Source organism: Rhipicephalus sanguineus, chromosome 4 (genome assembly GCF_013339695.2).
Source record: "Rhipicephalus sanguineus isolate Rsan-2018 chromosome 4, BIME_Rsan_1.4, whole genome shotgun sequence".
Taxonomy (NCBI): Eukaryota; Metazoa; Arthropoda; class Arachnida; order Ixodida; family Ixodidae; genus Rhipicephalus; species Rhipicephalus sanguineus.
In genome coordinates, this window is record NC_051179.1 from 85,290,183 (window position 1) to 85,434,361 (window position 144,179).

The 144,179-nt window shown below is 46.6% G+C and overlaps 4 protein-coding genes across 4 annotated transcripts; 2 read left to right on the forward strand and 2 right to left on the reverse strand.

Moving 5' to 3' along the window:
• Window positions 1-50,250: 50,250 nt before the first annotated feature.
• On the forward strand, window positions 50,251-65,271 carry LOC119391366 (uncharacterized). Its single transcript, XM_049415260.1, has 7 exons — window positions 50,251-50,325; window positions 51,666-51,803; window positions 53,690-53,839; window positions 55,716-55,809; window positions 58,448-58,916; window positions 61,550-61,723; window positions 64,808-65,271. Exons 1-7 carry the CDS (start codon window positions 50,301-50,303, stop codon window positions 64,991-64,993), a joined length of 1,236 nt encoding a protein of 411 aa, XP_049271217.1. The 5' UTR covers window positions 50,251-50,300; the 3' UTR covers window positions 64,994-65,271.
• An 11,846-nt stretch (window positions 65,272-77,117) lies between these two features.
• On the forward strand, window positions 77,118-79,316 carry LOC119391369 (transcription factor Adf-1). Its single transcript, XM_037659051.1, has 3 exons — window positions 77,118-77,271; window positions 77,568-77,748; window positions 78,884-79,316. The coding sequence occupies exons 1-3, from the start codon at window positions 77,118-77,120 to the stop codon at window positions 79,314-79,316; spliced, it is 768 nt and encodes a 255-aa protein (XP_037514979.1).
• A 987-nt stretch (window positions 79,317-80,303) lies between these two features.
• Window positions 80,304-82,099, reverse strand: LOC119388844 (uncharacterized). Its single transcript, XM_049415261.1, has 3 exons — window positions 81,801-82,099; window positions 80,962-81,204; window positions 80,304-80,316 (listed from the first exon to the last, which is right to left on the reverse strand). The coding sequence occupies exons 1-3, from the start codon at window positions 82,085-82,087 to the stop codon at window positions 80,304-80,306; spliced, it is 543 nt and encodes a 180-aa protein (XP_049271218.1). The 5' UTR covers window positions 82,088-82,099.
• Window positions 82,100-90,554: 8,455 nt separating this feature from the next.
• On the reverse strand, window positions 90,555-115,763 carry LOC119391371 (uncharacterized). Its single transcript, XM_049415262.1, has 2 exons — window positions 115,594-115,763; window positions 90,555-91,702 (listed from the first exon to the last, which is right to left on the reverse strand). The coding sequence occupies exons 1-2, from the start codon at window positions 115,761-115,763 to the stop codon at window positions 90,592-90,594; spliced, it is 1,281 nt and encodes a 426-aa protein (XP_049271219.1). The 3' UTR covers window positions 90,555-90,591.
• Window positions 115,764-144,179: the final 28,416 nt, after the last annotated feature.

Here is a 144,179-nt window from a genome sequence, read left to right on the forward strand (position 1 = left end):
GTGGGCCTTGCCCAATCCCTGCGGCGCATACCCAGCTGAGGAGTTTTTGCACGACGGAACACAAGTTACCGATCGCTTTAACAGCTTCACTGTAAAGAGAATGAAGAGAGCGCATGCCGGTTCATGCCGACGACAGTTTTTTAGATGGGAAGCGTCTTATGGCGGAGTTCAATCCGGTGGTGGTGGTGGTGGTGTGCGGCGTGACCACCCTTACTGCGCATGCGCAAACCCTCTCCACACACCTCTCCACTCTCCTCCCCCTCTCCACTCCCCTCATCTCGCGCTCCTCATTCTCTCCTGCGCAACGCCGCCATGAGCGCCAGCGCATGCGCGTCCCCTCCCCCTCTCTCTCTCCTCTCTTACGCTCCCCCCCCACCATCGCGCGCCTGTCGCCCCGCTCACCCTGTGAGAATTAACGGCCAGGCTAGAGGGAAGACACGATGCGTGTAGCGTTCCTCTTCGCATTCCACGACACGAGGTCAGTAGCATGCCCAACGAACGCCAATGGCACGAAATCGTGCAAGTGCTCCGACTGCGCATCGCCTCATGGTCCCCTTTAGCAGGAGGTGGTGTAATTTTTTTACGATGTAGCGCAAGTTACCGACAGCTTAAACACCTTCGCTGTTAAAAAAACTAATTTTCTTCATTCTTACATCCGCCAACCGCGGCTTGATGCTGCACCGGCGAAGACCTCTTCACAACGGTCGAACGTCACGCGTGAACCTGAAAAAAATGCAGGGCAAACGCACAGTGGTAATATGGAACAATCGAAGCTATCGTGCATGTCCTGCCTCCGCGTGTTTTCATCAAAACCTCAGATGTTGCCCGTAGTAGTGCGACGCCGATGCTATCATGTTTACAGAACCGAACCACAGGCCCTGCACTCTCTTGGATGAACGCGCAACGTCGATAACCGTCGCACGCCATAAACCCAAAAGAGACGCTGTCTAAAACCGCATAAAAACAAGGCGGCAAGCTGAATCTCTCAGCCATTCTATCACTTGCCCCAGCAGAGGTTTCAGTTTATCGCGATCGGTCTTCCTTTGCGGCAGCATTGAAACTTCGTTAGCCCGAAATTTCGGATAAACGCGCTTTGTTATATTGAGGTTCATCCGCCACGGTGGTCTAGTGGTTATGGTGCTCGACTGCTGATCCGAAGGTCACGGGATCGAATCCCAGACGCGACGGCCACACTTTCGTCGATGGAGGCGAAAATGCTTGAGGCCCGTGTACTTAGATTTAGGTGCACGTTAAAGAACCCCAGGTGGTTGAACTTTCCGGAGCCCTCCACTACGACATCCCTCATAATCATATCGTGGTTTTGCAACAAATATTATTATGCTATATTGAGGTTCAAATTACATGGTGTTATATGGACATGAAGTTATGAAAACTGAAATACTTCGTTACATTGAATTTCGTTATATCGAGGTTGAACTTATAAAGACAACCTTTGGTGATATTTCTGTGCAGGAACGTCAAGTCTACCTGTGGCGCAAGGTCTTTCTAGACGGTCGTCAAGAGGTCAGCGATGGAGCTCACGCTGAACGTCCAGCAAAGGCCATCACGGACAGAAATATGATACGCGTAAAGTATCTTTTAAAATGGGACCGTCCTCTGTTCGTCCGAACATCACGCGAAGGGCACTTTTTGGAATGCCTAATGTCTGTGGCGCCTAAAGGGACACCGAAATGATGGCATGAAGTGATCTGCGATATATAAGTGACTCTTTTAAAGGAGTGGCTTCACCCGTAGGCTCTAGAACTAACCTCTGCGCATTGTGACATAGGTGATGTGTATAGGCAGTGCATGTACTACGTATCGCAAGTTCACATAGTTAACTGCAGCTTATATATAATCATCTTTCGCACTGCCTTTCCCTTCTTTTGAGTCCCCTTCTCCATTTTAGAGCGAATCTGTATACGCAGTATTTAACAGCGAAGCTGTATACGGCTAGCTCACTTTACCATCGCTAGGTGTCCGTGCATTTTTCTAGTCCGTTAACAAGTGGCTAGTTTCCTCAGGCTTCCCGAGGTGGCGGTAGTCGTCCACGCTGGAGCATGATGAAATGAAACCAACAGCTGCAGCGTTTGCGCTCTAACAGGACGCGAACGCGCCTCGGGGCAACAGCAGATAATTCAGAAAATGATAAAAGAAAGCTCCTAGAGCATTCATACGTTGATAAGAGGGCTTATGTGGCCCCTGGAGATCAATACAATCGAATGCGAAGAAAAAGAATAAGATGGATTTCGCCTTCGAGCCGTCATAGCCGAATGCACAGAAAACTGTGTGACTTTCTTTTGCAGAGTGGCAGGCCAGAGACAATGCTCCTCCGGCTGACCTGTCTGTTTCCCTCGCAGGCCTCTCTCTCTCTCTCTCTCTCTCTCTCTCTCTACGCATTACATTATAACCCAATATTCTGACGAGATGTCTGCACAATCTCCGGAGCAAATGATTTGCCATACTCTGCTGGCGCTCCGTTTTACGGACTACTGCTGTCAATGAACGCTACGTGTCTAGCGCCGATCGATCTGTCGTGCAGCGAAGAGAGCTTTCAGTTTTATGAAGCGGCCAATGCGGCCACCTGAAAAGCATTCCTGCAACTGCCGTTGGCTACCGCATTGCCACCTAGCAAAGGTTGTGCCGTCCGGTTGCCACCACGCCTTTCGCAAACTAGACTTCAATGAATAACGCCCGTACAGCAGGACGCTTGTCAATCTTCTCGGTACGTTGATTAATTCAGTGCAGCTAGCGCGGCGGAGCGCTCTCAGCAGTGTCAGTCTGAGCCGCCGGCATCATAAATTCAAATGGTCGCCGTTCTCGAAAAGCTGTAAACAGGCGTGTCTTTATACAATGTCGCGCCTTCCTTCGAATACTGTAAAAACAAGAAAAAGAATTCGGGCAGCTACGCACTAGTGGTACGAAGACTGTGAGAAAAGCGAAGCTGGTGGCCTTCCCCTCTTGCTTCCCCTCCTCCTTTTCCACCTCCTCACCCACACTTCTCTTTCCCACCTTGTTGCTATACTCTACTATCCTGGCTATGTTATGCCTTCTTTCTCTTTCTTTCTTTCTCTTTGTGTTTATTTCTTTCGCCCTCTTTCTTTCTCTCTCTCTCTCTTTCTTTCTCTTTCTTTGCCTCTTCGTTTTTCTTTTTCTTCGTCTCTTCCTCTGTCCTTTTCTAGTTCCCTCGCTCACAGCAACGCAATCATATAGTTACCATAAAAGCTTGCTCTGCTAGCGTGCCTGGATAGCCGAGTGGTTACGACGTTCGCCTTCGGACCGTGGGTACCGTGGGTTCGAATCTCGCCTTGCCAAGGACTTTTATTTTGTTTTATATTTCTTCTCCTCCTCTCCTCATTTCCTTTCTCCAACGCCATCTGTCTCCCACGCCGGACAAATCGGCGCACGTGTTCAGGGAGCGAAGCAGAAGATGAAGAAGAGGACGCATAGAGTTATTGCGTTGCACGCGCTAAGCTTTAAGGTAGCGGCCGTTCATGATCATGATCATTTCTGTGCACGACTAGCGGAGTTTATCCGAGCATAAATAGGTTTGCTGTTAAAACATAGTACAGCGTCAAACAGAACAACCGGCGCGCGGACCGTCAGCCTATCGCTCATCAGGGACGACGGCGCTACCTTTCCGTGTGCGGCCGTCAAAAATGCTGACGCAGTGGGAAGCCGACATCTAGAGCCTCGGCCGCTCACATTGCCACGGTCCACGCGCCCGTTGTTTCACTCGAAGCACGTTTTGGAACGTTGCAGCACGACAGCGCAAGAGGGCGGTCACGTGGTTTTATTTCATATTTCGTGGGTATCATTAAACACCGAAAAAAAAATCACCACGCAGCATGTACACGTTGCCACGCAAAAAGTGGATCGGTCGTTTTGGACTACGCTCTACAACGCAACGAAACGCATTTGACCCAAAAGTGAATATTCAAAGTTTTGCATGAATTATCTCAATTGATTCAGCGCATTGTAAAAAAATAGCCTAACGAGTGGCACACGACGGCACACCATATGTCGTCACTTTCATTCGGGTGGGGTAGATCACCTTTTTAAATATATTTGGTTCTAGTTACGCGAGGCACCATGCATACTAAAAGTTGTAAGGCACCACCTGGGGAGCATATACCCGAAAGAAGTAGAATCAATTCGGTATGCTGAATGTTGAATAATGAAAATCAGTTCTGCGCAATCCCCTTAGGTGGTGGAAGCGTTACAAAAAGGACAATCATAAGCCACCTGCTTGTAGCACAAATCCACAAGAAATCCGTACGGATTTTATTCTGGCTTTGTGCTACAAACGCGTAGTGGTTCCTTCCCTTTCATGGATTTAAAATAAGCTGATCACGCAGCCAGGAGGCCAGCGTCCAATGCCTGCACTCAATTTGAGCCTTGATTGCAGTTTGTAATCGGCGTTCCGGTTCCGCTTTGTTCCTTTCTTCGCAACCGACGCGGCCTTCGTGGAATCGTGGACGGGCGTCGCAGGCGAGCGGACATCCGCTTCGACAGTTGGTTCAAAACTCCTCTCGCCTTCTATAATTTTGTTCGCCTAATTTCTTTCCTGCGGCACTCGGCCGTGCTCTCTTATGAGCTGCAGAAGAGAGCGATACGTTTTTCCTTCCCATCTGCCACGATGGTGGAGTAGTTAGGGTGCTCGGCTGCTGACATGAAGGTCGCGGGTTCGATCCCGGCCATGGTGGTCGTATTTCAATGGAGGCGAAATGTTAGAGCCCCGTGTACTGTGCAATGTCAGTGCACGTTAAACAAGACGAGATGGCCAAAGTTTCCGGATCCGTCCACTATGGCGGGCCTAATAACGTGGTTTTGGCACGTAAAACCCCATATATTATTACTGAAGTTTTCTTTTCCTAACGATAACAACTTTCCTCCCTTTTTACCACCCTTCACTTCATTCTTCACTGTAGCGGAGCTTGGTTATGTTATCACGTTCACGTGATCATCCCAGCCTCCTCCTTTTCCTTTTCTTTTCTTTTATTTATTAACAGCGAGGGTGCTTATGCGGACCCTGTACCGTCGGAGATGTTCCGCTAAAAAATGTCACGTGACCAGGGTAAAGAACAGAACGTCGGATGAAAGAAGGAAAGGCAAATGAGGTCACGTGATGGAGCTTACGTAAGACGGCCGATTCAAACAGTGGATTGAGAGGAGAGCTGTCGCCCCTAAAATGCCAGACGGTAGACTAGGGGTGACAGGAACAGACTAACCAGAAAGAAAGAAGAGTCTAGGGTAACCCACGCCGACCAGAGACGTCGACTGGAACTAAAGACCTGACTTAGCTTGGACAAAAAACAAAGGAATGACAAAACAAACGAAAGACGAAACTTGAAGGAACCGAATGAAAGGGGCAACAGCATCGCTGTCCGACTGCTTTCACGGCGTGGAACTGGCCAGACTTTTTTCTATATCGCTTCGTGGCGCATTACCAAGAAGCGTTCCGCGCATTCTGTGTAGGGCGATTACTAGTCACGCGCCATGGTCTATGACGGTCAATGTAGCACGTGAAGTGCAGTATCAATGAATGGATAGAACTTTCTTTCAAACAATCCATGTAAATGTGGGTGGGGCCCTAGACGTCCGGGATCCCCCTGGCTGGAATCTCTAGACAGGCTTGATCCCGCAGCCACAGCTGGTAATACGAGCCAGTGGCCCGAACAGCGGCTTCCCACTAGGAAAGGGAAGGATTTGGAATAGGGTCTACCGCCAGGGGCACCCGGTAGCTGGTGCAATGTGGTCAATTGACGGAGATCGTGGTAAAATAGATGTGTCAGATAGGGGGAAATACATGTCTTTGCCTGAATCTGACGCCAGACCCTCGTGAGAGCCACCGGACAGGGAAGCGAGAGAATGTCTCACTAGTGCGTATACGTGATTCGAAATGCAACCACTTCAGGAGAAAGGACGCGCAGCCTTCAGCTTGGAATTCCCGCTGTTTCCGCGCCACGCCACAGTTTCATGCTTTGCCGACACGGACTAGAGTACAACCATGCTTGTCCACGCTCGTCCAATTCCAGTTCCGCCAGTGGGGCCCTGGAAGAGGGGCACCACCCACCCTAACCACTCCAAGCCATGATATAAATAAATGTTTCTTCTCTCTCTCTCTCTCTCTCTCTCTCTCTCTCTCTCTCTCTCTCTCTCTCTCTCTCTCTCTCTCTCTCTCTCTCTCCACGCTCGTCCGTTAGCAATTTTCAAACATGGTCAAGGCCTTTTCAAAAACCTGGCCAACCAAAAGGCTCGCTCGCCCACCCCGTTCCAGACACCGTTCGCCTCGCTCAATTCAGACGCGCGAGGTCATTTAGTTTGAAAGTATACATTGCAGCTTCACTGATTGGCGTGCTTCGTGTACCAACGACTCAGCTGTGGTGCTCTCCACTTTTTTGCATTCTTTATCAGAAGCTTCAGTGACTCCAGGCATCGATTTATTAATGAGTCCTCTGCATATCCTGTGCAGTTGCCAGGTTTGCTTTGTTATGACAGTGGCTGCTCGAATAGACGATGGTTCCGAGATCGACCACAGTACAAGGACATCTGAACAGCTTTTCTACAAGCACAGAAAAACTGGTTCACTTATTACCTTCGTGATCGTTTCTAGTGCACAATATCGTTCGTAATGAACTTAGGTTCACCTCGGCTACACGCGCTGGATTCGCTTAATCATATTATTATGCTGAATACACGCGTACGGACCGCAAGAAAAGTGACGTCGACCTTGCAGCGTAAAGCAGTATATTATTCTGACAAGCAACACCAAACACACCCAATTTTTTTTCGATAATCCACATGACTGATCTTCGATGTCTGAGAAGATCCATTTACTCAATTGGACATCGTCAACTCCAGTAGGGACAGTCGGGAGCGAATCGATGACTTGATTTCCACTTGTGCTGATTCACTTCTTCCCCGCATGAGCCGGCAGTCAATAAACGCTGGCGTTGCGATATTATGCGTGTTCCGCCCAAACATGCACAAAGTTCTAGCGAGGACACAAACATGGCGGCCTACGTGTGGCAGCAACATGTACACGCGTGTACTCACGGATCATTTAGTACGATGAGAAACTGCGTGTCCTATGTTTGCGTGTGCACTACTCCGTATCCAGTCCAGCATACCGCGTCAGTAAACAGTATATTATACTGTTCTTGCATTTTTAGGACTGCCGACAGAATTTATTATTTTTTCTTTGTTTGTTTTCTTTCTTCTTCGTTGTTGTTGGCTTTTTTTGTCATTTGGTTTTGTCTCTGTGTAAAATCCACCTCCCAGAAATTAGGTCATCCGTCCAAGGCTGAGTTGAAAGATCGTTAGCCTTTTTCAAACAAAAAAGAAAAAGTCCTCGTGAGCCTTTGGTGGGTCAGGTCAGTTTCTAGAGCAATAACTGCAACTATATAGTTCAGGAATAGTAAATGCTTGCCCTGGAGTTACAAAACTACCAGGGAGAGTCTCAGAGTAATTAGAATCATGGCAATTCACTCGTCAATTGCAACGATAGCGTTGCAGTAAATTCGACGAAGTTAACCTAGCAAGTAATTAGTAACAGTAAGTGACTAAGATTATGAAATGCGACCATATTTCCTGCAAATACACAACATGCTGCACAGATAAGAGTGTGAAGTTTCTATTAATGAAGAAAAAAGAAAAGCAAAGATAAATGATTCATTGCATAACGAAAGAGAAAAGGAAAATGTGCATATACAAGAGCGCTGAAAATTAAACAAATAAGGTGAATATGTACAAGCTCTTGTCATTGTTAAAAGAAAAAAACGCCAGGCCTGTGCGGAAAGCGCAGCACAGTCACAGCGAAAGCTGGAAGAGCGGCATTTCTATAACCCGTTATAAACTCTCTTGTGGCTACGAATACAAGTACACTAGCAACGTACCCACTACGCCACAAATCATAATTTTTGTGAAGTTGGGAAGCACCCACCACAACATTATTCGTCATTCTACAGAGAAGCGAAGTACCATCTGTAAGGCATAATGTGCACTTTGTTGATGCGACGGTTGATGACGATGAAGAATTATGGCTCAACCCTTTGTAATGGGTTGGAAGCTTTAAACGATCCACTAATTACGTAGTTCGCATTGTGTGACGTCCGGTCGTTATTTAACTCTCCCACCATCCTTTATAACATACCTTAACGTGAGAAAGAGAGCAATAGAGAGGGAATTAACTTTATTGAGACCCTGAGGAAATGGATCATGGGAGCCTTATGGGCTTCCTTGGCAACCAATAGAAGTGCACTCGCGAGGAACCCACTACGCTATAAATCATAATTTTTGTCAAGTAGGGAAGCAGCCACTATGCAATTGTTCGTTATTTTGCAGAGACCCGTGGTACCCGCTAAACACCTGTAAGACATTATGTGCACTTTGTTGATGCTGTGGCTGATGACGATGGAGAATTATGGCAGATCTCTTTGTAATGGGTTGGAAGCATTCAACAACCCACTCGTTGCGCAATTCGCATTGTGTTAAGCCTGGTTACAGAATTCGCATTGTGTGACGCATGGTCGTTATTTTGCTCTTCTACCACACCACTTCACATAGGTAAATGTGGTTCCTTCCCGACATGAAGCCTGTTTAAGGTCTTTTTGCAAGACAGTTTCAAGCACCGGCATGGCTCTGAGGTAGAATGCTGGGTTCCCACGCAGAGGGCCCAAGTTCGAACCTCGTTCCATCCCGGATATTTTTTCTTATTTAGTTTTTTTTTATTTCGAGCGATAGTGGTTACGGACACCAGCGGTGGCGGCGGACAACTACGGCGCCAAAAATGGCCCTTGTTCTGACCTCATAACAGCTTTCGCTGTGAAATCTGGGGGACTCTTGAGCTTCGCCTTCAAGAGTAAAACAAGATAGCGTGATCGGGCCCCGATCTCATCGAATTCTCAATCGCTAGCCTGGTTCTCAGTGGTCCCCTCAGCCGTGCCGCAAGGAAAGGAACATCTGAGCCCGTAACATAGGCTCTTTCAAACTATTCTAAAAGACACTCCAAGGCAATGTTATATCTCAGCTCCTTTTCAGCCTAGTCACGCTTGGGCTCTGCAGCAAACTACAGAAATTTGAAGAAATCCATACGCAGACGACATAACCATCACGGCGGACCGCGGCGGTGTCGGCCAAATTGAGAACGCATTACAACGTCGAAGACTGTCTCCAAGGAACGGGACTCAAACTCGCACGTTCGAACTACTCATTTACCGGCCCACGTGTAGAGGCACACCGCCAAAGAGCTACACGACACCTCGGGAGTACGAGGAAGCCAGCCTATACACACAAGACGGAATGCAACAAGACCAAAATTCTCGGAATAATCATTGAGGACAACGGAGCTAACGGTGAAAGCGTGAGGAAGCTCGAAGGCAACGTCACCAGTGCCACGAGACTTATCAAGAGGATAACCAACAGGCACGCGGGCATGAAGGAAGAAACCGTCATTCGACTGATTCATTCGACTGGTACGTCGGTGAAAAGAATAAAATCAATACGCTCATTAGGAAAACGTACAATATAGCACTGGGCCTCCCGGAATCGACGAGCACCGAGCTTCTCACCCAGCTGGGCATACACAACACCCTGGAAGAAATAGCCGAAGCACAACGCATTTCGCAGCTTGAACGCCTGTTGAACACCACGACGGGAAGACACATTATGAACAATCTCGGCATAACTTACGACAACCAGCACGGCCTGAAAATTCAAATCACCAGCGAAATCAGAGACACCGTTACGGCGACAACCATCCCTAGAAACGTGCACCCCGATTACAAGCGAGGCAGAAGAACAGCAAGAGCGGAGGCTTTGCTCCGTTCTTTCGGCAAGAGAGGAACGCGCGCTTTGTTGACGCAGCCGAATATCCCGACGGCCATAAACACACTGCCGTAGTGATAGACACAGAGTACAAAACTAGAATCGCATGCAGTATATGCACAAAACACTCGGAACTAGCGGAGGAAGTAGCCATCGCACTGGCCCTGACAGATCCGGAATGCAATGTCGTCCTATGTGACTCGCAAACAGCAGTAAAGAACTATGCCAAAGGTAGAATTTCCAAGGAAGCACTGGCCATTCTGACCAAAGTGGGCAGACCCCAAAGCGCGAGCTCGACCGTCGTATGGTTCCCCGCTCACGTCACCACGGAAGGCGGCGCGCTCCCGAATCTAAACGAGACGGCACACCGGACGGCGCGAGACATGACCCACCGCGCCGAATAAGGAAACGCCTCTCGCACGACAGAGAATACTCCTCGTGTAGAAAGGCATAGGCTCAATAGTTATAATGACATCACAAAGGCATATCTAAACGCCAGAAGGATATACCCACCGCCGAGTCCCAAGTTGAACAGAAAGCAGGCCGTCGCCTGGAGACCGCTCCAGACGAACACCTTCCCTAACCCATTCTATCTAAAACGAATCTAACCAGTCAAGCATCAGGACGACACGTGCAAATTGTGCTAGGAAGGGCCAGCAACATTCAAACACATGCTGTGGGAGTGTAGTATAGTTATCAGAATGATGGCTGTTACTCCGGAGACCCTGTCGTCGAGGTGGGCCGCCGCTCTGCGCATCTCAGACATCGGCATTCAAATGTGAGCAGTCCAGCAAGCCCGTGAGGCGGCGTTGAGGCAAGGCCTTGACGTTCCCCCGTGGGAGACCTAAGCCCGGGTGACGTTAAACCTTGCCGGACAATCAATAAAATTGTATCCATCCATTCATGGGACAACGCGAGTGCAAGAGCCCAAGAGTGGCTTGGATTCTGCACATACGCCCTGGCGGCTCGCAGATTTCTTGTGTCCCCTAGCTCCTTGGGTCTCCAATTCTAAAACTAGTGTCTGGCGGGAGTTGGTATGTGCGCCTCCGACTTGTACTTTGACATACAGGACGTGGTCGCCCGCGCTCGCGCGCTTATCTCTTGAGGTGCGGGGGGGGGGGGGGCGGAGTATGTACAGAAGGGTCCACTGTTAAAGGGAACACTTGCGTGCAGGGCATGGCCGGATGTGGCTGTCTTGCAGAAGCATAATGACTTACATCCGCATAAAACTACTGGCGGTTGGCAATTCTGACTCCTTTTGACAGACTAGTGCCGTGCACAAACAATTTTTTCACATCCAGTAGCACTTAGGGGCCCACAAATATGAAAGGTAATCATTCGAGTGCTCGCTTTAACAGTGGACCGCGCTGTACGTCTTGTACTTTCACCGTAAAGTTTGCGTTAAAGCTACTGACGGCACGAAGGTCACTTCGCTCGCACTAGCGGCCGCGTTTGCGAAAGGAGCTACAAGAGACAAAGTACGGGCTAGTAGTATAAGTAACCACTGTGACAGAACGTACAGGTATTTTGTAAGTTCTTTTCATGCATCCTGTTTTGTGTTTGCGCAGCGCGCTGCAAATGTCGAGCTGTGATAGTTAGTACACGCTCGCTCGCTTGGTGTGTGTTCTTTTCATGCGTACTTTGTGCTTGAGCAGCGCACAGCAAGTTTCAAGCTGCTTGTCGTTTTTCGTGTCACATTCCAATATTCCAATTTGTTGCTATCACATTCATTGCTTCGCCCTTGCGGCGAAACTTACTTTTCTATTAGGTATTTATTTGCAACTACTTCGATTTTCCGCTCGCGGAAACCGCTAATTTTTCGCTCACCACCAACGACGCTGACGGCAACCCCAGAATTTCTGCGATACAATCTTTTTAACGCTGTCGCGTTAAAGACCATTCGTGACATGCAGGAACGTTCTTACTTCCTGATTTCCATTACATCGAGGCGAATCTTATTAGCCCGAGAAATGAATAATACTTTAGTAAATAACCATATTTTCTCAATGTCCATCTAAGCTAATTAGCCAAATTCTCGAATTGTCGACGGTGCCTTCGAAAATGATATGCCAGTTGGAATCAGTTCTGAAGAGGACAACAATTTCAAAATATGCGTTCTCGAAGTGTGACCAGTGAAATTATGTCACACTAGTTTTCGATTTTAAATGCAGAATAGAAATTTTGTTTGACAATGTAAGAACGACACTGCACTCTTACTGTAGCATGGACCCTGCTTATCACAACATCAGCGCTAATTTTGAAATTCTGTTAAATTAGATGCACCCTGCTAGTAGTCGTTTGAATTAGGTCGTTGTAATATCTGCGCTAAAGGAATTAGGTAAACATTTGAATAGTTGATTTTCGTTAAGCCTTCATTAAATAACTCTGAGCGCGCAAAGAGAGGTGCGGCAAGTTGGCAAGTTCGGTAAAGATGCATCACTTAAAAATTTGTAGCGCGTAAGCCGGCCCCCTTTACACATCCTTAGTAAGGAATTTTCATTCCATAGTGAGGCCCTGCAACATTTTTTCACCATGGTCAGAAGACGCCGTCGATCGGTATTCGAGGTTCCTGAGAACATGTGAGCCAAACATTATAGCGCAGCACGCGGCCTAGAATTTACAATTATTTTTCAAAGTCAGCTAGAAATCGCTGGCTCTTCTCTCGACAAATGATGCCGTTAACCCAAATGACCGCCCCATAGAAGCATGGTCTACGTCCATTGGTCGATTTGAGCATCGAGAGCTGCATAGTTACCACGGCTGCCGCGGGATGCCGTGACGTGCTCGCTCGCTCACTAGCGATCACACTGAAAGTAAGACGCACGTTCGAAGAGCAAAAAAAAAAAAATTCTCAAGGTCGTGAGGCGCGCTGACGACGGACGCAGCTTCTTGCCCCCTTGTCATCTCTTCCTCTCGCCCCCCCCCCCCTCGATCGCTGGTTTCAGCGCGATCGCTGGTATGAGAAGAGAAAGCGCTTAAAGCGTGCGACAAATCCCTGTAACTCTGATCGTATTTCACGGATTTTACAAATTTTTACGGCAGTCGATTCGCGACGCAATAAACTCTTGTAATGAAGCCATTCCACGATTGCATAGAAAATTGCTGCAGTTTTAGAAAGTGCTACAGTGTCAACGCATCTGCGTAATATCGCACTTTGTAATTGCGACGCGTGCATGAGCTTTGGTTTTGATGCCTTCCTTATTGACAGACGCATTGTTCTGACTTTTTCGCTATTGCATATTTTACTTGATAACGTAGCGTGCAACAGTTCTATCATTGTGCGCGCGTGATTCGTGAGATCTTTGTGATTGGAGTTAGTATATTGTCATGTATGTTTGTTCCGAAATAAACATTGTTTGAGGTAGCGCTTGCGCTATCAGCGTCTCTTTCTCTTGCCTCCGTTTGTTACGCGCTACTAATTTTTAAGCCTGCGTAAAGAAAACATGGACTTCAAAAGGCACACAGTCGCACACACGTGATGGCAAAGATAAATTCTTGGAAGCAGCGCCGGTCTATGCGCGTGTGTGTGTATGTGGGGGGGGGGGGGGTACTTTCATCCTTGTTATGCTAGCGCTATTCCCGTTCCTAAAATGTGGGTTCTCAATATGCTTAGACTGCCAGGATTGTTGGTTATGAGATTGAATTGTGAACTTGCAGTGTAAATAACGCCCTCTTCTACCGTAATACAATGCAACAAGAATGTCCGTGCTTTGTCCCGCTGGTGAATTTAACATCTTCTTCTAAATGGTGATACAAAACGCCTGTTGTAATCAAAGTAGTGCTGAAAATCTTGTTAGCAGTGTGCTAGCCTGTTCCCTTATAATCAAAAGTTTTGTACCAGGGGCATAGTACAAGTGGTGTACACATTGATTGATATGATAGTACGTATATGAGCGCGTGCAGAAAACATAAACGTACTGTCGCGATCAACGCAAACGCGAACGACCTGATTCACATGTTATTGCAGCAGTGCCCGAGTTAAGACACCACAACGTAGTCTTCACCAAGCTTAGTAAAGCGCTACACGTCACACACTCAAGCAACTATGCGTAATAGCTAGGTGCTCCGATGACCTATCCGTACACTAATGTTTGTGCACATGAATAACGATAGAATTAGACGATCCAATGTAGTGATCGCCCGTAGAAATGCCCGTCTTTGTAGCATAGAAAATAAAGTTCGCGTGAGAACATTCACATACGCCTCGGAAAACAAGTAAATCTTCGGCATTCGGCGTAATATGAAATAACAGCCTCTGATAGATTAAGAATGCTCATAGCGTATCGTGGGTACACGTACATTCTATATGCAATAAGAACGAGAAATATAGGCACAGGAAAGAATGTTGGTCGCGCAAGCCTGAGTGCCGGCAAGAACTATGCATGGCCCTTTCTGAAAGCCCGAATATTCTTTCCACCTCACTCGCCACACGTTACACCAAGCAGGTCACCACGGTTTTCATGAGTATGGGCTAAAAGAAATAGCTCACATTCACTTGGAATAATCACCGTGTTTATCATCTACCAAGTAGCGCTTGCTAGCACTGTGATGCTTCGCATCATGTTATCAGTATTCATCGCCACCTTTCCTGACTGAGTAGGAATATAAACTGCCTTTATTTATTTCCGTTTCTCTATGTGACGCTGGTTCTTGAACGTATCCCCTAGACGTGAGATGAATGGGTTCCTCCGTCTAGCCACGTTCGCTTTCTTTTCGCTTTCGCTTCAACGTCAAATGTGACGTGCGACTTGTGTTGCGCAAGCAGCGGTGTAGTAACCCGTCAGAACTTATGCTATAGCTCTGACGTGCTAATAATTAAGCCCACAGAAGGCCCATCAGTTGAACCTTGCCTTCTAGGGTTGGACAGGCCCTGGCAGCAAGATTATGGGCCTTCTGCCATCTCACAAGCGAACTTTCTTTGCCTTTTCTTCCCGCTCAGACGAAATCTTGTTGCGTAGAGAACGAGCTCTTAGAGAACTACCACTGGGTAGCCGAACCGATGTCACTGTGGCCTAGTAGCCAAATTCAGATGTTGAACAGTGTAAACAAGACACGCGTCCACACGAAGGTCGACGACGCATTCCTCCAGTCCTGTGTCTTGCTTGCGCTGGCCACCATGAGTATATTCCCACTCGCCCAATTTGCTGCCTTAATATAACCAAATTCAGTGGCGCCGCTCGTTTAAGTTGGCATCTGACATTACACATGTGTCCACATTAGGTCAATTTCAAAGAAGGGCGAAATGCGACTGTCCCTTGTCCGAATGTACAAAGAGACACGAGAATAGAAAGTCAGTAGCTCTAAAGCAGCGAACTGTGAGTTATTTACGAAAAACGCACGCTTTCTTCATTGTGTACTTGTTTCGCGTTGAAACGGAAAACCATCTGAAAGAACACATAGAAAACGTTTGCGCCATTATGTTGCATTTGCGAGATCGCTTTACATTTGAATAATTCCAGAACTACGATTGCGTGACGTCGCCCTTTAGCCACACTCTACCATTTCAGAAAGAGAGAAAAATAATCAAATCAGCGTTACATTTACATACATTTAATGTCATCATATTGTATGAATATTTAATTCATTAATACTGCGTTTAAATGACATTCCGTTTAATACACGTGCGAACATCGAGAAGGCCTTCGCTATAGACCTCGCAACCATATTATCTGCAGAAATTTTCATGAACTTTTGACGACTACTAACAGGAATGTTGCCAGAATGTTTCCAAGAGCCACAACACTCGGCAAGACTTTCAAGACAGCGTGTGCGTCAGACGAGCCTGTAACACACTACTGTGTAGCGCGAGATATGCAAGGCAGCAAGAAGTGCGTGAGATGGACCGTTAAGATAAATGTTAATGGCGATTGCAAATCAACCAACACAGCACTCCTTTCTAAGCCCGTGCACTATTGCAGACGGTTGCATGACATGCTTCATGGGCGTCATCAGTATTCATCGCCGCGCTTCTGACTGAAATGGAATACGGTTTTAGTGGCATTCTCTTCCCGCATGTCACGTTGAGCCTGCGGTCTCAGACGTGCGATGAATCGCCTGCCAGTTCGTTGCCTCTCTCATTTTCTTCTCGGTGCCGTTAACTATTATACGTATTTTTATACGTCATATTGGACTACCATGGTGTTATTGAAATTGTATATCGTATGTTATGCATATTTGTTGGGTTCTGGTGTTACTTGCAGAGCACTGTTTTATGTGTAACTTTTGGACCCTGTGGAGGCGAAAATGTTTGAGGCCCGTGTACTTAGATATAGGTGCACGTTCAAGAACCCCTAGTGTTCGAAATTTCCGGAGCCCTCCACTAAGGCGTCTCTCATAATCATATCGTGGTTTTGGGACGTTAAACCCCAGATATTATTATATTATTATTAACTTTTGGACCCTGTATGTGGTATGCTCGGTCACTTGAGCTAAGCAGCAGCCGGTGCCTTATTTGTGCGCCAACATCTCTTTATATCATGTAAATAATAGAAAAGCGTCTGATTTGGAAGCCGGTAAATAATGTGCTACTAGAATGCCTGCAGAACCATGAAAATGCCCTGCGAGAGCTTCCCTAGAACAGAGGCCGCATTTAAAAACAAAACGACATTTCACACGAGATGTTTTTAAGAGCCAGCGGCAACTGTTTGTGATGTTGGATGTAATATTGACGAGAGCGGCTGCACACCAATAACAACTCTTACGAGCGGAAATGTTTGCGAGTTGGCCACTGGTTACTGCCGTCGCGTTTCGTGCCTAACAACCGGAACGCGTCACCATTACGAAGATTCTTGAAGCAATTCTGTGTGCGATTCCGCCACGTGGTGTTAATGCGACACTTAAAGCAGGGAGAGAAACGGGCCGTTGAGGAGAAAAAAGAATTAGTGCGCATATGGAGCCATAAAAACGAAGACACTCTCTCACCGCGAGCGGCGTGTTGCACGTGGCTCCAGCGCGAAGCTGCACCTGCCCGGTCGGGGCACAGACAGCCTGTCGCACCGGGTTCCGAGACCGTTGTGAGGCGCCGGTCGATCCGCGTGCGCCGCTTGAACGATTCCATGTCCGCGGTCGCGTGCGCACGGCATCTTGCCATTTGCCGCTGCCTGGACGCGGCTCCGGTGTATGAAGAGGGCGCGGTCAACTGGACGGTGGTGACGTCAGAAGCCCGGTTGATGCCAGCGCGCGTAGCTGCGAATCCGATTTCATCGCAAGATTACTAGTGGGTTCCGCGGGAGGGGTGGAAAAGGAACTGAGAAACTTACAGCAATCTTCTTTCCTCCTCTGATACTCTAAAAGATATTTTTGTCACTTCTTCGGTTACCTTTTCTCCCTCTTGCCTGATCCGCTTGCTTCTATGGTTCGTTGCTTGCACCGCTACCATTCCTTGTCCGGGCCGCTGTTCCAAAAGCCTCCAGAATACCTCACATGCCAGGACAACTGAATGGCACAGTACTGGAGGGCCTGATTATTGGGGCATTGAAGAAATATAATTTAAGCTAGATTCACATTAGGGTAATCAATTTATCATCATCATCAGCCTCTCTACGCCCACTGCAGGGCAAAGGCCTCTCCCATGTTCCGCCAATCAACCCGGTCCCGTGCTTTCTGCTGCCACGTTATACCTACAAACTTCTTAATCTCATCTACCCACCTAATTTTCTGTCTCCCCCTCACGCGTTTGCCATCTCTTAGAATCCAGTCAATTACCCTTAATGACCACCGGTTATCCTGCCAACGTGCTACGTGCCCGGCCCATATTCATTTCTTCTTCTTGATTTCAACTATGTTATCCTTAACCCCCGTTTGTTCCCTGACCCACTCTGCTCTCTTCCTGTCTCTTAAGGTCACACCTATCATTTTCCTTTCCATCGCTCGCTGCGTCGTCCTCAATTTAAGTTGAACCCTCTTTGTAAGTCTCCAGGTTTCTGCTCCGTAGGTAAGTACCGGTAAGATGCAGCTGTTATATACCTTCCTCTTGAGGGATAGTGGTAGACTACCATTCATGATTTGATAATGCTTGCCGAATGAGCCCCATCCCATCCTTATTCTTCTAGTTATTTCACTCTCATGGTTCGGCTCCGCGGTTACTACCTGTCCTAAGTAGACGTACTCCTTTACAACTTCCAGTGTCTCGTCACCTATCGCAAAGCGCTGTTCTCTGCCAAGATTGTTCCACATTACTTTAGTTTTATGCATATTAATTTTCGATTTCGGGTAATCGATTATCACATAAGAAATACTTAGCACGATCTGAGGCGTCGCAAGCCACAAAGGATGCAGAAGCAACCACATTGAAATTTATGGAGCAGTTTCCCGTGAGGTCACGTACTTTGGTAACGTCTGACTGGTGCTAGTTACTGTGTTCAAGAAAATATTGGCATTCAAAAGGACTGAAAGGCAGCAGACAACTTCCGAGATACCTGCCGGTAACAAAACTCCAGAAATATGCACAATATCCAGTGGAACACGTGATCTTGAATTCGCGGGTACCGCGACTTGGCCGCAATATTAGTGAAATATATCACTTTTTGACCACCTTCTTCGCATTCCAGAGAGATAAAAACACAAATACACATTTTAAAGACTACCCTACCGATATCAACGATTGACCGACTGACTGCCTGATTATAAACTGATAAGAATTTCCTTTATGTGGACCACTCCGTCGACAATTCTCTGTTGACAACGTCGCTTGTCCAAGCTCTGCAAATACGTAGGTGTTCTGATTGTCGGTCGCGGTGCGCCGGTACCGGCGTGTCCCGAAGGCGATCAATGGCCGCCATCGACTGTGTCGCTCTTCACACACGTGGTACGGGCCGACGTGGGGTCTCGGGATCAATCATCCTCGGCCTCAGAAGTCGGTCGATCACCAGTTGCTGCGGCGGGGGATGTGCGGGCCCGCTTTTAGAGCTTGTGTGCCGCCCCGCGGAAACGATTGGCCTCGCCTGAAAAGCAGCGACACAACTTTTCAGTTCCGATCTGAGTTTGCGGCACGACAACGCCTCGACGGGGAAACACGAAAACTCCGGCTCGCCCACTGGGGAAGTGCGAGCGAAAGGTCATTAAAATCCTAATGGATGTACATCAAGCTCAAGTTTCCGGTTTCTTTTGTACAACTTTTCCCGGAGCCGCGAAACGCAAATAGGCCTGTTTTTATTCCCTTTCATAGTATTGCGATGTCGCAACGCGCGAAAAGTGCGTAAAACATGATGTAATCGACAAACAGCATTTCGAGTGAACACCACTTTTCCTTGGTAATTACACGCAGTGCTCTATTTGAGCACTTGCTGCCGCTTAAAAACGCTTGCAACACCGCCAGCGAGAAAATGACCCAAAGCAAATGGTACCGCCTTGAGAATAGCACTTCAGGAGGTGAACAATGAAATGTCACATGCCCAACCCCTCGTCCGAAGTGTGTGTGATAACTCTTGGTGAAGAACCCTCGCGTGCGCTGCGTGCTTGTCAATATCGTTCCCTGTTCAGCAACTTCGACCTGTCTTTGACATCGAGACAACCCCGTCGTGTTGGTGGACACTTAGAGTCGTCCTTATCAGAACTCGATCGATGCTGGGCTCGTTTGCACACTACTTTGAATAAACTAGACGCATAACCACCGCCAGAAGAAAGAAGAGACAAAAGAAAGAAAATAGAAGACGTGCTATTGGTATTGGAATGAATTTATCTGCACTCAAGTCTTGGCCAATCCCCCACAGTGGGTGTGAGTCAAAGTTGCAGGTGAACAAGAACAAGAATTCATTTGTGCTTGTCATTTTGTCTTTTGGAGCCTCTATTTCTGGGTTCTCCAGTGCGACGGTTTGCGTGGCTGTGCGGGATTACCTCAGTGAAACCAATCGGTTAACTAACTAATCTATATTATTATTCTTCTGTGTCGACACATGTACACATTTTAAAAATTAGGGTATCGATTTATTTTATTTTAATATCTATTGCTTTTTGTTTGTTTTTTACACATTTGATCGAGCGCCAAAATTTCCTGTAAAATTTGTAATGTTTCTATTCTACAACCTCCCTTATTTTAAAGTACTATAACAGCATATAAAACCGCTCAATTCTTGGCCAATCCCCCACAGTGGGTGTGAGCCACAGTTGAAGGTGAACAAGAACAAGAACAAGACGCTCCTTCTGTCATTGCTGTCTTCTGGTGGTGGTTCGGCATCTAGTTAATTCGACGCAGTGTCTTACTGGTTTCGATGTGCGCTACCATATTGAATAAACTCGATAAGTGCATCAAAGAAGGTCAAGTTTGGTATCGGCGTAAGGACGTGTTCTCGTTTCTATGGTTCGCCTGATTTGCACCCGGCCTTTTTGCGAAAAGAAGCGTAAGCGTGGACCACGCATGCAGGACACAGAAACAGTTGGCCTGTTAGCTGTGACGCAGCCATTCGCAGCCTAGTCGTCACTTTGCGATTTGTCGGCACGAAAATCTCCATCATGCTCGATACCCCAGAAATAATCCTATTTACGCTGATTTGGTTCGAACTTAACGTCGGCATCAGCAGTGCCTTGTCCCCATTCTGTGGCAAAATAGCACGTCTGTCCTCTGGAAGCTTTCGTGCAACGACCGTCGTTATAACAATCGACAATTATTGTTCCTCGCTCTGTTTTTTCTTGTCATACTCAGATATGCTGCCTTGGCGAATACAAGGCCCATTGTCAAAACCTTGGCTCCAGCGACGTTCCTAGTTCAACGATGATCTCTGATCTTATAGAGCCTTCTTTTTGCTCTGTTTGGATAAAAGCGTACGATAGGCGTACAGGTGTAAGAGAGGAGAGAGAAAGCGCTTGCAGCGTTCGACAAGTCCCTGTAATACCGTCCTTACCTGACGGAGTCTAATCATTTCTGCGGCAGTTGATTCGTGACGCAACAAACTACTTTACTGAAGCCATTCCACGATCACTTGTAAAGGTGTTGCAGAACCCTTTTAACGAACGGGATATGTTTCGGAACACTGACGAAAACTACTTTTCCGCGTGTAGAATCTCTTGTTTTGAATTGCTTTCGGAAAGCTCCCACAAAGAATGAGTTTGACAGGTCTTTACGTGTGTACTCGTAGAACATCACGCAATGACCACGCGTGGTTAAGAGAAAAATATGTTGGTTGTTCATCAGGCAAAAGTCTTTAAACACATCGGTATAATACAGGCGCGTATAAATTGCTGTATAAAGAAATATCGAAACGAATCCCTTCTTGCGATGTGGCATCGATGTTGTTACAGTTAGGTGAGCACCGAAGGTGTGAAACTTCGAAGTACACCAGGTTCAGCGCAATGTGTTAATGTTGGAGTAGCTCTGATTGAAAGAGCGTCGCCTTACGAAAGTAATTCTCGTTAAACGAATTCACAATTCGTATGATGCAACGCAGCAAGCACTGCGTTCCTAAAGAGAATGGAAAGTATAGTAAGTGGAAAGTAATAAAGCGACAACTGTAGGAATCACGGCTGAACTCACTATTAAAGCATTACTAATTTCGGGTCATTACTAAGGTCTGAACATATCGACACACACGGATGACAGTTCTCGCTGCCACCCGTCGACTGTCCCGTGACAAGAGGCGTCGGTCAGAGCGAGCATGTCGCGGCGGAACTTTGCTGCCTGCGCAGCGGTCTGGTAGAGGACGCCAGTCCTACCGTGGCACCTGTACATATAGTAGCGGTGACTTGCCTCCTTGGCGGAGTCACCCTGTCGGCAGCGGCAGGCTCTGTTAGTAGCTGATGAAGTCGGCTGCGGTGAAGCACCTGTATCCTGCTCTCTTCTGGAGTCACACCGTCTCTTGAGACGCGCGAGGAAGGAGGCTGTGGTAAACAGGTGGCATACTGAGATGCTCCTTTCGTCAAGTTGAACGCTCACATCAACGGCAACGCGCTTCGACAAGGGCCAGGTTGTCTTCTTGCCGAATATCAAAGCGTGGGGATTAAAAATGATGCTGTACGACGAAGCGTATAATAGTTCGTCTAACGCTGCCAGAGTTTTTGAGTTTCGTCGGTTATGGTTACTGGGATAAGGAATAAAGATAGTTAAGTCAAAATTACCCTGCGTAAGTTGGGCGGAGACAGCCCTAACCGTGCTCGCGATTTCTTCCACGTTTGGTCTTGTGTCGTTCTGCCACCACAAGGCAACGCTGTTGATTCCGCTACGCATCGCTAAAAGCCTCGCACCTCGAAGCAAGCGCAGAGCTCCTCCGGCAGAGCCATTCCACAGTGTTTTGGAAACTAAGTCACCGATTTCCATCAGCAGTATTACCTGCGGATGTTTGGCGTCTTGGAAGGCACTGCTGAGAGGGCGAAAGTCACCTAAGCCGCTGCATAAATTTTCATTCGTGACAGCTTGCCGAGCTAATTTCAGTTCGCTGTTAAAGTAACAAAGAACCGCTACTTCGCAGCAGTAAAACGATGCTGCTTGTACGTCTGGTTTGCTGCCGTTAGAGTACCGGTGCACCGCTTCTCCTCCTGGCCAACGAACACCGCAGAGGTTAGACCTTTTGCGGAACCAATCTACGTTCTTCTCGCCTTCGACTGCTTTCAGACGTTGTCCCATTGCTGCAGCACGCGTTGAAAGCGTGGCGTTGACGAAGGGCGGCGTCGCGAGGATCTCCGTGCGAGTGGTCTCGCGCGTGAAGTACGGCCTCACCACTATGCCTACGTCGGACTTCGCTTCCTCAGCTTCGGCCTCGGTCTCCGCACCGTCTTCTTCGTCGAGATACCTCCCGAGCCAGTAAAGGATAAGTAAGACCACGATGAGGAGCACGATAGCTGCGCACATCAAGAGTGGGACGCTGCGGAAGGTACTTGGATTGTAGCGAGGCGGTAGTTGCTGGCTCCACGATACGCGACGCCGCGGCTTTTGACGACTACTACGCTTCTCCGGGGTGACGAGGATGGACGTTGTCATCGAGGGTTCATTAGAATAGACCTCGACGAACGAAGACGCGTATAGGGCTTCCATTTCGGGGTCACCAGTTGGCGGTGGAAGCTCGCCAGCGAAGAACAATTTGTCGTACCGGGGATCGTAGTAGCCCGTGACGACGTTGTCTTCGTTCTCGTTTTGTGGTGCAAGAGGCTCCAGCGCACTTTCATTGTAGCCCGAGTAGGACCCGTAATTATCACGCATTGAGTAAGCCATCACTGTTTTCTCGCCTGGAAACAGCCGAAGTAGCGTTTCATTCTTCTTCTGCACGTGCCCTCGCAAGATCGTGCTTCTTGCTGGACCACGATTGTCGGGATGGCCGTTGATGTGATTTCTCAGAAACAGTGATTAAATAAAAAAAACGTGCATTATTAACGCGGCAACGTTAAAGAGCTTGTTTATCAGAAATTCCAGTGTCGGTGTCGGTGTCAGCATCGGTGTCGGGGTCGTTGGTTGGGAGCGAAAAATTGAGATTGAAGAATTAACGATTTTTAAGACTAATCTCGTTGCTCCTATAGGTTGTTTTAGCTAGGTGATGCTAGGTTGTTTCTACGTTGATTCTCAGCGCGGAAAGGTTCGAGTTAAATTGGACAGTCACCGACAAGACACGGATGCACAAACTCCACAGAGAGAAATCCGCGCTGAAAACCAAACGTTCACACCTCTCAGATCTACGGGCACGTCGTCGTTGGCGTAAGCCTTCAATCACTTCGGGGTCTTCTCGCAGCCGCCGTTGCCTTTCCTGTTACCCAGTATTCTCTCGTTGTACGTGCTCGGGGTCTTCGGCTCGCCGCCGTCGCTTCGCAGCCGTTTGTTTTTGGGCTAACAACAATGCTGTTGCCTTCATCATTTTTAGTGGCCCAGCGGTGAGTAGTGGGATTTACCCAATATATGTGGCACATTTGTTGGGCTAACTGTTGCCTTGTTCGTTTTTATTGGACCAGTGGTGAGTAGTGGGATTTACCCAATATCTGTGGCACATACCTCTTTATGATCACGATAGTTTTTTTGGTTCGTCAGACCAGGAACGATTTGCTAAACAGCTTCGCTGGTAAAAAAATTATATGAATGCCTTGTAGAGCGAGGAATCTCTTTAACGCATGTAATTTCGCGTGCCAGAAGCATAGAATAGCACCACGTGTAAAAAAATGTGAACTGCGCAACGAGTTGGTAGTTAAACCACCAACTCGTTGCGCTTCATCACTGAGCGATTTATAATGGGTGGTCCTTTAAAAGGACCACCCATTATAAATCGGTCAGGCATAATTAATTATCTTCAGTAGCAGCAACAGCATCAAAAAGTTTGGAGCAGTGCAGGTGCGCGTGGCACCTCACTCACGCATAGTGAGTACTTCGCCGATTCGCAAAAGCAAGAATTATGACGTAGTGCACACGTCGCAGCTGTCGTTGCAGTAGGCATTCTAGGATAGTTTGAAACGGCCAACGTTACTCGTGCAGACGTTCTTTCCTATTAATACCACAATATACTACTGCGAAAAATTTTAGGAAGTTCGAAATATTGAAAGCCACTGAAAAGGCCACAAGGCTGAGGACCCACAAAGTAACAGCCGAGTCAAGATGACGAACGAGACGCTCAAGAAGGAGCTTTTAATTGCCTACGCATTAGATATTTTATATATAAAAAAGCGCAGGAAAAGGCAATTTCCTGCACATCTCGCAAGGCTGGATCCGCCTGCAACCTACATCGTCGTCCTCCTTCTCCTTCAGGAAACGTGCTCGCGTTGTCCCTCCATGACAGCAGGGCCACGTAACAAAAAAACGAAATATGGGAAAGTGAAGCAATAAAATTTTAGCGTGAACAAATAATTAAGAATAAAAACCGAAGTAATATAAAATAAGTAAAACTAGCTCTAAATAAAAAGAAGCTTACAAAAAAACTATAATTACTTAGATATAAATTCAGAGCCCTTCTACTATACTGCGAAGAAGGAAGTCAGGGAAGCCAGTGGCTGTGGCTGCACGTTCTGAGGCGTTTAAAAAATTCCCGCCAGTCTTGGGGTTTTTCCTGGAGGCAAACGGGACAAATGGAAGAACAATACTACATATCACTAGCAAGACTGAGGAGGTAATAAGACTCCTCAGGAGAATTACTAACAGACACAGAGGGTTGGGAGAGGACAGCGCCATGAGACTGGTCCACGCTTTCGCCTTGTGTCACTTCTATGTAGCTGGTATGCTGAGATGGACACAGACAGAAATAAACAAGTTGAACCGATCTATTAAAAAGCTTGCCAAAACAACAGTGGGATTGCCGGTTGGTACACCAGATGATAAATTAATGAAACTTGGGCTCCACAACACAATAGCCGAGATAACTGAAGCTCAGCAAATTGCCCACAGAGAGAGGCTCTCTGGAACAAGGCCAGGTAGAGCAATACTTGAAGAGGTAGGGTAGTATCCAACCGAATCCAGAGATTCAGGTGATTACGCAGTAGAGCTAAAAGATAGCATAAGAGAGCTAATTAAGACAACTCCTTTCCCTAGAAATATGCACCCAGTGCACAACCAGAAAAGAAGAAAGGCAAGGGCCAAAGCTCTCCTGCAGGAGATAGAACAGGACAGACTATATTCGGCTTTTGTAGATGCTCCACGGGTAAGAGGAAAGAAAGCCTTTACGGCAGTAGAAGTAGATTCAGATGGACCCACTCGGGATGCTATTACAATCATGACTAAAGATGCGACAGTCGCGGAACAAGTGGCAATAGCATTGGCTTTAAGGAATAATAAGTGGACGCGAATTTACAGTGACTCTAAGATGGCTATTAGACACTTTACAAAAGGCTTTGTAACCAAAAGTGCTGCCCAACTGATTGGTGCGATGGACAACCAAGAGATCAAAATCCGCTGGTTTCCTGCTCATATGGTGACTGTCGATCCATCTTGGAAGAATTTAAACGAGGTGGCTAACGCAGCTGCACGAGGACTTACTATCCGTGCACTACGCGACCAGGATCCCGATAATATGCAGGAGGAGAACAGGGACAGATTACTCACATATAATGAAGTGACGAAGCATTATTATATGAACAGGAGAGAATTCCCAGTGCCACACGCTAAGCTCAATAGAGCTCAAGCGGTGACTCTGAGATTGTTACAGACAGGCACTTACCCGAATCCAAACTTTATTAGCAAGATATATCCAGAACGGGAGGTACAAATCAATTGCGAGAAGTGTAAAGGCAACATTACTCTGGATGACATGCTTTGGCAGTGTCCTGCGGCTTTCACAGACTGTGACAGGGAAAGAGACTGGTGGCAAAGAGTCCTTCACAGTGGAGCTCTTTCAGATCAAGTTCAAGCCGTCCAGAAGGCCCACGATACGGCGGCAAAGTTAAACCTTACTGTTCCAACGTGGGAGCCACCTGCGTCAACCTAGGGTTGATCTTCAGGACCCGAATAAAGTTCATCATACCATGCCATCTCCCCGTAAAGGGAACCCTGAGTAGTATGCAAGGCAGCCATGAGTCGACTTAGATTTCTGTAAATGTTTTATTTTCTTCATCACTGTTCATGGTCCTTCTATTCAAGGTTCCCCTGATGTTGTTACTCGTCATATATGACTTTAATCTCAGGAGAACGGTTCCCCTGATGTTGTTACTCGTCATATATGACTTTAGGCTCAGGGGAACATTTTCCCTTGAGTATAACGGCCTTGTGGTCCGTAAAGTGTTAATGGCTCTTGCTGCAAAGGTTGCAGTTTGAAGTTTGAGAATGCGATGTCAACGCGCCCGTTTCGCTTCGGCTTCGCGAGCCCGCCGCTCCGGATCGGCTGGGGCAACGGCTACGTCGACGCGACGCCGGGGAGTGAGGCCTCGTTCATAAGCTGCTTCGCATCTAAGGGTACCTTGCATGATTTATGGCGTAGTAGGTACCTTGCATGAATGACGATGATTTATGGCGTATTGGGTACCTTGCATGATTTATGACTTAGTGGGTACCTTGCATGAATGACGATGATTTACGGCGAAGTGGGTACCTTGCATGATTTATGGCGTAGTGGTTATCTTGCACGATTTATACTAGAGCACGCGCCGCAGTGGTGCGAGCGCTCTATCGCACGTTCATATGTCAGGCAAACATTCCTTTCTGCTATAGTTCACAATACTTTCTGCACACCATGCGCGAGCTCTCCGCTCATGCGAAAACTTTGTTCTCTTCTTTCTTCCATATATCTAGTGGCACCGTTTTCTCAGGAAAACATTCCTTTGTGCACACATGCGCGAGCTCTCCTCTCGTGCCTGCATTTCGTTCTCTTCTTTCTTCCATACATCTAGTGGCACGCGGGGCACTGGTCACGCCGGGGGGATAGGCCTCGTTCATAAGCTGCTTCGCACCTGAAATCTTACAGCCCCAGGCATTTGAACATATCAATGGGCCGAACTGCTGCGAAATGCCCATGGCCAGCATCACCAGCATCACCACCGCACGTGCGCACCAGGCGTGCCCTCAAGAAGAAAAAGAAGCGTGGGTGCACGAGCTTGTTCTCGATTCTTGTGTTCTATCCTGAGGAAGACGGTACCGCTATTTTGCGTGGAAGCAACGTCTGCTACGTCGTCCAACTGCGGGACAATGAACAATCCATCCTCTTCATCCACCCAGGTAGGCAGTTTTCCTCTTATGCTCTAGTAACAAGGGCATGCTCTACTGGGCGGGACGGTAGCTAAGTGATTTGGATGCAGTACGATCCAGTGAAATGGCGGAAGAAAAGGAGTGTCGTTAACGTAAACATTGTGGAATTTCCGCAAATTAGACATATCTTTCCACACTTCGGCGCTTTGTACTGCATTCATGCCGTGTGTATTATCGGCCATGTCTGGCAAGTTCGTAGTTTCTCTCGTCACCAACGTGTCTTGTAGAATCAGTGTAGTGTAGAGTCGAGGTAATGTGGCGGTTCTTGAAGGTTGGCCTAACGGCCAGGGAGCTAAGCGCCGCATTAAACAAAACGGACGAATGCCTTGCCGAGTTGCAAGACAAAGACTGGTTTTATTCCACAAAACGGAGAAGAAAGGGGAGAAAGCCTGGTACAATGAGCGAGCAGGGCTGTCCATATAATATGCAATCATGAAGAGAAAAGTAACGCGGAGTGGTGCCAGCGACTGCGTAACGCTGAAATGGAAACTGAGTATAACAAGCATGAACGGGAGGCGGAGTGCGGTACCCAGTAGAATTGCGTTTTGATACCATGGTGGACTTCATATATTTTCAAACACCGCTCACCTGCAGCACATGCAAATTTCTCTGCAGAATGTGCATTCATCATACTGCGGTCGTCCAAAATGGAACAAGCATCAATAACTTTATAGAACTTTTTTGGCATGTACAGTTCTAGCCTTTTCTGTCAGCCACCACGCAATATCCACAACTCATGAATTAAAGCTAAAAAACATGGTTGATTCCTCCGTCATAGAAATCGGTATTGCACGAAAGTGAAACGTGCCTTCTCAGAAGTAGTTGATTTCGTTGACATTGACATATGAGAGCTCGCACAATGACTATCGGTGTTTCGCAGCTACAGCACCGTTTAACGTAGAAGTCCCAACGTTGACGCCTGGAGGCGCAGTTTCATACCGATCGACGACTAACGTCCATGATCGTGATTAAGCCTTTGTGATAGTTCGAGCAGTTGACATACACCTGGACACAGTATATCCTGCGCAAATATGGCATCAACAAGCACAGATATGCACTCATACAAAGCGCCGTCGTTTGACGATGGAAACGCCAAGGTGAGCGCTCCCCAGTAATAGGGTAATCTATGCATCTGCTCATGCATGTAAGTACCAACACACAGTGCTTCAGGAACGCGAGCAGTAGAGTTCGTAGCTTGAGCTGTCAATGCGCGAAGGCGCTTCACTTCCCTCTAGCATAGAGAGGGCGTTACCCTCTGGCAACGCGTCCCCGTTGCCTCTGGCGTCTTTCTCACGAAGATTGTGTGAGATCTATAAGCCGCGTTTGTAAAACTTCGTGCATGTGTCGGTAGCACAGTGGCTAGAGTGTCCGGCACTTATTGCCGCGGACCGAGATGCCCTGGATTCCACTCCCATGTCATCCGAGTCAACGAAAACTTATAGTTCTTATTTGTCATCTGTTCATTTGCTTTTTACCAACGTCTTTTCCGTGACGGAAATTACGTCAGTGAATTCTTCGTGGACCCCAGCATAAAACACTTTCGTGTTAAAAACTTCGATAAATCGGGTGTTGTGCCGCCTTAGTTTGGTTAATTCGAGTTCATGGCAACATAACATCCTGTGGGTGCCTGCCAGAGTGTGGACATTTCTTCGTTAGATCGAGAACTTTGTCAAATCGGGTTTTGTTAGATTGAGTTTTAACTGCATAGCGAGATTTGAAAACATCGATGTCGGGATACGTCAGAGTGTGTGTGTGTGTGTGTGTGTGTGTGTGTGTGTGTGTGTGTGTGTGTGTGTGTGTGTGTGTGTGTGTGTGTGTGTGTGTGTGTGTGTGTGTGTGTGTGTGTGTGTGTGTGTGTGTGTGTGTGTGTGTGTGTGTGTGTGTGTGCGTGCGTGTGCGCGCGCGCTAAAAGACACTACGCACACAAAGAACGCTTACCTTATCAGCGCATATGAGCGCTTGCCTGTGTCAACGAGTCTGTCGTCCTTTCTCTTCCTTCACATTTCTCCCTAATACACGCTGCAGCTATGAGCGCCAACACCGCTTATTACAGTTTCAAGACCATTGGTATCAGTAAGCACCTCAACTTCATACATACATCAATATTCATCTCGTTTCTTGAAGGGAAGTCCACCAGTCTGTATTGTCAGGCCGCGGCATGACTCGTCCTTTTCAACTGCCCAGGGGACCTCCGCTTCCGCAAGTGCCACTCTACTCGCAAACGCTCCTGCGGCCCGCCTGTGCCACTTGGTTCGCTGGCCCGAGTACGACGGCTACGGTTTCAAACTGGTTGCTGCCCAGCAGGGCAATCTTCCGCGCGTGACGGCCGTGGAATCGGGAAGCCCAGCTGAGGCCGCTGGCCTACGAGCCAATGACACTGTCGTCGAGGTGAGGCGCTGCTTTGTCCTTCTTGAGGTCGGCTGTAGTTTCAAATAATTTTTCACCACATAGAGTAGCATATATGCAAGATTTTGGTATGCGAAAACATAATTACACGATCCTCTTCAGTGGTCTTGACTGGCAACAATGTATAAGTAGACGTACCTCTTCAAGGTACGTTTCCTAGCGTTTTCACGTCCGCCTCCATGTTTCAAAATAATGCTTCACGACACTACCCACACGCAAACAGCTTCGAATTATCAAAGAGGTCATTGTGTGCTTAAAGGCCCATGTCCTCCTTGTGCTTTTTTGTAGACTGGTTTGAGCTTCTCTGTACGCCTGTCTGTTTGGTTGTGAAGATCTTTATCGGTTTGAAACACAAGAACGCTAATTTAGATATTCTGGTGTTTTGTGATGCGTATAAGCTGTATCCATTTGGGTAAAGCACAGGAAAATAAATGTGGCAATGCAATCCGAACCGTGGTATGACACTTTAGAAAGGACGCTACAAGGCCCTACACTCTAAGAAAAAATCGAGTATTTTGGGAGTATTTCTTCCACACAACTATAATCGTCATCCAGCTTGCGTACTTTCCTCGCGTTATCACCGCGGTCCTGGCACTTCCCGGACACGAATGGTGCACGCGTTATCAGTGTGACATTGCATTCTTGATAAGAAAGTGGCGGGGGCCGGGTTTTCAAGAAAGGAAACGGGAGCAAGCCAGATGACGTTTATTCTTGTGTGGCAGAAAAACTCCCCAAATACTCGATTTTGTATAGTGTATCGGAACAATATTAAACATGTTGAAAGATCGTAAGGACTTGTGGAGTAGAGTACCACTGCCTAGTCTTATGCCGAATGGACAGTTTTTATTTCACGTGTACCGCACCGCGCGCCTCTACCGCGCAGGTAAACGGGGCCATCTTGGAAGGTCTCGGACATCAAGATGTGGTGCAGCTGGTCAAGTCGACGCCCAACGAGGCTCGACTCTTGGTCGTGGACGACGAAACCGCTGCCTGGTACAAGAGGCACGGCATCACCCTTCGCGGTGACCTGCTCAGCACCATCCGCGTGAGCTCCAAAGCGTCATCGAGGAAGTTTCGCAAGAAGGACGGAACCACCTCGTCCCGCAATCAGTCCTCAAGCAGCATGACGTCGAGCGTAAGGGTTGCATCTTAGACAAAGAAATTTTATGCGACCGTTTTCGTGCGCTGACCGTGAAATGGTGGCGACCACCCTGTGTGCTAAATGTCAATCACAGAACACTGAGCCACGCAAACTGAGCCGGAGTCCTCAATTCTTGATTTGAAACGCAAATGTCAACACTTCTAAACTAAAGTTTAGCTAGTGTATGCGTCGCTAAAATGAATGACGCAAGTTTCTTCCGTACTTCGTACAGCTTCCAGACGCATATTTTTGTCAAGTCGCCTTTTAGCGGCTATACATGAGAGCCCGGAGATCTCCCCCTTTGACGTTCGAAGCAACGGCATGTGCAAATTTTCGCTCGGCCACAGATCTCCCGACGACCTGCCGACGACCAGTCTGCCGATGTGTTTTGCTGGTGTTTTTGGTCTGCCATCATGTTACACTGCTACGACATGCTGTCATTGAAGGGTCGGCGTCGTAGTCGGCCTAGTGTGACCAGACGGTCCGGCGACATCGTCGGCGGGCGACTCGTGGGCCGACCGTCTGCGTCGGTGTCGTGTCGCTGTAGTGTAAACGCGCCTTTAGCGTTAGTTTTAGCCACCCCACCCTATAGCCAATTTTCACCATTGGCCTTTGCTCGTTTTAGATATTCGTCCTGTCGAATTATTCGAATCTTCGAATAATAGCTATTCCTAATCGAATTACTAGCTATTCCTAATCGAATTACTAGCTATTCCTAATCGAATTAGTTCCTAATCGAATTATTCGATTAGGAACTATTCGATTCGAATTCGAAGCTCGAATATTCGCACACCCCTACAAAAAACGTGAGACCGTCGATCTAGACGCCGACGCAACAAGAAATATCAGTAAAACTACAAAACATGATAAAGGCGTTCTCAAGCTGCCTCGTTTCGCACGTGCGGTTCACTCTGCAAGCAGCATATTGTTTGTTACTATCGCAACGGCGTCCACAATACGTTGGAAATAACGGGCAACAAGGAGGGAGGGCATGGATGGATGGATGGATAGATGGATGGATGGATGGATGGATGGATGGATGGATTGATGGATGGATGGATGGATGGATGGATGGATGGATGGATGGATGGATGGATGGATGGATGGATGGATGGATGGATGGATGGATGGATGGTGGGTGGGATGGATGGATGGAGGGAGGGATCGAGGGATGGAGGGATGAAAGAATGGGTGGGTGGATGGATGGATGGATGGATGGATGGATGGATGGATGGATGGATGGATGGATGGATGGATGGATGGATGGATGGATGGATGGATGGATGGATGGATGTATACAGTCTAAGTGCCTTTCGTTCGCTAAGAAATGCGTCGCTTGTAGAACAAGGAGGGAGGGGATGGATGGATGGATGGATAGATGGATGGATGGATGGATGGATGGATGGATGGATGGATGGATGGATGGATTGATGGATGGATGGATGGATGGATGGATGGATGGATGGATGGATGGATGGATGGATGGATGGTGGGTGGGATGGATGGATGGAGGGAGGGATCGAGGGATGGAGGGATGAAAGAATGGGTGGGTGGATGGATGGATGGATGGATGGATGGATGGATGGATGGATGGATGGATGGATGGATGGATGAATGGATGGATGGATGGATGGATGGATGGATGGATGTATACAGTCTAAGTGCCTTTCGTTCGCTAAGAAATGCCTCGCTTGTAGAACTACGTTGTTGTGCACCTATATCTATTTTCAAGCACTACTTCTTGTTTGTTTCACTAACCTTCATTTTATACACAGGAGCTTGCCGGGGGTCTTCGCTTGTGCTACCTGCGCAAGTGGCCGGACTATGAAGGATACGGCTTCAGTGTCCGAGAAGACGAAGAGCTCCAGGGCTACTTCATCACGGGCGTGGTCCCCGACAGCCCTGCCGAGCTTGGTGGACTTCGCGACGATGACAGGCTCATCGAAGTATGCATATGAAAGATTACAGAGCTTTCATTCACGGGTCGCGTATGGTGACTTTCGGCTTTGCAGTATATACAGTCGCGCTTTGCACGACATACCGGGTCACTTGCGTGGCAAGCCTCCTGCGTGTCTTAGAAAACTTTTTTAGGTAAGTCATGGGTCACAAGGAGACTTAACTGCGCGGATGGACATATGAAGGACGGTAGTGACGAGAACAATGTTTTAAGGAAAAGCACTTGATATTAAATAAGAAACTCTCTCCAGAGAAGACCAGCGTAGCTAGTCTCGAAAATAGTTCTAGTAGTCTCGGACACTCCGGAGGAAGAAAAGAGTGTTGCATGAAAAAGATGTGCGCCGCTCCTCTCCCTCAAAGAAGGTTCCCCACTCGGCCAGTGTTTTAAATGCGATTTCGTTTACAGCAAGAGATAAAATATGGAGACTACATGTTGTGGATGTAGGCAAGACTTGTCCGCATCTCTGTCTGGGTTACATAATTTCATAATCACAATTTTGGCTGAGCACCTTACAACATACACTAGCCTATAGGCGTGTAAACTGGTTTTTAGCAGAAATCCTAATGTTAGTTCTATAAAAGAGAAAGCTGAAATTATTGCGAGGTCACTGTTTACATGCGCGTACTGCGCAACTGTGCAGGTTAACGCAGTGTCGGTGGAGAACAGGAGCTACCAGGAAATCATGTGGCGCATAGGCAAGGAGGCGGATCAAGTAGACTTGCTGGTCATCGACCGCGAGACAGACGAGGCATTCGCGAGCCGTGAGCAGAAGCCCAGCGGCCAGGCAGACGGCGTCCTGCGCCGCTGGACACCAGTCCGACCACCTCGGTCAACTTTTAGGAAAACGAAAAAACAGGTATGGCAAATGTTGATCAATGTTACACGTTCAGGTTACCAACGCCACGCTGTAGGATTTTCGTGTAGTGCGTCCAACACACGTCCCAAGAAGATGCAAAATGTCCCTTTCCCTCACCCCAGGTGTAGGGTAGCCAACCAAGCCAAAGTTTGGTTAACCTCCCTATCTTTCTTTTTCTTTCTCTCTCCCTCTCTCTCACGCGCACAAACAAACAAACCCCCACACACACACATGGCACGAACGCTCATGGCCCACACATACGCTTCACTCGGCTGTGATACAACACGGACTCGCAACGCCCTGAAAACGTCAGTCACACCATGGCTCGGAGTTACTGCGCTGCGCAATCATGCTACGCGAAAAAATTCCAACTCTCATTTCATTTAATCATATCGCTGGTTAGCTGAAGCATCGCAGTAGCTAGACGTAAGTGATGAGTTTCGGTGATGAGCCTGATTATTTCAGTTCAGGCTATTAGCAAGAATCACCTGATAGCTACAGAGTGACCAACTGGGCTCAGACAATTTAACTACGCTGCCTTTTTCCTATGGCTTTCACCTCTATCTATCGATCTGTCTTCAATCCCAGACGCCAGTGGTGAAAGCAGGGAGTACTGGGGGACTTGCGAGTCCCCAGGCCATCGGAGCCAGTCTCCGGCCCTCCATGCCTTCTACAGCTAACGACGCTTCACATGGCCTGGCTGCCAGCTCAGAACACCTCGTCGCGGCTGAGGACGTTACCAAGAGCGATTGCCGACCGCATCTTCCCACCACCCAGCCCGTGCTCCTGAACTGCGCCAGTCCCATTGCCACCCCAAGAAGTGGTACCTATGACAGCGGCCACACGTCCATCAGTGTGGGGTCCTCGGAATCCGTATCACGTGCCGTCAGTATTAAGATGTATCACGAGCATTTCAAGCAATTCAGTTCCACACATTAGTTGGTTATCAAAGGGAAAGCCTTATATGTGTCATGCGAACGGGTCCGCACCACCAGCTGAATTCCCTCTGCCTTTGCGGCGTTTAAGCAACTGTAAAAAAAAAACATGGTTGATCCCTTCGTCCTAGGAGTAGGTATAACACGAAAGTGAACCGTGTCTTCAGAAGAGTATAACTGGTTGTTTAAAACATTGTACATCCATGATAGAGAGCTCCCACAATGTCGCTTGGTGTTTGGCAACTATAGCACCGTGTGACGTGGATGCACCCACGTTGATGCTTAGCGGCGCATCTCCATCCCGACGACTAACCCTAAAGATCATGATTCAACCCTTGTGGTAGCTGAAGAAGTTAACATATATGTTAATTATATATGTCAAGGCGTATACACCAGGACACAGCATATGCCGGATACCGCGCAAAGATGGCGTCAACAAGCACATAACATTGGTACTCGATATGCACTCATTGTAAGCGTCGTCAATTGACGAGAGAAATGCGAAGGTGTGCGCTCCACATTAATAGAGTAACCTACGCCTGCGCTCATGCATATGCCGCACACCGCTTCAGGAACGCGATAGGCATATCTCATAGCTGGGGTTGTGAACGCGAGAAGGGGTTCTGCTTCACGCTGGCGTAGCCTGCCTCGGTGATAGCGCTCCTTCATGCGAAGGAACGCTTGTGGGACTTCAGTTCACCGATCCGAGACGGCCACACCGCCCTACACCAAGCAAGGTGAAAGGGAGAAGGTGTAAGAGATCAAAGGACAGTTTGTGAAGCCTTATGCATGAGCATTGATAGTGCACCTGGTAGAGCGACCGGCACCTGTCGTCGCTGACCGAGTGGTCATGGGTCCGAATCCCAGGTCACCCAAATGAATGAAACTTTTTTCTTTGTCAACTCCATTTTACTGACGTATTTCCGTCGCGGAAATACGTCAGTGACTACTTGCTGGACCTCGGCACGAAACACTTTCGTGTTAAAAATAAAAAAGTGGTGTTTCTCTCCAGCATGGCTCGAGCTGCGCGACTTGCGCGTTTACTTGCGGCGTTCGCATGGCTCGGCCTACTGATGGCTATGAAGTGCCCGCTACGGAAGACGCTCAGCGAGGACAGTAGTGTACTAGAATAATAATGTTCTAGTGCACTGTAGCCAGGGCCAACTAGGTTGTGTGTAGGCCGTAGATGTGTGCGAAGCCAGAGGAGGCTCTACCAAGCACGAAATGCGACGCGACGAGTCAAATGCCTCGCCAGTCTCTGAGGGGATATTTCAGACTTTCATATATCATCACGCAAGCTTTCGCCCTCAAGTCGTCCTAACGATAGTGCAAGTCGTCCTAACGATAGTGCATGAGACACAAAGAATTAGTTATATTCGGGGCAGAGCTGTCTTAAAGGGACCCTGCAACACTTTTTGAGCAGGGTCAAAAAGCGCTGCCAATCGGCAGTCGAGGCTCCCGAGAACACGCGAGCCAAATATTATAGCGAAGCGAGCGGCCTGGAATTTACAATAAATTCTCAAAGTCAGCTGAAAATCGCTCCCTCTTCTCTCGACAAATGATGTATTAGTCCGCAATATATGACGCGATTGTCGGCAGTTCCACCATTGGCTGATGTTATAATCACGATAACACCCTCATTATTACCTTCGTTGTCAATTTTGAGTTCAATAAGTAGATAATATGTATGTTTATATCGTGTTATGCCGTTAAAACACCGAACAAACATTAATATTAGCACTTCCGGTCTCACCGACAGCTCGTCTGCTCGTAGTTGCGTGGTTGCGTTTTCTTCACCATGCGCAGTGCAGAAATCGTGAATATTTCTGTGCTTTTGACCATCGCCGGTTGCCGTTGAGAGTGGCAGACGTTCGAGTGTTGCCTCGTCAGCTGGAAACTGCATCGTCGGCACGTTCTCACGACCGACCGAGGCAGCGGTGCAGCATTTCTCCGATAACAATGCTGGCGCCGGCTAGTTTAGAATACCTGTGTTCGCTGTATGGCGAGAGTCCCGTTCGCTGTCTGTTCAGTATGTCATCGAGCCGTACCTCGGCGTATCCTCCCCGTAGGCTCACGTTCCCGAGAAACCGCGAAACAGCAACCAGACTCGCGTTTTCACGGTAGCTGCAGACAGCCGGGGGATGGGTCCGCGCCGGCCCGATGCCCCACGATCCTTTCTTTTAGTCTTTAGTTCTTTGTTGTCAGCCCGCACTCGCTGTGCGCTCGCATTCGAAGAGCAAACAGCATCGAAGTACCGCCACTGGGAGAAGGGTGCACGCAGCTTTGCCGTGTTGAATACGATTCAAGCGCGAGCAGTGCGACGAGGCGGTGTATCGGAGTGTGAGTCGAAACCCATCTCAGCTGTCATTCGTTCCAAACGCGCACGCAGGTTTACGTCCATGGTTGGCAGAGCGATGAAAACACTACGGCAGTTCGAGGTGCACACCCAACATTACCAAACCGACTCGCAGTTTTCAAGCACGCGCGATACACGGTGCGATGGAGACGACGTCCACGCAAGCCGACCGGAAGTGGCGCCACAGACCACGTGGTTGCGCCGAGGCGCCAGAGAGAAAAAAATGAAGAAAAAAATGCCGCCGGCGCTGACGTAACTCTTCGGCGCCTCCTCGCACCTCCATCCTCCCTCCCTTCACGCCCCGCGCAGCTTTCCGCGCGCTCGCGGCGTTGAGTGGAGGAAGAAAGCTGCGGAACGTGATCTCTATAATTTGGTAACACCACTTAGACTTGATGGATTCGAAAAATTTTTGCGGCATATGCCTCGTGAATAGTCATACGTCAATAATGAGACTATTCCACTATAACTAAGAAAAGTGTTGCAGGGCCCCTTTAAGTCTTCCGTCCTGAGAACTATGTGTCAGAGATAACGCATCAGTAACAACTAGCCCCAGTTTCTTCGTTCATCTTCTATCGGCGATGGCTAGCGAGAGATGCAAGTAACGTAGTGGTGCAAACTGCTCGCAGGATGAGGAGAATTCATTAGCACTAGTTGTTTTCGGGTGGCTTCCCCAACCGTTTTACAGAAAAGCATTACCGCTTGGCTTGAGTGACCTATCGAGTTGCCGTGCAAACGGCATGCCATGGACAATCATTTTAACATATGGTGTAGTAGCGCAGATTCGACGGGGACAAAGAGGACAAGAAGCAAACACGACACACGCTACACCATATGTTAAAATGATATCTCACCAACTAGCCCAGCTCTCAACCCATGGACAATCGCTGTGAAGCACGTTTGTGTTTCACCATCTTTGCCATCGTGTACATGGCCTTGCAGGAACCTTCAGAAGGGCTGCGTCTCTGCCACCTGAGCAAGTGGCCAAACTTTGAAGGCTACGGATTCGCAGTGAATGCCGACAGGTATCGAAACGGGCAGTTCGTTGCACACGTCGACGTTGGCGGTCCGGCACATCTCGGCGGGCTGCGAAAAAGGGACCGGATAGTGGAGGTAACGTTACCTTCTTATACGGCGAGAGTACAGACTAACCTTCGAATGGAATGCAGTTTTAACGATATTAAACAAATTTGCGAATGTATCGATGCCCGTTAAAACAAAATTGGAAAGTATCATATTGGATACAATAATTGCGGTACTGGATTCTAGTGTGTGTATCTGAAACGTTTGTAGCCTGCGTATCTTGTATCAAGATACAATTTCTAACTCTTTTTCGCAGCTCTACCAGTTCCTGATTCAGTGTTGATTTCTGCCGCGTGATTTTGAAATATGTGATCACATTGTCCGCGCAGGTGAATGGTGAATCGGTCGAGGGTGCCAGCTATCGCGATGTGGTGAACCGTATCAAGGTGAACCCCGACAAAGTGGCCCTTCTAGTCATCGACCGCGAGACTGACGAGGCCTTCGCTCGTCAGGGCAGGACTCCCAACAGCCAAGAAGACTGCGTGGTTGAATGCAGGACACCACCTGAACAGCCACAGTCATATGCCAGAGCTTCAGGCTTCAGGAGCTCTGTTTACGTACGTGTGCTGTTTTCTTCGCACGAGCTTGCGATATGAGGTAGGCCAAATTAATGCAGGTGAGGCAATATAAGGTGCCATCCTTTCAGTAGCTGAAGTAGCCATAAAATCCATCACTTCTGCAACCAGGTTTGTAAAGGCGAAAGTCTTACATGCCTCATCAAAGGCAAAAGCGACTGTAAACGCCGGCGTCAACATTTAAGTGTCCAGGAATGCGTTTTCTAGCTAGCTTTTTTGAAGCACCACTCGCTTACCGACACCGCTGTGCGCTTCCTGTCGCACGGCTTTCGCAGTAACGCTTGTGCGGTGCTGTTTCAGTTTATACATACCAACGGAGACAGGGAGACGTGCAAACAACGTACACAGTGCACTAAGATAGTACAGAGCTCTCTCTCTATCGCCTTTGCGCCTCTGATCGTCTTTATCGGTTTTCTGCACAGTGTACTTGTATTGCAGATAAGGATCACTAACGCAAATCTAACACCCATTAAATGCATTCAGAAAACCGCTACGTAAATGCAATTATTGCAGGAGACCCCGAGGGTGCCGATTAAGTCAGATGCGTCCACTGTCGTTCCCGGTGAAACGCTCAATGATGGAAGTACCGCGGCCGGCAAGTCACCGGGCAACCAACTGACCAATTCTTTCTGGCCCGTTAAACCTGCGTCGGAATCAGTGCCGCTTCTCGTAGCTCGACCGATGATGCTAGTATGCCCGGAATCACGTCAGCACGAAGACGAAGCTGCCTCGCTGCGGGGTCAGCAGGCCAAACATCAGCCCGCCAAGTCGGAGCCTCGCGCCGTTGCGTCGAAGCCTTTTCCCAGCCTCTACACCATCAAAGAATCTCCAAGTCCGCCGACCGAACCGTACGACAACGGTTCGCCTCCGCGTTCTCCCACAAGGAGCGCCGCCGACTACTTCCCGGCCCACGACGTGTGCTCCGCTCACACCTCGACGCAGTTCACTCCTCCTGAAAGCCATATTCCGACGGATTACGATAGTCCGCACTACTCGCCGCCACGCCCAATATTACCGACAGCCAAGCGCACGTTCTCAGCGCCCAGTTCGGCCGGTTACGCGTCGAGCCAGCCGTGCGGCCCTTACTGTCCGGCGCAGAGCTGGTTGTCGACGTCATTCCAGGCACCTTACGTTCCGCTTGAGACGGATCTCCAGCAAGAGCGGACGACCACGTACGCGCCCGGCTACTCCGAATTCCTGTCGATGTATTCGGGCTACGCGAGTAGTGCGCCCCTCAAGAGCGCCACGGAGACGACCAGTGCGGGCCAGACGCCGACTGAACGTCATTGCGCAGAGGACGTCAAAGCGACACATTGCAACGTGATGGACGTCCAGTCGGGCCTTGCAAGCAGAGTCGTCTCTACAGAGACCAAGCACAGAGCTCGCAGTCCGACGAATGAACCCAACGACGACAAATTTGGGGCAAAAACGTCGGATAAGAATTGAATTAGAGTGAATTTATTTCCAGCGGAAGTGTGAGGATGACCAGGCGATAAAAGCTGCAGTTAGCAGCTTGAGGTTAACCTGGCCATCTCAGATACAGGGCAGCTTCACAGCGGGCAAATATAACAGACTAACGCCTTATAGTACCCACAAGCAGTTATGCTTCAAACAAAAACAGTATTAAAAAGTGAAACATTTTGTACAAGCGTAACAAACAATGTTGATCAAATGAACATGAACCTCTTACGCGAGTATTTAAAATGATATAAATATAAGGCGTAGGTCCTTTAAATGCGAAATATATATTTGTTATATTCCTTTTGCACCCCATTTATTAGTCTCAGTAAGGAAAATTGCAGCATTTGAGCGCCGTAGGTAGTTCTACTGGTATTAACTTTCAAGTATTCTGTTGACGTACGTAATAAAAGGAGATATGATGCTGTAAGGAAGCCAGCTGCATCAGCGTGTTATCGATCCTCATTTTTTTTTCAATTCGGCATAAGCGACAAAGCCTATTCTGGTACAAAGATTCTATAATAATCTTGATGTTTGAAAACAAAGCATTGGAGTGACAGAGATATGGAGCCTTGGATAAAAGGTAAATTGCCCCCTTATTTTTAGTACTGCCGGTTGTTAATGCATGTTCTGCAGTGCAGTACATCCGGGCTAAGTGAAGAACGAGCGGGCTAACCAACATTAGCGCGGTTTTCTTTCTCTCCCACTGCCCGCAATTCAATGTTTGTGACTGCGCTTTTATTTATTTGGTTTAACGCCGCCATCCTTCTTTTTGTGGTTTCGGCACGCTCTGCTTCTGCCTGCCTTGACAGAAATCCTGCCAATATGAGACATTGGGGGGCATGAGGAAAAACACTGAACGAAGCTATGAAGTGCGCTTTCCAATCGGTAGCAAGTCCGCCATTATTATTAAATGCGAAGCATTTCTTAGCGAACATTTGGCACTTTGAGCGTTTCTATCTATCTATCTATCTATCTATCTATCTATCTATCTATCTATCTATCTATCTATCTATCTATCTATCTATCTATCTATCTATCTATCTATCTATCTATCTATCTATCTATCTATCTATCTATCTATCTATCTACCTATCTATCTATCTATCTATCTATCTATCTATCTATCTATCTATCTATCTATCTATCTACCTATCTGTCTATCTATCTATCTATCTATCTATCGATCTATATCTATGTCTACCTTTCTGTCTGTCTGTCTGTCTGTCTATCTATCTATCTATCTATCTATCTATCTATCTATCTATCTCTGTCTGTCTGTCTGTCTGTCTGTCTGTCTGTCTGTCTGTCTGTCTGTCTGTCTGTCTGTCTGTCTGTCTAGCCGCCTACGTCTAGGTGCTCTCATAATCGCCGCCCTAACTTAGTGTAGACAAAAATTGGCATGGGAGGATAAGAGGATTTGACGAATATTACTGTCGGGTCATGACATGAATATCATGAAAGTCCTGTCGCGTACGTCGTCAAACCCTTGCAAGAAGCGTGCAGACGATACAGCAGCGGACGCGTATCCACTCCTGTCATATCCGCATATTCAAGGCGAGAAAAATCTCCTCGTGCTGCTCCATTACGTGGACACCTGTCCATGAAACTGCGACTGGGAACCAGCGTGCTGACGCCTATGCCCGAGCATACGCCAACCGGGGGCCGCACAACGACGGGGAACCAGACACAGTCACTAGACTCTATGGGGCAATTTTAGAACATCAAAGAGCCCTGAAGAGGATTTATCCCCCTCCCCACAAACACCTCAGTAGAGAGCAGTCGGTTGCCTGGAGACAGGTGGAGACTAATACATAACCAAATCTCAGTGTACTTAACAAAATCTATCCGGCTACATGACAACAAATGCCTGCTATGCGGGAAACACGCAACGCTTTATCACGTTACATGGGCCTGCCAACACTCAAAGGCTGTGCCAATAAACAACACAACAACACCGCAGCAGTGGGAAGCTGCGCTGTTTCGCTCAAAACCTGAGGAACAGCTCAAGCTGATCGACAGAGCTCGCAAGATGGCAAAGGCCACAGGGGCCCTTGACTGAGGGCTCTACCTTCACCGGGAGAATTCCTTTGTACTAATAAAGTTTTATTGCGATAGCAATTATATGGACAGTCTCGGCTGGTTTTTGTCCGTCCCCGTCGCCGTCATTCACCGTATATGTATAAGTATGTATATATATATATGAAAGTCCCAAAGAAAAATAATTTAGAAAAATGCTTCCCAAGCGTTTCTCGAATCGGATGTGAAAGTCCTGGGCGATAGGGGCACCCCGCAGGGCTCTGTTATTTCACCCCTACTTTTTAACATTGCCATGGCTGGTCTCTCGAGGCAGCTTAGTGGAATTCAGGATGTTGGTCACACAATTTACGCAGATAATATCACCATTTGGTGTCCGGGAGGTAGCGATGGCGCCGTAGAGGCTGCCCTGCAGGAGGCAATAGACACTACCGAGCGCTTTCTGGAGGGCACAGGTCTTTCGTGCTCCCGGGAGAAGTCTGAACTCCTCCTGTATAACCCGGTCAGGAGGGGCCCCCGACCGAGAGGCTGGGTGTCACCACTAGAGACCGACATCCACCTCCGTACCAAGAGTGGCGGGTTAATCCCCAAGGTCGCTTCCATTCGAATCCTAGGTATGACGCTAGAAGCGACGGGCACCAATAACATCACGATTCAAAGATTAGCGAAAAAGACAGATCGTGTTATTAGGCTAATTAGGAGGGTGGCTAATCGACGGGCAGGGTTATCAGAGGATAACTTGGTCAGGCTTATCCATGCCTTTCTGTTGTGCCATATTACATATGTGGCGGCAATACACGTTTGGAAGAGAGTGGAAAGGGATAAGCTTAATGCGATGATTAGGAGGGGGGTAAAGAGTGCCCTGGGCTCCCCAATTATACCCACACGGATCGTCTCCTGCAGTTGGGAATTCATAATACATTGGAGGAAATCGCGGAAGCGCAAGAAAGAGCACAGGTAATTCGACTCTCTGGCTCAAAAGCAGGCAGGAGAATTCTCGCGGATATAGGTACTCCACCAGCTCAGGTTGATGCCAAGGGTTGACGAGAGATCAGAAGGAGAACATTATCGTCTCGCCTGTCCCAAGGAACATGCATCCCCAGCGAAATGTAGGCAGGAGGAGAGCGCGAGCTCTGGCCCTTCTCCGCGACGTTGAGGGTCTCCAAGGGGGTGGCTGCTTCGTAGACGCGGCACAATATGACGGCAACAGTGGCAGGTTTACGGTAGTTGCAATTAACCACCAGGGGGTTACCATTAATGCCGCGTCGGTATACGCCCAAACTGCTAATGCAGCCGAGCAGGTTGCCATCGCCATGGCTCTCCTAGATGAAAATCACGAAAATATATATAGTGATTGTAGGGCGGCCATTCGCGCTTTCAGTGTTGGTGCTGTGTGCAAAGAGGCCAAAGCAATACTCGGTGAGAAGTCAATTACAACTCATACCCTTACATGGTTCCCTGCTGATATGGGCGCCAAGGTAGGAGGGATTATCAATCTCAATGAGCTGGCCCACTCCAGGGCGCGAGGGTTCTCTATCCGCGACGATGGAGGACTTCTGGGTCAATCTGGAGGATTGGTAAATAGGGATCAACCGACCACGTACAATGAAATTACTTTACATTTCGCTATGGGCAGGAGAGTCTTCCCGCCTCCAGCTCGGAAGTTAAACGGGGCGCAGGCTTTGACACTAAGATTGCTGCAAACTGAAACATATCCTAACCCTGCCTTTCTACACAAGCTTTATCCTGATGTTTACTTAACTAACTCATGTACGAAATGTGGTGGTTTAGCCACCTTACACCACATGCTCTGGGAGTGCCCCTCGGTACGTGGCACTGATACAGCATCGGCCAGCAAGTGGGGCTCCGCTCTGAGCAGTCCGGACATTCAGTCACAACTTTGGGCTGTCCAGAGGGCCCACGATGCGGCGGTAGGTCTCGGCCTGACTGTCCCGTCGTGGGAGCGGCCCGCCGTGTGCTCAAGCACACGCCTCCGGACTTTGTTAATAAAGTTCTTCCAATCCAATCCAATCCAAGCGCGGAATCGAACCAGGGACCTCTCGCTCCGCAGCCCGTGGCGGTAGCCACTACGCCACGAAACGCCGATCCTCTAGGCAGCTAACGGCGAGCGTTATATACACACCCTTTACCGCTGGCCGGAATCAGAGACGAAAGGTCCTTATAAGCGTTTCTTCATTACCAGCGAGATGGCGCGAGGAGCGCAGCGAAGGTAAAGCGAAGGTCTTTCGCTCGCTGCAGCGGCCGCGTTTGCGAAAGGAGCGCTCTGTTCAAACAGAAATAAGTAACAACTGCGACATTTAGTTCGCGCTCGTCCTGTGTGTACATGTTCCTTCGTTTCGTGCGTCCTGCTTTATGTTTTAGCAGTGCGCTTCCAGTATCGAGCTGTGACGCATGGTAGTTCGCGCTAGTCCTGTGTGCGTTCTTTTCGTGTTTCATTCATTCATTCCTCCAGACACGTGTGGCACATACCCATATGCCAGGAGCCGGAGTATGCGGGTATGTGCCACAGGGGATTGACAGTTTATATCTACGCAGGAAGGGCGAGGACAGACATGGGTAATTTAAATGCGAGAGCGTTAAGAAAAACCAACATCGGCAGCGTTGACCCGACAAATGGAAAGAATGAAAATTAGGATCCTAGAAGGAATCAAACCCAAGCATTCTGCGTGGTAAACAGTTATTTTACCACAGAGTCAAGCCAGGTCTATAAACTGCTTTGGAAAAGCAGCCTACACAGGCATAATGTCGGTGCAACGTCAGTTGTGGTTATTGTGCTGGCGATCAAATTTTGCAAGAAAGCAATGAACACTACATGATATTCCTACGATGTGTACTCCTACGATACAGGCGTCATATCAGGTAAACGTCTGTGGTTCCAGCGTTGGCTCCGCTTTTATAGCCGTCTAATAAAGATTACATTTTTATTCCTATGATTCAGCACGCTATATTGAAGCATTGCTCGACTACGGAGGAATGCGTTAACGAAAGTTACGTATGATATTCATATCATCGCACCGTAAAGTGAACTTTGTGCGACAGAACGACGCAGTGTCCTCTTCATTTCTTACAAGGCTGGGCGATGGCCTCATGCTGGCCGAGGACGATGTCAGATTGATTGACAGCCGCTTTGTAGACTAGGCTATGTAGGCCACATACGCCCAGGTAGTCTACGAATGCGACAAGCGTCATCCACTGATGTTGGTCTACGTAGCACTATCCAGGCCTACCAGCCTCGACGGCCTACCTCACCAACGCGAAGGGTGACTTCAGGTTCCGACATGTCGTCGACTCTATCGACAGACAATTTGTCGACGAAATGACCGACGCATCCACGATTTCCAACAGCTGTACTACACCTCAGACTTCACTACACATGGACCCCTCGTCCCCGCGATCACGACCGGATCCAATAATAAGTCATGACCAGCTGCTGGTTCTCAGTGACCACGGTGACGATGACCTTGTTCAAGAACTGTCAAGAACTTCTTCCACACATGCACACGGGTTCGTGAAACATGCGTGCGTTCTCCATCATCAGAGACAAGTATAAGCACTACATATCAGCTTACCGCTTCTGGTGTTGGTAATACCCATGTTGTCGTTGGAAGCGTTACCCCACTGTAAACAACTGGTTATATAACACATATTCGGCCCTTCAACATACATGTATGCGTGTAAAATTTATACAAATCTTTAGCATCATTTTGTAACGTTTCGCTCAGTAAAAAAATTCTGCCACAGTCACCTGTGGCACCTGTGGCATATAACATCTACTGTGGCATAACAGTCACCTGTGGCATAACATCGACGGCCACGGTACGTGCGTTCTGCCGAATTTTTTTTATATTCCGAGGGCATCAGCATGAAGCAGAAAAGTACTACTTAATAGATAGAAAGTTAGAAACTGTCTAATCACACGCTTTGCAAAACAATCTCTAACTTTCTCATTCGAACTTTTTGCCTAGCTGCGTTGCTTTAGAATTTAGTTAATTGCTTTCGCTAAATAAGCAGTCGAGCAGAAGACAAAAAATAGTCGGACACACCCCCATACAATAATCAGCAACATGCATTTAGTCGCGTCGGCATATTTTTAAACTCTGCATAGAGTCAACTGGTGCACCCTGTATAATGCAGCAGTGCCATCAATCAAGTTATTCGCCTCCAGCTAATCTATCTTTATGCTGCTGAATTGGCTCGGGAAACGGCTCCGGATTCGTCACTCCACCGCAATTATAAAATCAGGCAATAGATCAAAGAAAAAAGCAAACAAGAAAATACAGGAAGACAATAGGATGAAAACTATTCTGCAGATGGTGTGACAGCAGGTCTGGATGGGGCCCTCAGTCCAGGGCTCCACTGGCTCTAGCGCCTCGATGAGGTAGGTCCAGGAGGGCGAACTGGCTCTCTCTGGTCTCACTTGCGAGCAGTGCCTCCCAATGCCGTATGAAGTCCGCGGACCCTTCAAAAGAGCGAATTGACGTTATGTGGGCCAGCGTAGGCGTTGCGCCGCACCACGAGCGTGTCTGTGTATTATGTCGGGTGTATCTTGTATAAGCGATTCAAATGTGGAGATCAATTGATTTGTAAGCGACGCCAGTCCCTGGCCTGTCGTGATGACCGACTCTCTGGGAGACACAAGACGTGAGAGTGTGTGCGCTATGGTAAAAGAACTACTTGCCTGCACGTAGAATGCTTGCGTACAGCTTACCATGCTAGGTCGAATTCGCCAACATACAAATGAGTAAGTGCTAGTCGAAAAGCGCCCTTATTTAAAACCCGTGACTGTCGTAGCCTCCTAGACTAATGCGGTGGTCCCTTTTTCTCCGCCTTTTGCATGACCACCTGGCCATGCACACCGTCTACAGCCCTGACCCTACAGGCACAATACTACGATACGCTGGTGTTTCTTCCCTTCGCCTTTCCCTCAGTCCCACCTTCCTGTTTCAGTCACACCGTCCTCGTAACCGCCATGTTGGGTCCAAATGTCTCGTGCAATTTCATACGACCATAGAACGGAACATCCATGGCATCTCTTGTATATTCAGCGACCGTGACATAGCCAAAACAAATACGTGTTGGCTTGGTACAGTTTGAAATTAATGTGTTACGTGTGAAGCGCCTCATGCATTCAGAAGAACACGATAGCGTGATAGCAAATGTATTTTATAGAGACCTCAATTTCAGCACGCGTGTATACCATGGTCCGTAAACTTCGGTTGCCGAATAACGCTTTGACCTCGGCACGATTATATAGGATGTCATAACAAAGGCATGCACGCAGCCCCATCTACAGAGCACCAGGCAAGTGCGCGCAGCTCAATGCTTTCTTTATTGTGAGGTATGAAAAAAGAAAGAATAAAACCTCAGCCCGCACCATAATAATGCTGCAGCTGTTCACCACACTTGGAAGTGAAGGGCGGCGCCATACGCACGTTTTCTTTTAATGCAGAGGATACCGCAGACTTTACTAGCCGTGACAGATATCAAGAGATATCCCGTCTGGACGGCGATGACCTCGAGGGGGAAGTATGGCGGAAGCCCACTGAGGACGCTAATGATCGGTAAACGTTAAAATTTGATGTCTGCGTATAGCGAAGACCTGAAGTTGAAACTGCTGTCGATGACATAAGACGAGTGGACGTCTACTGGACTAGGTCAGTGATTTTTAGCGGTCTCGTGTAGTCACCGCGGATTCACAGGTCTGCTGCTAATTTATAATTCACTCGTTTTTTCCTCGAAAAAAAAGCACCAATGCAGCGCGCTATTCGGGCCCACCCGCCGTCACCGTGGACCCCCAGAGCAGCTATTGAGCAGATACTTTGGCTCGTATAATATCGACAGATGACTCATCGACGTGAGCCACGACGTAGTGCCCCTAAGTATTGATCCAAGCTCGAGCCGATGGCGGGCACGAGCCCGGGTTGTCCGAGTAGCACAGATGAAGCAGTTCTATGCCCACACGTGAAATGCAGCGCTTAACCTTTCCCCATCCCGTATCAGGGGTCTCAAACACGCGGTCCGGCCCGCACATGACTGTCCTCGTCCCATATTTTTTTCTAATAATTACGTCCATGGGCATTCACCTATGCAAAATGGTATTCACAATATTTACTCGCTTATTGCGATTAATAACACTTCGTTCCGGCAAGCTACACAGACGCGACTCTCAACGTTTCAGTCATTCAAGCCTTACGTCAAATCCCTTTCAGAAATGACCCATATCTCAGATATATGAAAGGCTTTCTTTCAAGTAGCAACGTTAGCTGACATTTTGTTCACAGGTCATCGAAATCAGCAAAACATTTTCTCCTGGTTTTCCTTTGTCGTCTGTACGTCACATCCGTGACGGAAATGATGTCAGTGAAGTCCTGGTAGATTTCGGCATAAGACACTTTCGTGTTAATACTGTAATAGCTTTATATCACAGCAATTCCGGCTTACTAGGTGCCTGGATACGAAGTTCCTAGCCGTCATTTCACTATATCATATCACAACATATATGTTCTGTCATTGTCTCTACGTAGTGCTGTGGTTTCGTTAGGCGAATCGTGTACGTGTGCTCGTGATGTCATGTCTCAAGAACGGATGCTGCAATGAAAATTCGCGAGCTTACGAATGAAGACATAAAGTCCTTGTGGAGCGCATCAAGTTCACAGCGCACACGACTGCACCAACGTGACCCTTCACGTCGACTTCGGCCCCCGCGCGGACTCTTTCGACTTCAGCCAACGGTGTTTTGACGACTGTGGCTTGGTGTCACTTTTTTCCAAATCTATTGCCTGGCGAATCGGCGTGGAAGACTGCTGCTTGGAACCACTGCGGCAGCGATGAAACTACAGGACACGTTCTTTGTCGCTGTCCTCGCTACAGCACGCACAGACTTCCGCTAGCTGCTGTATTCACCAGCCATGACGACAGGCTCCTGCCGAAACAGTCAGTGCTACAATGTCTACCTCAGCTGCCATCGCACCAGAAATCAAGAAAGGACTTATTGGACTTTTTGCGTGGCAGTGGCCTATAGGATAAGCTATCGTACTGCCGCTCCACACCTATTCTCCTATTCTTTCTTTTTTTTCGTCACACGCACCGGCTTTTCTCTCCGCTCTTCTTTCCATCTTTCTTTGAGCTTCGCCCTCCTCTTGGTGTAAGGTACGCAATCGGTGTAGCAGTCCGGTAGAGTTAGCCTATAGATCTATACCATCTACTGGGTGCGTGCCATCATGCTGAGGTGAAGAAGAAGAAGGAGAAGAAGAAGAAGAAAGTGCTTGCCGCGGTGTCTGCAGTAGTAAAGCCATTTCGCTTCGTCTCCGCAGCAGATATACAAGTGATAAAGGCAAGTATCGGCGCGTAAAAGACGCGTTCGGAAAAGCTGCGTGTAACTTGTATGGGATAGCACACATATGGGCATTTTTTATATCAACCACGCAGTTATTAGTCCAGGTGTCACGGTGGGTCAGGCGTACGTGACGTCTGGAATTAAATGAATGTTTCACGCGACTTCGCCACTGTGGCCCTGACCAGCACCTGGGTACGAGTACAGTAAGATCCAAGTAAAATGGGGCGTGTGACAGCCACCGCTGTAGTGGCAATGCATGAACTGGTAAAGCATCAAATGCGTAATACACAATATGCTTCTTCGGCTGGCATATACATAGAGTTGTTTTTGTCTACTTTATTTACCATTTTCCTTGTCTGAACACTCACCGTATATTTTGTGAATCCTGTTCAAGTTTTTGTTTGTTCATTTTGTATTCGCTGCATATGCACACAATTCAAGAAAAATAGAACAGCCCTCTGCTGCACACTCATTAGGTCCCGCTTAATGTACTAGATATAGCCAGGAAACCGAACATTTTTCGTCTGGTTTCTTGGATATAGCCAGAATTTAGCCAGGACCTCATTAAGAGTGTACTATAATTGTCCAATCGCATAGACGCGCTACACCGGGACCACTATACATTACTGCGAGTTCAACTGCAATTGCGTACATTGAAGCGCTTCTTCTTTTCACGATTTGTGTACAGCTTCCCACCTGCTCGTGTTGGTGCGCTGACAGGACGCACCAGTCCGTGACAGCGATGCTTAATGCAACACGCAGCACACGTAAGTAGGCACGTATAGTGATAATGTCTGGCAAAAGTAACGAAAAGAAGCATAAATGCGGCATGCAACGATCTACAGAAAGAAGGAAAGACGGCGACTTTTAAGGGCTCGTTTTCCTCTGTTAAACACAATATTAATGAAACGTAACAGACAATAATGCCAAGGAAACTATAGGGGGTGTTATATGTAGTAATTAGAATATAAATGTGAAGAAAGTAAAGTGGACGAAAAGATAACTTGCTGCCGGCAGGGACCGAACCTGCGACCTTCGAATAACGCGTCCGATGCTCTACCACTGAGCTACGGCGTCGGTCATCCTCTCGTCCACTTTATGGGGTATCTACGTGCATTTAAACCTAGAAGTGTTAGTCAGCACCGAGTGCAGCCATGACGGCGAGTGTGGAACACTCTTTTTTTATGCCTGTTGGCGTCACGTAGCACGTGATCTTTTTACGAGCTGGCAGCTGACTAATAATCCCTCGCATACTACCTGAAGGCATCAAGTCTGCCAGAACCAGACCCTCGTAATTGTAATTTTTGTCGTTGCAGCGTCTAGGCCTGCTCAAGAAATTATCTTCAATAGCTTTCTTTTTATATTGACAAACGCTAGAGAAGTAAATATAACTCTGCAGTATATAAAATTATCTGTGCCCAAATCTGAGTGCTAAGAAGGCCACAATAACGAATGTGCAAACTTCGGTATGCTTGATTGCCTTCAAAGTTCGTGGTCCTGGAGGTACTTTGCTAACACCACAAAACTGGGCTTTGTCGAGATGCGCGGCGTAGGCGAATGGACAGCGGCATCTTCTTGCACGAACGGCTCAAATAAAATGGGCGAGTAAAAATAGCTATCCGCTTAAATCCACAGGTGAAAGCTAAAATAGCTTTCACCTGCGCTTGTATGTGAAAACGATGCAATCAGCTGCGTCGTCTTGGCTTTCGTCTACATACAGAGGTAAATTTCATTTCATGTTCGATGTAAGTGAGGCGACTGTAATTATCGGGCGCAGTATAGTATAGTATTAGAAGTTCTTCCTTAGTGAAGGGACGCGATAAGAATTCCGCTACTCTTACTTCACAGCATGAAGTCCAAATCGGTCATCCTTTATGTAAGAAACCTCAGTCACACAGGCGTTTAAAAATGACTACAGCACGATCCGAGTGGAGCTTCTTTTCCCAGCTTGTTCAAGGAACCCCCTGTGTTCGAGAATTTTGATCTAGAATACACTCAGCCGTGACACATACATACATACATACATACATACATACATACATACATACATACACAAGTGCTGTTAAGGATACCAAGACGCGTGACCGCACCATTCTGCATCGCACAGCGTCGCCTGAGCGCACTTGCAACTCGACGGAGCAATGCGCGGTCATCGACCCAATCCTGGCTTGTTCCGACCACCTGTGCATCTGTCCGTCATCCCCCGGCGAACCGATGACTGACGGCGGGCTTTGCAACTCCACAGGTGGGAGATAATAATAATAGTAATAATAATAATAATAATAATAATAATAATAATAATAATAATAATAATAATAATAATAATAATAATAATAATAATAATAATCTGGCGTTTTACACGACAAAACCAACATATGATTTTGAGGCACGCTGTAGTGGAGGGCTCCGGAAAATTTCGACCATATGGTGTTCTTTAACGCGCACTGACGTCGCAAGTACACGGTTCTTGGATGTGGGCGCGAAAAGACAAGGAGGAAGGGAAGAAGACACACACACTTCTTCCCTTCGTCCTTGTCTTTTCGCGCCCACATCCAAGAACCATGACAGACCAACAAGCCCGCATCGCTACCTTCGGCAAGTACACGGGCCTCTAGCATTTCGCCTCCATGACAATTCGACCACTGCGGCCGTGATCGAACCCGCGACTTTCTGGTCAGCAGCCGAGCACCATAACCACCGTACCGACGAGGCGGAGTACTGTTGCTATTGCTCTACACGATGGGCTAACGGCTCCCCCTGGCGCTTACTTACGGCCGAACTGACGAGATTTTCAGTTCCTAAATAATGTTTGCTGTTGGTCAGCCGGCTTCGTTGACGATACACCAAGCATCGAGATCGGCTCATGCTTCACCATACGAACAATTAGAACGCAAGATCTTTTTTTTTCTTTTTTTTCATAAGGGTACCGTCATCTTACTGCGTTCAACAGAAACGTCCTGCGCAACTCCCTAGCCCATTCACTGTTGAAGGGGTGGTCATACGTACTTCTGGAACACAGATCCCCCTGTATTCTCGCCCGTCCACTTCTTTAGAGCCAAAAATATCACATGCTAAGATTGAAACATTCACTTGCCCTTTTGAAAAAGGATATATGGCTTGTTTGTGCAACATAAAAAAATGAAAAAGATCCTGAAACAGAGAGTGTCGCTAGAGCCAACGTTTCAACAAGTGGTCTTGCATTCTTCAAGGCTGCAAATGGCTCGTTGCCTTGAAGAAGACAAGAGCACTCGTCATCAAGGATTTTCTAACTCTTAGAGCCTCCGTCTTCTCCTGAACGTCTGCCTTGCTTAATGAACGTAAGTTGCCTACCGTAATTTCTTTTCATGTGGCCTGAGATGACCTGCTCAGTTTTATATCGTAAATTTTGTGTCGTGGCGATGGCACTGACGTGGTGCAGAGCTCTGATTATGCCAGTAAAAGCAAAGCCACAAATGCATCGTTTAAAATTGCATCTACACTGGTTGGTTAGTGTTGCATAACTGAAGTACTTATGCGCTGCACACGTGCACGCACAAGCGGACATTCGCAATTAAACAAGAAACGAACGAGGCCATTGCGCACTAACTTTTCTTTTCATGCGCTTTCGCTTGTTGGATGTTTATGCATTTCACAGATAGCACGGTGTAGAACGGTGCTTGAATATTGACGCAATAGTTTATCAAGAGCGAAAGTACAAAGGAAACACGTGCCTCAAAGACATGGCGCAACTTATCATGCGTGGAACATTTCACGTCAAAGGTTTTATAGCGTTCGGCTTTTTTTCTCTATGCAGGCGCTGTGCCGTTCTCTTCTTTTGTCCCTGCTCTGTACTGCGCACCATCTTTTTTTTTTAATTTAAGGTGAATCGTTACCAACTAGCCCAAATGACTGTTCTGCTAAAATATTTTCTAGGTGTCAGAACGGGACAAATTTTTATACGGCATCCAACATCGCGTTCTCAAGAACCATTTTTGCTTCGCAAAGCCCAGAAACGCTCTGAGAAGAATACCTTATCAAGATGCAGCTTTTCGCTTTTCTAGTTGTCTCCAACACGGGGACAATGACATGTGCGATGGATTTCCAACCACTTGCCCGAATTTCGTGTTTTTGTTCACGCCCACCGCATGGCAGCCGCTGCCTTGCTGCCGCCTTCTCTGGGAGCGGCGTGCACTGCCGACGCCAACTGTTCGTCCTCGGCGCTGTGCCTGGCCGGACAGTGCAGCTGTCCGCCGGGATTCCGACCCTGGGACGAGCACAACTGCACCGTCATCCACGCCACAAGTGTGTATAGGGAAAATATTCACATTTACGTAATATCTTGGACGTAATCTCATGGACGCACTTGATGTGCTCCTACTACAAAACAGAGGCTACGATGACGCAAACGCATTGTATTCGCTGTGTCGGTTAACTGCTTTATAGTCAACGACGACGTGGCCGGAACATTCTTGCTCTCTGTGCCAGCGCAGTGAGAGAACTCGCATGGGATTTACTGAAAACGTTTATGTGACTTCATGAAGTTTCCTTCCCGTCGTAATACTACCTCTCGTACTACTATACCAGATGATGGCTACAATTCTGTAAATGCAAGTCACTGATACTATCCTGGCTCTGTATGCGCAAAACCAGGTTCAATCAATTCTGTCTGTACTCTGCGAACTAGTCAGCAGCACGTGAGTGTCGGCTCTATCTGTTTCAGAATCGACCCGGCACGTACTGAACAATCCCAGTTATGCGACCATATTATGCGAGTACAGAAACCTGTAATTCGTCTTGCATTCACGCAAAGACGTCGACCCACCTTGTAACGCTTGCCTCCAAACAAACGAACAAGAAGTGAAACACAGGCAGCTACTCGCTGGCTGCTTCGCATCAAATCGATTCCCCCAATGCGTGAGATTTGCCGGAATTTTTATTGGTGCACCTATCTACGTCACAGGCGCCTCATCTTCCATGGAAGGGTTAGTCACTGATGACACATGACGCGGTGTTCCTCTCTGTACAAGTACCGAGGTGTTCATTTCTTCAAGTGGTGTTCCTTTCGGTACAAGTACCGAAAGGAACACCACGTGGCGACGTCAGTGGCTAACCCTTTCAAAGAAGAAATCCCAGGATGATGAGGAGCCTTCGATGATCATATGTCTACCTATCTAAACTTTGGCCAGTCTCTCTGAAGCACTTATTCCTGTTGGTTCACAAAACCTCTATAGCACCTTGTGTCTCCATCCACCGTTCCAACCTGTACTTCAGTAAACAAACGCCCACTCCAAAATATGTGATGAAGCGATAACTGCGCACTTGTACGGTGTGAACGTGCTGCCGCACGAATTTTACGAATACGTGTTGTAGTAAGGAAGTTACAGTGCGTAGAACAAGCCGCTTCGGCTGGCTTTGGTTTCTCGCTCGGCTTTTCCACCCTTTTCTACAGCCAAGAGGGGTAGGCGTAGCCCGCTGTCGTGACTACACCCACTTCGGCAGCGTGTCATTACGTCATCAGCACACAGCCAACGACCGAGCAAAGGCGTCCTCCGCGTGTCACTCGTGTCAGAGCGGCGCCATGGACCCCCAAGGCGCGGTGAAGAAGCACGGTAAATTCATGGCCAAAACCTCATCGCCGCAGGGCCAAGGCGCCGTTACGTAGTGCAGAGGACCAATAGACGAAGTCAGTGCGATGTAATATTGCCCGTCAGCAAGATTACGTCACTGTTCTTATGAGTCAGATTGGACAGGCTCTGGAGAGGGGCGCGGGAATTGTTTTTCGAAATGGAGCGCCTGCGCGGCGCGACGCGCTGTGATATTCATGAAATGTGATCGCCGCGGCTGTCTACACGAATTACCGAGCTCGTCTGGTAGAAACAAAAAAAACGTCGGCGCCTGTATACTGGCCCTTTAACAACTTAGCCGCGCTAAAGGTCACGGAGAGAGTGAGTACCTGTAACTTAGAAAGTATCCAGCCTCACTTGACATATGTCAAGTGAAACAAAAAATGAGTTTTCTTCTTAAAATTGTTACAAGTGCAAGAGTTACAAGGTCGCTGGGTCTATACCTTCGTGCTTTCTTACTATCTACTCGCAAAACCGTACTTTCGCCGCACATTGGATTTCGAGAGTATTCTACTTGTAATGCTTCTCACAATTCCTGTGGTTCCTCTCCCCAGCGCCCGCGACCCACTGGATGAGTCTTCTTGTGCTGGTTTCTGGCGCTGGGCTGATCATACTGTTCGTGTGCTGCCTCTGCATCCTCGTTCACAGGTTGGCTGCTCTTTGTTGCTGCAGCTGTTGCTGGGCACACTTCAAGCTTCGAGTTTGTGTCTAAAAAGGAGCAGTATTTTGCACTTTGTGGACTGTCATCAAGAAATTCTGCATATATCATTGTGCATACGCCAATCAATCGACACTAGACGCACCTCTATCTGCCAAGACTAAAAAAAACGCCAGGCCTGCGCGCAACGCGCAGCATAGTCACCGCGAAAGCTCGAAGAGCGGCATTTCTAGAGCCCGTTATAAATTCTCTTGTGGCTACTAATTGAAGTACACTAGCAACGTACCCACTACGCCACAAATCATAATTTTTGAGAAGTTCGGAAGCACCCACCACGACATAACTCGTCATTCTGCGGAGAAGCGAGGTACCATCTGTAAGGCACTATGTGCAGTTTCTTGATGCGACAGCTCATGACGATGAAGAATTATGACTGAGCCTTTTGTAATGGGTTGGAAGCTCTAAAGGACCCACTTGTTACGTAACTCGCATTGTGTGACTACCGGTCGTTATTTCACTCTCCCATCACACTTTATGACATAGGCTAACGTGAGAAAGAGATAGAGAGAGGGAATTAACTTTATTGTAACCCTGAGGAAATGGATCATGGGAGCCTTACGGGCTTCCTTGGCAACCAATAAAAGTCACTTGTGAGGAACTCACTACGCTATAAATCATAATTTTTGGGAAGTAGGGAAGCAGACACTATGCAATTTTTTCGTCATTCTGCCCAGAACCGTGGTACCTGCTAAACACCTGTAAGGCATTATGTGCACTTTGTTGATGCTGTGGCTGATGACGATGAAGAATTATGGCAGGGCCCTTTGTAATGGGTTGGTAGCATTCAACAACCCACTCGTTGAGCACTTCGCATAGTGTGACGCCTGGTTACAGAATTCGCGTTGTGTGAAATTTGGTTGTTATTTTACTCTTCTACCACGCTACATTACATATGTTAATGTCGTTCCCTCCTGACATGAAGCCTGTATAGGGTCTTTTTGCAAAGCAGTTTCAAGCACCGGAATGGCTCTGAGGTGGAATACTGGGCTCCCACGCAGAGGGCCCAGGTTCGAACCTCGTTCCATCCTTGAATTTTTTTTCTTATTTCGTTTTTTTTCTTATTTCGAGCGATTGTGGTTACGGACACTGGAGGCGGCGGCGGCGGACAACTACGCCGCCAACAACAGCCCTTTTTGTGATCTCATAACAGCTTTCGCTGTAAAACGTGCTTCTTGAATAGCCTGATTCTACTCATGGGTCCGCTGCTAAATATAAAGATCTCTTCTGATTAGATACTGCGAGTTCTAAATATACGTGATTTTCTGCCATGTTTAAATTCTACACGTTCTGCGCAGCATTGCAGAAATCCACCTTATACTACCAAGCGTCATGTAGCTTAATTTTACTACAGGTTGGTGTTTACAATTTGTATCTGCACATACAGTCCGTGCCCTATCAGTTGGCTTCTAAAAAATTTGCACAGTGCAAAACAAACTAAACAGGTTTAAGGACAGAGGCAACCAGTGTACGCGCTAACTTGTCACTGGCCTTATAGGTCCCGCTTATGTTATGCGTTACTTCAAGCTTTGAGCACCTACCACCTACTCCAAACTTTCGTGTCCTCGGATGACTTCTAATTCTTTTCCTACCGAACCAACGCTTTATGGTTGTTAAATTTCAGATAACGTTTAATTAACGTTTCATTGGCATTCTGCTCTATCTGCATTCACTATACAGTACTCACGGATTGAAAGAGGACTCTCGGAGCGCGTAGCCGCCGGTACATGCAGAGCCACTAGAGGGTGCTCATGGAAGCAAGATGTTTCATTGTGATATAGAGCGAGGGAGAGAATATCTACGCAGCAGAATTGCTCCTTCCGGTCGCCAACAAACCGGTCTGTAGTTAACTACAGTGGCAGTGTGGCGCTGCAAAGCTGGTGTGCTTTCGTATGCTAACCGCAATGGCTCGCCGGTGCGCGCCTCATATATTGAGGAGCGAGCAGAGGATGCTCTCATTACACGTGCTTTGGCGACGCCGCACGCATGCTGTGAAAGTAAGACGCAGGATTCAGCTAAAAGATTGCGCCTTACAGCGCGAATGTAAGCAGTACATTCCGCCAACATTCAAGTGCAGGGCTCGCTAACGTCGCGGTTATCAATCGTAGTGAAGTGAAATAGTGTCTGGGTTCTACCACCTTCCTTCGCCTACATTTGACGCGCCCGATCTGCCTCTTGTTGCAAGCACCGGTCGATGTAGCGTCAACGAACGCATGTAAGGCGCCATCTCGTAGGAGAATCATTTGTCTCACTTGCACAGCATGCGTGCCGTATTGCCAAAGCGCGTGCACCGGTGAGTCATTTCGGTCGGCATACGAAAGCGCGACAACCTGGAAGCGCCTCGCTGGCAGTGTGGTGAACTACAGGCCGGCTAGTTGGCGACGGGAAGGTGCAATTCTGCTGCGTAGATGTTCTCCCCCTCGCTATACACCACAATGAAACACCTTGGATCCATGAGCACGCACGAGCGGCGCTGCATGTACCGGCGGCCACGCGCTCTGGGCGTATTATATCCGTGAGTACCGTGCTTGTTGGCTTCACGTGTTGAGAACTAAACCACGACCGTTGCAGGAACATCGCCACGCGTTGGACGAAGTACTACGAAGGCGGCAAGCAGTCTACGACGACGCTTGCAGTATTGTCCCAAGCCAGCGTCGTTGACCGAACCTTGTCGATTCATAAGGCAACGTCGTCGCAGAACACCGACTCGGTGGGGGCGCAACAGCAGGCAGACAGCCCCGTGTCTCGTGACGCCGGCACGTCTACTTACGATTTCAAAGGGCAGCCGGTGGCCGCTGACCACTCTTCGGAAACGACCAGCCAGCTCACCGAGCAGCGAGGCTTGCGCGCTGCACCCGACGAGTCCTTTGTGCGGCCAGTGCTGAGCTGCGAGGAAGCGCAGGCCAAGTACCCACACCTGAAAAGCTTGCTGTTGACGCCATCGGCGGTCCAGCAGGAACACGGTGAAACGGCACAGTCGACGTCTTCTGATCCGCCGGATCACCCCGAGTTCTCGAATCCCAGCACGGCTGAGGCGAGCGTGAGTAACATGTGGCTATTTTGCTGCAGGCGCGCCATGGCGCTTCGGTGCCGCATACTTGCCACAATGCTCTGAAGGATAGACGCGACGGCCAGCTGCATACAACCATCACGATCGGTAAGGACGTAAGCTAGTTCGCCATGGAGTCCTTACGGCTGTCTAACATCACCTTAAATATCGCGATTTCTCTGCTCCGCGGCTGCGACGATGACGCAGCAACTGGTTCGGCCGTAACGCGACAGCGTCGGCGCGAAAGGCACGGCTATATTTCATGTTTGGAACTTAGCGTCCCGAAACTGCAGGGTTGGCCATGAGAAATACTGTAGTGGCATGTTCCTTCTGCAATATGTCCATAAGGGACTCTTCAATGTGAATTCACGCATTGCGCGGTATATCCTCCTGAGACCTCAGCAAATTTGTGGCCACACAGGTGAAATCAAAACACATTTTTGGAATGCACACACATGCTGTATTAAACCAGAAAAAAATTGCGTCTGTACGGCAAACAGTTTTTGCACAGCAGTGTGTACATTATAATGCACACTGGGTCTCAATGCACAGAAAACGAACGACACTCGACTATAACGAAATTTTACATTTGCTCGCGAAAAGCGCGCTTATTTGTTGTGAAACTGCCTGGAGAAGTTTCGCGCAGATGTGATGCAAAGAACAATGTTGCACGTGATGCACCGGAACTTTGTGAGCTGAGCATAGGCGTGCGCAGGGTTCCCCATCAGGGGGGGGTGAAGGTTCATCGCAGCACCCCCCCCCCCTACTAAGTCAATGTACGAGGCAGATTTTGCACCCCCCCCCTCTTAGGTGACTAGGGGGGTCAACTGATGGGGCAGATTTTGCGCCTTCTCTTAGGTGACTAGGGGAGGCGGCTGACCCCCCCCCCCGTGCGCACTCCTACTGCGTTGAGAATATACTGGGTTTCAGCAGCTCGAGGAGGATCCCTAGTTCCCAAGCTCTGAAATGTGGCTTGCTTGCGCAGTTCTTGGCTCGGAAGGCATGGGCCCGACTTTGGCTTTCAGCAGCTTCCGTGGTGACTCATTAGGAAGCTTTCGAGTAGAGTATGCGAAGCCTTGCGTTGGCTTTTCGCGCAACTGCGCATGCGTCGTACGCTTCTGCTTGCGGGCTCCCGTTAAGTGACGGAAATAGTGGGCCTCAAACGCTAACGCTAACTTAGCGTACGCTATTCGAATACTGCCTATTGTCAAATTCTGCACCACACCTGTCTTTCGGCAACAGGTAATGGGGAAGGGACAGCCTCATCGTATGAGAATTCTAGGTCCGAGGTGTCGTTGCTGGTCATTGACTCAAGAACACGTTTCTTTATCACTGATTCCTAGGTGAAACAAACGCAAAAGCTTACTGCCAAAGAGTAACGAACCGCATGAGATTGGCAAACATACGCAGGAAAAAGCACCCATTGAGACCGAGTGTGCATTATAATGCACATTTGAAGAAAACAGCTTGTGATAACAAAAATACTCGCCCTTAGGGTTACATTACGTGCGGAAATTATCGCTAAACCCTTCCTAAGTAGATTTAAACAACAATTAAGAAATAGGACACGATGATTATTGAGCAATTTGTGAATTACTTGGACGCCGTGATCAGAACGTCGAAGACGAGAATGACGCCATGTTTCAAAGCGGGAAAACGGGGCTTCCGCTGTAGTATGCTTTCTGTATTGCTGACCAGATGGCACCACATGATAGAGAATGCGATTGCACAAAGAATGTTGGCTCTAATAGTGGCGTGAATTTCGAAAACCGGGAAAATACAAATGTGCATTTTAATGCACGCGGGGTCTGAAGAGGATATAGGAGTTTTGTATTCTAGGTCCCATAAGCGTTCGACAAAAAAATGAGGCAATGAAGTTCAATTTTAAAAAGCGAGAACAATTGAAAAAGACGAAACAAAACGGATCACTGAACCAACGTGCACATTTATTTTGAAGCACTAAAGTGTAAAAGCTTGCGCGTTTAAATGCGGGCGAACTTGCGTGCACTTCATCTGCTTGGAGCCATATTTTTTTCGTACGGTTTATAGCAATATACCCCTCCCCTATGCCTTGGCAGCATAGCGGTTACGTGTTGCGGGTTTGATCCTTGAACAACGTGGTCGCATTTCTTAAGAAAAGAATACAAAGTATGCTTGAACGAAGGTCTATAGGCGCACATCACACAACTTTAGGTTGTCAAAATTAGTCCGGACTCTAAAATTTATCGCGCGGCTCACAATTATGTCGTGGTTATGCCTCGTACAGCCGCAAGATTTGACATAGCGTAATAAGCTACTGCTGACAAATTCAGTGTTTTTTTCTTCACCCAGAAAACGAGGCTTAATTAGTTCTCGCGGAATTGAATCCGGGCCGCGGCGGCCGCATATCGCTGGAGGCGAAATGCTGGAGTAGCATGTACTAAAATTTAGGTGCACGTTCAAGAACCCCAGTCGAACTGTCCGGAGCCCTCAAATACATCGTCCCTCATAATCATATCATATGGTTCCAGGATGTAAAACCCCTGTAATTATTGTTATTTCTTAGGCCTATGAATCAGTTGTGGCCCAGCACCGTACCATGCATACCTGATTGGATGGTCTTGGCCACTTCTTGAGCGCTGCAGTCCGGAGTCGAGAGTGAGCTGCCGTCGGCGCTGTCCACATCTTCGAGAAGGCGCAAGCGACCTCGGGGCGCCGAGGCAGTCACCAGGCACGTGGTTTTCCCGGCTGAGCCTGCCACGTCTTCTATGACGGTGGTGTACTACGAAAGTGAACACGAGCCGTTCGTACCAGCCCAGGTGAGTCAGGTCTATGCATATGACACCAGCCAGAAGCCCAATCACCTCCGTTATTTAAAAACCCTAGACCTAACTGCAGCGTCTTGCTATATAATCGGCTTAGTATGTGCAGCACCGTTTCATGAAATAATTAGTCGCTATTTTCCACTGGCATGTCTCGGAAGTTTCTAAGCTTTTAGCCTTGGAACTGAAAATTTCCCGTGTCCGCTCCGCTGTCATGTAATACGGCGATTTATCTGAACCAAGGTTTATTATAGCGAACGCAGGAAATGTTCATCATTTGAGGCTTTATTAAGCCGAAAGCCTTAGATGCCTAATAAAACGCCAAAAAGATTAGTTTTGCCATCCGGCGGCCTTGCGCGGCGTCGTCAGCATGAATGATGGAAGCAATCATCGTCACATGACGTCACAGATCACCAAAATTTGTGACGTCGTTTTGACGTCGCCTAACGTGACATCACATAATGATGTCACCCCATCTCATCGTCACTTGCTAAAAGGTAGGCTGATCACGGAGGCAGTGCAAGAACAGGCGAAGCAGAGAAAGCTTACAATGCCTCCGAGCCTGGAGGCAGTGTAAAACCACGTTAAGTGCACAAAGCTTTCTGACGGTCCAGCGGGATGTTCAGTACATCAAATGAGAAGAAAAAGAAGAAGAAAATGGCCTTTGAGTCGTTTTAGGTGAATTCATAAGGAACCCTGTGAGTTTTAACATCGAAGATGTTCTAGCTTGTCGTAAAATGTCTGTCGTGACTCGTGACCCAAGATCTATCATCATTATGAACGTGTATGTGCCACAGAAATTGGACTAATAGCAATTACCGCTGGTCCACTAAAAGAAGGAGGCCACAGACGGGCGGCGGCGGGATTCGAATCCGCTTACTCACGATCCGAAGGCAACCACTTGGCTATTCAGGCGCGCTGACAGAACATAGCATAGACTTGTATAGTATCGTATAGCAAAGCGGTAGGAGAAGGAAGTGAGGGGGAGAAGGAGACATGTGATGGTGAGGAGGGGAGAGAGTAAAGCTTAGCACAGAAAGAATGAGAGAGAGAAATAGAGTGAAAGAAATGCAGAAAGAAAAAGAAACAGAGAATCAGTGAAAGAGAATGAAAGAAATAGAGAGAGGAAAAAGTGAAAAATAAAGAGGAAGCAAGCGATAAATAGAGGGTGAGACAAAGACAGGAAAGAAAGAGAAATGAATATAGTAAAAGAAATAAATATAAAAAGAGAGAGAATTAAACAGAGAGCAAAAATACAGAAATGTGAAAGAAAGAAAAAGAAACAAAGGGAGGAAGCTGTAGGTGTAAAAGTAGTCGTTCAGGATGCGTCGCTAGAAACGTTTTGAACATTCACCGGGAAACTGGCAAGAATACGAGGATGAGTGGTCTGAAATGTTGCGCGTATATTTTAGCCCTGGACGAGCGAGCGTCACGTAAGTTAAAGGTTGTGTCGAAAAAAGCAACGATGAGGCTATCTTCATCAACAGTGCCATATCTGTTATGATAACTAAATTCGTTGTTGAGCAGAATAAATTGTTTCTTGCATATTCCTCGCGCATTCTGTTCGACAGTTTAGGTTGTCACCATTACTCGTGTAAATTCCACATGCGTAAGAATGGCAGATGTTCAAATCCGTGCTCCAACAATAAATATTAAGTTCACGTCGAAGGAAGCGATATGCGTTAGCGTTTGTAATGAGACAGCTTGTGTATTTTATTATCAACACTGCCTGAGCAAACCCGCCACGGTGGTCTGGCGGCTAAGGTGCTCGACTGCTGACCCGCAGGTCGCGGGATTGAATCCCGACCGCGGTGGCCGCATTTTTAATGGAGGCGCAAATGCTAGAGGCCCGCGTACTTATATTTACGCGCACGTTAAAGAAACCCAGGTGGTCAAAATTTCCGGAGCCCTCCACTACGGCGTCTCTCATAATGATAACGTGGTTTTGGGACGTTAAACCCCAACAATCTTTATTAATATTACTCCCTGAGCATTGAAAAGATTGGCGCAGCTTGCACTAGTAGCGCAAGGCTCCAACCAACAGCGGAGCTAGGCGGCCTTCCTTGTTTTTCTTTATTTTTATGTGTCTTATTTTTTATTTTTATTTAACTCAGTTATTCTATCTCTTTTTTGTCTCTGTCTCCTTCTATTTCTTTCTTTCTCTGTATATCTATTCCATTCAATGTCTTCCTCACTCTTGCTTTATTTTTATCTTTCTTGCTTTTCCTGCCACCCTCTCTCTCTCTCGCTGTTTCTCACGTCCTCTTTCTTTCTATCTCTTTCTCTATACGCTGTTAAAATCACACCGCAACCGGCCAGAGGGAAACGCGACGCGGGTCATGTCTCCCACGTAGCCCGGTCGTGATATTTCACGGGGCGAACGTAAGCGGGGAACCGGGCCAGAAAGAAATGCGACGCGCGTCGAGTATCCTCTCTAGCCCGGCCGTGATGAGCGTAAGCGGGGAACGCAGGGTTAACAGCTCGGCTGTTAAAGGCACACCACAACCGGGTCAGAGGGAGACGCGACGCCGTCGTGTCTCCCCTCTAGCCCGGCAATCATATATCACGAGGCGAGTCTAAGCGGATAACATGGCGTTACAGCCACGCGAGCGCCGTAGAATAGAGGCTGTGCATGATTATGATAGTTTTCGCTAATGCGAACGGGGGTTTGCCGTGCTTAAACAACCCCGCTATTAAAATTGCACCTACTATGGGAACATTGCCTTGTCAAAAACAAACATGTATTGACAGTGGATTTTCAGATCAAGGAAAGATATCCAACAACGCAACAGCGTCGCAACGACGAATAGATGTCGTATTGTTTTTTAGCACTGCGGAAAGTTGGGCGAGTTGGTTCGTACTCATACTTGAAAGGACGCGAAAGGCGCGCGTCGTCCAGTTTTCGTGCCCTTCCTTTGTGGTTGTCTTTCTGCGCCTATTCATGTACGTACTGTTTACCGTATCTTAGTCAGAATAGGCTGGAAGGCTCGCCATGACTCTTAAAACGTCATTGTTTGACCTTGCGTACGCAGTATTTCAGATGGTTCGGTAACTCATATGACATTCCTACACCCCTCAAAGCCTGCCGACGCGACCAACCTGCAGTGGAGTTCCTTCGGCAGTTCCCTGGACTCGCTGCTCGGAACGCCCGTGGTAGCATGCGTCCGCACTGTCATGGACGACGCAGCGCTACACAGGACGCTGAAGAGTGGCAGCGAAGACACGTCGATGCCTTCGGCGATCATTAGCAGGAAGCGTTCAGAATGAACACTTGAGGACAGCAGAGACGACAACAAATCGGAGGTCAATGAACTCTGCGGAACTGGTGCGCTGGTGGCGTGCGTTTATTTTTGAATTCTGAACACTGAAATAATTTTTTAACGTGCTTTGACAACCATGACGTGCTCGCAGGAAGAACTATGACTACGATTGTTATCGCGTTTTCTTAGATTTTTTTTATCTCGCAGTTGGAGAGCGATATGTGCGGTACGTTAGGTTTACACGCTGACAATAGTTCCTTATGAATGCTAATTTTTTCTTTACCTAGCTGGATGGCGTTGGCTTATTTGTGGTATTTCATAGAGGGAACGAGCGCATGCGCTCAGACGATTAAACTTGAGAAGCCGGCATTTGAGATGCGTCTGCGCAGCCTTTGTTTTTAACTTTGATGACAAATGCTCGTAAAACGCACGCACTAACATAGATAAAGTATGGAGGTAGAACACCTGCTTGCCACGCAGACGGCCTCGGTTCGATTTTCACTCGAACCGCAGATATTAATTTTATTTGCATCTTTCCGATTTTTTCGATCACGGACAACGCTGATTTTTTGCTCACAACCAAAGACGTCGATGCTGACACCGGAAATTCTGCGAAAACGAGCTGTTTAACCCTGTCGCGTTAATTAACTTTATTAATAATCGTTGAAAAGATCAATATACTAAATACTACAGTATATGCGATATTGCAAACGGCATACGCAGTTAAAGCGTGATACTCGAGAAAGCCATTATTGCGGTTATATTCATGATGTGCTAATGGAAAATGCCGAAAAACCCCAGTTTTCGAAGCAGGTATGGTGCTGACACCACTGAACGTGGCTGTCGTAACGGGCACACGGTAAACGCACTCCAATATATGACCTTAAGTTATAACGAACACGGCTATGCGTCCTTGACTATCCTATTTACGTCCTGACGAGGTCGTGCATTCAAGGCGTGCGTACTACATGGTCACAGATCCCCCTACATATACCGGAACGTCAGCCGCATAGCCACGCGGTGGCGACTGGGTATTGTCGCCAGAACAGGAACATATTACTACTTGATAAACATGGGAAGGCCTCACCCACAGATGCTATAAATATTCTGTACACGTTAACCATGTTTTCTCCTTGTAATGTATGTGCTGTGGATACTGACGAAACGCGCGTTTGCACAGATGCCCCTGTGATGGACGAGGCTATAGAAATTGATTTTGTTGAGGTGATCACTGGATGGAATGTTTGCAGGAATTGACTAGTTGAATTGAAGAGGATATCCCTACTGACACTGCGTCGAGTGGCGTTCCAAGGCCAAAAGCCTGGCTTGCTACACATTCAACTATGATGGCTAAACCGACATGCGAGGCGTCGGTATCGTCGCGGTCTTTTTCTGAAAGCGGAGTGTCAAAAAGAGGTTCTATAATTTTTAAACGTTCTTTCAGCAAGCGCAGTACTCTTAACTAAGCAGCTGTTTACGATCGAGGTTAATCCCTGCAGAGCGTAATGCAGCTCATAGCGGGTATATGCAACAGGAACTGGGCAAGCTCCACTACTCACCCACGGCCCATTGAAATGAAGAAGCTGCCTGTAACAAACCTGGCTGGTATGTGCCAAGCAGCTCCTATAGTGGTTATGTGCGACTGAAATTGCACTCTAAAAACTGAAACTCCTGCAGTGAGAGTTAAAGAGCTGTGTTATTCCCGTAGATCTCATTATACTCTCTTACAGGGAGGCGCTTTACTCTGTTTTGCCAGGAGGAGTGAAAAGGCCTTTCACTCCTCCTGGCGAGACAGAGCAAAGTGCCTGTTCCACTCCTGCATCCCACGAGAGAGTGAAAGGTTGTTTTACTCTCTTGCCATATCAGAGCTTGTTTTAGCATTGCACCTCTCCAGATATAATGAGCTGTACAGAAAAGTTCGTGCAGTCTAATATCTTTGGTAGTAGCTCAATCGATGAAGTGACGGCGATACATTCCTCATCAACTTATTGCGATTAAAACCGCTGACATGCACGAAGAATCCGCGATCATAAATGCACGCGATTATGTTCATACTACGCACACTCTGAGTCAGCTACTATTTATACACTGACTAGAGGCGGCGCGCCGCAGCGTACGCAATAAAATGCTGTGGACAGAAAGCCCGACAGAAAGAAAAAAAAAGGAGAGGCGGACGCTTACGTTTCGCCTTTAAAACGCGACAGTGATATTACACACGCATTGACACACAGACACCCACTATTGCCTTCTCAATCGCTAGCTTGCCTTCGCTTCTTGACGGAGACGTATACACAGTACCGCAAGGAAAGACAAAGTGCAAACGCCCTCGAATTTTCGCTCCCGACCAAAGCTGCTTTTTCGCTCAAAACCAATGACGCAGACGCCGCCGACACCGGAATTTCTGCGAAACGAGCTCTTTGACGCTGTCGCGTTAAAAATATATATAAGCGCGACTTCCTTCAATTGGCCGCTGAACGGGAGGGCTGTTACATGCGCCCCCGAGAGAGAAACACGATAACACAACCCTAGACGCATGCGCCAGCGAGGAAATAAAACACACACAAACACCAGGTGAGGAGAAGCGTGCGCGCTAAGGTCGACGTCTCGCCATCGCCCGTCGCTGCCTTCGCCATTTTCTCCCGTTGCCAGGTCATCGAAGTTTCCTAATTGCTCAACTGTGTCGGCAGTGCGTGCCCGTGCCCCGTGTGTGCGCGACTGTGATCTCGACGCTGAACGTGAACGGCATTTAGCGACGGCAGTGCAACATCCCGTACTGTGAGCGTGTTGGTTTCATGGTGGTCTGGAAACTCAAGCGGCCTTGCACCTTTGTGTATGCGTGTTCGGCCAGCATCTGGTTCGGCACATTCGGAAATGCGAACGGTAAGTGGTGCTTCTGTGTTCAGTTTCGCGTGTCAGTTTCGCGTCGCTCAGGTGTGTAGTGCTGCACAGTGTGTCGCGTGGAAATACAATAAAAACCAGAATAGAAAAGCATTACGCACACATACGTGTGATGCCTGATGCACGTTTAAAAAGCTTTTGTGAAGGCCCAGGCTTCGCACGGACAGTCTATCAAAGAACGTGTTCGCCTCAATAAAGACAATTTGTGCTATATAATTTATTTGCTTGCCATAAAGCGTCAATGCGGCAGCGTGCTTTCAGAAAATACACACAAGCGAGAGCCCGTGGTTATCACTCCGTCATGTGTGCATTAAGGCTAACTTTTGTTTTCATTTGATTCAGTTGTAGTTGTCAGCCTCGGTGGTACGATGGTTGCGGTGCTTGGCTGCCGTTCCGAAAGTCGAGGCTTCGATCTCGGCTGCGGCGGTAGCATTTCGATGGAGGCGAAATGCTAAACACTTGTGTACTCTGCGATGTCAGTGCACGTTAAAGAAAAACAGATGGGCGAAACTTCCGGAGCCCTCCTTTGCGGCCTTCACTTTTTTAGAAAAACGCCTATTTTCATAATTCATTTTCGGTAAAACACCCCCCTCCATAAGAATTTCGCCCCCCCCCTCCCCCTCGTGGCTACGGGCCTTGCGTACGCTATTGCAAAAGTCCCTAATATTAGTAAGTGGGAATACTTTTCGATAACAATTTCACATTGCGCACTTTGTTCGTGTCTAAGACAAAAAAAACAGCATACCATATGGTAATTATGTCGTTAGGTTGGATTAGACCGAATAAATTATGCTGCAAAAATATGATTATGGCCATATTATGAGACAGTTGTCTGCTAAGTGACAGTGTGTACGGTGAATCACATGCATTTTACGATATTGTCACTTAATTAGTGGCAATTTTGTGACATAATTAGTGACTTCTGGAACTTTCCTGGATTTCATGTGAATATCCTCATCCAGTTGAATATGTGTGAGCTGTGCCAGACTTATTCAGTCACATCAGTGCAATTCAGCTCAATGCAATCCTGATGACAGAGGGACAATCAATAAAAAATGTGACTCGCATAAGACTATTATGAAGTTTTTAAGCAAGGCTAAGCAGCCCTGAAACATTATCGCCGTTAAAAAAAACTAATGTTCAGCGAGAACAGAACACCTTCGCCATTTCTTATGGTTTACTTCTGTAAGCCATACCTAAGCTTCCTACCTTCATCCTCGTTGATGAATGTAAATATTGAGGTTAGTGCAGCACCAGAAGCAGTAGACAATGGTGTCCGGTGTCCGTAACCAGTGTCGCTCGAAATAAGAAAAAAACGAAATAAGAAAAAAATTCCAGGATGGAACGAGGTTCAAACCTGGGCCCTCTGCGTGGGAGCCCGGTATTCAACCTCTGAGCCATGCCGGTGCTTGAAACTGCTTTGCAAAAAGGTCCTATACAGGCTTCATGTCGGGAAGGAACCACATTAGCGTATGCAATATAGCGTGGTAGAAGTGTAAAATAAGCACCAAGCATCGCACAACGCGAATTCTCTAACCAGGCGTCACACAATGCGAATTGCGCAACGAGTAGGTTGTTGAATGCTACCAACCCATTACAAAGGTCTCCGCCATAATTCTTCATCGTCATCAGGCACAGCATCAACAAAGTGCGCATAATGCCTTACATGCGTTTAGCAGGTGCCAACGCTCTCCGTAGAATGACGAAAAATGGCACATTGCCTGCTGCCCTACTTCTCAAAAATTACAATGATTTATAGCGTAGTGGGTTCCTCGCAAGTGCACTTGTATTGGTTGCCAAGGAAGCCCATAAGCGCATGATCCACTTCCTCGGGGTCTCAGTAAAATTACAATGATTTATAGTGTAGTGGGTTCCTCGCAAGTGCACTTGTATTGGTTGCCAAGGAAGCCCATAAGCGCATGATTCATTTCCTCGGGGTCTCAGTAAAGTTCTTCGCCCCCCCCCCCCGTGTCTCTCCCACGTCAACGTATGTTATAGAGCATGACGGGAGAGGGAAATAGCGACCGGGCGTCACCCAATGCAAATTACATAAATGGTGGGCCGTTTAAAGATTCCAACCCATTACAAAGGGCTAAGCCATAATTCTTCATCGTCATCAGTCGTCGCGTCAACAAAGTGCACATAATGCCTTACAGACGTGTAGCTGGTGCCTCGCTTCTCCGCAGAATGACGAATAATGGCTTAGTAGGTGCTTCCCACCTTCGCAAAAGTTGTGATTTATGGCGGTGTGGGTACCTTTCTAGTGTACTTGTATTGTAGCCCCAAGAGAGCTTAACGGGCTCTAGAAACGCCGCTCTTCCAGCTTTCGCTGTGACTGTGCTGCGGTTTCAGCGCAGGCCTGGCGTTTTTTAATAGGTACTGCACAATCTCTTCAGGAGTAGTGCCAACTACACGCGGACGTTCGCAATACAGAAGTGCAACAGTATTATCTTTTCTATTTTAAGGGATACATGTCACTCGCGAATTAATGGACATCGTGCTTAACCTCAGAGGTGCCGCTGACCCTGCGTGCAGCTCGCAAAAGTACCTATACGCGCAATAAATGCACATGTTTGCATAGGTGCACGCTAAACGGCCCTTGAAACTCTGACGTCTACGTATGTAACAAAAATATGCGACAGATGATGGTCTTCGAACAGCTCAGAACGCACTACAGATACTTGCAGCTCGCGGCAAATATAACCAAAACTGCTCAACAGCACACGCTCGTAGAATACACATACGTGACTTTCGCTACCTAAAGGTACTTGTCACGCTGGTATCAGCAAATGTTTGGGCGAGCGAGACATCCACGATGTATGGTGAACACACAAAAAAACACACGTTTATCATTTCTCTTGCGGCGCGACAAATGACGAACGGAAGTCGGAGCTGAAGGTGCTAACGGTGACTTTCGTGAGTTCATGGCGCCGCGCTAACTATTTACTAACCTAATGCACGCGCAAACAAACGCCGATGATGCAAGAAAAGAAGTAGCAAGCTCTGCCCTCGCGTTGCAAACCACTTTGTAAATATATATAAGGATGTGAAAAGTCAACGAAGCATGCAGCGGCTATGTGGCGGAGTGGTTAGAGTGTCTGCTTTCGGTGCTTGAGGTCATGAGCTCGATTCCTGTGTAGTGTGCGATTTGTATGTCTTGTCATATGTGCGTGTTTACATTGATGTCCATTTTCTAATTACACCTAGAGATAAGTATTGCAGAAATTATTCCGTAAAACGCCGTTCCAGTGCCATTTTTTTTTTTTCGCAGCCGCTTTAGGACGCCTATTGACATGACTCCACGTGCAAGCGCTGCAGGCCATACCTAGCCAGGAAACGTATGAACTAAAACCCTGCAATAGCCACGTCAAGGCTATTGTGTTGCTTTCTCTGGGAGCCACCTACGGAGTCGCATAATGAATTGACTAGCAGCGGCTGTAAATTCAACGGATTTCCTGCCTGCGGGCGTGGATTCCAGCGAGTATTTGACTAACAGTGTAGCTAACCTCTCACTAACATCACACCTGCGTTCAGATCTCTCCCTAAGAGAGCTGGAAGGTTCTGCTTTAATGTACGCGTTTTGGTTGCGAGCGCTCTACGTGTTTTGGTTGCGTGGATGTGTGCGCGTATGAATGTGCCATTTTCTGTGCTCAATTAATTTTATTTCAAAGCTGTTTTAACGTGATAGCTTTACTCCCTCGGATGAGTGCTTTCACTCTATCGCAGACGGAGTACTGTACTCCATGAGGAGGCGTTGGATCACTCCCTGTCTAGAGGGAGTTTTTCACCCCGGAAAAAAGGAGTGCCTAGCGGGACAAGCCAAAGCTCTCGCAAAGGGCGTCGGGGCACTCCCTTTGTTCTAAGAGTATCGCGCCCAATACAATTATGAATGACATTTGCCAACTCACCCAACAACGTTGTCATTAGAGAGTAATAGTTGGGCGGGTTTCCGAGCCAGCACGCCCAGCGGACGAGCGGAGAGGCGAACTGCGCATGCGCGGCACGCTACGAAAGCCGGCCTCTTTACGCAGCGAAGCGCTCGCCCGCTCATTTCGTCTCCTCAGCGAAGCGTGCGCAGCGGACGAGCGTGCGAGCGTTTACCAAGATGGCAGCCTCCAACACAAGCTGCGGCGGCATGTCGTCGGTGGCACCTCCAATAAATCAATTGAAATCTAAGAAAAAATGCCTTTTGCAATATTGCTTTCGCAATAACATCAATTTTATTCGGCAGGTGACGAAGCAAGGCCTCTGCTCGATCTACAGTAACTTCAACCTTGTTCAACGGGTGGCGCAGCAATGCGATCCGCTGTGATCCGCTGAAACCAGCAGGGTGACCCTTCCCTATTACTCTTCTTTTCGTCTTGCGCTCCGCTGCCCTCTGCGCTCCTCCGCTGAGCCCGCTGAGCCGCTTGGCTATTACTCATTATTATCTTTAAAATGATGCTTCTCACCTGCAGCAACGTATTATTCAATAAAAATTGTTCTCTGTGTCGACTGATATGCTAGCAAAACAGTTACATTACCCGCGAGCAGCAGAAAATCATTGCACATCGTTTGTGTGAAACAAAGATATCTTCACCTTTCATGGCTTGCGGGGCTTGTCATCATCCCAGTCACGTTTAACCAAAACAAAAAAATAATCTTCTAAAGCGCTGGCCTCGCTGAAACGTGGACGGAGAGGTAGACTTTTTGTTAACGGAGCGCAAAAAGTAATAATATCTGAGGTTTTACGTCCCAAAACCACGATATGATTATGGGAGACGCCGTTGTGTAGGGCCCCAGAAATTTCGACCATGCGGTGCTCTTTAGCGTGTATCCACACGACGGACTTCTCCGCGGAAATCTCGTCCGCGGACGATCGTTCCGCCGCCCGTCCGGCTGCAAAGCACATCCAGACGACGGACGAAGCGAGCAGACCGACGCGCCGCAGCAAAAAAACGTGGCGGCACTGTCTCAAGCGAGAGCTGCCCGCTTCGAACCTTTAAGCTCTTCGTCGCGCATTGCGCGGGCTGTTAGTCCCAAACTTACGATTGTGTCGGCTTTAGGTTTGTGTCCTCAAGATTCGCCGGCAACGTATTCATGACAATTTGGTACTGTTTCCGATCGCCGTACTCGTTTTCTGAGAGCTGTAGGCTTAGCGAGCGCCTCTATTAACAGAACATAGCTCGGTGATCTGCGGTAGCGCGAGTGCTACCAAATCCCAGAGGTCATAATAATGTGCTAATGCTTGCTTGTTCCTTTTTTCTCTAGATGGCGCGAGCAGTCTGAAAGTGGAAAACACATTCATCGCTAGCAAAATTATTGAAGGTTTTTATGTTTCCGTCTATGGCGCAGAGTTTCTTTTAAGTTGAAGATGGAGTTCCATACGAGAAAAAGAAAAAGCAGCGCTTGTCGCCAGACCGATAATGGCACCTTCGGCTAAATCTGTTGTGTTATTCCGCGCGAATCCGAATGCGAAAAAGAGCTTGGCATTTTCCGTCCGCGACGTCCGCGGACGCGGCACGGATGGCACAAATCCGTGACGCGGGGTTACGTGATGCGCCGTCCGCCGCGGAAAAGGCGGATTCGGTCCGTCGTGTGGATACACCCTTAACGTGCACTGACATCGCACAGTACACGAGCCTCAAGCATTTCGCCTCCATCGGAATGCGACCGCCACGATCGAACCCGGTACCTTCGGGCCAGCAGCCGAGCACCATAACCATTGCTCCACCACGGCTGACGGCGCGGGAAACAAAACCCGTGCGTGCCGCTGCTCACACGCGTGGTTTGTCGAACTGGAAGCTGCCGCATCCCATAGTTGCCTGCGATTCCTTATTTTACGGGTCGCCTATTGCCTTTAGCGCATAACCCCCTTCCCTACAGAGCGTTACGTACGAGCTGCTTCTTGGGTCCAGTGTTCGTAGCGCGCCGGCTGTTCAAGCGTCTAAGTGGCCACGACAGAACGATAACATGCGCCCAGGCCCTCACTGCGACAGGGAAAAAAGACAAGCCACTTGACATCGGCGTGATTATTATCGCTTGACAGCAGCATGCTCGCGCGTTCGATTTTTCATCCACACTGAGCTCGTCAAAAAGAGGTGTTGCAACGGCGTGTAGGCGCGTTGTTATATATTTTCATACTTCGTGGGCCTTCTCTGACCTCCTCAGACCTGCGAGCAATGTCGCACGTGACACCTGCTCGTGGGGCATATTGCGTTTCCCACGAAGCGAAAAAAAACACTATATGTTATTTACCGATGGTTCCACAATACTTGTCCTATGATAGAGAGGCTGGGTCTCTCGACTACGAAACTCCGTTTTCATGTCATTCAGAACCATAGAACCAATGTCCTTGTGGAGGGAGGAGGAGTCTGACGAGGTTCACATGCAGAAAACAGGCGTGGAAAATAACCAAGTCCCAAGCCACTGCAATACCTGCGTTTAAAATCGCTCTAGCACGAAATGTGCACACGCCTGTCGTAAATACACCCTATAAACGTTGAATATTTGCATATACAATATTAGCACGAACACAGGAAGACTACACGCGTTCGTGTTTCATCTAATGTGCAATTTGTTGCGTCGACAGAGGCCCTCATTTTCTAAAAGCGTGTTATTGATAGCTTGTACACCATGTGTATGTTGTGCACATATACCTTTACAGCCTTCAATAGGTACAGCACACACTTGACGCACACTTAAAAAACGATAGCTTGTGGGTTTTTACGTGTGAAATCTACGACATGATTATGTATGAGGAACGCTGTAGCTGTAATACTTTACCGGAAGAATTAGAAGGTATGGTATTCGCTGCATCCCACTGTCCCCTTGAAATCCTTCTTTAAGTACCCCACGCAACGCGCCAAAATTGACGATTCATTATCTTATCTCCAGGCAATACCTACAGGGGTTCCGCAAGGTACAATATTATGGGCGCTGTTTTTACCTTTTACATAAAGGACATAATCACAGTCAGTGATAAACTTAAGTGCATAATGTACGCAAATGGCACTAGCCTTTTCTTCACACCTAAAGATATGGATGCCATGACCACACTTATACACCTATGTTTAAACACACGGCGTGAATGAAATTGCTTACTCACTAATGGAACAAAGACAAAAGTTGTAGTTTTCACTCGCGGAAACCGCTTACTTCTACAGACAGTGGGTTGCGCATACGTAGTGAGGCAACTGAAATTGTAGAGACTGTTAAAGCTTTAGGGGTATTTTTTAATTGCGCAATGGGTCATGGGAACCTCACATTAACAATCTACTTAAAAATCTTTCAGAGTGTGTGGGCATACTTGCACTAACGCGTTCATTTCTTACACTTTCTGTTAAGCTAATACTTTATTAAAGCTTGTTTTTGTCATATGTCATCTGTTGTATTTTGGTATGGGCACGAACACCAGCAAGCAACATTAATAACTTATACCGACTGCCACTGCCGCACCAACGGGGGAGTTTCGGGGATTGTACCCCCTCCCCCGTAACTGCTTCACGGTCCTTGTCACAGAGAACCCAAGAGCCTTGTTGACATTGTCATTTCAATTCAAGGTGGCTTGAGGTCGAATTTCCCTCATTTACTCTAGAAATGTGTTGTATTCACTCATCTACTGCAAAACTTAAAGAGCACAAACTGCATGCTCTGTGGCTCTGCGTTCACTTCCAGTGAACAGCTTTGGACGAAAAAAAAAAAGATGCTTTCACGGGTCGTCAGTTTGACCCCTCTTTTTTCTTGCTTCCTTCGATTACGGCGATGCAGCAAGGAGATATTTCGGAACCTTCGAAACAAGCTGTTGTTCTTTTTCATTTATTTGATTCTTGGAGGAAGTTTAAAAGAGGCTGTGTACAATGATAATGTGCCGTGTGACTTGGCCAGCGGCTTCGGTGCACAGTGCACGTGACATCAAAATGTATTACTGTAGCAGCTCATCCAGCTGTGTACTCAGTGCTACGCACATGTATGTCCAGAATAAGGGTTCGCAATGCTGTTTACCGTTTATAACGGTATTATTCGGTTCGCACGGGCAAATCTAACGCACCTACCTGCATACATGCAAATTACACCTGGTCCACTTGGACGCTTCTAATTCAATTAGAGATTAAGATCTCAAGTGCATAAATACCACTAAATTGCCAGCCTCACATAGCTTGATTTTATGGCACTAAGGGCGCGTTGACGAAGCTGCACAATAAACATATTATGTTCGTGTTGTCATGAATGTGCAACTTTCTTCAAATCCGAAGTCATACACCTAAGTTTAATGAAACAACAAGCGTTTTCATATACATTCAATGGCCTAACTCGCTCTGAAAACGAAACACGCTTAAGCGTGATGCACATTTCCAGTTTCAATGCCGGTGGCATTCTCGTGCTTTTTTTAAATCCTTGATATTATAGTGAACACGAATTATCTTCGTCATGGAGCACCTTTGTTTTCTTTCAAATAGTCAATAATATGCGCTCTCCTTAACGCAAACATTCTTTTTGCGTCATAAATGGGCTCTAAAAAACACGAAATGATTACGAAGGCACTTATTCGACGGCAAATTTGTCACCGCTAAAATGCCCTTTGGATTTAAGGTCTTACCAATTAGCGCCACTGTTGACGTGCAAACGGGGTATAACATCATTCGAATTGGCAGGACCGAATCAAGGTAACCATCGATCCTCCAAAACGAAAAAACAAAAAAGAAGAGCGTTTGAAGCACTTGCGCTCTTCCAGATACATGTGGTGCGAATCTTCTTTTTCCTGCCTTATCACAATGCATTAAGCTTGCTAAATATGCAAGCTTTCTCATAAATGTTTCACTATTTGGACCTATGTGTGATTTTCGGGCGACAGCGACGAGCGACAGCGACGAGCGACATGATTTGCTGTCGCGGAGGGCCATCCATCGCCGTCGCTTGTCGCGTCGCAGCTTTCTGGAAAACTAAAAAAAATCGCTTGTCGCCCGGAAGTGAGCGTGACGATTTCCGGCAACATGGCAGCATCACCGATCCTCGCTTCGGTTGCAATTTGCTCTTGATGCTTCCAATCGGCGCGTACTTCAATGAATGCAAGTTATAGCCTACCTTCTTTACAACCCCATCTCACGTGGAGAGCGAGGCAGCGGCCGTATTTTGTCGTTAATTTTGATCGACGGCTCGTTTTGATGTTTGGGTGGTAGCTTGCTGCAATGATGGTAGCTTGCTGCAATGTCAACATCGTCGTCGTGTGAGGTGGCCCTTCTTGTGAGGCAGCGATGTCCAACCTCGAAAAGCACGAATTCAACGAGCGTCTTATCGACGAAGTTGAGAAAGAAAGCGTGATATGGGACATGAAGAGCCGGCTGTACAAGTCCCAGCAACTGAAAGAAGTAGCTTGGCGGCGTGTCGCAACCGCAATGGGATCCAACGGTGAGTAATTTTTGGACGCATGCTGCGTGTCGTGCTAATGTGTTTTTAAGAGGTATTACAACGCAATAAAGCTAAAATATGCGAGCTTGCAGTAGGGACATTTGTCAGGCATGGTTCACAGCATGAAGCACTTAGTTGCATGCAAGATGATGTTTCACATAGCAAATCCGAGTCCCCACTAGCTTGATTCATGCCTTGCCTAGGAATTATTTATTTGGCCATGACATTACCACAGCGGTTTCGGTGCGTGCGCATTTCATCCTATGAATAACAATCGAACCATCGTTTGTACGCAGTGGGGGAAGTGAAGGCACGCTGGAAGAACCTGAGGGATTCGTTCCGACGGGTGTTCAAAGCCCGCCACCCTGTCCTGCAAAGTGGTGCTGGAGCCGAGGACAGCGAAGTGGAAGATTCGGTAAAGTCCTGGATATTCTACGACCGCCTGCTGTTTCTCCAAGACAGCATCGTAGGCCGGCCGTAAGTTTTTCTTTTTTTTATGTGTACCTAATGTGACAGCGACGTTCTTGAAAATGTAATTTTACGGAACGCTCGAACATGAATTGAGCGTAGAGACGCGATGCGTCGTCCGGCATTGTATGCAATACGCGCATGTTCAAATTTGTCGTCGTAACTATTCCATTTGTCGGTATGCCGGCGCACATGCTATCGATGCATGCGCTCAGTAGCTGAGCGGAGTTACACTGCTGCACCAATCAAAACATGTTACACTGCCTGCCTGTGACGTTTGCTTGTGTAAAACGTGGAAAAGTAATCTGCTATGTATTAGTTTAATGTTTCATGATACGCATAAAATCATTTTGCGAAGAAGTATAAAAAATTCTCATGCGCTGTGCCATGGGCTCTTGCGTTAGCATTAAAATAACTTACCTTTTCTCCATCATGAATGTGTTTAAACTTACCCGCCGCGGTGATCTTGTGGTGATGGTGTTCAAGTGCTGACCCGGAGGTCGCGGAATCGAATACCAGCTGCAGCGGCCGCATTTCGATTGAGGCAAAATGCTAGAGGCCCGTGTGCTTAGATTTGGGTGCATAAAGAACCTCGGTTGGTCGAAATTTCTGGAGCCCTGTCATAGTAATATAGTAGTTTTTGGACGTATGGTGTCCACAATTATTATTGGTATTACTACTAATGGGTTTTAACTTGTGTGTGTGCAACTACTGTCTTCGAGAAAATTGTGGCCCTGAGAAAACTAACTTGCTGGGGATGTGGCAAAAAGTACGAGTTTGTTTTACGGTCCGCTGAAACCATAGCCAAAATAGCATCTTTTGCAAGATTCAACACGCATGTGTAAGTTTCATATGTGCATGCATGCGATAGTGATCCAGCAATGTGCCTTTGTGTAAACCCAGTCGCACTCTGTTGCTCCGCCTGCGTTTGCTTGTTGGCATAGTGCGCAGCACGAGGCTCCTTTGTCTTGAATTTACAACCATTTTTTTGCACGTTCCAACTTTACGTAGTGAGGGTGCTTTGTAAACATTTTTTACCTGTTTTTCTGTAGGTGCTTGAATACACTATGGTGAACATTTTACTTGCATGCTACGCAACTATACAATTGTAATGTTTGGTTATTTTCTTCTGTATGCTCTGTAGTACCTCGGGAAACCTTGAGCAGTTGCCTGATGTCGAGAGTGAGGACACTGAGCAAGGACAAAGCAATGAGGAAACTGCGGAGAGTCTGTTCAGGGACATCTATTCGGAAACGAGCACCTCGCCGGAACCTGACACGTGCCCACGTACTACACGGAGAAAAGCGAGCACGAGCTCAGGAGCAGCTACCCAGATTCCAACTAATTCCAGCCACAATTCTCGGCCAGAGGGTGGTCGCAAACGCAAGAAGCCATATGACGACGAAATAGCATCACTTACAAGCATTGTGTCCAAAGTACCGGACGACGCAGAACATTTTGGGCAGCTTATTGCCGCCAAGCTGAGGCGATGTCCACCAAGGCTTAGGGAAGACATGGAATTGGATTTGCTTAACACCGCTGCAAAGTATCTGCATGAGAGTGAGCCGGACTCTTGAAAGGCATTTTTCAATACAGTAGACTCTGGATAATTCAAACAAATCTTAATTTTTTTGTTGGCCCGCTATGTTTTCAATGTATCTTGAAGCCACTTAATTCAAACTTTTTGCTTGTCCATGCCCGGAAATATCTGGTGCCTTTGTTGCTTCTATCTGAACATTCAAGGTTTTATGCAAGTAACAGCCACAAATAAAACCGATTGCCTTCCTACAACACAGCCAAACTACCCTGACCGCAAGCACCAACAGTCGCATACTGACCGAGGAAGAAAAAAAAAGGACCCTCTGTCTGGCCTTGGTCGATCGCGTGCTGAACGCTTCAAGTTACATTTGCCGCAGTACACTGTTGTCGTGCGAGAAACTGTCTTAAAATTTAAAAGGGGCTACCAGCTGTCAAAGGACACATTTCATCCCTTAAATAAACACACTATGATGCGTTGTATAATTACAGGTACCAGTATAATCGCTAAAATCTAAAAACTTGCACTTGTTCAGAGCTGTTTATGACGTGGCTGCAGCCCTGAGAAACAATAAACATGACAACGCTAGTAGGTATGTTGCCCAGAGTATTGAAAACCTCTCATTATTCAGACTCCTGATAATTCAAACGAAATCCGGAGATCCCCTGGAGTTTAAATTATCGAGAGTTTTAACTGGCCTTGTCACATTGTTTCTTTTACTGCAATAAAGCAGTTTCGCTGTGTTTTTAATTAACTGTATCTTATGACACACCATTCACATGATAATAAACATACTGTTTATTTTTCAAGTCGTCGAATCGAGAGTACAACATTTACTGCCGGTGTTGTTGGCAAGACTAAAGCAACATGGCAAGGAATTATGCAAGTGCACTTCACTGCATGCATTGCAGTAACAAACATGGTACACTTTCAACATACGCGGCTTTAAATACGTAACGTTTTGGCTGCAGAGAATGGTACCTAATAATCACTGTACACTTCAAATAATCTTTTTTTCATCAGAGGGTCAGTTCGGGTATCTGAAAGCACACACTTCTTGGAGTTATTAAACATGGACCCCTCACTCAGGCAGAGCACGGAAGACGAAAGTATGCATTACATAATGCAGATGGCAAGTTGAGCTTCTTAAATATCTCCGAGACACTGCAGCGACAACAAGCACTGAGCATTACCTCCGATTATATGTTGACAAACTCACTCATGAGTCGACTCACACAGACTCAGGTTGTGCCGCGAGTCAGAGCGAGTTCAGCTGAGAAAAACTTCAGTGAGTGTAAGTCCAAGTGAATCCGGTTCAGGAAAATTTTGGAGAGTCCAAGTCCTAGTGAGCGCAACGTACAAAATATATTTCTTGAGTGAGCTCCACCTTTTTTTGCCGACCTACGGCAGCTGTGTCATCGTTTGTGTTCTGTACGTGTTTTGAGTCCTGTGCTTTTTTTTTTGCACTGCAGTGTGTCAGAATAATCTAGCTCGGAAGTACTTGAGCTGTATTCATATTGGAAATGTACATGAACATCATTTATGTGCACACTGTTCACCGTAGTCCTGCCAGTTTCCACTGCCACGGTACTTGCCCTTCATTTGAAAAAAAATCGATGAAGGAAGAGCGAACATCGCTTGCACGCCGTGAGCACTTCCGAGCTCGCGCGCCTTGTAAGGGAAACATTCGTTGAGCTCCAATGTCTTCCCTCCATGCACCCCCACGAAGATTCCCAAAAGTGTCCTCAGAGTCGGCATAACCCACTGGGCAGTAGTACTCTCCACCGCCACACTCCAGGCACAAGAAGTTATGCAGCACACAAGTCGCCTTGATGACATAGTCAACATTTTCAGGTTTAAGGTCGATCACCCTGTGATAGATCCGCCACCTCGCTGTGAGAATGCCAAACGCATTTTCGATGCACCGTCTGTAAAAAGACACGAGCCCAGAAACACGAAAAATCAAAATTTTATAACACTCATGTTACGCAGTGCGGACTTGCGATTCAAAGAGCTCAATACCTTGGCCTGAAATACATTCCTAAAATTTAATTGTCGTTGCTGTGTAGGTGAAATTATACGACAAATCTAAAGTAAACTTTTTTTCATACAGTTTACCATAGAAGATAAATGCAACCAAGTCCACGTATAAAAACAACGAGCAGCACATCTTTATAGTGATCACTACACCATCTCATTCTCCTAAAATAGCACAAAGAAACCTGTGCTTCCAGTAGCCTCAGTGTGGTGTCACTTGACAATTTTTCTGCTACCTGTTGGTTCCTCAAATCTGAACATATGAAGACAAGTGATTCGCCTTAACCGACACCTTTCTCCCAGATCCACAATATACGTGTCTTCCGCAGGGCTTACCATACTGATAGGTTAAGTGTACAGTGGTTGTGTAAGGTCCTGTGCGTATTGTCGACATTATGCGTTTTCGCCCTAGCAAATTCCATAAACGAATTGAAATACACGCACTCAACATTCTACTGCAACGCATTTTTCATCTTAAAATTTTTACCTTGCACGGCTGAGACGATAGTTGAAAATGATGTCCTTTGGGTCGGTCCGGCTGCCTGACAAAGGTTTCATGAAGTCAGGCCGAAGTTGAAATGCCTCGTCTCCAACGAACACATGAGGGCAACTTTTGGATGAATCTGGCAGCGACGCAGCCCTGGGCAAGCCGAGCTTTCCCTGCTCCAGTCGCTTTCCAATGGGAGAGTCCTTGAACACACCACCATCGCTGAATCTTCCAGGGGCGCCGACGTCTATGAGCCTGAACAGGTATTGGCTGTCCGCAACAGCCATGAGGACAATCGAAAAGGTTTTCTGCAAATGGCACGAAATGGAAAAAGGATTACTATTGTACAAAATAGGCTGTCACTGCATTCTGTTTCCTGTGCAAGAGAAATGCCCATTCAAAGCATGACCAATGTTAACACACTCACCAAAGCAATTGAATTTCTTATTGGAGACATATGTGCACGTTTCACATTCGTGTTCAAGCATTGATAAATTAGCAGGTAGTAGAGTGTCACTTAAGAGCAATACAAATTAACTTGTGGTGACATTTACCACTTTTAAAAAATAATAAAAGAACAATGTGACGTGTGCTGCAATTTTCGGAAGCAATCAATGCCTGTGGTTGATAGTTTCATTGAAAATTCCCGAATGATATCAATACCATGTTGGTCATGTACATATTTTAATGAACTCTAAAGAGTTGCGTAATAGAGACACCTGTTGTACTTTGGTACAAGGTAATGCTCTTTCGGTGCATTTTTCAACCTAAACATCTGTCTTACAGATGCTGTGAACATTACGAGTGAGTTCGTTTTAATTATTTACTCTCTGTAGCTATTTCTTTCATATTATTTACACCCACTCATACATAGGGCCAAACATGGCCTGCATTACATTCGTGAATAGGAAAAAAAGTGAAATTCGCAATTTTTTTCCGACTATCTGCTACACCTTCAGGAACTAAATTATTTTTTCTTTTGTAGTACGTCGAACAGGCCACCAGTGCATAATTCATTTCTACCGTTTGAGTTTGCCTTGTTCTTGGAAAAAAATATCAAACTTCGCAACTTTATTCAATTTTGCTCGTGCGAAAAGCGCTCGAAGAATCGATATATATATATATATATATATATATATATATATATATATATATATATATCATTATTTTTACAGTTACATCACTTCATTAGCTTGCCGGAAATACCCTTTTATCGAGTGCATCCCATAAACGTCCTTTCAAAAAAATTGTTTGATGCCCTTTAGCTCAGTCGGCGCAAAACTACAGATTTTCACATATAGTCTGGGAAATTTTTGCCAACACAAATAAACGAGCAGAACAAGTTTCGAACTTCAAGAACAATGTGGAAATTTTTTCAGCCATATTTGTGATGGTTGGAAAAACGCTGGATGATTTGGCATGGAATGACCCCTGTTGTTGGTGTGTGCCATCTTGGCACACACCAACAAGAAAACATCATGCTCTCTGAAATACCCCATTCAATTAATCAAGCGAAAGCCTTACTTGCCTCATCAAACACGAAAATTGACGGTCGGCGTCAACCAGAGTGATGCAAGATCATCAAGATTTGTAACGATATCGTGATGTCACTTTGACTTCACATTACTAGACGTCATTACGACATTATCACTTTGCACTGCCTCCGTGACCAATATACAGATTACATTTTACTTTGCACTGCCTCCATGACCGGTGGGCAGATCACGGAGGCAGTGCATAAACAGGTGAGGTGCAGAAAGCTTGCGATGCCTATGATACTGGAGGCAGTGCAATACCACGTCAGTGCAGGATGCTTTTGGAGGGGGGTGGAGGACGATGAATACATCGATTCAAGAAAAAAAAGGCTTTCGCCTTCGAGGCATCTTAGGGGAATGCATAAGGGATTCTGTATCCAATATACCATGAAACTCTTCACTTGAAACATTACTCCCTTTTTAGGGTTTCGTCCCATCTGAGGAAACGCTGAACTTCTGGCAGCTGGGGCCAAATTGTTCCGTGCTCCTTGAAAAACATTTTACATGCTAGTGTCATAACAAAACCATTCCCTCTGCCGATAAATTAAAGCTGAGCTTTGCATGTATGTCTGTGTGCAGCAGACGTCTTACCTTGTAGTTGAAGTACAAGCTTCCCGATTTCCTCGGGCACTTGATTTGAACATGTTTTCCATCGACTGCCCCCAGGCAGTTGGGGAATTGCCAGCGTTGCCAGAAACCTGAAGCTATCTCGTGCCACTCAGCTCCGGTTGGCGGCTGCAAAAGCGTAGAGAGTCTTGTCAAAAAATTGTGGAGCCTGTACAGCGCGCCCATTGCTCGAAAACATTGAGGACACGATATTGGACATGTGCATATGCAATAGTAACGGGCAGATGGAGGTGCTTTATAGCACGTGTGTTTTTTTGATACATGAACTAGGTACATTTCTTTATAACAATGTCATGCTGTTTCAGCCATACATATATAATACATACTGGCCTTTGTGTGGTACCAGATCATCACTACCAATTTCAACATTTAAAATGCATGCTATAGTGATGGCTACTAAAGCAGTCTCAACTAGCAAGGTCGTAGCCAATACATAATGCTGAACGAGGCTTGCGCCCATTTTTCTAAAATACACATGCAAAAACACCGAGCCGTTCGTACAAGGCTACAGTATGAATATTGAGAGTGTGCAGGAAAGCTTTTCTACGACATTACAAATAAATATTAGAGCGGTTGTACAGATTCTGTTCAGCTGAGGTGAGACATTGTTTGTGCAGAGAGAGAGATGGAGAAAGAATGCAGGAAAGGCAAGGAGATTAACTGGATTCACTCCAGCTTGACACACTATATTTAGGGATGGATTAGGGGGAAAAAAGAAAAAGGGAAAAGAAATGTAAGCATGTAGATGAAACATAACAGTAGTGCAACATACAGTTAGCCAATTATATTAAGCCTTCAAGCATTCCTGTTAGACATGATGCGTTTAAGGTGGGTCTGCACGACTTTTGTTAGCACTACGTCACATGACGAAGGTGGCACATTTCATGCAACGTGGTCTTAATTTCTGACAACATTCACCTACCTTCATGTACAAGGGAGAAAGCACATCCCACAACATGCGGCACGTGCAGTGAATTGCTACTCTGGCAGTCTCTATGCCTACTCGGAAGGCCATGGCCACATCGGGTATGGCCATTCCTGAGGCCAGGTACCTGAAAGAGATGTAATGACAGGCTGCAGCGACTGCATGTAGGTAGCCGCTAGTCTAGGGCAGATGCAGGGTGCGTGAGAAGGCGTTTTCAGAATAGCATACAGAGAACAAAACGATTGGGGTTACAACTGAAATGTATAATGGAGTGAATTTTTTAAACAAAAAACGAGAAAAAGAAAACATGCCACTGCCACATAACAGTAAATTCCTGAAAGCGTGCTTAAAAATTGGGGCACCCTTAAAGGGCCCCTAACCACCCTGCATTCAAAGACGAGGGAGTGGTTTCTCGACTTCGCTGCCCTTCCTACAGGCGATATGTTCTCCTCGCCCATTGTTTCTTAAAAGCACCTGTACTATGTTAGCACTAACAACTGAGCCTATCAGGACTTCACGCTTGACGGCTGCACGCTCCTATCTTCACTTGCGCAGTCGGAAACAAACAAAATGAAGTGAAATCAGATGATCGCATACGATAGTCATGCGAGACAAGGAAGAACTGGTGGGCGCCTGTATGGCAAAGCAGTGTAGGGGATAATTCACAACTGATATTTCGCGTATATGGACTAAACCGAGAGTATGTACCGTAATGAGGGACGTGATTCACAGTTCTTGCGTCACGAAGTGCGCCAGAAAGACGAGAAACGCCAGGAGAGAATAACGCGCTCGTTCTTTAAAATTTTTTTGCATGTTGAGTAACGCGATAGCGATATCCGCACGCACGCACGCACGCACGCACGCACGCACACACACACACACACACACACACACACACACACACACACACACACACACACACACACACACACACACACACGACATACCTTACTATTAGAGGTAAAGGTTTCCGCCCTCTTCAACAGCACTTTTATGAAAACAGTGTTTTGTGTGTCCACAGTACGAGCGAGTATCGCCTTCCCAATCGCTCGCCTGCCTTCGCTTCTCGGTAGAGACCTGACCTAAATCGTGCCGCAATGAAAGCCAAAGAGCGCACGCCCTGCGGCTCATATATTTACGCTCATTACCAATGACGCCGCCGTCAACACTGCAATTCGAATAACTGACAAAAAAAATTGACAGGTAGAAAAAGTCGTACTCACCGCAGACAAATCGCGAGCCGTTCACCGGAGGTTATCGGTTCTCTGCACAGCCACTCTCTCGTGAGTCCAAACTTCACCATGCTGTGTAGTTTGTCGAATGTGTGTGGCGTCATACGGTAGTACTTCTGGAAAAGCGTCGCGTCTCCGTTTTTCATTTTCTCCACCTGTAATACAGTAAACAGGTCAATTCCACCGCTCGAATCCTTTGATAGCGCCGGTCAACTTACCGCCGTGAAGAACTCGCTTTCTCGGGCGCGATTTACCCAAACAGGCCGCACCCAGTGTTCACGGGCACTCATCTGCCGCTGCTTGAGGATGAGCATCAGTCGTAGCGCTGCGGCTTTTTTTCTACGTTCCATGGCCGTAACACAACTCGTACATTAACCCTAAAACATCGCTAAAATGACGCAGTTTAAAGTGCGTCGTAGCATCGTAGACGTCGTAGATCGTAGATGCGTAGCAGATAGATAGCGTGCGCTTCCGGGCGCCCCCTCGAGGTCACAGCAGATACTACAGTCGCAGTTAAACAAAACATTGCAAAAAAAAAGAAAATCCCGTAACGCTGCTGTGACTTCCTTATCTCACACAAGTCAATAATAAATTTGACATGCTGCCATTCATCTACTCTGTGATTCTTTTTTTCAATTTACCTACGTGCACGCAATAGTTTTAAATCTAGCAACCATGACACTTTGTCGCGAACATGTGGGTGCTCCCGTCGCGACGCGACATCGCGACGGAGCCCGTTTGTCGCTGTCGCTCGTCGCCGTCGCTCGACAATCGCGTGCATGCGGTTGGGGCTTTATATCATTCCAACCGCAGCCAAGAATATTTCTCAGATACATCTCAACGACTCTCATTTGAGCGTCGAGACATAATTAAGTCAAAATTAGGTCACAATTATTCTCTCATCTAAATTTATCGAACAAGTATTCAGTTCACCCTTGAAACAGAAGACTCCCTCTCGTTTCTGGACGTTCTCGTAACCTGAAAATAAAACTGTCCAATCACACCTACACAAGTCGATATTTTAGTTCACTTCAGACCACCCGAAAATCCGCAATTCATCCGTAGGAAAGACATCAATGCGAAGCGCCTGAACGCACTGCAGCACACAACTTGAAAAAATAAACACAAGAAAAACACATTATATTCAAGAAACTCGTCAAAAACGGCTTCCCAAATTATTTTATTCAGAAAGCAATTCACTTCTAAAATCACAACGACGCAAGCTGAGAAATCCAGCGGCAGGCCTCTCCCAATCAACACCCTGACAGAAATGCATCACTCCCCACTATCGGAGGCGCCAGCGAAACCGTCACTCGTTTATTTATTTATTTATTTATTTATTTATTTATTTATTTATTTATTTATTTATTTATTTATTTATTTTAGTATACTGTCAACCCCAAATGGGGTTTTTACAGGAGTGGGTACATTTAGAGAAAAACAGCAAACACACAAAAGTGTTACAGTGAAAATGTAGATGAAGACGGAATCGCATAAATCTGTACAATTCATACATAAATGTCTTGACAAATGTCTGATGGCATACATGCTAAACACAGAAATATACTTAGGTTACAATATATTCACTGAGGTTACATCATCGTAGTATTCATCTTATGTTACAGGCATAGGATAAAGCAACAAGCAAGCAGGAAACTATTTGTAAATCAATCTGGCAATGTCAAGCATCTAGATCGGTGTTGCAATGGACAGCTCGGCAAGTTCTAGAAATTTTTGTACTGTCGTTTGCAACACCGTAGATGCGTCTAGCGCATTCTACTCACGCACGGATAACGGAAAAAAGGAATAAAAGAAAGTGTTGTTGTTGCAAAGGAATTCTTCAAGAGTGAGTGGGTGTTTGTTTCGAGTAATTCTAGACTGGCTTATATTGATGTGGTCTGATGCTTTAATCCTAAATGAGTTGTGCAAAAGTAAGTAGATAAACTTTAGACGATGGAGTTTCGATCTACTGGATAAAGTAGCGAGCCCTGCGCGTCGCAATAATTCAGTAGGTGAATCTGTGCGCCGGTGCCGGTTGTAGATAAATCGTGCTGCTTTGCGCTGCACCCTTTCCAGTGTTGATATGCAGGTAGACGTGTACGGGGACCAGACAATGTTCGCATATTCCAATATCGGACGTATAAGGGAAAGATAAGACAGAAGTTTTATCTCGGGGGGTGAGTCTTTCAAGGCACGTTTAAGAAAGAAGAGCTTGTTCATGGCTTTTTTTGTTACTTGCTGGACGTGCGTTGTCCAGTTCAGATCGGATGTGATGTAAATACCCAGATAACGGTATTCGTTAACAGAACGCAGTGCAGGGCTGTCGGAACCATAAGTGAATTTGAGCGGAATTTTTTTCTTAGTAACTGACATGGAAACGGTTTTTTCTTTGTTAATGGTCATGCTCCAATCATGACACCACTGGAATACACTGTTTAAGGCACTTTTAAGTTTAATTTGATCAGAAATCTGTTTGACTTCGTGGTAGAGCACGCAGTCATCTGCAAATAATCTCATTTTGACTTCACACTGGTTGGTTATATCATTAATAAAGAGTAAAAACAGAAGTGGGGCCAGCACGGAACCCTGGGGAACCCCGGATAGTACGGGAATAACATCAGAGGTGTGTCCCTCAAGTTGTACATATTGGCAGCGGTCAGCTAAAAAATGGGCGATCCATTTCGTGACAGGTCCATTACCAATTAGATGCTCAAGTTTGTAGACCAGTTTCCGGTGTGATACACGGTCGAACGCTTTAGAGAAATCAAGAAAAATTATGTCAATTTGGGACTGATTGTTGATACCCTGTGCAAGATCGTGTACAATTTCGACAAGCTGCGTAACAGTGGATAGTCCGTTTCTAAAGCCGTGCTGGCAAGGGTGGAGAAGATCGTTGTCTTCGACATATTGAGTTAGAAATTTCAAGATAATATGCTCGAGAATTTTACCGCTTGTACATGTTAGAGAGATAGGCCGGTAGTTGTTTGGGCATTGTTTATCACCTGACTTGTGAACGGGAATTATCTTAGCAATTTTCCAATCTGAGGGAATTCGACATTCTTCAATTGATTTCTGATATATCAGACAAAGATATTTGCTACAGGGTACAGCGTAGCGTTTCAAAAAATCATTAGGAATGTTGTCCGGACCACTGCTTTTCTTTCCGTCAAGGTTCAGAAGCGAAGATAGCACTCCCTCCTCAGAAATTATAGGGCTACTGGTCAGTTTTTCGTGTTCAAATGATGGCATGAAAGTCTGGCTACCATGGTTGTTTTCTTTACTGTCAACAGTGAAGACGGACTGAAAGTATTTATTAAAAGAGTCTACTTTAGCTTTCCCGTCTGCGGCTACCATTGGGGCACTTGATTTTTGCTTCGTCTTCAGGTACCGCCAAAATTTGCTTGGCGAGGTTTTAATAAAGGTATGCAAGGTAGTACTGCAAAACTGTTGTTTTGCACATCTTGTTGCATTCTTAAGCTCAGTGTTTAAAGCATCGAGGCGAGATCGGTAGTTATGGTTAATACGATTTTTACTGTGCTTTCTAAGTCTCTTAATCTTTCGTTTTATATGAATAATCTCTCGCGTTATCCAGAAATTTTGTTTGTTCGTACTTTTCTTGACCGTGGGAACGAAATTGCTGATGCAATAATGGATGATTTCTTTGAAGTGCGACCAGATCCTATCAATGTTTGACTGTTTATCAAAACATACATTGGCGAAATCATCGTATTCGTGAACAAGATAAGTCATGATAGCGTCATCGTTAGCTCTGTTGAAAACAAGGATGCGTTTTTCAGTACTATGTGGACGAACAAGACCAGCTAGGGGCAGTTTACACAATATTAAATCATGATCTGACAGACCGTGAAGGCTTTCTATTGAGGTGTTGCTGCTTAGAAAGTGGTCGCTAACAAAAATTAGGTCTAATATTGAGCTGCTGTGGTTATGAAAACGAGTCGGCGCGTCAACAATCTGAGTAAGGTTGAAAGTAAACATGAAATCTGTCATCTGGTTGGTAATGGTTGTTCCAGGGTTAAGACGGCTCCAGTTTACGTCGGGGAGGTTAAAATCTCCGGCCATAATAATCCTACCACAGGAAGCATGCCTAAGCATGTAGTCAAATAACGGGTCTAGATACATTGTATCGCTATTTGGAGGCCTGTAGACGGCTCCGACAAGGACAACGCCATCGGTTAAGTGTATCTTGCACCACACAGCCTCAACACCGGAGACTTCGGGCAGAACGGAATATATTATATCTTGTTTAAGAAGAATAGCCACACCCCCACCTCTTGATTGTCTATCTCTACGGATAACCGTGTAGCCAGGTGGTACAACTTCATGATCAGAAATACCAGAGTGCAACCAAGTCTCAGTGATGGTTACGACGTGAGGTTCTAAGGCTAGTAAAGTAGCTTCAAGTTCAGGTGCTTTATTTACCAGGCTACGTGCGTTGAAGTTAAGAAGCGTTATTATTTTTTGCTTCTGGTGACTCGGGGTTCGGTTAAAGGTGTTGCGTTTTTTGTTTTCATTTCAACAATATCATTTCGCTCTTCGTCCCAGGCAAACAGTCGCCCATTTATACGCACCTTATCGTATGTTAGCATTACTTTCTCTTTACGATCGCGATTTTCTTTTGTTCGATTCCAGAGCTTCTTCCTGACGTCACGTACAGCATGGGAATAATCTTCGCTGATAGAAAAGCCAGAACCTTTTAATTTGAAGCATTCTTTCAGGATGCTGACCTTATCCCGGTAATCAAGAAGTTTTGGGATTACGGGTCTGCTTTTTGTGGGATTCTCTTTGACTAGTTTTCCAAGTCGGTGAATCCTCTCAATTCCTGTAATGTCAAGGCCCAGCAAGCCTTCGAGGACGCGTTCTTTGGTAGTTCGAAGCAACGTTTCAGTTGTTTCATTCGGTTCTTCTTGGATTCCGTACACAATGATGTTAGAACGACGACTTCTATTTTCCAGTTCGTCAATTTTTTTTGTCATGGCTGCCAGATTTTTCTCGAGCTCAACTACTCTTTTTGTGCAAGCGGAGACTTGTTTTTCAAGACCTGTTAGTTTCTCAAGTTTCCTGTCAATTGCACTTAATTTCTGATTTGTGATAGATTTTTCTGCTTTGATTTCTCGGATATCGTCCGCTATAGCCTTTAGTTGATCGGCAAGTACGGAGTCTCCGGGGCCGGGGTTTGATTCAACATCGCCCCCCAGTAACAGAAGAAATCTTAACGAGAAACGAATGAATAAGAGCACATCTACAAGGGGCCGTGGGCACGGCAGCAATAGCAGGCAGGTATTGTTACTACGGAATGATTTGCCGTAGTCTTTCCTCACCTGGACGATGAACAAGAAAGGGTTGGTGAACTCCGACGTCGGACCGATCCAGGGTCGACTCCGACGTCGGACCGATCCAGGGTCGACTCCGACGACGGACCGATCCAGGGGAGGCTGAGTCACGTGACAGTAAGAACGCGAGTGGCCCGTCCCCTTGCGCCATACACAAGTGCAGCCCGAAACGGGAGGAATAAAGCCCCTGGCCGAGGCCAGTTCGAAACCCCAAACGATGCCGCGCGCGCGGCTTCAAATAGAAACCATGCACATGTTCGAAGAGCCGCCGGCGTACTTGGCTGCAGAAAAAAGAAACAACAACGTTCTTGCTGACGCTCCACTCCTCCGAGCGCGTGGCTCGCAGCCGAGGATGGGGACGTCCGGTTCGTGAACATGTTTTCAGCATTACGAACACAGCACATTCTCTGCCTGTTCTCAAAGACCCGCCACCGAAAGAGCGAACCCCATCTTTTACAAAACCGCTTTACTGACTGCGACGCCAGCTCCATCAGCGCAACTGAAACCTTGTAACAAAGACGGAAAAGACGCCCCCAATTTTGCAAAGACGCAGACCGCCGAATCATTTCCTTGAAACTGTAGTCCTCGCAGCTGAAACCAATTAAAGGAAATGAATGCTGGCAGATACAAGCGACACCAAGCGTGAACCACGCTCAAGGCAACCTATAGCACATAGGGTATTTACTCCTCCCTTCGCAGAGCGGAACAAAAAAGAAAAAGTAAGAGATTCTTGCATACAGCTTCACACAGCCCGGCACTCCAAGTATCCGTTTCTCATCTCGCAGTCAACCTCGACACTGCCACACGTCAGAGAAGCTCCCCACCCCGTTTTACTCTTCAACTCACTCCCACCGGTTAAGGCCCACCCTCGCATTGCTGTGTTTTCTCGCTGACGAGCACCGCCGCCTCCTGACGCACCCTTTCATCCAAGCCGAACAAGAAAAGAAGCTCTCTTCGTGTGTCTCCCTCCCTCGAATTCTAAAGGAGGAACCGTATGTATTCCGAAACGTAGGGACAATGCTCACTCATAGGTCTAAAGACAAGAAGGCGTCAGCGGCGCTTCGAAACACGTGTTTTCTGTTTTCTTCGGGACTCGCGCTTTTTGCAGGCAAATGGTGTCGCTAGCGGGGTGGTTGTGCATGTTCACTTATTTTTGTTGACAGTGGACGAAGGAGGTGCATTGGAGCGGCGAAAAGAATGGCGACCTCGTACGCGGCTCGTTCGTCAAAGCGACCGCAAACACCGGAGGCTGTAAAGCACGAGCACATTACAATATTAGTTTAAGCACATACGCTGCGGTTCCTGCATTTCTGAGCAAGCTTTGGAGCAACCAATGGGTGCGTCGAGCCATGCCGCAGTACGGCACACACGCAGGGACCATAAGCAAGCACAAATGTAACTTGCTAAAATGGCTGATTGGGCGGATTGGTGATCCATTATACTTAAAATAAGAGCGCGTAAGTTAAACAGGATCTTCGGAAGACGCTCGCGACTGCGCTTGCCCTTGTCTTTCGAAGTGCCTGTTCAAGTTACGCGCTCGTATTTTAAGTATTAAGCAGAAATACCATGCGAAATCTATACGTAGCGAAGATGGGAGGAGACACCGTCGCAGAATGAGTAAATGTTTTGAATGCGAAGCCTTTCTTAGCGAACCTTTCGCCCTTTGAGAGTTTCTACCTGCGTATCTATCTATCTAGCCGCCTACGTCGGGTGCTCTCATGATCGCCTCCTTAACTCTGTGTAGACCAAAATTGGCATGGGTGGGTAAGAGGATTTGACGAATATGACTGTCGGGTCATGACATGAATAACGTGAAACTCTTGTCGCGTGGGTCGTCAAACCCTTTCCTCCAGACACGTGTGACACATACCCGTTCACCACGGGCTGCGGTATACGAGTATGCGCCACAGTTGATCGACAGCTTGTATCTAACAAAGAAACCGCGAAAACAGATATTGGTCATTTAAATGCGACAGCGTTAAGAGAAACCGACATCGGCAGCGTTCACCCGACCAATGGAAAAAAATTCGGCAGATCCCACGTACCGTGGGATTCGATGTTATGCGAAGCATGCGGCGGGAAGGTGAGTGTGGCGTAATTTTTTTACTGAGCGAAACATTACAAAATGACGCTAAAGATTAGTATAAATTTTATACGCACACATATATGTTGAAGAGCCGCATATGTGTTCTAGAACCAGTTCTTACAGTTGGGTAACGCTGCCAACGGCAACGTGGGTAGTACCAACACCAGAAGCGGTAAGCTGATATGTAGTGCTTATTATACTTGTCCCTTATGATGGAGAACGCACGCACGTCTCACGAACCCGTGTTCATGTGTGGAAGAGGTTCTTGACAGTTCTTGAACGAGGTCATCATCACCGTGATCAGTGAGCCCCAGCAGCTGGTCATTACTTGTTATCGGATCCGGTCGTGATCGCGATGACGAGGGATCCATGTGTAGTCAAGCATGATTTATAGTACAGCTGCTGGAAATTGTGAATGCCTCGGTCATTTCGTCGCCAAATTGTCTGTCAATATAGGCCGTCGAGGCTGCTAGGCCTGGATAGTGCTACGTAGACCAACATCAATGCATGGCACTTGTTGTATTCGTAGACTACTTGGGCGTATGTGACCTACGTAGCCTAGTCTACAAAGCGGCTGTCAATCAATCTGGCATCATCCTCGGTCAGCAAGAGGTCATCGCCCAGCCTCGTAAGAAATGAAGAGGACACTGCGTCGTTCTGGCGGACTAAGTGCACTTTACGGTGCGATGATGTGAATATCATACGTAATTTCGTGAATGTATTCCTCCGGGATCGAGCAATGGTTCAATATAGCTTGCTGAATCATAGAAATAGAAATTTAATGTTTATTAGACTGCTATAAAAGCGGAGCCAACACTGGAACCACCGGTGTTAATCTGATATGACGCCTGTATCGTAGAAGTACACGTAGTAGGAGTACCATGTAGTGTTTATTGCTTTCTTGCAAAATTAGATAGCCAGCACCCCAACCACAATTGACGTTGCATGGAGATTACGCCTGCCAAGGCTGTTTTTCTAAACCAGTTTGTACATCTGGTGTGGCTCTGTGGTAGAATACCTGATTGCCATGCAGAATGCTTGGGTTCAATTCCTGCTGGGATGCTAATTTTCATTCTTTCCATCAAGTTACCGATTTTCTCGTCGTTCCTGGTTACATATAAACTGTCAATTATCTGTGGCGCATACCCGTACACCGCGGCCCGTGGTAAACGGGTATGTGCCACAAGTGTCTGGAGGAAAGGGTTTGACGATGTACGCGACAGGATCTACACGTTATTCATGTCATGACCCGACAGTAATATTCGTCAAATCCTCTTACCCTCCCATGCCAATTTTGGTCTACACCAAGTTAAGGGTGTGGTCACGAGAACACCCAGACGTAGGCGGGCGGGCGGGCGGATGGATGGATGGATGGACGGACGGACGGACGGACGGACGGACGGACGGACGGATGGATGGATGGATGGATGGTCGGACGGATGGATGGATGGATGGATGGATGGATGGATGGAAACGCTCAAAGTGCCAAAGGTTTGCAAAGAAATGCTTCGCATTTAATAATAAAAATTAGCATGCTAGCAAGAATCGAACCCAAGCATTCTGCGTGGCAGTCAGGTATTCTGCCACAGAGCGACGCCAGGTCTAAATTGGTTTGGAAAAACAGCCCATGCAGGCTTAATTTCGGTGCAAAGTCAATTGTGGTTGTGGTGCTGGCTATCTAATTTTACAAGAAAGCAATAAACATTACATGTGCACTCCTACGATACAGGCGTCATATCAGATTAACGTATGTGGTTCCAGTGTTGGTTCCGCTTTTATAGCAGTCTATTAAACATTACATTTGTATTCCTATGATTCATCAAGCTATATTGAAGCATTTCTCGACCTCGGAGGAATACTTAACGAAGGTTACGTATGATATTCACATGATTGCACCATAAAGTCAACTTAGTTTCGATAATACTGACGTATGTACTCTAACGTGAGAGATAACGTTACGTCGTACCATAAGTTACCCTTTAAACGCCAGTGCTTTCGACGTGCCTCGTAAGCCCACGATGGCACACAGCTATCACTGTTAGAAATGTTGCCCCTTGTTTACGTGAAAAGCTGAAAGTAAACAGTTGCCGATCACTTTTCCGATTCCGAAATACAGCTATTTCCGTAAATAGTCTCCCTAGAAATGTTGTACCTATTGTCTCCTAGAAACATTGTACGTAATGTCTTCTTAGAAATGTCGTACGTTATGTCTCGAAGAAACATTGTACGTGATGTCACCTTATGATTGTCATACGTAATGTGTCCTGGAAATGTACGTAATGCCTCCTTGAAAATGTTGCATGTCATGACTTGGAAATTTCGCACTAATGAGGAATATGAGATGTGCCAAATAGCGCACTTTGTTGCTCTACAGTCACTAAAGTGCACAACTTGACACCACACTGTACTTAAAAATTTGTAATAATGGTTGCCGTGTGGTTAAGAAAGTTTCGGTGCTTTACATGCACCTACCGCTATGGTTATCAACTGATGCAAGTGGCAGCTGCTACTTTGCAGCGAAGAAGTTGTTAGAGAGGAAAAGCGCAATATGCAGTGATGGCGACGAAAATTTCCACTGGATGTTTAGCACTACAGTCAAAAAGATGCATGTACATATTGCCCCTGTTGAAACAAATGCCAGGCTACAAGTGTCTGCTACTTCAGTGAAAATTGAAGTGTTCTGGCACCACATACAAATTAATCGTACATAGTTTGGCTTTTTGAAGTCTAGGGTCTGACAACATCTCGCCTGGTCGGGATGAAACTTTGGTGAAAACATTGTTGGACGCCAGTCACAAAAAGTCTGGCAATCCCAAGAACAGATATTGCTGTTCAACTTGAACAATTATTTTGGCAGACCAAATATAATGGCACTTGTAGCCTGATATATGTTTGAACAGGGGCAACATGTACATGCATGTCTTTTCTCATGACTGTTGCATTTAACATCCAGTGAAAATTTTTGTCACCATTTCTGCTTAACCTGTGTATCATCTCTCTAACAATTTTTTCGCAGCAAACTAGAAGCTGCCACTGGCACCATAACTTTCTTCACCACAGAACACCCATTATTAAAACTTTTTAGGTACAGTTCGGGGTCAACTTGTGTGCATTGGTGACTGCAAAGGAACAAAATGCACTATTTGGCACATATATTTCTCAACAAACGCAGAATTCACTGTGTTTCCCACAAAGTGTGGGACAGCACATAGCTGTGGCAGGAAGCATGCATACATACTACTTCTTGCCAAGTAAACAGTGAATATCCAGCTGCTCTGAACGCATAAAGATGGGGTTTATTCTGCGAAACTGCACGAGTATACTGTTCGCACTCTGGCTCATCTGAAAAGAGAAGAAACAATATATATGAGGACACTTGAACCAAATGAAAGAAGGCAATCTGTGCCGAAACTGAATTTTGCATCTACCTTGCAAAAACAAACGAGCCACACAGCAGCAGGTTTTGAATTTTGATGCATCCACAGCCCGCCCAATCTCATAAAAAAAAGAAAAGGGCATGTGTACCCTAAACCCCTGCATTATTGAATAAATGTAGTGTTCCCAGTAAAAAATCCAAATGTCTTCTGTGCAGTCGACAGTAAAGACATGAGGGGAGACGTTAAGTTCGGTTGAAATGCTAGATTACCATGTTGAGATTAGACATGTGTAACTGTTCGAGCAAAGGGTGATCTTGAAAGCAAGAAAACAAAGCAAAAGTGAAAATCAAATTTTGCGCTCTAGCTGTCGGACACGTGCAATGGCCGTGAACAGATTCGAACGGAGGCCGGCTGAGAAGGAGTGTCGGTTTTTGTCAAAAATTGCAAATTAAAAGTGCTAAAGAAGAGATAAAAACACGTTCTGTGACATTTAGCCTTTCTGCAAAAAACGAGGCACATTCAACACGAAATAAGCGAATCAAAATGTACACAATGAGCCACTCCAAAAGTGCGCTTGTGAAACAAAGTTTCAGTTACCGCTCCCACATCACGCCAAGTAGTGTCAGGTGGACAGTGTTGCGAATCGTCCTTGCCTGTGGTGTTTTCACAAATTAACTCGAAATGTACAATGAGTGAGTGTCATAGGCGGCATCAACAGCCCAAGGCATTCGCTCAAAGGCAGGCACATCGATGCTGCCCAACTTTCCCTCACATCTTAATGTCTTACACATTATTAAACACTTTCCATTTGGAGTTCATAAGTAACGCACGTCCCTGCTCGTAAAGTTCCAGAAATTCAACACCTGACAATGGAATCGAGGTCGCAGATACTCCTGTTTATCCTAATGGGGACGTAGCTTTGCTCTCCACTGGCTTATTCCTTGCATTGTTGCAGTATGCAGCAAAGCTAGCTACACAACCTCTCAGGAGCATTTTGCATTCTGTGGCACTGACGCTGACATTCTGCCCTGCTTCCAAGATACAGTTTCTCTCGTTCAGAGTAACTTGTATCAAACCGAGCACTCGATCAAAACGACCGCTAACAAAATAAACTACACCTCCTACTTGTTCTCGCCCTCGGCTTTTTTTTCTGTTCCTGGCGACCCCGAGCTCGGATGCTTAGTAATGCAGCAAACGTGGCAAAGCACCTAGAAATTAACCGAGAATGAGGCAGCCTCTTACATTGCGGAAAGTATGCTGTTGCAGTAATGAGAGAAATTGATGAAGAGTGAGTTGGTCAACTTAAGCAATTTTGTTTGCTAATACTGTCTGCCTTCTTGTATATCGTCTGGTTACATAGCCACAGAAAATAGCACCATGTATGTGCTTTCCTGCTGATGTCAATATGACAACCTGCAGTCCGCTGACATACACAGAGTCATTCATGAAAGAGGTTAGCGAGAGTGTGGCCGACGCTCAGTGACAGCTGACTAGAATGCACAGTTTGCTGCATGAGAAAGCACATCCGCTCAAGCTGTCGACTACTGGGGGCCAAAATAACCAGGCATGGCCAGGAGGCGAACGCATGCCAGACCACCACCTACAGCTGGTAGAACAGCCTCTAGCTAACATAGGGCTCTTATGTTCCTTTTCACAAAGCAAAGCACCCCCTCATAGTATGAGCAATAAACGGGGTGGCACTGGTGCCCCTTGTTTAGACAAAGAGATAGGAGGAAGCATGCAAGCGAAAAAGAATTAAGAATAAGGAAAGTAAATTCGACAACACAATTCCGCAAATATTGTTAGTATATCTGAAAACTGCTTTCACTTACCATAAAGGTTGTCTTGTTCTGTGTAAAAACAAGTCCTTCAACATTCCTTCAATAAAAATGTTTATGATGGATCTCCTCAGACTCACCATTTCGGGCTTGTCTACCAATATATTCAGCACACCCTTATTGAATATCAGGCCCTACTTACGGAACCAAAATATAGCAGGAATTACAAGCTCATCAGCGTTAGACACAATATAAACGAGCCCTCGCATGCACGCAAGAGTCTCCACCACCCCATTCCCCTCTCCTTGTTTTGCCGGATCGTTCAATAAAGTTGTTCACTCACTCACTCCTAAGCTCATCAGCAAGTAACACCAGCAAAAAAGTTTACTTACATCTTTGGTGATTCAGCGCAATCGTTGTATCAGTTTCATTATTTTGCTGTCTGCAGCAGTCTTTGACTTGCGTCCATTTCCACATTTGCTGCCTCTCATCAGGTTGATATTGAAGATCTCCCTGGAAGGCACAAAAATGTGTCGTCTGGATATTCTGTTTGTGTCCTTATGGTTCCATAATACAATTATGAAGTCATTATCACATTTGTTCCTGCTTTCGAAACATCACAAGGATGTTTTATTTATAAGGAACCTTTCAATTCTCTTAAGCTGTGATTAATACAGAGCCAATTGGCATGTGGCTTCAATGTTTTCCGATTGACCCACCAGAATGCTTGAATAAAGTAAAAGTAAACAATATGAACATTTTGTCAAGGAATTCACCACGCAATTCTAAAATACAACAGGTCACTAGTGCATACCTTTTACCTAGCTCTCATATCTGTAGCTTTTCCAACATTTACCCTTCGCAGTTGTCATGCCATCAGCATGCACAGTGTGGTAACATATAAACATCAAAATTCAAAGTTAGCAGAAAGGTTTTTCTACATCAGGATTAGTAAATGCAGTCACGAAAGATATTTTTGTCTTTCTCAGTAATCTCACAATTTTAATACTATTCACTGAATTGCCCTTGATATCACAGTACTGAACACTGTTCATTTCCAGGAATTGAATCTATCTATCTCATGCCTTTGTCTTACATGAACATAATATTTCTAGGTCCCTTGTCTTACTCTAAAGAATTACAGGTTACATTAATGTGCAACATAATCTGTTCATTCATGCCTGTGCACAGACATATACGACGTTCACATATGTACAAACATCTAACTGCCATGCGGGCATAAGTCAGAATGCACTTTACATTCTGTGGTACCTTGGAAGTAAGCAGCGCGAAAAGCAAGACAACGCACACAGGGAGGAATGACAAGAAGCGCTGATCAAGATACGTTGAACAAGATACGTTGAGCTTTGGATCAAATGAACCTGCTGCATAATAAATTTGTGTTCATTTAACTTCATTTTGCAGTGTACTGTTGTATATTATCAGTTTGCTGAAGGCACTACACTGTTCAACGAGTCGTTCGAAGTGCTCCTTCCCGCGAGCCGCATCAAAAGTATAATTTTTCTTCACTCCAAATGAACATACACAAAAACAAATTTGCACTATATTTTTGGCGTAAGATTTCATTCTATTAATGCAAGAACGTAGCATGAATGACTTTACAATAAATAGATCTTTAATTACAATTGAATTATAATTACTATAACACACATAAATTAATGCAATAATAATGAGCACTAACAGACAATAATACCAAGGAAAGTATAGGGGATTTTATTGTAGTAAATGTAATGTAAATGTGAAGAAAGAAAAGTGGACGAAAAGATAACGCCAACAGGCAGAAAAAGAGTGTTCCACACTCGCCGTCATGGCTACTGGCGGCGCTGACTGACGCTCCCACGTTTAAATACGCATATATACCCCATAAAGTGGACGGAGAGATGGCCGCCGCGGTAGCTCAGTAGGTAGAGCATCGGAAGCGTTATTCGAAGGTCGCAGGTTCGGTCCCTTCCCGCGGCCAGTTATCTTTTCGTCCACTTTTCTTTCTTCACATTTACATTACATTTACTACTAATAACACCCCCTATACTTTCCTTGGCATTATTGTCTGTTAGTGTTCATGAATATTGTATATAACAAAAAAACACGAGCCCTTAAAATTTCCACTTCTCTTCATAAATAATGCGTTATGACATTATTTTTGTTGCAATAGAATATCCAGTGCCTTGAAATGATGTATCAATTTGACGCATTTACAGACAGTTTTTCATTGGTGGCGTCTGAAATGTTTAGAGAGAAAAAGGAAATATTTCACCCTGTTCCTGTACAATACAACAATACGAATAGAGCCAATGCAGTGATAAAGTTGGCTAATGAACAAAAATTATTTGCAGTCAGAATGTTATGAACAGCACATATTTAAGACTTGGCAACTACTGCAGTTTGCAATTATGCACTACCAAGAACAAAAATCCACAGAAGTTCAGATGCCCTTTTGCTTTAAACACTGTGCTTCAGAGAAGGAGGGAGCTTGCATTATGTATAGTTCAGTAGAAAAATTTTTGAAGTGCTTTATAAAGAATAGAACTGCACGCTGAAAAGAAGTTAGTTGGACGGCTTGATGGGGAAAAAGCATTTTCACTTGTTTCATTCGTTCTGAGCATCCTACTTGAACAAGTAAGGTGTGAAAAAAATGATAAAAAAGCAACTGAAAAAAGCATCTCAATGACAGACAGTGATACAAGAAATCAGATTCTATTGAGACATTTTTTGCCCATCTTTGAATGCCTGTTCCTCATGAAAGTGCAGTCGGCTGCAGCCATTAGCAAGACATACCTTCAGGTATGCTTTTGCCCATTTCTCTTTACTAATGCAGCTATTGATATCATATATCCTTAGAAAAAAATGAAATGCACTATCAGCAGCGTTGTTGCGTTCACGAGCTCATCAGAAGAGAAGCTGGTGTCATTCAAAGATGACAAGAGAGCGACAGGATTGGTTCAAGTGACCACAGAAGCAACTTGTAAGCAGCACAAAGCATGTGACTGGAAGTCTGAGATTTCTATTCATTCATTCATTCATTCATTCATTCTTTATTTACAAAATACTTTACAATATACAAGAGCATTACTGGACCCATAGCCATTGGCTAGTTCCGGGTCCACAGACAACTTAGGGTATGAAATGCAGCACGCGAGCAAACAGAAACAGAAGACGTGATACATAATAGTAATATTACCATACATAACTCATACACAAATATAAATATAACATCAGTGTTCTATTATCCTTCTCGCACGCGAGCGAACAAAGCAAATACATAACAATGAGTATGACATGCACAACTTAAGCATTGACACGCACAACTTATGCAAGAATGTAAATATAATGAAGTGTACTCTCATCGACAGTATTTTTCAAAAAAGTATTTTCTGACAGCAGACCTGAAGTTGCGGGCTTCTTTTATATGTATGGGCAGAGAATTCCAAATAAGTGCGCCGTTAAATTCCACGAGCCTTTTCCCGTACAAATTATGACATGGAGGCAGATTAAAACACTGATTAGTTGCAGCTCTTGTATTTCGTAGCGGGATCTTAAACAATGTAATTGGAAGCGGATCATTGGTATCGATAATACTATGAATGACCTCAGCAATTTTCAATTCATATAATGCATGCACTGGCAACACATGCAATGAGCTGTACAAGTACGTACTGGATTGAGTACGCGTAGAAGTGATAATTCTTAATGCCCGTTTTTGCAGACGGAATACAGGATCAAGGTAAGTTGTAAAGGTGTTTCCCCATGAATCAATACAGTAAGATATGTGACTTTGTATAAAGGAAAAGTACAGAATGCGTAGGACAGGATATTCGAAACATTCACGAGCCTTAAGAAGAATATAACATCCGTAAGCAAGCTTGGAACAAAGGTGTTTAATGTGAGTTTTCCAGTGCATGTCTGAGTCTAAGAAAATGCCTAAATATTTATAGGAGAAAACTTGTTGTAGTTTTATACCTTGTAATGATATATCCAGTATTTCAGTATTGAGTTTTTTCTTCCTGGAATGAAAAACTGTATACTTAGTCTTACTAAGATTAAGGGTCAGCTCATTGGATGTGAACCACTTAAAAACATTTTCTAACTCAGCATTTATTTTATCCTGTATATCAAGCAGACTGTCACCAGTAAATAGAAGAGCGGTGTCGTCAGCATACATCAAAGCCTGTGAATGCCCAAGCGTTGCAGGGAAATCATTTATGTAGAGTGAGAAAAGCATGGGTCCAAGGACGGAACCCTGTGGCACACCAGTTAGTACGGTTTGTGAAGTAGACGTATAATTTTTAAATATTACTTGCTGTTTGCGGTTACTGAGGTAGCTTCGGAGCAAGTTGTGGATTTTGCCCCTCAACCCTAGATTGTTAATCTTGTTCAGTAATATATGATGGTCAACTGTATCGAAGGCCTTTCTAATGTCGAGATAGGCAACGACCGCAATTTTATTCTGCTGGAGAGCCGTATTCAGTAGGTGCGTAAGGGTGAAAACAGCGGAAGAAGTAGATTTCTGAGGTCTGAACCCGTGTTGGTGGGGGCTCAGTATATTGTATTTGGATATGAATTTGTTTATGTGCACCGATAGTATCTTTTCAAAAACTGTGTTGATAACGCTAGTAATCGAAATCGGCCGATAACTTGATGGATTAGAACGATCTCCGTCCTTATAGATCGGAATTACTTTTGCTATTTTAAATTCTGAAGGATATATTTCGGAATCAAGGGAGTGATTAAATAGGTGTAGGAGGGGACCAGCTAAGATGTCAATGTTGTCCTTAATTAGCTTAACAGGTATTTGGTCAAGCCCAGCTGCCTTAGGTCTTAGCCCTTTAACAACTGCTATTATTTCATCCACTGTGATATCTTCAATTACCATAGTGTTCACCACAGATTGGATAGACTGCGTACATTCGGTGATTTGAGGAAGTTGGTTTGCTAGTTGCGGTCCAATATTTACAAAATACTCGTTAAATTCTTCAGCTGTATCCTGGTTAAGTACATCAGGCAATATACGCTGCTCTGAACGAAGCCCTACTGCACCTGTTACAATATTCCAAATTTTACCAGTGTTGCCCTGAGCATTAATGATAAGAGAAGAGAAGTATTCTTGCTTTCTTTTACGCAGTAGAGATACCGACAGGTTCCTGAAACGCTTAAACTGGGTCAGATAATAATTATTGGTTTTAGCACGTTTCCACTTGTCATGCCATTTTTCTTTCTCCTTCAGTATGCGTAGGATGTCGTGAGTCATCCATGGGCATATAGGGGCAACATATCGACCCGAGGACTTGTGTGTGGAGCTCTGCAATACGGCACTCTGGAGTACTGTAAAGAAGTTTGTATATTCTTTATTGATGTCGGTATCATAGGTATCAAAGAAGTTTACATGCTGCAAGTTCTCACGAGCTAATCGATAGTCAATCTTTTTCTGCGGTTCATAACCAGATATGTTCGCGGTTATCTTTCCATGGATTTTAACCGCAACAAATATGGGTATGTGATCGGCTATTGGATCTAGGTAAGTTCCGGCCCATCTGTTAGATGTGATGTTCGTTAGCGCATGGTCTATTAAAGTGCTAGAATTGCCTGTGATACGCGTTGGCTCTGTTATAAGATTGTGTATGTTATATGATTGCAAAAGTAAGGTGTAATTGTTAGTATCTCCAGAAACATCTATATTAAAGTCTCCAACAATTACAATACGGTTACTTTTTTTAGAGGTTAAGATTTCTATAACTGATTCAAGTTTCTCAATAAAAGTTGAAACAGCAGAACTGGGAGGCCGGTACACCACACCGACTGTTATACCACATTCAATTTTTATAAAAAGTGCCTCAATTGTAGGATCACTGATAGTAAGGGCAGGAAGAACTTCAAAAGCAATACTTTCTTTTATGAAGAAGGCAACACCACCTCCTCGTGCCCTTGAAACCCTTGGCAGAGAGGAAAGTTTGTAGCCTGGTATAAATGGCGTTTCTTTATCCTTGAGCCAGGTTTCCGTAATAGCGATCAAGTCGAAAAGAAAAGTATGCTGGGATAAGTAAGCACTCAATAAGTTAAGATTTTTATTTATACTGCGCACATTGCAATGAAAAACTGAGAACACATCTTGGTGGTTTGTTAATTGATCTATTTGATCCAAACTAAAAGGCATGGCGATTTAGAAGAACAACAAGAAGATATGAACATGAACAAAGAAAATCTATACAATTTGTGCCAGGTCACTCTCACTCTCAATTCTCAGCACAGTTGAGGTTTCTGTCTTCCTCATGAGGATCTTTCCTTGCGAAATCCAGGCAAACTTCCATTTTTTCTCTAAGCGCAGTTGACGCGCTTTGCTCAACAGTACTTTGATCTCAATTTATCTTTGATCTCATTGTAGAGGCTGTAACGAAGTACAAAAGCCTTGGCTTTTCATTTGAGCTCAAGGCATAAATGATGAGTGTCCTTCAGACGACATTTCTTTTGGGTACATGTCACATCACTCTGATCCAACCGGCCACATTGTCTGTGACCCAGAACAGCAGAGTGAAGTGTGCCAAACTGCACGACTGTTTGCAAAGAGCTGTGAAGGTGCAAACTATGCCGCAGGCAAATTGCAACATTGTGTGTTTGAACAATATGACAAGCACTTGCTATTACATACTGTTTCCTGACTTAGTGTTCCTCACATATAGTGCCATAAGTTTCTCAGTTGGATGAGTAAAATAGCGCACACTTACACAGGGACGGAGTAAGCAGCATGACACAAGCGCTAACAATTGTTTATTTGAAATAGCAGAGGAATACTTATGTGCAGAAACAGGTGAGGTGAGTGCGCGCTCACACATCATTTCGGCTTCAATTATCTCACGGACTAACTTTTTTACTTTTGACAATCACATGAACTTTATCGAATTGCTGCTGACATCCACATGTCGCACTGCATAGCTAGAATACCGTCTTTGTGTTTTGCTTGATTGCCACGGTGCTCTCTGAAATTATCAATGAGGTAGAATATCTTTCTTGAAAAGGTTCATTACACTGCAGCAGATTTAGTTTTCCTAGCAAGGAGCTAGAAATCGATTTTTGCCATGCTGCTTTCTAAGATATAATAACACGCAGAGGGCATTCAGACTTTTGTGTCTTTGCGCTAAAGAACAGGCCGCTTACTGAAAGCTGGTTATCCGAGTAATCAACAGGCAGCAGTGGTCGAAGTTTTTCTTCACGAATTATCTGCCCGCACCATCGCGTGCATTGTTGTGTAGCCCTTTACATGCATGATATTGTGCATAATCTCAAGAGGATTTCTGGTCGCGTTGATGTATCTGTTGTGTTTAGTGCCCCTCAAAAACCTTTCAGCCTTTGCAATAGTAGTGTTTCTAGGAAGGAGCTACTAGCGACATGCTCAAAGAAACATAGATATACGTTTGTTAGATGCACTGAGCATGCTGCGTATCGGATCCCACTGCATTATGGAAAGTTCTACATTAGCCAGTCCGCTAGATGCCTGAACGATCGCCTGAGAGAACACCGTCGCAATGTACAAAAGCACAAAAACGGTCATCTAGCTATGCAACTGTAGCACGTGTGAATGTCAGCCTGAATTTGATGAAGTTGACGTGATTGTGAACAGTAAATAAAATGCAGATCGTCATAAAATAGAAGCCAAAATGATTGAGAAGTTAGGTACACGGTGTGTTAGCACGCCTTTTGTTAGCTTGCCTGTAAACGAACTTCCGATCTTTTGTGCCGATCTCAGATAGTTTGCAGTCATGCCTTTGTGACATGCGCACTCACCTCACACATTTCTGTGCACAAGTATTTCTCTGCTATTTCAAATATTCATCTGTTGATAGCGCTTGTGTCATGCAGCTTACTCTGTCTAACTGCGCGCTATTTTACTCGCATTAGGTACCAACAAGCCCAAGCTACTCTTCTCGAACTGCCCATTTGTAGAGAAGGAACCAATACCTACCACTTAATATGGGCTTGTCCAGACCTGAGGAAGAATGCTCCCATCTTTTACAGCAAGCTGTCCACTGCTTCAGTTCCTTGAACAGTCAGTCGTCTATGCTGGGTACATGCATTAAAAATACCACAAAACATTCCATAACTTGCACACAATAGAGGCCTTACAGTACACAAGTAGTACATATAAAACATGATGGCTTAACACAGGTATCTGTTGATACACCAAAACTGCCCATGAATGATGAGCTTAGGATGCATTAAGAGCAAATATTAGTGGGGTAATGAATTTTCGCAGACAATTTTAACTATGCATTACATGTCAAGCTTTCCCACACTCGCGTACTAAAAAGTATGAAGAATACAGCTTGCCGAATAAGCAACTTGCACAGAAAACTCCATCAGCACTCTCATCACAATATTAAATAGATCAGTGTATGCTCTATGTACACAATGTACGGTAACGAGCCACCCTTATTGTACGACATCATGAATGTGAAGATTTCAAGATAGCTGAAGACTTAGTAGAAGTGTAAGAACACCAGAGGTTACAGCAAAGATTGAGCACTGTGTTGGCTTTTCTGTCTCCTCTACTGCTCTTGCGTGGTTTTAAATTTTGGGTATGTTTTGCCAACAAGCCCTGTTTTAAACTCTTCAAAAAAAAACTTGTTGCACTAAAGTCAATTCATATGAACGGCTCGTCCTGTGCCCTACAAGTGTCTGTTCAATTCAATGAGCCCTTAATTCACTACGTTTCTTTTGTCCTTTCATAGCTAGGGCCTCGTCCCGGTAGACTTGATGGCTTCAGGTAGCATGCAAGGGTTCATTGGCCAGCTGCCAGCTCGTACAGAGTTCTACAAGACGCCAGGATGGCCAAAAGTGGCACTAGCATGTACTGTTGGGATTACACATTGAGGTGCTCAATGGGATGGATGGGACAATGACCGCTGTCGCAGCTCCATTGGAGCATTAGACGCACTATCCAAAGGTTACAGATTCAGTCCCTGGCAGGAGCAAGTGTCTCTTTTATTCACTTTAATTCCTTTCAGTTTATGTAAAAATTACCACACTGCAGCTAAAAACTAAAATAATCTCCCCTATGCCTTCCTTGGCTTCATTGTCCATTTGCTTTAGTAGGTTGCTATAACAAGAAAAACTAGCCCTTGATCCATTCCCCTTGTTTCGTCTGTTCAATTTCGTAGTGCTTGGCACGCCACAAAATCAGTATAACCACACTGTCCAGAATTCTGTGATCAGAAAACATGTAAACATATCAGAAATGACGTTCTTGAATTAATAAGTGCATAAACTAAGCAGCGCTGTCATCACTTTCCCTGATTGATACATCTTGGTTGTGAATACTGCAAATGAGACCCCACTTCTGGCTTCATGCTTCTTTAGGAAAGCACAAAGGGAAGCGGAAACTACGGTACCACAAAATCAAGTAATGTTCTTGATACACCATCACAGCCCAAGCCGTTTGTGATAAGAAGCTTTTGCAATGGTGCTACTCCACTATTAAAAAATTAGTATTAGAGAGAACATGTTTGGTTCATCAAACAAATATATGTAATGGCAGGACTAATAATTGACACGTTTCTTCCCAGGCAAACACAGCAACAAGCAAAGCATACGTTACCTTAATAAGCTTAGTTGAACTGACACACACATCTGTCAATTATAGTTCATATATACATGCTGTACTACTTCCAATTAAGGGGAGATGCGGGTCAAGACACTTTTTTTTAATATTCATCCTAGAGCAATGAGACATGGGGTATTCGTAGAGGTTTTTATGCTGATTTCAAATAAATATTGAGTTTTCTCGTAAGTTGCATACTTTTTGTTCTGCACCATGACAAATGTGTAAAACATAGGCCTTGTAGCCCCCCTATATCGATCCTTAAACTTCTATATATTTTTACAATTCATGGCTAATATTGCTCCATTTGAACTGTAGAGTGCAGAAAACTATCCAGAAAGTGCATATAAAATATTTACTAGACGTGAAAAATTCAGACATGGGAAGTTCATATTACCCAGACCCCAGTAAATGCTTACTTGCAAATTTTCTAATATGCATAACATAATATTGAAATTTCGAGGAGATAACTGCACTCCTCACACATTAGAGAAAATTTGGCCAAACTTTCATGCAGATACGAGCACCAGAAGTACCAAAAACAAGAGGGGCACGTTGAAAAAGTTCCCAAAATGCGTGTTTTCTGAAAAACGAAGTTTAAAGTTAAAATTGGATTTTTATTTATAAAGACGTAACGAAATCCGATCAAAATTGCACACAAAATAGGTAAATTATTTTTCTAATAGCCACTGCCACTAAAATTAGCTAGTGCCACAAGTTTCTCCTTCACAGCTCTTTCGAGCAGGGTAGCTATTGCGCGAGCTCCCGCTGCCGCAGGTTCTGCTTGCGATCGGTCCGTCACTCGCCGCCCCTACGCTGGCCTCCTCGCTCAAAGTAACTCGCCGCAACGTATACGTCATCGAAAGAATACTTTCGGGACACTCGCCGTTCTCGCATTGTAGTTCCAGAACCGACGCCTTTGCGTTTGTAAGCTGCTTACCGGACGCGTATTCCCGAACGGTGACACGTTGGACACACTGTACCGATCACGAGGATGTTCAATGCTGTTATGTCAGCGATCAAAGAAGACTCTTTCTACCGCGCTCTTTCTTCGTCGTCGAAGAGTCCGATCTTCTCTTTGAGAGGCACTGACATAGTCGACCGCCGCGGCAAGCTTGTCGGAAGCATCGCCGTCGCCGTCGCTAGGCCTCGCGGCAGCAGACGCACTTGCCGTTCGGCGAGTGTTTGGCATCGATTTGCGCCGCCGTCCTCGAAATTTGTTCGCCGAGCGATACTTCACTGGGCGGTGACTGCGCTTGCTACGGTTCTCTTCGTCCATGGTGAAAAATAAATACGCGAGAGAAACGTTCAGCTGTGCACCTCCATGAAACACGGACCCTGCAAGCAGGCTTCAGAACACGCAAGGCGTGCAGCGGCCAATGGCGGTACCCGATCCGTACCACGTGATTTAAAAGCCAGTCGCAGCGCTCGAAAAGCGCGGCAAAAGCATGCTTTCTTTATAATTTCTTGCGCTTCTGCAGCGCGGGAAACCGTGGTTATTTGAAGATCTCCTCATGCGATCCCCAATGGCGAGCGGCCGCGCGTTATCGGCCGCGAGGCGCTAGAAGACGTCACACTTTCGGTCAAGATTAACAGCCACCTTGTGCTCTTTAGACGCAATTTTAACGCATTTCCAGTTGAGTCTCCACTTTGATTTTTATTTTCGGAACAGTAGAAATACCAATCTTAACAAAACAGCTGAAAACTAAAAATGTATAATTTTAGAAAAAATCGCGTTTTTCGACCCGCATCTCCCCCTAAGCTTGCACTTATATGCACACTTACTGTTACTACCAGCACACAGGGCTGGGCAAAGATACTTTCAAATTGTATCGCGATACGATACAAGATACTCGGGTAAGAAGTACTTGAGATACAGATGCAAGGTACCACAACACTGAATGTATCCGATACGATACATTCCAATTGTATCTTAAGAAACTTCGATACATTAGCAAAATTATCATTATACATCTGTATAATACCACTAAACGCCTATGCAGAAAAATGTTTGCTTTAAAATATATTAACTACGACCAGTTTTGTTTCGTTTGAATGAAATGTCTGTTAGTATCTCAAAAGCTTTGTATTTCATGCTCAAGGCATATTACTTTCATTCCGAAACAACTTAGCTGCTTAACAAGGTAGCTCTTTATACACTCCGCTGATTGTGATTCTTGCTTGCCACTAATTGAAATTGGTGGCAGTCGCTACGAGGCGATGAACTACCATCTCGCCCAAACTCTCACGTTAATCGGCCTCCGCACGATGGCGCAAATAGCGCTGGGCAGAATTCTACCTTGCCCGTAAACGAATTACGGTTTTCGCAATGCCGGATCACCAGACAGGTGTACAGCAGTAAGAACGCTGGCAGCGACATTCTTTGCTGCGCATCGTGTTTACGATGAGAACATAAAACTGCAATGACTTTTACATTCTACTTATCTGCTGGCGTAAAGCGTACGTCACGTGCTCAGTAATGCGCAATTTTAACAATTTTTCGTCTACGAGAGGACATGTGCCAGCCCAGCATTGTCTCAGACGTATTGTATAGTTGCGCAAAGCGCCACAGTACACCGCCGTTATTCCCACTATGCTGCCTCTTATAACCACAATTACCTGGTGATTAGTATCAGTAAGAACAATTAGGAAGCCTAAATATGGACAGTCTCGGCTGGTTTTTGCCGTCGCCGTTGCCGCCGTCATACACCGTGTATGTATATATATATATATATATATATATATATATATATATATATATATATATATATATATATATATATATATATATATATATATATATATAAGCCACAAAAAAATAATTCAGAAATACTTTCCGACGAGAGGACTCGAACGGCCGACCTCTCGCTCCGTAGCGCGCGGCATTAGACGGCTAGGCCACGAAGAGTACCGTCGTTCAATATGCTAACTGCGGGCTATTTATGTACACCATTTACTTCAGCGTGCTTTCTTACTCACCAGCGAGATGGCGCGAAGTGCGCGAGGGGCGCGCTTTAAAGGTCATTGCCCCGCACGTAGCGTTGCGCGCGCGCGCCTCGGTGCACTTCGCCCACGGGGCCTGGTCGCCTGCGTGCGCCTCGTGGAGGGAGCAGGGGGGTTGTATGTCTTGTGATTTCACCGCGATGTCCGCGCTGAAGTTACAGAGCGTACAAAGGTCACTTCGCTCGCTGCCGCGCCCGTGTTTGCGAAACGAGCACGTTGTCAAACACAAATAAGTAACAACTGCGACACCTGATAGTTCGCGCTCGCCTTGTGTGTGTTGTTTTCGTGCGTACTTTGCGCTTGAGCGACGCGCTTCAAATTTTGAGCTGCTTTCCGTTCTTCGCGTCACATTCCAATTTGTTGCTATCGCATACATTTCTTCGCCGTTGCGGCAAAACTATGACTTTTTCTTTTAAACTGCGACGCCTGGAGTGACCCCCCTGCGTCTCCTACCACACGGGGGCGTCTGATGTAAGGCGTGCCCGGTGTTCTTTGTTTTTTTTTTTCTTTCACATCACGAGTGGGTACAGAAAAGGGCCACTTTGTCGTGCGCGTCTCAAGGGCAGTTTTCACATTCAAAGAAAATTAGGAGCTTGCGTGACAGAAAACACGCTCAAGCTCATCCGATATTTCCTTACCACCAGCGGTAAATGGTGTATATAAATAGGTCGCTGTTATTTCGTCGGCGCATGCATGGGGCATTGTTGAGTTGTCTAATCAAGCAGGCTATAGAGCGAGGGGTCGCTAGTTCGATTCCCCTGTCGGGCGCTTCGGAATTTTCTGCTTCTGCTTTATTTTTCTCTCTGCCTTTTTGTATATATACATACATATACATATCTGGGGCATGACGGCGACGGCGACAGCAAAAATCACCCAAGAGCGTCCAGATAATTGATATCGCAATAAAAAGAAAAACAAGTATATTTAGGTGATATAGAGAAGCCGTTTTGTACAAACACAGTGAATAAGTATAGAAACCGATACAGGCGGCACACCCAAGAGCTAATAATAATTGTTGCGCTTTAGGTCCCAAAACCACGGTATCAGAGACGCCGTAATGGAGGGCTCCGAAAATTTCGACAGCCTGGGATTCTAAAACCTAAATGTAAGCATACGGGTCTCTAGCATTTTGCCCCCATCGAAATGCGGCCGCTGCGAACTTCTGGTCAGCAGATAAGCACCATAGCCACTAGACCACCGCGGCAGGTAACTCCTAATAGCTCTGGCAATTAAGCATTTAAGGTAAGACCACAAAAAATTCAGTGCCTATGGAAAATAGCGCAAAACCACTCGCTGGTATGCTCATGAGGAAAACGGATCATTCAGTCGGAGAATGTTTCTGCAGTCCCTTTGCCAACATCTGTAAGATGGCTCCTAATAATTTACGTTATTAAAATACAAACTCAATTTCGCTATTCTGCTATGTAGTAAACAGAATTTTTGTTACTGTATACTCCAGGAACGCGCATATTATTATATATTTGTCCTCCACATCGCCTTGACATAACAGTAAACTCAAGTGGTATATATGTGCACAAACAGTAGCAGAAATGACGCAGAGAGTTAAAAGTAAGAATAAAGCAGAGAGAATATCCTGGAAGCACGGTAAAGTCGTATTGCAGTACGCAGACGGGAAAAAATCACAGCATATCCACGGGGTGAATGATGATGACTGGGGCGAAGCTCCGGAGGGAATCATCGGTAAACCGTGAAAATCTTCCGTGAAATTCGCCCAGTGCATCATATAAAGAGTGTTAAACCCCGTGTATATATTAAACATCAAACTTTTATTGTACCGTTGGTTTACGTGGTCCCTTCATTATCACCACCTTGTGATCGGTGAAATGCAGGGAACGTGTCCACTCCCGAGCGAAAGAGAAAGCGCGCCAAGAGCGACCGCGTTCTCCGCTCGCCCTGTGAGAATGAACGGCAAGGCTAGAGGGAAGACACGACGTGCGTAGCGTTCCTCTTCGCGTTCCACGACGCGAGGTTGGTAGCATGCCCAACGAAAGCCAACGGAACGCGATCATGCAAGTGCTCCGGCTTCACGAACAATGCACGGCGTTTATTGCACATAAAGCGTCCCAAAACCAAACATCTTGCTCAAGGTGTGCTTTGCGTTTTTCGTAGAAATAATTTCTTTATCATGTATATTAAGACGAAAAGTTGAAAGCTCAAGACAGTATATCGCCCGCAAAGTATGTCTTTTAGTGTGATTAAATCAAGGAACACTACGATGTCTTGTAAATTATGACATCTAGTGAATTGCTCATCTAGCGAGCAATTCATCAAACTAGAGCTGGCTACATATATACTACTACTACTACTACTACTACTACTACTACTACTACTACTACTACTACTACTACTACTACTACTACTACACAAAAGGGAACGACCCACACCCTAAGGAGCTTCGCCTCTAAAAACAATAGCGACACATAGGTAACGTATGGGATGGAAAAGAAGGACAGCTTAGAAAGAGGTTGTGCTAACAATCAAATAATGATCTTAATAACTCATTAAATAAAAGAAAGAGAGCCACGCCTAGTTAGCTTTTGTTAGCTGAATGTTTGTTCTGTTAGATGCTGCATCGGTACCGGTGGTTATATAGATGCTAGAATCTTATTTGCATATAAATCAATCTCATTGCATGTAAGCCAAACTTACGTCCACGAGGTTCTTGAAGTCGGCGAAGTGTGAAATTCACGAGACGCAAAGCAACCCGATTGTTTAATTCTTCAGACTTCGTAACGAAGCACAACGCAACAGAAACTTCGATAACGACACTACTGAGGCATCAGAATTTGTGCGAAAGACGCCGCACGCACAGGACAGTGGCTAAGAGCCAAGTGTCATGGCACTGACAAAAATAAAAAAAACGAGAAAACGAAAGGTCGGCTGGGCGAAGACGTTCGCACGCTTGTCTCTAGAGACGACACGAGCGCCACGTGACTCTACTCCATCAAGACGGACGCTCAGAGCTCATAGCCTGCCTTCGCTTGATAACTCTGGCGGAAAGATAAAATGATATCACTGCCTTTAGTTTAATTCTGGTGGCTTAGTGGCAAAAGTATCGGACTGAGAAGGGGAGTTCAGTCAGCGTTTATTGTTTCGCACGGTGGCGCTGCGATGGCAGTATCTTGTATCTTAATATACACGATACATTCTTCAATGTATCGGAGACAGATACTGATACACACTGATACTGATACTGATACGTCTTGCGAGACGTATCGCGATACAGATACAAGATACACAAAGAGTATCTAAGATACATGTATCTTCGATACTGCCCAGCACTGCCAGCACATGATATGATTCAGTCAAATCAATTGCCTTCTTGTAAGTTTTCTGCAGAACTAAATCAAAGTTCTCAAACATATGGCCCGTATATCTCTAGCGAGCGGCCGAGCCTGCCAGGCCCGTAGCCTGGAATTTTTTATGGGGGGGGCCACTTGCTGAAAACCTTGACTATTTGAGAAAAACACCTATTTTCATGATTTATTTTCGATAAAACACAATGTGTCATCAAAATTTCGGGGGGGGCCCTGCCACCTCCCCCCCCACGGCTACGAGCCTGCAGCCTGCATATTGCTGTCCTCGTCCCATATTTCCTTTTATTTATTTAATAAATACGTTCGTGAGCAACTCGGGCGAGACTGATCTAAGCATTTTTCGTAAGGCACCCCATGCGGTTACCATACACTTAAACATAGCCGTGAAACAAAAACTCGATACTTCACTGTCGGCGTATCGATTTCGGTCCTTCTATAGACTATTTTACTGGTGGTTTTTGGTGCCCACGCATTGGGCTGTAAACATTGCTGTTTTGTATCTTGAACAACTAAACAAACAGTGCTACAGTGCGCATGAAAGCTGTTTGGTTGGTGCATTCGACGTTACGTGACCTTCTTAATTCCCGTCGCTATTTAAAAAATAAACAAAAAACTGATTTAACAGCGTTTGGTGGCCGCGCCCATGTGTCTAACGTAAAACCGTCTATGTATCAGTGTCGATATGTTTCTCAAAACCTGACATCAAATTCCCTTTATAAATGACAAATATAGTTAAACATGCTATCGGAGAGTAGATGAAAAGGATGAGAACGAGGCTGCACTTGCTCGCGAGCGGCTCGGTGAACTGTTTTTCACTCCGAGCTGTACATCTGCATTCATTTTCTATTCTGTAAATAAACGCGTTCCATCGTCACAATTGTGGTGCAGGTGCAGGGTATACTTTTGTGAAAAGCGGTACGTCCAGCGACCTCACCTCCGTCGGCCACGCCGGCTCTCCAGGTGGCAGTGATGAAAGGCGAGGCCGGTGAGATGATGACTGAGGCTGACGCGTGGCAGGCAGATCAAGCTGCGCACAGGCACGGGCGGGTCACTCCGATGTTCGGTCGGTACGCGTGCCGCTCGGAAGTTGGGTTCGTGGGCCATTCTGCAAATAAACGCGTTCCATCGTCAACAATATGATATATGGAAAAGGCCGTCTTTGAAATTGCAACGTTAGCTGACAATTTTTTTCACGCCCCTCCCCATCTTTTCCCCTCTCAGTTTTTCGCTGTCTCTGCCCTTGCGGGAGACTAAAAAATTTCGCCACTGCGGCCCTGCAGCTGAAGCGAGTTTGAGACCCCTGAAATAAGTGCTACGCGCCCCGACCTTGCGCAGCCAGGCTGAAATCCTCACCATAGAAGAATTATGCTGTTTGTCATGGATTAAACGAGCGCAGCACAGTAGATGGTGACGCAACCGGCGATACATACGCTTCTGAGCAGCAAGCGTTTTGTGTCTATCTGCGTCCCCGTCCACTGAATTGTAGTTGTTTTGCACGTTAGTTCATTATTACCATTGCCTTTAATTCACAGAAATTGTACGAGGCGACCAGTGCCTTTAAAAGCAGGCAAATTTTTATGGCGGCAGGCGATTGCACAATCGCTTCAAGCGATGACCTCGCGATAATATTAACATTTGGAGTTTTACGTGCCAAAACGACGATATGATTATGAGACACGCCGTAGCGGAGGGGCTCCGGAAATTTTAGGAATCTGGTTTTCTTTAGCGTGCACTGACATCGCAGAACACCAGGCTTAAATGACACAAATAGAGCTACTAGAAGTGTATAACAAAACAACACAGAAAAGCAGATACTACCTGTAGCACAATCCATGTTTGCTTATTAGACAACTTTTCTCGTACATCATCACTGCTGTGTGAACACGCCACCCGGGCTGCCTTACCTGCACAAATGTCGTCACACAATAAGATCACATAGTTGCGTAATTTGGCGACTTGAACTCAGCTACGCAGCCGCTGAGGCGCACGCTTGTGCTTTACAGTAGCCGTCGTCGTCAGACAAGGCACTGGGCCGTGAAATGTCTCAGTAGATGCCCTCGATTGAATCACGCAATGAACGTGCATAATCAAGAAACGTGGAAAGCACGCCGATCACGCAGCGCTGAGCGCGCAGACAAAGCTACACTCTTAGAACAAAGAGAGTGCCCCGACGCCCTTTGCGAGAGTTTTGGCTTGTCCCGCTGTGCACTCCTTTTTCCGTGGTGAAACAACTCCCTCTAGACAGAGAGTGAACCAACGCCTCCTCATGGAGTACAGTACTCCGTGTGCGACAGAGTGAAAGCACTCCTCCGAGGGAGTCAAGCTATCACGTTGAAACAGCTTTGAAATAAAATTAATCGAGCACAGAAAATGGCACATTCATACTCGCACACATCCACGCAACCAAAAAACGTAGAGCGCTCGGAACCAAAACGCGTACATTAAAGCAGAACCTTCCAGCTCTCTTAGGGAGAGATCTGAACGCAGGTGTGATGTTAGTGAGCGTTTCGCTACACTATTAGTCAAATACTCGCTAGAATCCACGCCTGTAGGCAAGAAATCCGTTCAAATTACGGCCGGTGCTAGTCAATTCATTAGAGGATTTCAGTCTGTCTGGCCCACCGCTATACGCAAAATGATTTGCGAGTACCGGAATGCCGGGTTTGAATTGCACAGGCGCGCGCCCGGTAAACATGGCCGCGCTGCCGAAAGCGATTGCCGTCCACCTCGAATCTATCAAGTGGCCGTCGTGCGCTCTGTAGCTCGTCAGCTCCGAACTGATGCTTCTTTTACAGCGAAAGCTGTTATGAGATCATTTCACCGGCCGTTTTTGGTGCCGTAGTTGTCCGCCGCCGCCGCCGCCGCCGCCGCCGCTGCCGCCGCCGCCGCCGCCGCCGCCGGTGTCCGTAACCAGTATCGCTCGAAATAAGAAAAAAAACTAAATAAGAAAAAAATTCCAGGATGGAACGAGGTTCGAACCCGGGCCCTCTGCGTGGGAGCCCAGTATTCAACCTCTGAGCCACGCCGGTGCTTGAAACTGCTTTGCAAAAAGGTCCTATACAGGCTTCATGTCGGGAAGGAACCACATTAGCATATGCAATATAGCGTGGTAAAAGAGTAGAATAAGCACCAAGCGTCGCACAACGCGAATTCTGTAACCAGGCGTCACACAATGCGAATTGCGCAACGAGTAGGTTGTTGAATGCTTCCAACCCATTACAAAGAGCTCTTCCATAATTCTTCATCGTCATCACGCACAGCATCAACAAAGTGCGCATAATGCCTTACATGCGTTTAGCAGGTACCACGGCTGTCTGTAGAATGACGAAAAATGGCACAGTGCCTACTGCCCTACTTCTCAAAAATTACAATGATTTATAGCGTAGTGGGTTCCTCGCAAGTGCACTTCTGTTGGTTGCCAAGGAAGCCCATAAGGCTCCCATGATCCATTTCCTCAGGGTCTCAATAAAGTCAATTCTCTCTCTCGCTCTACGTTTCTCTGGTTAAACTGTGTTATAAAGCGTAGTGGGACAGTTAAATAACGACCGGGCGTCACACAATATGCATTACGTAACTAGTGGGTCGTTTAAAGCTTCCAACCCATTACAAAGGGCGCAACCATAATTATTCATCGTCATCAACCGCCGCATCAACAAACTGCACGTAATCGCCTACATATGGTACCTCGCTTCTCCGCAGAACAACGAATAATGTCGTGCTGGGTGCTTCCCAACTTCCCAAAAATTACGCTTTGCTGCGTAGTGGGTACGTTGCTAATGTACCTGTATTAGTAGCCACAGGAGAGTTTATAACGGGCTCTAGAAATGCCGCTCTTCCAGCTTTCGCTGTGACTGTGCTGCGCTTTCCGCGCAGGCCTGGCGTTTTTTTGCTTTAGATTCGTGTCCTTAAGGTTCGACAGCAAAACATTCGTGTCGATTCGGCACCGCTTTCGAGAGCCATACTCAAATAATCAATTCTCTAGGCTTAGAGAGGGGCAATCCCAGAATCTCGAAGGACATAGATTACGTCTTGCTTAGTTGTTTTTATCCTCCGTAGGTGGCGCCACTTGACGCGTGGCGTCATGCAGGGGCGTAGGCAGAAATTTTTTTCGGGGGGGGGGGGGGGGCACCTCCTTGATCTGTAGTGGGGACGAGCAGGCAGATGTGGTCGACTGTCATTTTCTGCTCTGTATGCTATGGCAAAAAAAAATTTCGGGGGGGGCACGGGCCCGGGTGTGCCCTAACGTGGCTACGCCCCTGGCGTCATGTGAATAGGCGACTCTAAAGCGGCTGCGAGAAAAAATTTTTATCGGCACTCGAACACCGTTTATGAATTATTTCTGTAACACTTATCTCGAAGAAGAATTAGAGAACTGAAATCAATGAAAACACACACATATGATAACACATACAAATCGCTCACAACACAGGAATCGAACTCATGACCACAAGCACCGAAAGCAGGCACTCTAACCACTACACCACAAAGCCACCGCATGCTTCAGTGACTTTTCACAGCCTTATATATTTACAAAGTGGTTTACTTTGCAACGAGAGGGCGGAGCTTGCTACTTCCTTTATTGCATCATCGGTGTGTGTTTGCGCGTGCATTAGGTTAGTAAATAGTTAGCGCGGCGCCATGAACTCACGAAAGTCACCGTTAGCACCTTCAGCTCCGACTTCCGTTCGTCGTTTGTCGCGCCGCAAGAGAAATGATAAATGTGTGTTTTTTTGTGTGTTCACCATACATCGTGGATATCTTGCTCGCCCAAACATTTGCTGATACCAGCGTGACAAGTACCTTGAGGTAGCGAAAGTCACGTATGTGTATTTACGAGCGTGTGCTGTTGAGCAGTTTTGGTTATATTTGCCGCGAGCTGCAAGTATCTGTAGCGCGTTTCAGCTGTTCAAAGACCATCATCTGTCGCATATTTTTGTTACATACGTCGATTTCAGAGTTCCAAGGTCATTTTAGCATGCACCTATACAAGCATGTGCATTTATTGCGCGTGTAGGTACTGTTGCGAGCTGCACGCAGGGTCAGCGGCACCTCTGAGCAGTTAGACGAATATTTGCGCAATGAGCACTTACGCGCCGAGGCACGACATACAGTGCTTCTGAATGAGTCATAGTATTTATTGCTTTTATGCTCGGAAACTAGCTACCCTTTTACTAAATAACCTCTACTCTTCCGTATCACGCCGCCGTTAAAATGAATGGACGCCTTCGACATTACGCCTTCGATTAGTGGACGCCTTCGATGTCCACTAATTTGCAAGTGACATGCGACTAATGATAAATGATCAACCCATCCATGTTCGATCACTGTTGATTTCCGTGTACTGCCTGTCGCTTATCTGCACGATGTTTTGCAAGAATCATCGGTTCAACCCATCTGGTAGAAGACAAGCATTATCTGTAGCATACAGTGGTTCTCAAAGGGGGGGAGTCAGCGACGCCATTTCTGGGGGTTCGCGAAACCCATCATCGAAAAAAAACCACATACGTCTTTATTGAAGGAACAATATGTCCAATGACAACGACCCCTTCCAAGTTTTTGAACATTTCACCGCATAACGGCTTTGCGCTGAGGCGGAGCTGACTTAGGCTTTCCCTTCTTCATGAGATGGCTGTAAAGCTTTTGCTGCAATTTTCAACATGTGCTTTTCCAGGCTTGCATATTTGAAGAGACAGCGTAGCAAGAAATAGCTGAAATGTGGCGGCAAGCCGCACAACCTATCGATAAGCTGTTGAGATCGAATTGGCGTGGCACTTTACTTTGACCATTCTTTGCCACGGAGAAACACAGGGCACCTATTTCAATAAAACGTCCTGTTGGGCGAGTTGGCGATCTATCACAGACCACATTTCTTAGCGCAAAAGTGGAAAAGAAAGGAATTAAGAAGAGAAGAAGAGTTTTGCGCTAAGAAATGTCGTCTGCCACCTACTTCACGCTGTATGTTGTGCTAATTTAGAAGCCCCCCCCCCCTTTATCTCTTACTGCAAGAGGTCCCTCATCACTGCCACCACTCCACAAGGGGCCCAGAAACATCCATGGCTGAGGACCACTGACCTATATGTCAGAGCGTGAACAACTTCTTTTACACGCACCAGGACTCTTTGAATGCATTATAAATTCTTAAACTTCAAATGATACATTAAATGCTGGTTGTAGTACTTTATTGGAATCAAAACAATAAAACCCACAACGTCAATGTAAAACTATACATTTTCATCTACCACAGTACCTATGCTCATTTTTTGAACAGATGAAACAACATACACAATGCAACCTGAGCACTAATTCACAGCAGTAAAATAATATGAAAGTATAGTTCTAAAATTTATCACAAAGCACAACACATACACTTCGCAATGTCAGTATGCAAGCACAATCCAAAGAGATGGCATGCACAACAGTGGCGTAGCCATAGGGGGGCACACCACCCCCTCCCTCTGAAATTTTTTTTTGCTATAGCATACAGAGCCCAAAATGACACTTGACCGCATCTGCCTGACCGGCCCCTACTTGAAATTTCTGCCTATGCCCCTGATGCACAGAGAACTTGGTGTCTGCTTACGCATGAAGGCAACTCGATAAGTGAATAAGGGCTTGCAACACTTTTGAAAAATGTGACTGTGCAATAGGCATGTTGGTGTACCATTTTTCTTTATAATGCATTAGTTTGCCCTCAGGCATGAAAACATGTTACACATGATTGTGCAGTTCACTTGTTTGTATAAAGACGTGTGGTGTCGACCATGGACCACCTGGCAAGGTTTGTAAACACAGTCGCCTTTATTCACATATTTTTAAGAAATAATGTAAATTTATAAAGTTAAGCTTGGGAACATGGCATTATTTCACAACCCTATTCACCCGTATTATTATGCATAAGTAGTAGACCAATGGTTACAATATTTACACGCCAGCTAGTGCCATCAAATGCAACCGGAAAAGTAGTTCCGCGTCACCATCACTAGCTCAATTTTTATGGCTCATGCAAAAGTACCACATTGAAAATTAATCCGAATACCGTGACTGCAATGTTACCTCGGAGTTAGGCAATAACATGCTTTGAATTAAAAATTGCCTACCAATACTGGTGGTGGCTTTGGCACATTAGAGCCAAGGACTGGACATGTCATGAGGTTGAATAAAAATTGAACAAGCAATAAATAACGGCTGTAAAACAGTCAAGAATCATGCTTACTAAATTAAATGCGCTGACATTCAGTATCTTTTCCAGTCATGCAAAATTTCAAATGCACACTGTTATGGAAAGTTTGGACTCAGCACCGTACATAACACAGTACAGAAGTCCAAGTGCTCACAATCCTAAATACTGAGAGATGTACAAGATGATCAGTATAGTATACTGTAAGGCACAGGAGTGTTCGCAGGAGAGACCGTCTTGTAGACAAACAGGTGGGCCAGAACTGGTGCGCTTTGCCAAAAGTGTTCAGTCTTCCTGAAAAGATTTCAAGAAGTCCATTATGCTTCTGCATCCTACAAATAGCAACTTGACTTCCTCTACTGCAGGAGTTTTCTAAAAAAACATACAAATACAAAATTAAGAAGCTGCCAAGTATTTTCTTGTGAGATATGCAATGAGTGTGCAGCACACTTTTATTCTTGTAATATCTAGAGAGACACAGCTTTATGATACAGAAAGACGGGGCTCACTTGCCTATCGTTGTTTTGTTGCCATGTTCTTATACAAGTCGCAAAAGAACAAGGTACAATAACTAGTGCGCAGTGTTGCTTGTTGTTCTGTGGAGGCAACTCCTATTAGAAAAATAATTCATTTATCCTCAAAACTTACTGCAAGTTCTCCCAAATACATTATTTAAAATCCTAGGCTAGACAGGACAAAATAGAGATACGTACTTATGAGGCATGCCACAGTGGACAGCCTCGATTTTTTAATTTACATTTTTTTAATAATTGTCCCTCTGCCATCAGGACTGCATTGAGCTGACTTGCACTGATATGACTGAAGAAGTCTGGCACAGTTCACACATCTTCAACTGGATAAGAATATTAACATGAAATCCAGGAAAGTTCCAGAAGTCACTAATTATGTCACAAAATTGCGACTAATTAAGTGAAAATATCGTAAAATGCACGTGCTTCACCATACAGGCTGTCACTTAGCAGACAACTGTCTCATAATATAGCCATAATCATATTTTTGCAGCATAATTTATTCGCTCTAGTCCAACCTAATGACGTAATTACTCTATGGTATGCTGTTTTTTTTTGTCTTAGACACGAACAAAGTGCGCAATGCAAAACTGTTATCGAAAAGTATTCCCACTTACTAATATTAGGGCGCTTTGGAATAGCGTACGCAAGGCCCGCAGCCAAGGGGGGGGGGCGAATTTCTCATAGAGGGGGCTGTTTTAGCGAAAATTAATTACGAAAATAGGCGTTTTTCTTAAAAAGTGAAGGCCGCAAAGGAGGGCTCCGGAAGTTTCGCCCATCTGTTTTTCTTTAACGTGCACTGTTATCGCAGAGTACACAGGCGTTTAGCATTTCTCCTCCATAGAAATGCTACCACCGCGGCCGAGATCGAAGCCGCGGCTTTCGGGACGGCAGCGGAGCACCGCAACCATCGTAACCACGCGAGCTGACAAACTACAACTGAATTAATGAAAACAAAAGTTAGCACTTAATGCTCACATGACGCAGTGATAACCACGGCCTCTCTGAAAGCACGCTGCCGCATTCACGCTTTATGGCAAGCAAAGAAATTATGTAGCACAAATTGTCTTTATTGAGGCGTACGCGCTCTTCGATAGACTGGCCGTGCGAAGCCTGTGCCTTCACAAAAGCTTTTCAAACGCGCATCAGGCATCACACGTATGTGCGCGTAGAGCTTTTCTATTCTGCTTTTTATTGTACTCTCCACGCGACACACTGTGCAACACCGCACACCTGAGCGACGCGAAACTGAGAACACAGAAGCACCACTTACCGTTCGCAATTCCGACTGTGCCGAACCAGCTGCTTGCCGAACACGCATACACAAAAGTGCAAGCTCGCTTGAGTTTCCAGACCATCATGAAACCAACACGCTCACAGTACGGGATGTTGCACTGCCGTCGCTAAATATCGTTCACGTCCAGCGTCGAGATCACAGTCGCGCACACACGGGACACGGGCACGCACTGCCGACACAGCTGAGCAATTAGGAAACTTCGATGACCGGGCAACAGAAGAAAATGGCGAAGGCAGCGACGCGCGGCGGGCGACTGGGGCGATGGCGAGACTCGACTTTAGCACGCACGCTTCTCCTCTCCTGGGTGTGTGTGTGTGTGTGTGTGTGTGTGTGTGTGTTGTGTGTGGTGCTGTGTTGTGTGTGTGTGTGTGTGTGTGTGTGTGTGGTGTGTGTGTGTGTGTGTGCGTGTGTGTGTGTCCGTTTTTTGTTTCTTTTTTCTTTCCTCGCTCGCGCATGCGTCGTAAGGTTGTGTTATCGTGTTTCTCTCTCGGGGGCTCCTGTTACAGCCCTCCCGTTTAGCGGCCGCTTGAAGGAAGCCGCGTTTATATTTTTTTTAACGCGACAGCGTCAAAGAGCTCGTTTCGCAGAAATTCCGGTGTCGGCGGCGAGGGCGTTTGCACTTTGGCTTTCTTTGCGGCACTGTGTATACGTCTCCATCGAGAAGCGAAGGCGAGCTAGCGATTGAGAAGGCGATAGTGTGTGTGTCTGTGTGTGCGTGCGTGTGTACGAATGTCGCTGTCGCGTTTTAAAGGCGAGACGTAAGAGTCCACCTCCCCCCTTTTTCCTTTTTTTTTCTGGCTTTCTGTCGACAGCATTTTATTGCGTACGCTGCGGCGCGCCGCCTCTAGTTAGTGTATAACTAGTATCCGACTCAGAGTGTGCGTACGTGTGAACATAATGATCGCGGATTCTTTCTGCATGTCAGCGGTTTTCGTCGCGATAAGTTGACAAAAAATGTATCGCCGTCACTTCATCGATTGAGCTACAGCCAAAGATATTAGACTGCACGAACTTTTCTTTACAGCTCCTTATATTTGGAGAGATGCAAGATTAAAACAAGCTCTGAAACAAGCTCTTATATGGCAAGAGAGTAAAACAACATTTCACTCTCTCGTGGGATGCAGGAGTGGAACAGGCACTTTACTCTCTCTCGTCAGGAGGAGTGAAAGGCCTTTTCACTCCTCCTGGCAAAAGAGAGTAAAGCGCCTCCCTGTAGAGAGAGTATAATGAGAACTGTGGGAGTAACACAGCTCTTTTACTCTCACTGCAGGAGTTTCAGTTTTTAGAGTGTACGAGCCCGTTGAGGCTACGGCGACACACCACAGAACACCAACACAATATCTTGACACACCTTTGGCCGCTCATTCTATCCCACACGCGATATACTTCCAGTCGACGACTGACAACGATGATTGGCACACATAATAGCAATAAACACCGCAAATATACAAGCGCGGAAGGAACTTATCACGGCACCACCTTCGATTCCCAACACCAGTACATTTTTTTTATCGTGCTGAACGTGGTTCCGCCCGCGTGGTTTTGGTTTGAAGTGATTGGCTCTCGCGCGGCGGGTGATTTGAATTCAGTTGCATTATATATCTCTGGTTATCAACTGACAGCAATGATAACCCCGTGTAATATCAACAAACATTATAAGTATACAAGCACGGAGCAATTTTGTTGTGGCAGAATATTTTTTCTCGGAAATTGTTTTTTTGTGTGTGTGTTTGTGTGCATGGTCCCGCACGCACTTCTTTGGTTTGAAGTGATTGGCTCGAGCGAGGCGGGTGATTTGAACTGAGTTACGGAGTGCACTCTTCTTGCGTTTTCAGTTCTCACTCTTCCCCCCTTGTTTATCCTACTCTTTCGATACCTTGTTGGCCTGGTCGGCCTGCCCTGTGCGACGCTTCAGGACGCGCTGCATCTCGAAGGCTGTGACGATCGTCGCCACTGTGCCCTCGCTACGTTACTCTGCTTCCTTCATGACGCGAGCCTAGTCTAGCGGCTTTGAAACGCGCCAAGAACACACTCGCACATGCACACAAAACGTCCGTTATCGGAAGGATCATAAATAGCGATGGAAAAGAACAAAAAGCATACCAGTACAGACTCATCGCGAAGTGTCATTCGCTCCCCCTACTTTTTTGCATGCGAAGCATTTCTTAGCGAACTTCTGCGACTTTGAGCGTATATATCTATCTATCTATCTATCTATCTATCTATCTATCTATCTATCTATCTATCTATCTATCTATCTATCTATCTATCTATCTATCTAGCAGCCTACGACTTTGCGCTCTCCTGGCCGTTTCGTTAATCGGATGTATACCAAAATTGGTGTGGCATAACATGACCTTATTGCGAACATAAATGACAGGTCATAATATGAAAATCATGACATGCATGTCATGAACAGCATGATTTCGATTCCACGGCCTTGGGGATCTTGCGGCCGTACCGTTAGTTTCATATATACCAAAATTGGTATGGCGTGGAAAGAGTTCATGACAAACATAATGACAGGTCCTAACAGCAAATCATGACGCGCATGTCATGTGCAGCATGATTTACATGACATGGTCTCGGGGCGCTCGCGGCCGTTTAAATGAATGGATACATACGAAAACTGGCATGACGAGACATTTCTGTATGACAAACTGACGCGTGGTAACATGAAAATCATGACATGCATGGGTTTACATGCCACGCTCATGGCGCACTCGCGGCCGTTTTGCTAAATTGATATACACCAAAACTGGTGTTGTGCGATGTGACTGTATAAGGAACATGAATAACAGGTGTTAACACGAAAACCATGACATACATGTCAGGTATGTCATGATTTACATGCCACGCTCATGGTGCATTCGCGGCCGTTTCCCTTGCTCGATGTACACCAAAATTGGTATTGCGCGACACGACTGCATGACGAACGTAAATGAGAGGTGGCAACATGAAAATCATGACATGCAAGTCATGTACGACATGATTTACATGCCACGCTCATGGTGCGCTCGCGGCCGTTTCGCTGGATTGATGTACACCAAAATTGGTACTACGCGACGCGCCTGTATGACGAACATGAATAACAGGTGGTAACATGAAAACCATGATGTGCATGTCTTGTATGTCATGATTTACATGTCATGCTCACGGTGCATTCGCAGCCATTTCGCTCATTTGATATACGCCAAAACTGGTGCTGCGCGGTGTGACTGTATGAGGAACATAAATGACAGTGGTTAACATGCGAATCATGTTATGCATGTCATGTACGGTGTGATTTACATGACACTGTAATGGTGCGATTCCGGCCGTTTTGTAAGCTGGATATATACCAAAATAGGTATGGCATGACAGGAGTGCGTGATGAACATAAATGACAGGTCATGCACTGTATGTACTAGAATACACGTTTCATTGGCATGGTATATACCAGATTGTGCGTGCATGCGTGCATGGGGAACATGCGATATATGGTGAACTAGATGCCATGGCATGAATGATTTCATTTGACTCAAAGAAAAACAAGGCGATGTATGCAGCTCTTTGCTGGTTGCTTCGCATTACATCGATTCCCACAGTGCGTGGGATCTGCCGGATTTCTTTACTTTTAATTTTCCCGTGGTTTTTTGTTAGGGTGCGGGTTATATGCAGGGGCGCGTTATATGCGAAAAAGTACGGCATCAATATAAACAGTGCTTTAAAATCTTCATGCGTAGAAGTGCATACTATTAGGTTCCCTGAAGCCTTTATTCAACTTTGACCCATATGTCTGCCTGGTTCTTCAATAGTCCTGTTCCTCAATCAACTACACACGGCTATGCTATGCTTTACTCTCCCCTCCTTTCTATCCTGCTCACCCTCACTTCACTTTCCCACCCCTTTGCCATACTGCACAATGTACAGCTATGCTACGCTCTACCCTACCCTTGTCCTTGCCCTCCTCTTCAACCTTACTTCACTCCACCTCAGCCTCACTTCCCTGTCTCGCCCCTTGCTATACTATACTATGCTGGCTATGTTTTGCTTTACCTTGTTCCCTCCTTATTCCCATCCTCCTCACCTCCCTTTCCCATACTCTTACTATACCATACTATACATAGCTAGGCTACACGTGGTTTTTCCTGCGTGACGCCATACATCACTAGGCTAAGCTTTACTCTCACCCCTCCTCCTTTCCTTCATCCTCACCCTCACTTGCCTTTCTCTCCCGCTTGCTATACAAGGCTATGCTATACATGGTTTTGTCTGCATCACCCCAAGCGACGACGTGAGATGACAGCATACTCCCGTCCTCCTGCCCCTCATATCACTCCTCCTCAACCTCACTTCCCTTTCTCACCCCCTTCCTACACATGGCTATGCTATATAAACATGGCTGTGCTATACATGGCTTCGCCTATACGTGACGCCAAGTGACATGAGACGACGACAGCATACGACGACGATATCCCGGGCCTCTAAAGTGCTCCGCACTATAAAAAATACCATTAACGAAGAGAAACCATACATATATATATATTATATATATATATATATATATATATATATATATATACATACTTATAACACGATCCCCATGCTGTCCGCCAGAGCACCTGCCTAAAAAAGTAGCCTGGTAACGAGGGTTTTTTGGTCGGAAAATTGCTTGAAGCCACAACCTGATTATAACTTAATTAGAACATTAATTAGAAATGAAAGCCAACTTTTACGACTTTTTAAGTGGCACAGTAAACAAGGAGACTCTTTCCGTATCTGAAAAAACTGAAACATGTCTGTTGCCAGTCAGGTAAGTGTTTGCCATGTTTGAATAGAAGGGCAGGCATCCTTAAGTTTTACGAACATTTTGTTCGTAGATTCTAAGGAAATTTTTTTTAGTGTACTACACTTACAAAAACACATCGTGTCACTAATCCCGTTAATCGGGTTGGCAATCGCCTGGCGGATTCTAAGGGCAGGGCGTCACGGCCCTCCAAAAACGCACCGCGAAAGCGCGGACAATTTAGAGTTGGTCCTTTGGTGCGCCAGCGAACGCCGGTTGTGGTCCAAAGACCGAGTCAGAGCCGAGAGTCGATAACACAAACTAAAACAAAATATATTCTCAGTTAAGGCAATACAAATAACACAAACACATGCACACTCGGCTGGTACCAGTTACAACTTCACAATATAACTCAGATGGTGTTTACACAACGGGAGCTAAACATACAGATCACACGCTACAAATGCAATCACATGCATTATAACTATTCAAGGACAGTCAAAGTCTTGAATATACAATGGCGTATCCAGTTCACAAATTCTGGACGGTAATCGAATGCTTCTCTTCAAGGAAATGCTCACGCCAGCTCCAGCGTTGATCGTCGTAGCTCAACCGTCGTCGTGACTTGTCACGGCTCACACGGTGTCGTCATCGGATTCTTCCAGATCGACGATCGACTGACCGCACACCATCATAAACACGTCTTCTTTGGCTAATGGAGCCACACTTTAGCATAACTTCACCATCACCGGGCCGACTGACTCGCTCACTCCTTCACTGACTTCTCGACTGACTGAATCGTCGTCGTTTGCATGCTTTTATCCCTTCTCCCCCGGTTTCTAGAAGCGTCGGGAGGGTTCTTCGGCGTGCAGTACAGCCAAGGCTAAGGATAGTTCGAGATTTCTCTCACCGGTTCTACTCGCGGCGGCGTCATCGGTGATGCGTCCCCCTTTCCTTCTAGAAACATCCAGGCTTTGCCGGGCTTTGATCGCGTTGTCTGCGTCTGGCTCGAGTGCGTGAGGAGGATGCGGCGCGCCGGCGTCTTTTGATGCTTGTTTTTTCGTCGTTCGCGCTTCTTGGGCGAGCGGCTCGCGCCGCTCAGTCTCGCAGCCGTTTGAAAAGCGGCCGCGCAGGCGTTTTTGAAGCGCTCGTTTGTGACACATCGATACACCTCGTAATGCTTGGGTCAAGGCCAGAAAATACAGCATAAATGTACTCTCTGACTGCTTCGCATGAAAGGGATTCGCATGAAACACAACGCGTGGGATCTGCCGAATTTTTTCCTCCTTGAGGTGTTTCGACGGAAGGCTTCGCATGCGGAGCGATGTTATCGCATGCGCCTTTCGTACGGCCGAGCTGGCCGGCTCCTTTCACTTCTGCTTCACACGCCTTCATTTCCAGCGCTCCCGCGGTTTTTTCGCGCGTAAAACATACGATGCGCAGGGCGATGTTATCGGTTTAGACTTGACAAGGAACACGTCGACGACGGCAAAAGCCCACCGAAAGTATCCATATAATTGCTATAGCAACAAAACAACATACTTAATTGTTAAACAGATGCATTCAAAATTGATTTGTTGCTTATCTATGTTTACTACTATTACCGAAATGACTTACAACGACAGCCCCTAACAGTTTTATTTTTTTAATAATTTAGTGGAGGACGCTTGAGCTTTACCTTCAACGGTAAAAAGCGATAGCCTAATCGGGCCCCGTGCACATCGACTTCACAACTGCCAGCCTATATAGGTTCGGTTCTCGGTGCATGCCTCAACCATGCCGAAAGGAAACGAACTCTTCGCGCGTAACATTGGCCATGTCAAAGCATCCTAGAGTGCCTATGCAAGTACAGTTGCGCAGTGCCCACCACCATGGGCGTCGGCAGGGTGGGTGCAAAAACGTGGAGCACGCTTGAGCTTCGCCTTCAAGAGTAGAACGCGATAGCTTAATCGGGCCCCATGCGCATCGCCTTCTAAAATGAAAGACTGGATTCGGTTCTGGGTGCATGCCTCAACCGAGCTGTAAGGAAACGAATGACTGTGTGCGTAACATTAGCCGTTTCAAACTATCCTAGAATGCCTACTGCAAGCAAAGTTGTTAAATGCCGACAACGCCTTAATTATTCCGTTTGCGAACTAGCGAAGGGCCCGCTACGCGTCCTTAAAGGGGTCATGAAGCACTCTTCGAAGTAATGATCTAATGACCTCAGTATCGAAGTTTACTGCCTCCCGAATCGATTGCCGCAAAAATTTCTCGAATCCGTCAAGAATTAGCGGAGTTACGGGGGTTTGGCGCACGCTCTCAGCGCTTTCTCTCTTTTATCGTGCCGACGAGCGCACTGGAAGCTAGACAGGGAGGGATGGCACGGGGGAAAGAAGTTACGTCAGCGCGCGTCATGAAACGCGATCGCTCTCCCGCTGTGATACGCGTGCGCGAGTGCGGCTACCGTGTACTGAGGAGTGCGGCGCGGCAAGTGGCGGGCACCCCGTGGCAGCTGATCCGAACGCCGCTCTCGATTTACGTCGGCTATCGGCCAATGAGGATGCTATGTCTTTTGCGACGCGTCGATGCAGATTGCGACGTCAACCGTCAGACGCCCCGCCCACCGACGAGATTGAGAACCGGCCTCTGTTTGAAAAGAGGGTTCCTGAGAAAACGGCAACTTCGTGTTCCGCTTGTAGCCTTTACGCGGCGCGCACGACTGCAATATTTGGCTGAGCAGTTCATAGCCGTGTCAGCTTTCCGCAGGATGTCTTTTTTCAACAAGCCCAAGGGGTGCTTCATGACCCCTTTAAGGCAACACGCGATCCTACGCAGCTGTTCACTTTGTTGATGCTGTTGCTGATGATGATGAATGAATATGTCTGAGCGCTTTGTAATGGATGGGCCCTTAAAACACCGATTCCTTGCACAATTCACATGTTTTGACGCCTGGCGCGATTCCACGCTTCTGCCACGCAATAGTACATGCGTAAAAGAGACTCCTTCCAGTACTTCTTTCTTTCTGTGTAACACTTCTTTCTGCGTAACTTTTTTTCTGTGTAACGCTTGTCGTTCGCTTGTAAAGGCCGCCTTGAGTATCTTGTTCGCTATGTGTGCTAATTACGCACATTTGTATTAAATACCATGAGGAGGGAGGAGGAATAAACTTTATTAAGGGAAACCAGCAGCCTAGGCCCGGCCACTTAAATATCATGACAGAGAAAAAAATAGCGCCGCTCTGGGGTAGAACACCTGCTTGCCACACAGACGGTCTGGGTTTCTCACTCAAGCCGAAATTTTTAGGGGCGAAGCTCCTTACGCTGTGGCTCAGTCCCTCCGTTGTTGTCGTAGCCACCCCAGCTGCTTCTCGCAATGTTCCCTAGATGGCGCTGCGCTGTGACAGTACATGAATAGCTCACTAGAATGGCGTGGAGCTGCGCGCTGCGTATGGGTTTAGTGTGATAGGACAGCGCCAGATGGCGCGTTAGGAGTCGAAAAGGCACTCGCTCTTGGCGGGCTTCCTCTTTCGACGCTGCGCCATGAACAGCGAAGACAAGGCGGCAGAGCGGAGGGCACGGAAAGCGGCTGCGGCGCGCGCTCGCCGACAGGATCCGGCGGTGAGAGCCCGCGAAGCCGAAGCTACACGCAGGCACCGAGAAACGGATCCCTACGTTCGAGCCCGCGAAGCAGAAGGTGCACGGCGACGCCGAGAAGCGGCGAGGAAACGCGCGTACAAGCGGGCGGATCCCGAGGCCGCACGAGCGCGGGAAGCTGCTGCCAAGCGAGCTCTGCCCGAAGGCGCAGACGCGCATTTCAAGCGCGACTTTCTAGACAACAGTTTCGGCCACAGCTGCAATGTCTGCGACAAACTGTGGCTCCGGAGCTTCGCCCACTCATCATGATTCACCCCGTGGATATGCTGTGACTTTTTTTATTTACTTTACATCTTTCTCGATTTTTCGGCTACGGACAAGATGATGGTTTTTCGCTCACAACCAACGATGCCCTCACCAACATCAACGCCGACACCCCGCCGACGCCGGAATTTCTGCGAAATGGGCTCTTTAACGCTATCCCGTTAAAAGAGGCACTTGCTCCGCTCAAGCCACACCAGCACTTGCCCCCACCAAAGCTACGCCAGCGCCCCCCCTCCCCCAATTGCGATAGAACACGGGTTTGCATCCGTCAAGACAAAATCTTGCCGACGCCGATGTACCCTACGCCATAATTCTTCCTTTTTGAGAATCAGTGAAGGGCGTCCATAAGGCAACACTTGAACCTATATAGTTTCTGACTTTCTTATGCTGTTGCTGACTATGAATAAATATGTCTCAGCGCTTTGTAATGGGCGTGCCTTTATAACAAGCATTATTTACACAATTCAAGCGTTTTGACGCCAGGCGCGATTCTGCGCCTATGCCAAGCAATATTACATGCGTTATGGAGACTACTCCCCCTACATGACATTCATATAGTGTTTTTTAACACGAAAGTGTGTTATGCCGGGGTCCGCCACGGCTCCACTGACGTGCTTCCGTCACGGAAATGACGTAAAATATAAAGACTAACAGTGGGCTAAGAAAGAAAGCCAGAAGAAAAAGTTCGGTCACCGGGAATCGAACTTACGACTACTCGCTCCGCAGCGCGAATTGATTCGGTCACGGACGGTACGTTCTTCACAATTCTAACGGCGAGCTATTTATATGCACCATTTGCCGGTGACGGTACTCAGAGATCGGCGTTACCGCGTGTTTTCGTTATCACTAGCGAGATGGCGCGAACGGCTCGAAGAGCGTAGAAGAGCGCGCTTGAAAGGTCGTCGCCGTTGCGACGAGCGCTCGCGTCTACAGGACGTGATCGCTCGTGCGTGCGCTTATCTCGTGATCGCGGTCTTTGTACGTCTCGCGTTGAGAGCACGAAGGTCACTTGGCTCACTGCAGCGGCCGCTTTTGCGAAAGGAGCGCAGTTGCCTACGCAGAAAAAGTTACAAATGTGACAGTTTGCTCTCATCCTGTGTATGTTCGTTCCGTGCGTCCTTTCTGCTTGAGCAGCGCGTTGCAAGTTTCGAGCTGCTTGCCGTCCTTCGTGTGACATTACAATTTGTTGCTGTAGCATTCATTCCTTCGCCCTTGGGGCGAAAGAATGCGCAACAAACGCTCAACTACGTCTGTGAAGACACGTTTCACTTTCATGTTATACCGTTTCCTATGACAGAGGGATCTGCCATGTTTTTTTCCTAAACAATTCAAGCAATGGCGTAGCTCTGTGGTAGAACACCAGCTTTCCTCGCGAAAAGCGCGCGTTCTCTGGTGTAATGGTTTCGGTTCCGTTTTGGGAACCGGTTCTTCTGCCCCCAGCGGGCGCACTTTCATTGTATACAGTTAGACGCACTGATAGGAATAAAGAGTCCCGCTTGGGTCTCGGCTGCTGCTCCTCCCTTCTTCCCGGCCGGCACTCCGGGCGCCGAGCCCTTTGTTCTTCGTCGGCGTCGGCGTCCCGTACGGCTATGCCATAGTACGGCTGCGTCGATACATCTGGCGACGAGTGGCGCAATCCACGCGCATCCTGCAACAAGGTGGGCCTCTGGACTTTCTAGTTGTGCTGACGTCCTCAGCACCCTGGCTGCTTTCCCACCGAAGACTTATTTTCAAACTACTGCTACCTCCTGACTATGCACGAGGCCTAACTACTTCTGCTTCGCGTCTCTCCTGCCTCCTGTACCTTCCGGCTTTCCTGCCTTGTCATTCAAGCGGCTATTCCCCGTCCTCCATTTCTACAGTGCCCCGACGAACCACCGGTCTCATGGCGGCAGTGGTGTCCTGTTTTACAGGTCTACATCGACGCCACTGCGCGGGACGCCACGCCGGAGCACAAGAAGGCGCTCCTCCTGAACGCCTTGGGGATCGAGGGCCTCAACCGCTACCTCCTTGCCTTCGACGACGAGCCGCAGCCGGAAACCAACCGGGCAACTCCGGAGCCCGCACAAGACGCATACAAAGCCACCCTCGAACAACTGGACGCAATCTTCAACGGCCAGGTCGATCCAACGTGTCTCCGCGCCACTTTCAAAACGTTGCGGCAAGGCCCTGATGAGTCCGCCGTACAGTTCATCCAAGAAGTAAGACGGCTCGCCAGGCTATGCGAATTTGGCGCGTCCGCTGATGTCCTGGCGTTCGCCCAGATTGTGGCCGGAATTGCGTCCCCCCAATTACAAAGACAATTCTTGAAGATAGGGAAGAATTTCACCATTCAAAAGGCCCTTGACCTGGCAGGGGAGAAAGAGCGAGTCGACCGTGCGTTACAACTTTCCGGAGTGTCAGTCGACGCAGTTTCTTCGAGGCCAATCTATCATGGTGGCTCAGCGCGTCGGCCTCGTCAGAAAGCCGGCCAATATGGCGACCGTCTTCCTCGTCCTTCTCATGGCGGTCTCCCTACTCAGCCTCCCTCGCAAGATGGCGCCCGGCTGCTCTCCGCCTGTGAGTGCCTCTTCTCCCGCCGGTGCTGCTGCTGCCTCCTCTCCGGCGTCGCTGTCGGCTCGCGCGGGAGCATGCTTCCGCTGCGGTTCATCGCAGCTATAGTGAACTAGAACATGTTCTAGTTCACTATAATCGCAGCACTGGGCCGACCCCACCGCTTGCCCTGCCAGGAGCCGTAGGTGTTCGAGGTGCGGGAAACACGACCACTTTGCAAGAGTCTGCAGATCAACAAGGGATTCGCCTGCGAACGCTTCGGTTACATCGACCGTGATGCTCCACGTGGACAGTGCTCCAGGTGGACGACAGTGCTCCAGGTGGACGAGAATATTACTAAAGTTTGTCTCCTACAGATTCCCGTTCGCTTCAACGGCCGCATCCCAAGCCGCCTCATCGACACGGGAGCTGCTGTTTCGTTGCTGAGCGTGCAAGATTACAAGCGGTGCTTCTCGAACATCAAGTTTCTTCCATCCAACATTATCTTGAACAACTATTCGGAACAAGCTATCGTCAATTATGGATACTTCAGGGCTTCTGTTTCCTACAGCGGTAACGACGCTTCCATTACCTTCTACTTTACGGACAAGGGCAATTCACTACTTTAAAGTGGAGTTGGGCGAAAATAAATGAAATATAAATTAAAAAAAACTATGCCCTGCCTGCACCACCTAAGTATCGCAGGCCAAAATCGATAAATTAGATAAAAGAACAAAATGTACTAAGATTTCTATTAAAAGAAAAAATAGAAAATAAAAAAGGAACAGTTTGATCTCACCACCTAGCGAAGCCACCTCCAAGGGCATAATTCTCTAGATTACATACTACGGTTTCTCTTCATCTTGACTTACAACTGTTTTGATACAATGGATCTCCGATGAGCTCGTCTTGACTAACAAGTCTTCTATTCTTTTCTTTTCCTGTTGTCTCTCTTGTGTAGGCCTTCCATTCCTCTCTTTGTTGGGTCACTCTGCTGGAGAGATGGGTCCGTGTTGAGCTTGTCCCCCAGTATGTCCTTTTGAGGCCTACTGTAAAACTCGTCATGGGTCCGTGTTGAGCTTGTCCCCCAGTATGTCCTTTTGAGGCCTACTGTAAAACTCGTCAACTGATAAGTGACTGAACAGGATTTATTTGAATACAGGTTAGTTGTTATGGTTTTTTTTTCTTTTTTTTATGACTTTTATTTACTACCCCGGCTCCTCCCTAACACCACCGGCTCTTACAAAGGTATTGAGAGATGATATTAATATCATAACGATATAAAGATGTACTGTATCGGCTTCAAATCACTTCAATACAAGTACATGTAGTATAATTACACAAGTTCAAGAATGTAATATATTATTATCAGATCGCAATAGACTGGGGTTAGATACCATCCGAGCCCTCAAGTTAATCATCGTGGGTGAGACGCTCTCCTGTTCCATCGTCGAGCCGTCGGCACTTCCCGCCAAGGCAGCGTTGGAGCCTCATAGACCCTTCATTCCGGACTCAAGTCAAGCAGAGGATACATTGATTCAACATGGTCGTCGACAGGGCGTGCCAGTAGTGGCAACCGGTTTCCACCGACGGCCGTGCCAGCTTCCTGAGCAGGTGACTGATGTCCTGAGTCAACGAGAGGCTCATGGAGCCATCGCAAGGCCGAGATCACCGAACGGTAGTGCTCATGTTTTCAAGGTGAACATGTATCGCGATGAATTTTTTCACACTGATCGTGAACGTGAATTGCCGCTGCCTAATGCCCATTATTTTTTCATTCCTACTCAAGTGTTCTATAGTCAACGGTACATGCATGCCGTTCTTGCAAATGCTCAATGTTGCCATACTTGTTCTGACGGTTCTTGCAAGGGCAATGCTTCCTTTTCTTCTAATGACAGGGTACTTGAGCCACAGGGCTCCTTAGCGGCACCAGTTCAATGTCCGGCTGTGGTGCCCAGTCACAATACTTCTTCTAATGAGTGCATAGTAGAGCCACAAGGCTCCTCACAGACACATTTTCAACGTTCAGCTGTGGTGTCCAGCCCAGATAATGTTCTTCCGTGCCCCGAGCACATTTCACAGTCACGGGACTCTCTACAAGCACCATATGAATACTGCCGTGCCCAGTCCCCATGCAGGTCAAGCTATTAACAATAATGGGCATGTTTCAGAACCATCGGGCTCCCATGAGTCGCGTCATGGTTCTCCGTCCCCAGCCAATGCTGAGGGGTGCTTAAGCCAGTCTTCGGATTCACATTATTCTTTCCTGCTCTCAGGTGTTCCTCTATAAGGCTTCAGCGAGGCGGAAAGCTCAAATTCTTTACATGCTCCACTTTCTGCTTCGCAAGAGAGTGCTTCGGCACAACATGTGCCTCGTCGATATAAACGGTCGAGAAAAAAGCCTTCTGGGTTTACGGGCTTTGTTTGGTGAATTTTTCTCTTCTTCATTATTCCCAATGTTTTGTATACAGCGTCAAGAGTACAGTGTACTGTGTGCATTTTTTTCTCTTAATTTCTTAGGGTCATAATGGGTGACCAATGCGTGCTGTGTGTTTGTATAAACTGTTTTTACCTTCCATGGCTCATCTCAAGCATTTTCCAGAATTTTTTGCTCTTCCCTTCAATTCTAAGGTTGCCGCAGATTTTTTTCGCGTGACATCAGTGCTACATCATGCTCAGCATTGTATAACATTCTGCGCAAGGCTTCTCGGCAGGCATTCAAGTATGCCTGACATACCATTGTATAAACTTCGCATGTCTTCTGCTGAGTAGCAGCATACGGTTTCCGGTACATCAGACATTCATTCTCTTCATGTGGTGTCGTGACCAGTTCTTCAAATGTACAAGTATGATCTCACTTTCTCTTTATAAACAGGGAGGGGGCGATGACTGGTGCGTGTTCTTTCACGTAAAATTGTATAAGGATTCTAATTATAGCAAGCCATTCTAATTATAACACCCACACGCATTTCTATAAACAAGAGGGGGATGACGTGGTGTAATGGTTTCGGTTCCTTTTTTTGGAAAGCGGTTCTTCTGCCCCCAGGGGGCGCACTTTCATTGTACATAGTTAGACGCAATGATGTGAATAAAGAGTACCGCTTGGGTCTCGGCTGCTGCTCCTTTCTTCTTTCCGGCCGGCTCTCCGGGCGCCGGGTCCTTCGTCGGCGTCGTCGTCGTCGGCGTCGGCGTCCCGTACGGCTATACCATAGTACAGGCGCGTCGATACAACACGTCCCATTCTCCCTCGAACCGAAGTCTTTTATTATTGATTTTATTTATTCATTTCTCGATTTCTCGGTCATGGAGAACGCCTATTTTCGCTCACAACCAACGACGCCGACACAGGAATTATTTAGAAACTAGCTCTTTAACGCTGTCGCGTTAAAAACATTTTTCTAGGTCCAGTTTTTCCTATTCGAAAGCTGTACTTACATAATTTCCCGGCTCCGTGACCGATTCACCGTAATGGGTCGGCGCAATCCGGCGAGGACAAAGAAGTACTGCTGCCTGTGCAGCAGCCATAAATCTTACGCTGTTGCACCATGGAGAATGATGATCAAGAAGGAAGGCACATTTCTCATGTGTCCGGCGAAGGTGCACGTCTGACGGGTAGCAAGAAACGACACGCCGGTGTACGGGCTGACCCCACGCCTAAGAGATCTCGTAGGGAAGTGGACGGCGCGTCGATTGGACGACGCCAACGTCAACGCAATGGAGCGCGTGACAACTACGCCGACACGACGCTTAGCAGCACATCGAGGGGAACGTGCAGCAGCGCTGGTAGGAGCGACCGAAGGTGGGGAACTTCGACCTCAAGTGGCAGCACCAGCGATGACCGCAGTTCCCCTGTCAGTGCTACGAGAGTGACTAAAGCTCAGACGCCGCGCCGTAATTACACCGGCTTCAGCGACATGACCACCCGGCAGGCTGCGAGCAGGGGTCATGGCAGTGGCAGCCACAGCAGCCACCAAAGACATTCTGGCGATTACAGCCATTCCGGAAGAAGCAGCAGCCGTGGTACACGGCGTCACGGACAACGCCGACGCAGTGACTATCACCGCAGCGCCCATCGTCGTACTGACAGTTCACAGCACTACTCCCGAAATCACGTGAGTGAGAGCGGCCACAGTACTGATACACGAAGTAGGAGCAGTGGGGGAAGAAGAGGGCGACGTCGTCGTCGAAGAAGTGGTACCTCCAGGAACAGCAGCGACAACAGCAGACGTGAAGGTTCCGTTTGCGGCCGCCGCAGCCGCCGACACTCTCCTGATCGTGTCAGGCCTTCCCGAAGAGACGAGATAAAGAGCCATAACAGGCGCCGTAGTAGAGGAGACCGTGGCCACCGCCACCGTAATAATTGTCGGCGGGATGGTCCTCAACGAAGTCATGCTATACATGCTGTTCACAGTAGGCATATCGATGATAGAAGCGATGCGGACAGTCAAAATTGTCGTTGCCGACGAGTTTGTTGTCGTGGAAGAGGAACCCACCGAACAAGTGGCACTGTCAGCGGCGATACAAGCCATGGCGAAGCTGGCAGCAGACATGGAAGCCGTCAACATAGTCTTGACGACGCAAGGCCTACCAGAAGCAGTAGAAGGCGCTGTTACAGCTGCAGCAGAGGTCGACGCTGCGACCATCACCGATGCAGCAACGGTCGGCGAGACACCCGTCGAAGGGCTCATGCATCTGATGATACTCACGTTCAACGCCCCTCCCATAGGCATACCGCTGCTAGCCCCAGCAGTAGCGGTGAGCACAGCGGTAGTGGACACAGCAGCGGTCACGGCAGCGGTCCCGACTATGCTAGGCGAACCGGCAGAAGCAGTGGAAGAAGCCGCTGCAGGGGCAGTGTAATCGAAGATCGGAGCCGCCGCCGCCACCACCACCACAGTTCAGAATCACCGACGCCAGAAACAAGTCGCGCTCATCAATCGCCACCGCTGACAACTGATGCAGGTCGCAGTAACGTCCGCTCCCGAAGCAATGCCGCTAATATGCCATCACTACGCATCACAGCGGTACAGGTGGTAGTAGCATCAGTGGTGGTGGTCATCGACGCGGAGATGACCGTTTGGGAACCGCCAGCACCGATCATGCCACATCTGGACGGGCTGGTGGCAGCAGCGGAGGAGGGGGAAGCGGCCGAAGCTGCCCTTAGACCAAGAAGGGCCAGATCCGCCCCAAATCTTCTTGGCAGCAGAACCACCTTGTCTGGGGATCACGCTCCAGTAGAGATCGCTGTAGACCACTGGAGCCGCAGTAGCCTGAGGCGCAGCACGAGTGGTAACTGCTTATGTGGGAGCTGCCCCCGTATAAGGCTGCAAACAGATGCCGTTGAAACCGGAAAACCGAAGAGAACGCCTCCTCAGCGAACAGGAGATCCCAACGATCTTTGGAATGAGGCTAAAGTTACCTTTCTTGCAGTCCTCAAAGGTCTACTGATCCAGACCCACTTCTCGAGCGACGCCTGTGGAATGGTAATGCGGATTTGTCGAAAAATATTCCAAGAAGTTGGATGGGAACATTTCGCCGGCATTACCAAGCTGTCCACTGCTGAGTTGATTAACGAAGCGCTCGCGCTAATGCGCACTGTCATTAGCGCCGGTCTTGAAGAGCTGGGTTTTTTCAGGAGTCTGCCAGAATCAATCCAGGATTTGCTGAAAGGATATATTTTTGAAGCGCTTGAGTATGTTAGCGCATGGCTGTTCTCTTAAACCTTTCCTATGTGGTGGTGAAGGGACGAGTGCGGCTTTGCCAGGTCGTGAGTGCGACCAGCTTCGCACAAGCCTTTCCCCGACCTGTTGTTTGCGCTGTTCAAAATTGGCAGTGTTTTGCCAGTCGCCTGCGCCTGAACTTCTCAGCGCGAAAACTTCGGTTGCGTGATGCAGATTCCTCTCACTTCCACCGGAACCGGACCAGAAATTCTTGGACATACGTCGAGGTTTACCACTTCCAAATTAAAGCAAGATAATTTTATTTTACGCTGTGTACTTTATCTCTCCGCAGCTTTACCAATACCCAGCATTTTATTTTATGCATAATTGCTCTAGAGTTCACTAAACTGCTGTAAATTTGGAATCATTGCCGTTCACCAGGCGTGGAGCAAATAGATGTCTATCTTATAATAGCCTGTAAAAGACGTATGAAATGAGCATTTCTTTGCGAACAAAAGGCACTTTGATCGTTTCCGTGTATATATCTATCTAGCCGCCTTTGTTTTGACGTTATCGTGGTCGTCTTCTTCGCTTGGTGCATACCAAAATTGGCGTAGTAGGAAGTGAATGTATGACAAACTTAGTTCGCAGGTCATGACATGAATTACATGACTTACGTGTCGCCATCAGTAAGATTTCTTGCACCGAAAACACAAGAGTGGACAAATGCAAGAACACATGGACACATGCTGCGTAAGTTACGTATTCCATTCCACCAGTCACATGCGGCACATACACGCATACCAAGGTACATAGTGTGCGGGTATGCGCCACAGGTGGTTCTTAGTCTATATCAAGCCAGACATTCTAAATCTTAACCCGAGAGTGTAAAGGAACCCGAGTCGCAGGAAAAGCTATCTATCTATCTATCTATCTATCTATCTATCTATCTATCTATCTATCTATCTATCTATCTATCTATCTATCTATCTATCTATCTATCTATCTATCTATCTATCTATCTATCTATCTATGCGCCTACGTCTGAGTGCTCTCGCGGTCGTCTCGTTAATTTGACACATACCAAAAGTTGCATGGGAGGATATTAGTGTATCAAAAACATCATGAACAGGTCAACAGGTCACGATGAACAGGTCATCAGGACACGATCAACAGGTCATGAATAGCGTGAGATACTTGTCCCGGTGTCATGAAACCCTTTCCTTCAGCCACGTGTGGCACATACCCGTATAGAACAGCCCATGAAATGCGGGTATGAACCACAGGTTATTCACAGTTTTTATCAACCCAAGAAGGCGATAACAGACTTTCAAGAATCTTTACGTGGTCGCGTTATGCAGCTTGTGTCGCAGAGAATTCGGGGCAGGCGTCGGCAGCGTTGTCGGTGCAGGAAGTATCAGCGGGACGGGAAGATTGCCGCAATTGAACCCAGGCATTTTGCAGTGGAGTATTCATCCACAGAGCGGCGCCAGTGTTTGAAAGTGCTTATGAAAAAGACCCTATAATGGCGTCATATTCCGGCAACGTCAACGGTGGTTGCAGTGTTCGCGATCGGCTTTTGTAACAATGTAGTAAATATGGCACATTAACTCCTGTGACTCGCCAAGCTATAGTCAATCATATCTTATCTCGGATAATAATAATAGCTGGGGTTTAACGTCCCAAAACCACGAGATGATTATGAGAGAAGCTTTAGTAAAGGGTGTAGCGCTAGTGCGCTGCACCCTCCACTGGCGTCCAACACCGACTCGTGTAACTGCCATTCGTAAGTTTCCTCAGCCATTCACCACCAGGCAGCTGCGTGAATTTCTTGGTCTCGTCAACTTTTATCGTCGTTTCATTCCTCGCTGAGCCTCTCAACGACCTTCTCACGGGCGTTAAAACACCCACTACTCCGGTACCCTGTAACGATGCGGCTGAACATGCATTTGGAGACATCAAATAAGCCATTGCCGGCGCTACACTCCTCGCCCGCCCTAACAGCGACGCCCCAACATCTGTCATGGTAGACGCATCTCACACTGCCGTCGGCGCCGTCTTGCAACATTCCGTTGCTGGCGCTTGGCAGTCCATCGCCTTCTTTTCGAAGAAGCTTGCCCTTCCCGAGCGCCGCTAGAGCACCTTCGGCCGAGAACTACTCGCCATCTACTTGGCTGTGAAGCAAAGCGTTCGCCATTTCCTCGAGGGACGCGTCTTTCAGATTCTTACGGATCATAAACCACTGACGTCTGCTTTAGCGTTCACCAGTGCTTCTTACGCACCCCGCGAAATCAGACAGCTCGCCTTCATCGCGGAATACACGAGGGACATTCGCCACGTCAGTCGAAAAGCCAACACCGTTGCCGATGCGCTTTCTCGCGCTGCTATCCATGCAACACAACACGGCCGAACGAGCATCGACTTCACAGTCATGGCTGTCGCCCAGAAGGATGATGAGGAGCTCCAGCTGCTACAAAACCGCGGTACATCTCTCGTCTTGGCTGACGTCTTGGTGCTTGACGTGACGTGCCCCTAGTTTGTTATACGTCGACAGGACGTTCTCGTCCTTACGTACCTCTCCCGTTTCGTCGAGCAGTCTTTGATGCCTTGCACTCATTGGCTCACCCTGGCATTCGTGCCACACGGCGACTTATCACTTCACGTTATGTGTGGCCGAGCATTAACGTAGACGTCCGTCGTTGGTCACGTGCGTGCATCAGGTGCCAACAGTCTAAAGTGCATCGTCACACTGTCACTCCTCTTGGCACGTTCCCTTCCCCGGACGCTCGGTTCAGCCAACTACGCGTCCACATTGTTGGTCCAGTATGTGCAATAAGAAGCGCTGCGAGCCGTTTGTGTCTTGTGTAGAGGGTGCCGTCTATTCTAATCCGCTCACATGTGGCGAAAAGTATGTAGGCCAGACAGGCAGGTGAATGAAAGACTGCCTGCGCGACCACCGATACAATGTCGATAAACTCGCCTTGTCAGGCCACCTCGCTGTGCATTATGCACGTTGCGGTTGCAAGCCACTGTTCAATCGCGCACATTTCCTAGTATAAAATGCTGACCAGCTAACGAGAGAAATTATTGAAGCAGCAGAGCTTAAATATAGAGAAGCTGGAAGTTGCCCTTCAATCTGTTTATCGGAAAAGGAAATGGCATTTTTGTCGCGTCAGCCGCCTATTTGATTTGCTGGGTCGATTGCCTTGTGTACCCTTCCCCCACCTCTTCTTTTCTTTCGCGCGGTGTCATGTGTGTATATATATATATATATATATATATATATATATATATATATATATATATATATATATATATATATATATATATATATATATATATATATATATATGGGTCATTCTATGCCAACTGTCCCAGTCGGGGCGCTCGACAAAAATCAGTTCCTGTGAGAACATCTGAGAAAATTACACACATATAGGCATTACTTCTACAGTATTTTCCCAAAATATTGTGAGCGGCAAAAATTTTTCGGGCACGTGAGCGCCATTTGAACTTCTCGATATGGTCGAAAACCGGGTACGAAAGAAAAATTCGCCGTAAAGTGACCGTTTCACGCATTCATTCGAAACTTGCTTTGTTATGTTTTTATAGCATCGCGCTTTCATTATAGGACAGTTGCTTAGAATAGCTTTATGT

Coding starts and splice junctions, on each gene's coding strand:
- LOC119391366 (XM_049415260.1), top strand. CDS start 50,301: ATGCTTAATGCAACACGCAGCACAC. Junction 51,804..53,689: donor CGGGCTTTGCAACTCCACAG/GTGGGAGATAAT, acceptor ACCGCATGGCAG/CCGCTGCCTTGCTGCCGCCT. Junction 61,724..64,807: donor AGCCGTTCGTACCAGCCCAG/GTGAGTCAGGTC, acceptor CACCCCTCAAAG/CCTGCCGACGCGACCAACCT.
- LOC119391369 (XM_037659051.1), top strand. CDS start 77,118: ATGTCCAACCTCGAAAAGCACGAATTCAACGAGCGTCTTATCGACGAA. Junction 77,272..77,567: donor AACCGCAATGGGATCCAACG/GTGAGTAATTTT, acceptor GTTTGTACGCAG/TGGGGGAAGTGAAGGCACGC. Junction 77,749..78,883: donor GACAGCATCGTAGGCCGGCC/GTAAGTTTTTCT, acceptor TATGCTCTGTAG/TACCTCGGGAAACCTTGAGC.
- LOC119388844 (XM_049415261.1), bottom strand. CDS start 82,087: ATGGCTGTTGCGGACAGCCAATACCTGTTCAGGCTCATAGACGTCGGC. Junction 81,205..81,800: donor TATCGTCTCAGCCGTGCAAG/GTAAAAATTTTA, acceptor GTCTTTTTACAG/ACGGTGCATCGAAAATGCGT.
- LOC119391371 (XM_049415262.1), bottom strand. CDS start 115,763: ATGGCCCACGAACCCAACTTCCGAGCGGCACGCGTACCGACCGAACAT. Junction 91,703..115,593: donor AGCCGGCGTGGCCGACGGAG/GTGAGGTCGCTG, acceptor TTCTATTTGAAG/CCGCGCGCGCGGCATCGTTT.